Below are 144179 nucleotides of genomic sequence, written 5' to 3'. Positions count from 1 at the left end.
GCTTCCATTTAAGATTCTAGAGCTTCAGAAAGAAACCAGCACTGCTTCTACTTCTAAAGCAATTAAGGGACTAAGGTGAGCTGACCTAAGAAACAGCTTTTGTTAGGCAAAACGGGCACACCCACAATCCTCTGATAGCGTTGTTTTTGGAATCCCAAGCCTGCAAAAGACTTCTGGAAGTCTTCTGGAAGAGGGGGCTCCAGAATCCCTAAGCTATGTTGTGCTGGCCTGGTCAGGGCCAAATTGCAGCTCCAACTTAGATTTTGGGCCCCAAGTTCTCTCTCTGTTCGTCAACCTCAAGACCAGCTCTCATAGTGCATAATTTGAAAGTGGCCAAATACCTACAACTGTCACACATAAGGCTGCGCTGACCACCACACACTCTATATTGAGGATTCCTGCCAGAAATCAGGTAATGAAAGGCAAATGATATTAAAGAAACATGAAGAAGCATCCCATGATTTCCACATGGACAATGCAAGTGCTCAGCGGACACTTTCATCAAGACTTTATAAATCAGTCATCAGTATGAAGTCAACAGACTTAGTGGGGTGGCAAGTTATCATTCATGAAGTCTGTTAGATGCGCAGGCCTCTGACAGGTTAGAGAAGACAAGGTGTGATGGTGGGAAGATCAAGGACTATACAAGCAGGAAGGGATGGTGTACAGAAGACGAGCAGCTGCATCTCAGTTCCTCCGAAGACAACATCAGAAGGTTCAGGCTGACTTTGCAACAGGAGTGGTCGGGTGAGTCCAGCCCAGCAACCCCACAAGCCTGCAGCTCCCATGTGCCTTGATATGTTCACAGCTTCATTGGCTGCCACGCTCAATGCATCTCTCCTTGCAGTGAATCATGCTGGCAGGGGGATGAGAGGCATCCAGTACCAAGGATGTCAAGGAGAAATCTGCAATTTTCATATGAACAGTTTCCAGGGCTCTGGTGAAAGCATCCTCCAGATCCCATGAGTCCGTCCCAGCATGGATGGTTCCTCTTTGGAGATGCCCAGCCCCTGGTGGGCATGGCTCAGTTGGAAGGTGCCTCAGCTCAACCCATCAGGATGATCAGTTCTCATGCATCCTCCACCACCGACCAGCCCTGCTCTACCTGAGAACTCCATGCTTAGGCCGTAATAACCAGCTGTCAGAGTGGATTTTATACTGGCTATAAATTAATCTGTTTTAATTGGTTTTATTCCCAGTCAAATATGGAGAATGGGGCAGGGACAGATTCCAGAAGGATTTCAGAAAAGCATTTTATTTCATTGTATCACAGCATCTACAAGAGTTACAGTAAAATAAAACTCAGATGCCCCCCTCCCTCAAACCCGCCTGTATCTCAGAGTAATAAGCTTTCCATTTCAGTGGGGAATGAAGCTATTTGTCAGTTCCAATGTCAAGAATGAATGCAATTCGAATTCTCTAGCCATTTATTTCAACAATTCTCTATTCTTCAGCTGAAATAACTTAACATAAGAAATAGCTGTTCACTCAATGTAAAACTTGCAAACCTGGTTCCACAAGGCATATTTCTAAAAAAAATAATGAATCTGGAGGGGCTGTTGGAAAAGAAGCTTCATCCATCTTGGTACAATGGTAATGCCCAAGCCCACTGGAGCACTTTCCTCCAGCAGCCTAGACTCGGGAGCAGCATCCCCACAGGCTGATCTCCTCGCTTCACTCTTCATTACCATCATTATAATTGCTACCATCTCCTCATAAACATTCACGATCCATCATCTTTCCTCTTTAAACCTGATGTTTTCATGACACCCAAATGGCCCTGAATGTGAAACTTTCAATGACTGAGACATCGAGAAAAATTAGAAATCATGATAAAATTTTTCATTTTACCCCTGACAAGTCCCTGTTGTAGACAGCTGCAGAAGACAACCCCAAGCTGCAGTCTGTAGCTGGAATTGGCTTTGCATGAATGCTGGAGGGGATGGAGACCCCCGGGAAACCCGTTGACATCAGCCCGAGCCTTCCATCTTCAATGTCTGTCCTGGGGCTGAACACAAAACCTCAAGTTTCAGAAGTATTTCGCCTTCTTCACCAAAGGTTCCTCCCATCATTTCCTGTCCCATTTCCTCCCTACCAAGGGAGAATTTATACATGTCAAAAGTCCCAAGGGCCTGAAAAATGTTGCCCAGTAAAAGCCCAAATGTTGAGCTTCTCATTAAAAATAACAAACATGTATATATTATGCAGCACTTACTGTGTATCAAACTCTATCATGCAGGTAAACATAAAATATTTTACATCTATTAACTTGGGTTAGCCCTTATAACAATCCTAGGAAGTAAACGCTGTCAGTGTTCCCATATGAGGAAACTGAAGCACAGAAAGTTTCGCTGGCCTGTCTGAAGGCACCCAGTTTGCAAATCGTGGCCCTGGAATTGAATCTTGAGAACCTGCTCCAGAGTTTGTGCTCTTAACCACCACACTAAAAGTCCTCCCTCAAAATTGCATATTACTGAAATTTCTAGAGAATATTTTCTGAGAACTGGGTGTTCCTGGCAATGGTTTCAGTGAGTTTCTGCCTAAAGTTAGGAAATAATAAATTCACAAGACCTCTTCCAGCTTTAGTATACCTATACATGTTTAAAGCTGTTTTCCAAATACTACAAAGGAATAAAAGAATCGTCCTTTTTTCTAGTATGCTTGTGTTCTTTAATTCCCTTCAGGTAAAATTAGGGAGGAACAAGCGGGACCAAGAGGGCTAAAGGCCGATGCAGAAGAAAGAGGCAGAAAGGGAAGGAAGGCATCGTGCATGTCAGGAAGACAGAATGGAAGTCTCTGCAGGACAGGATGCATGCAGGGAAATAGAAGGAGATGTGGCTAGGTGGAAAGATTAGTAGAACAAGATAGCTAGAGTCTTGGACTTCAGAATAAAGACTTAAAAGGCAAGGTTTATTTGCAGAACCAGTGGAGTGGGCAGGAAGAACGGACAGGAACCACACAAGAGCTATGTTCAGTCCTCCCTCCCTGATGCTTTGAAACTGTCCTCCCAAGGCCCTTTCTCTTTGCTCAATTAAGTGGCCTTTTCATTTCTTCCACTTCCCAAAGTAACCCAGAAGACATGCCTCAAGGCTCAGGGCTCCCCTCTTACAAGCTCGGGCAGCTCATTAAGGAAAATTCCCCGTAACTGTCTGCCTGGGCTCAGTCAGTGTACAGACCCAAACAGAGCCAAGGTCCACAGCCTCTTGCCCGTCTGCCACCTAAGTTTCCTGTGCCCCTACAGGAAGAATTTACTTCAGTGGTTCTCCTCTCACCTTTGAGGGAGCCCCGAGTGAAAATGCTAGGCACTTTTCACATGACTCACTGGCTCACAGACTCACAGGCTCTCGCAATATCTTTCTCTCTCTCTCTCTCTCTCTCTCGATCCCTCTTTCTCTCTCTCTGTCTGTCTCTCTCTGTCTCTGTCTCTCTCTCTCTCTCCACTCCAAAGAAGTATTGTTTCCACCGTTCCACCAAATAATTACCTAAGAGACTGCCAAGGAGGAATATACGGTGCCTCTTGTCTCTGGTGATTCAAGCTCTGTCTCTATGTAGTTGTACACGTAGAAATCACCTTTTGGTGGTTATCAGTTGCCCTGAGAGCCTCGGGGATGTTGGGAGAGAGCAGAGGGCCTCATTGTCACTCTTACTCACCCAGGTGTTTGGAAATCGGTGATTTGGCCGGGTAAGGACAGATAGGGTGGGACTTGGCACAGAGATGGGGCGAGTGTGAGGGCATGGCCATCTTTTTCTCTACCTACACTTAAGGGGTGGGGAAATAATGGGCATGTCGCTGCCTGCCAAAGCCAGAGATGAGAAAGCCTCAACCAATCAGAGCAATAGTAACCTAAATCCTCAACTAACTAGATTTTTTTCTTTTCTTCCCTTTTGGCATGAAGAGGCAAATAATCAGATTTCAGATTTATAGCCAAGACTTTTTAAAACTATGTCAAGAGAATGAGAAGGGAAGCCATAGACTGGGAGAAAATATGTGCAAAAAACACATTTAATAAAAGACTATTATTCAAAAATATACAAAAATAACCCTTAAAAAGTCAACAATTAAGAGAAACTAACAACCCAATTAAAAAATGGAAACCTGAACCAACACCTTACCAAAGAAGATATGCAGATGGCCAGTAAGCACGTGGACAGATGCTTCATATCACATGTCATCAGGGAAATGCAAATTAAAGCCACAGGGAGAGACTACGTACCTGTTAGAATAACCAAAATCCAGAAAATACACCACACCCCAGGCTCCCCTCTTACTGAGAGGAGCTCATTAAGGAGTTGCCTGGGCTCAGCCGGAGTACAAAAACAAACCAGTGCCCACATCCACGGCCTCTTGCCTATCTGTCATCTAAGACTCCCGTCCACCTATGTGAGAATTTACATCAGTGGGTCTCCTCTCACCTTCCAGGGAACCCCACTTGCAAATGCAGAGCACTGTCACACAGCTCACTTGAAACACCAAATGCAGGCAAGGATGTGGAGCAACAGGAACTTTCATCCATTGCTGGTAAATATGCAAAATGGTACAGCCACTTTGAAAGAGTTTGGCAGTTTCTTACAAAACTAGACATATTCTTACTGCACAATTCAGCAATCATGCTTTTTTGTATTTACTCAAAGGGGCTGAAAGCATGTCCACAAGAAAAAACCCCAGCACTCAAATGTTTATCTAAGCCTTATTCATAACTGCGAAAAGTTGGAAGCAACCGAGTTGTCCTTCAGTAGGTGAATGGATAAATAAACTGTAGTATATCTAGACAATAGAATATTATTCAATATTGAGAAGAAATGAGCTATCAAGCCATGAAAAGACATGAAGAAACCTTAAATGCATATTACCAGGTGAAATAATTCAATCTGGAAAGGCTATGTACTGTGTGATTCCAACTACACTAAGTCCTCACTTAGTGTCATCGATAGGTTCTTGGAAATTGCAATTTTAAGCAAAATTCTGTATAATTAAACCAACTTTACATTGGTAATTGATATAAACAAGAGTTAAATTCCTATGGCTTATTTCTGGTTATAAAAACATCACCAAACTTCTAGGTAAAGACCAAAACACTTCTTAAATTTAACACTGAAATAAATGTGACCTATATGCACATTTAAGGAAGATTAGTAAAAACAAGTAAGATAATTGCTTATCCAGTTATCCAGTTATTTCAGTCAGGATAGTGGGTGGCTGGAGCCTGTCCCAGCAGCTCAAAGAGTCAGATGGAAGCCAGCCTTGGACAGGATGCTCTCCCACAGCAGGGTGACTCACACGCACGCCCACACTCACTCATAATGGGACCACGGAGACACACAAATCCACCTCACATGCACGGCTTTGGGATGTGGAAGGAAATCAGAGGACCCAGAGAAAACCCGCGAAGACATGGGGAAAAAGTACAAACTCAACACGGACACTGGCCAGGCAGGGAAACCACTTTTTTTTCCTTCTCCTCAGCATTGTAACGAAACAATGTTGAACGTAAAAAACATTATTTAAGGGCTTGCTGTATATGACATTCTGGAAAAGACAAAACTATGGGAACAGTGGTTGCCAAGGTTGAGAGGATAGAAGCATGAATAGTTGGAGCACAGAAGATTTTTAGAGCCATGAAACTACTGTGTATGATGCTGTAATGGTAGACACAGGATATCATAGGTCTGTCAAAACCCTTAGACTGTGCAACATCAACAGTAAACTCGAACCAAAAAGATGGACTTTGGGTCATAAGGATGTGTCCACATAGGTTCACTGACTGTAACAAATGCATCACTCTGGTGGGAGGGTGTCAATAGTGGGGGGAGCTGTGTATGTGGAGAGCAGGGCACATTGTGGAACTCTGTATTTTCTGCTTAATTTTGCTGTGAAACTAAAACTTCTCTAATAAACAAAGTCCATTTAAAGAGAAAAATTATATGATGTATGTTGGGCTTACAACTAATTTAAGCCCATCTCTTCCCCTATGCATATCTGTAGAGCTTGAATGAGAGAACCTGCCTGCAACCTGATGCTCTGGAAGTCCTGACTCCAGAAGGATCAAATTATGACCAGGGCTGAAGCAGCAAATGGTCATATCACACTGCAGAAAAGTTTCTGAAAATCATTTTGCCTACTGCTTTACTAAATAGTGATTGAGGCCCTGGGCTGAGTTCTGGGAGTCTAGGAGTAATACAACCTGACCCTGGCTTTGAGGAGCTCACAGCATTGCAGAGGACAGACCTGCAAATAAACGATTGCAATGAAAAGTAGCAGTGGCTTAATGGAGTCAATGTAAGCTGCTATGGGAGCCCAGAGGAGAGAGGGAAATTGGCCTGGAGGAGACATTTGGTTAATACTCAATGAGACAGTGCTCAGTCAACCATCATTCGTGGATACTTTCACATGTACATTAAGTGACAACCCTGCTGTGCATTGTACAAGATACCAGGGAAAAGTGAGCTATGCGATGTAGTCTCTATGGTCATGAAGATTATAGTTTGAAAACCCCTATCTTAATTACTAAAGAACGTGATTTTAAGCTGAACCAGGAAACTCTTTTTAAGGAGTCCTGTTAATAAGAAAAAAAACATTGTGTATTCAATCACAGACTACTGGCATTAACAGGGATGCTAGAGGTGCTATGTCATAGTGGTTCTCAAACCTCATTGCACATGACCACTGCATGGTGATCTTCTAGTGAGCACCAATATTCAGGTTTCAACTCAGAGAAATTAAATCAGAATATCTGCAGATTAGACGTAGGCACTGGTGTTTTTTAAAACTTTCTTAGGTGATTATGGTGCACAGTTAGAATTGAAAATGCCTCCTAACCTCATCCTGTTTTGCTATAGATTATGAATCAGTGTCAAAGGATGAGGTAGAGAATTGCAGGGCCAATTCACTTAATAAAATAAAATTCATAATCCACCATACAATTTAAGAACAATAACACTACCAACAATTTGTATCAATCTAATAGACTGCACTCTCTCCCAGTCCCAATCCCCTGAATAGTAACTCCTATCCTGATTTTCTGATTGTCCTTTTTGTTAGTTTATGCCATATGTATTTACTGTACACCTAAATAACACCCTCTGTGGAGTAAATTGTTGTTGAGATCTATCAACACGGTATCTACCACTACCAGGTGTAACCTTTGGACTTGCTACTCAAAATGTGATCCATCACCCAGCAGCAGAGGGTCATATCGGGAGATCTCCTTTTCAGATCACCTGAAAACTTGCTAGGAATGCAGAATCTGAGGCATCAGCTCAGATCCCCTAATTGAAAATCTTTATTTTAACAGGATGCCGTATACTAAAGTTTGAGACGCACTGTTCTAAATGTTTGTTTCATCACAGATTTATCCAAGTTGTTGTATGTAGGTGTAGTTCTGTGAATGAGTGTTTGATGTGTTTCCAGTTTTTTCTGATATTAGGAAAAATACCGCTCTGAACCATCTTATATGTCCCCTAGTGCACAGAGAAAGAGTTTTTGTAGGATATAAAACTAGGAGTGGGATTGGTGGAAAATCAGTTACATAAATGTTGAATTTTGCAATGCCAAATTATTCTCTGAAGTGTTTTAAGATTCACATACCCCTAACTCATTTTATGAGGCCAGCATCATCCTGATACCAAAGCCGGGCAGAGACACAACCAAAAAAGAGAATTTTAGACCAATATCCTTGATGAATATTGATGCAAAAGTCCTCAATAAAATACTGGCAAACCGAATCCAGCAGCACATCAAAAAGCTTATCCACCATGATCAAGTGGGCTTCATCCCTGGGATGCAAGGCTGGTTCAATAGACGCAAATCAATAAATGTAATCCAGCATATAAACAGAACCAAAGACAAAAACCACATGATTATCTCAATAGATGCAGAAAAGGCCTTTGACAAAATTCAACAGCCCTTCATGCTAAAAACCCTCAATAAATTAGGTATTGATGGGACGTATCTCAAAATGATAAGAGCTATCTATGACAAACCCACAGCCAATATCATACTGAATGGGCAAAAACTGGAAGTATTCCCTTTGAAAACTGGCAAACGACAGGGATGCCCTCTCTCACCACTCCTATTCAACAGAGTGTTGGAAGTTCTGGCCAGGGCAATTAGGCAGGAGAAGGAAATAAAGGGTATTCAATTAGGAAAAGAGGAAGTCAAATTGTCCCTGTTTGCAGATGACATGATTGTATATCTAGAAAACCCCACTGTCTCAGCCCAAAATCTCCTTAAGCTGATAAGCAACTTCAGCAAAGTCTCAGAATACAAAATCAATATACAAAAATCACAAGCATTCTTATGCACCAATAACAGACAAACAGAGAGCCAAATCATGAGTGAACTCCCATTCACAATTGCTTCAAAGAGAATAAAATACCTAGGAATCCAACTTACAAGGGATGTGAAGGACCTCTTCAAGGAGAACTACAAACCACTGCTCAATGAAATAAAAGAGCATACAAACAAATGGAAGAACATTCCATGCTCATGGGTAGGAAGAATCAATATAATGAAAATGGCCATACTGCCCAAGGTAATTTATAGATTCAATGCCATCCCCATCAAGCTACCAATGACTTTCTTCACAGAATTGGAAAACACTAATTTAAAGTTCATATGAAACCAAAAAAGAGCCCGCATTGCCAAGTCAATCCTAAGCCGAAAGAACAAAGCTGGAGGCATCATGCTACCTGACTTCAAACTACACTACAAGGCTACAGTAACCAAAACAGCATGGTACTGGTACCAAAACAGAGATATAGATCAATGGAACAGAACAGAGCCCTCAGAAATAACACCACATATCTACAACTATCTGATCTTTGACAAACCTGAGAAAAACAAACAATGAGGAAAGGATTCCCTATTTAATAAATGGTGCTGGGAAAACTGGCTAGCCATATGATAGAAAGCTGAAACTGGATCCCTTCCTTACACCTTATACAAAAATCAATTCAAAATGGATTAAAGACTTAAATGTTAGACCTAAAACCATAAAAACCCTAGAAGAAAACCTAGGCATTACTATTCAGGACATAGGCATGGGCAAGGACTTCATGTCTAAATCACCAAAAGCAATGGCAACAAAAGCCAAAATTGACAAATGGGATCTAATTAAACTAAAGAGCTTCTGCACAGCAAAAGAAACTACCATCAGAGTGAACAGGCAACCTACAAACTGGGAGAAAATTTTTGCAACCTACTCATCTGACAAAGGGCTAATATCCAGAATCTAAAATGAACTCAAACAAATTTACAAGAAAAAAACAAACAACCCCATCAAAAAGTGGGCAAAGGACATGAACAGACACTTCTCAAAAGAAGACATTTATGCAGCCAAAAAACACATGAAAAAATGCTCACCATCACTGGCCATCAGAGAAATGCAAATCAAAACCACAATGGGATACCATCTCACGCCAGTTAGAATGGCGATCATTAAAAAGTCAGGAAACAACAGGTGCTGGAGAGGATGTGGAGAAATAGGAAAACTTTTACACTGTTGGTGGGACCGTAAACTAGTTCAACCATTGTGGAAGTCAATGTGGCGATTCCTCAGGGATCTAGAACTAGAAATACCATTTGACCCAGCCATCCCATTACTGGGTATATACTCAAAGGACTATAAATCATGCTGCTATAAAGACACATGCACATGTATGTTTATTGCAGCACTATCCACAATAGCAAAGACTTGGAACCAACCCAAATGTCCAACAATGATAGACTGGATTAAGAAACTGTGGCACATATACACCATGGAATACTATGCAGCCATAAAAAATGATGAGTTCATGTCCTTTGTAGGGACATGGATGAAATTGGAAATCATCATTCTCAGTAAACTATCGCAAGGACAAAAAACCAAACACCGCATATTCTCACTCATATGTGGGAATTGAACAATGAGAACACACGGACACAGGAAGGGGAACATCACACTCTGGGGACTGTTGTGGGTGGGGTGGGGGGGAGGGATAGCATTAGGAGATATACCTAATGCTAAATGACGAGTTAATGGGTGCAGCACACCAGCATGGCACATGTATACATATGTAACTAACCTGCACATTGTGCACATGTTCCCTAAAACTTAAAGTATAATAATAATAAAATAAAATAAAATAAAAAGATTCACATACCCACCTGCGTGTGTGAGAGCTCCTATTCATTCACGTCTTCTCTAAAAGCCTTGTCAAACATCTTGTCTATTTAAGGGATGCATTTTTTTATTCTTGATTTACTTCATTCACGTCTTCTCTAAAAGCCTTGTCAAACATCTTATCCATTTAAGGGATGCATTTTTTTATTCTTGATTTACTAATTATTTCCCTGATTTACTAATGAGCTTGGAAATAATTCTATATGCTTATTCACTCTTCATATTTTTATTCTGTGGAATCCTATTCATTTATTTCATCAGTTTTCAAAATGGGTCATTTGAGTTTTTTTCTTATTGGCTAATTGTTATGTTTATAGATATAAATGTGTTTTCAATTATATGTGTTGCAAATAACTTCTGCTAGCATGTAGCCTGTCTTTCTTTTTTCTTCATGGTGACTTATGATGCATAGAAATTATAAGTTCTACTGAGAAAAAACTGTTAATCCTTCTATCTTGGTTAGTGATTTTTGCCTTTTTTAAGAGATAATTCTCTACCCTGAGGTTTGAAATATATTCTCTCACATTTCCTTCTAACAGTTTGAAAGTTTTGCTTTCACATTTACGTTCTTAATCCATTTAGAATTGATTTTTTTGCTCTTTGTACAGCAGGGATATAATGTCACTTTTTTAACGGAAAATCAGTTGTCCCAGAACTATTATTGAATCGCCTCTCCTTTTCTCCAGTAGCCCTGAAAGCCTTTCAGGTCATATGTATTCATCAGTGTGTTTTGGGCTCTCTGTCTTGTTTCATTGGGCAATTTGTCTATCCCAGCACCAGTACCACATAGTTTTATTCATTACAACTTTAGTGTAAAACTTGATATCTAGTAGAGCAACTCCTTCCACCTTGTTCTTCTCCTTTAGTATTTTGGCTATTCTTGACCCTTTTAGTTTCCATATAAATTACAAAATCAATGGGTCATTTTCTACTCAAAATGCTGTTGAAATTGTATTAGAATTGCATTATAAATCTATCTGGGGAAAACTGCTATCTTTATAGTATTGAGCATTTCTTTCCATGAACATTGAACATTAATATCTTTCAATCAAGTTTTATAATCTTCTCCACAAAGTTCTTATGTATATTTGGTTAGATCTATACCTAAGTTATATATATTTGGTTAGATCTATACCTGTATTTTGCAATTTCATTGATAATATATAGAAATACAAATGATTTCTATTATTCTTCTGTAGCTAGTCATTTAGATAAATCCTATCATTATTTCTAATAATTTCTCAGTAAATTATAGACAAGTAATTGTATCTGAAAGAGATAAGAATGTTGTCTTTATTTGCCGTCTATATGTGTGGCAAAGACTGCTAACAATATGCAATATGTATTTTTCCAACTTTTTAATAATAGAACACTATCCATTTCAGCTGGAGTCATTGCTAACTTGCAGCAAGGTGTGACCAAATAGGTTAGTTGAGGACAGTAGGTTGTGAGTAGACATGATAGGTGAAACTTTCTCATGAGAACCTTAAAAATATGGTGAAATCTAATCTACTGAGACTAGGATTGGGGTCCGACAGTATTGGAAAAGCCAACAAATTCTGTATCCCCAAACAACAGGCAATGAGACTGATACTCAGAGGCATTTTCAAGACTACCCCATTAACTGTTCTCCCCAACCAGAATGGAAGATAATTTAATGGCAAAGATCAGATCAAGAATGATGCCTTCACACCCCACAATATTTATGCAAATAGCCTCAATATAGCTATCATTAGCTGAGCGAGAGTTATGAGCTGAGCACAAAAGGTGTTAACTAAAAGAGATCTGACAGATGTAAAAACCAAAATATTAAGAGATCATTGGATGTTTATCTTACATGGAACTAATTACAAACACAGAGATCAAGTGCTAGTTAGTTTGTGAAGCATTACATTAACACAAAATTCAAATTTCTGACACTTAGAAGCATGAGATTATTCAATGCCTGAAGCCACACTTGGGCCCCCCAAAACTGCACTAGCAGGAATTAGACTGTGAAGAGTGTGCAGCCCTGTGAGGCATATTTTCCCATTGACACATATACAGAGAATTGTGGAAAGAGGAAGAAAACTCAGAAGGACAAAAGTAACAATGGACAATGGATTTACTTCCAGAAAACAGGATTAAGGGTGGCCAGGTGTGCTAAGCAGAGAACCTGCTTTGCTGCCAGGGTATGGAGCCTTCGCAATTCATGCGCCCCAAGATTTGATGACTTTTCATGTTTCTCATTCTTTGCTTTCCAAGTGGTAGTTTTCTTTGTAATTATCTTTTTCATTGGTAAAGATATAGATAAAACTGTTATAGCAAAAATATCCCAAAATGGAAGTTTATATTGTTCTGCGTTAATTTTCCAAAGAAAGCAGATTCTAAGAGGCAACCCATGGCCTTATTGTGACAGGTCAGAGCTGTTATCCTTAATACATCACTGTTGCTTCTCTTTTTGTATCTGAGTTGTTGTCAATTCCAGCTTGCAAGTATCCTGTCCCTGAGGTGGTAACAGAAACTGTGCACACATTGCTTTTGCATATGTCGCATTGACCTAAATTTGTCACATGTCCACATCCAGCTGCAGGAAAGTTTAGATAATGTGTTCTGTAGCTGAGTGCCCATGTGCTTGCCTAAAACTCTATTATTAAATGGAAGAGAGAACGAATTTCCAAAGACAATAGGCAGTCACATTAATCCACTATTTCATGATGAGTGTGAAGTATTGGGATGAATGTACTTTGCCATTTTTTATTAGTAAGCTATAAGAAGCTATAATAAGATATGATGGAAAGAAATAAGCATCATCCAAGTGACCTATATTTTGAACCAGATGCATTAGCTGAATGAGACTTTGAGTTATTAAAGAAGAGTTTTACTCTATGTGTGGGAAGAAGAAGACACTTAGATGCTGTAAGAGTGAAACTGGCAGTTTTCTCACTCAGGTCTATAAGGGAAAGTGGACAAGGATATTAATCCCAATATTATTTTGTGATAGAATATTGAAGAAAAGTTGAGTGTTCGCTTCTAGGAGGATAACTGCTTAGATATGGTAGATGCATACAATGGTTTACTGCATCAGAGAGCAGTGATAGACTACATGTATACATGGTAATATGAATGAACCTAAAAGACAGCGCTAAGTAATAAATCATTTTTAAAGAGTGATTACATATTAATGGCATTTTTATACATTTAAAATATACCCCGAAATCTGCAATACATATTTGTAAGACTCAATAAAAATATACATATAAACCCACTAAAATGATTACCTATGGTAAAGGAAAGAAATGAGAGTAGGGGTCAAAAGTAAAAACGGAAAATTAAAATGAGAGGATTTTTACATATGCCAAAGTTGACTAGCATGAACTGCAAAGAATGATTAACTCAGTCCTGTACATCTGAGGCCTAACATACAGAAAGGGTGATTTATGCAAGAGTAGGAAGCAAACAGGACCCCCATGACTGATAAAGGTGGAACAAGATCACCCTATTCTCACTCCTATAACAACCAGAAAATAATATACAAAACAATGCTTCCTGAGCCAATGGACATTAAACAACAAAAAAAAATCATCCCTGCAGTACAAAAACAAACCAGGTGAATTCTAAAATTACCCTGCTAATGGCCTGAAGAGAGATTCTAGGTCACACTACAAACAGAAATAGGTAGTTTCCCTGAGTGAAGAAGATGGGCTAAAGTCTGAAGGCCAAGATGGCTGCAGTTCACAGAGCACTGCAGAAGAGAAAGATTAACAGAAAGGACTCTGAATATTTACACATCTTCAACTGAGTACCAATTGGTGAATGCAAGAAAGAAACTACCATGCCCAGAGAGAAAAACACACTTGAAAGGATTATAGCTATAGGGAAAGCAGCCTATTGCATGGGAAGAGTCAAATCGTCTTGAAGTGAATTCACCGTGATGAGCAAAGTTAGGCTGCTGCATTCCAAGGAATCCCCTAGGATAGAAAATCCCTCATGAAGAAACACTGCCTGAAGCATAGGTAACCCTTCATAAAGATATTTATCTAACCCCTCCAGTGGTCACAACTTTTGCAAGAAAGTCTGAGGCATGACCAGCTGCAACTTGTTTTACCCTAGAAGCTTGCTATAAAAAAAAAGATACTTTCTTCAGAGTGTGTGTGGGGACTCACCAACTCTCGGCTGTCTGAGAGGTAGTTTTTTTTGTAAGTCCCTATTGAACGTTTCTTTTTGAGAAGCTGGATTTGTCGGCCTCTTCCTTTGACCTCTCAGCTCCCTCAATTGTTGGGGATAGGTTTGCATCCACCTGCCCACCACAGAACAAAGTAAATGGTGCTGAGCCCTGACAGAAGGATGGGTATAGACAGAGTATCAGTGAGCTGTGTGGCAATGTCAAGGGCTCATATATGCGTCTTTTGGAGTGCGTGAAGAAGAGAATTTAGGGGACAGAAAAAGAGTTGAATAATAATGGTCCAAAATTGCAAATCTGATAAAAACTCTAAAATCTCAGATCCAAGAAGCTTAATAAACCCTAAGCACAAGAAACAAGAAGAAAACTACATAAAGCCACATTATAATCAAATTACTAAAAACCAAATTTAAGAAAAAATCTTAAAGCATATTTTATACAGAGTAATGAAGCTAAGGATGATAGCAGATTTCTAGTCAGAAACAATGAAAGCCAGAAAAATGTGAAGCAATATCTTTAAAGTACTAAGAGAGAAAACTTTGAATCTAGAATTCTACAGACAGAAAATATATATTTCACAGGTAAAGACTTTCAGGCATACAAAAGGTAAAAGTTTTTATTTCCAACAGAGCTGAGCTATAAAAAACATTCAGGAAGTCCTTTAGGCAGAAAGAAAATTATATCAGAAAGAAATGTGGATCCACACAAAGAAATTAAGAGCCTCTAGACATGGTAACCACATGGATAAATATAAAATCTATTTTTATTATTTGAATCTCTTTAAAGCAGAAAATAATAATAAATATATTCTAGGGCTCAGAAGATATGCTGACATTAAATGTAGAACGACAATATAACAACAGCCAAAAATAGAGAAATCGATAGATACTGTTATAAATCTCTTAAACTCTATGTAAAGTGATAGGACATTACATGATAGGAGAAGTTATTAAGTTAAACATATATACTATAAACTCTAAAACTACACTAATAAATTATAGCAAATGAAGCAACAAAGGAGACAATCTGGTATAATTAAAATGCTCACAATCCAAGAAAATGAAACAGAAAACAAAGCATAGATAGAAAAAATGAAAAATAAATAGCAAGATGGCAGATTTCAAATCATCATATATGATTATAATAAATGTTAGTGGTTTAAACATCCTAATTAAAAGGCAGAGGTTGACATATTTGATTTAAAAAAGCAAGAACTAACTATAAACTACCTATAAAAACCCACTTTAGATATATTAACACAAATATGTTAAGAGTAAATACATGAAACACTGCATAACATTCTAACACTAATCAAGAAAAAAGCTGGAACACAATTTGAAAGGAGCACCATTAGGCAATTTTGGAGCAGGGCACCAAAGAGAATAACGGCACAAAATTGAAAATGAGGGACTTCTTCTCAACTCATTCTATAAGGATAGCATTACTCTGATTTCCAAACAAAAGACATTACAAGAAAAAAAAATAACACACACACACACACACACACACACACACATATACAATTGGTCTTCAACTTACAATGATTCAACCTACCATTTTTTTACTTTAAAATGGTGCCAATTTATGATGGGGTTATGTCCAGATAAACCAACCATAACCTGAAAACATCACACTGAAAATATATTTTTGGGGCCGGGTGCAGTGGCTCACGCCTGTAATCCCAGCACTTTGGGAGGCCGAGGTGGGTGGATCACAAGGTCAGGAGATCGAGACCATCCTGGCTAACACAGTGAAACCCCATCTCTACTAAAAATACAAAAAATCAGCCAGATGTGGTGGTGGGCCCGTGTACTCCCAGCTACTGGGGAGGCTGAGGCAGGAGAATAGTGTGAACCTGGGAGGCAGAGCTTGCAGTGAGACGAGATCACGCCACTGCACTCCAGCCTGGGTGACAGAGAGAGACTCTGTCTCAAAAAGAAAAAATACATTTTTGACTTCATATTTTCAATTTATGATGGTTTCATTGGAACATAACCCCGTATCTTAAGTCAAGGAACGTGTGTGTGTGTGTGTGTGTATATACAAGATGAGGTATATACACACACACACATAATGAGGATATAGCCATCCCTCATAAACACAAATGAAAGAAAATTATTTAAATTTTAGCCAATTAAATCTAGTAATATATTAAAAAAGGATAATACATTGTGACTGAAGGAGCCTTATCCCAAGAATCCAAGGTGGGGTTTGCACTGCAACATTAATCAATGTAATTCACCATATCAACAGACCATATGATTATCTCAATAGATGTAGAAAAAGTATTTAATGATGCTATGCTTAGTTTTATGCATCAATTTGGCTAGGTTATAGCACTCAGTTATTTAATCAAACACTAATCTAGGTGTCGCTGTGAAGGTATTTTGTAGATGCAGTTAGCATCTACAATCAACTGACTTTAAATAAAGGAGACTACCCTTGAAAATGCAGTTGCATCTCATCCACAGTCTTGAAAGACCTTAAGAACTTTGAAAGGTTTTCTGGAGAAGAAGAAATTCTGCCTCAAGATTGCAGCATCAACTCCTACCTAAGGCCTGCCCTACAGATTTCAAACTTGCCAGCCCCAAAACTCTGTGACATATTTCCTTCAATAAATCTCTAGACAGGTAGACAGATAATTTATATGTAAAAATATTTATCGACTTCTTTAGTCTCAACTACTCAAGAGGCTGAGATGGCAGGGAGGATCCCTTGAGGCCAGCAGGTGGAGGTTGCAGTGAGCTGTGATACCACCACTGCACTCCATCCTGGGTGACAGAGTGAGATTCTGTCTCAGATACATATACACACACACACACACACACACAAACATATCAATTTTATATATTTATAGGTATTTTATATATTTGTTTTTATAAAAGTAATATTTTATATATAATATTACTGTCCTGTTTCATATATATAATAAAACATATATGTTTATATATGTGTATATATAAAAACATGTTTATATATGTTATATATATGACAGGACAGTAATATTTTATATATATAAACTGGACAGTAATATATATACATATATAAAACAGGACAGTAATATTATATATATAATATTATGCATGTATGTACATACATACTTACATCCTCCATCTCCTGGAGGCCTTTGACCTACCCAGTTCTCTTCCCCTTTTTTGCTTGTAGTTATCAAAAATGACTTTCAAGTGTGTTGAGAATGCAAGACCATGAGCTAAAAAAGAATTTGCCAGAACAGCCTGGGCTGTTCCTTTCCCTCCTAGAACAGGACGTCCTACAGTGATTTAGCCCAGCGTCTAATGTTGCCTCCAAGGTATGAAACCCATGTGGGCCCCAGGGTATAAAACCCAGAGTAGACTGCTTTCCAGGGTCCCTCAGCGGTGGTGCAAAGCTGAGCACACACAGAAAAGATTCCATCTTCTGGGCAGCTTTCTGAGGCATGGGAGAGCAGCGTGCCATAAATCCTAAGCTTCTGTGGCTTCATGCTGCCTACCGAAGAGTGATGAAGCTGCTTCACTGGGCTTGTTGTGTGATTCGTGCAAGCAGTAGAGACTGCAGGCCAGGATGCGGGGGGCTGAAGTCGTCAGCAGTGCACAGGTTCCTGCTTTAATACAACTTTTGGTTCTGTTTCTGTGGAGAACCCTGACTGATATATATCTTAGTATCAAGAGTGAGCGGCTCTAGAGGAACGAAATCTTAATGGTGAGTTTTCTGAATTGTTCCTAGGGCTTCTGGAGTTGGTTGTCTTATCTAACACTATCTAAAGGCACTAATAACACTCCTATGGAGGAAGGGCACAGATAGTCCATGCCATGATGTGGCAACAGACAGATGCAAAATGCAAAATACCACCATTGGACACCTCGAATCACACACCTATAATAAAAGGTGAGATTCTGTGGGACCATGTAATAAAACCACGATTGCTTTTGCACCAACCTAATATTTGGTCCTTAGAACATTTTAGTTCAGCTAACTAGTATAATGAAGCTAGTTGTTTGTTCCTAACTGTGAGGAAAAGGATGAGCTTAATCTCAGGGCTCCAAATTCCCAGCTCAAGCTCAGCGTAAATGAACTTGAAGTGTTAATGTCAGTGGTCCCCAACATTTTTGGCACCAGAAACCTGTTTTGCAGAAGACAATTTTTCCCTGGACCCTTAGGGTGGGATGGTTTTGGGATGATTCAAGTGCATTACATTAATTAGGCACTTCATTTCTATTATTATTACATTGTGATATATAATGAAGTAATTACACAACCTACCATAATGTAGAAACAGTGGGAGCCCTGAGTGTGTTTTCCTGAAACCAGACAGTCCCACTGGGGATGATTGGAGACAGTGACAGATCATCAGGCATTAGTTAGATTCTTATAAGAAGTGCTCAACCTGGATTCCTCACATGCGCAGTTCACAGTGGGGTTCACACCCCTGTGAGAATCTAATGCCACTAACAGGAGGTGGAGCTCAGGCAGTAATGCAAGCAATGGGGAGCGGCTATAAACACAGATGAAGCTTTGCTGGTTTGCGACCACTCACCTCCTGCTGTGCAGCCTGGTTCCTAACAGGCCCATGAAGCTGGGGATATCTGACCCTTAAATTCCACTGAATCTTCTTTGCCAATAGAAGCAGCAGCCCTCCCACCTTTGTATGAGGAGGTTAGCCCTGCTTTTCCTGAGGGAGCTTAATGTCCTCCCCAGGCAATTGCCTTGTAAGACACTGCTGACTCTCCTCAGAACCGTCCCACCACCCTTCTTTGCTTCTAGGCCTTTAGCTAGATTCAAGTCCCAGCAGGCCTCAAAGGGTGCGATGCAAGGTATGACCCATGAGGTGGTATGCTACACTCCAAATGAAGCGGATGTGTTTTAAATTAATACACGCAGAAACCTGCAGAATACGTGTGTGAATGAATACTAAACATGGGAAAATGGTAAAGGGAACATAAAGTTGCATCAGGCCAAATTTATTGATATGGGCTCTCTGAGCAGAATCTAGATTCAAAGCTATAGCTCAAGGGGTTAGAAAAGGCTCTAAATGTTTGTTTGGTTGGTTGGCTGGAGCATGAGCCAAAAGTGGGCTAACACTAAGTGAAGAACTTCTTCCTTGCTATGCGGTACAGGAAGGTACCCAAAGGCTTGGGGAGATTAGAATTTCAGAGTGCATTTATCAAATTAGGCCTGCTTACCCACCCTGGGAAGGTCCAAGGGACATGATTTTCACAACTATGAGAAATAAATTGTGAAGGTAGCCCTAGCATCCTTCAAGAGGTCTCTAGTCACTCTTCTCTGCAGGCCAGAAATAACAGTAGGAACCGCTACCTCAGAGGCGGGATACTTACATGCAATGTAAGAGATTGCAAGATCCAGAGAGAACTGGATCACAGGGTAGAAGCAGCCAAGTGGTGGCACTTAATCACCAAAAATGAGGTCCATGTGGCTACCATTATGGATAGCAGAGTAAAAGCAGCAAGCAGAATAGTTTAACTCACAGAGACCTATGGTATCACTAGTTGATTGTTGTCCTTAAAAATAAAATAAAATAGATGGGCAGTCTACTAAATTAAGCGGAAGAGTTCTACAGCAAGTGAAGAGAAGTCTAATAACTTGAATCATGAGAACAGAGTTATGGCCCCTCAATCAATTCCCAAACTGACCCAGTTTTACCAGGTTAACTATGCATTGGGGAAAAGGAAATGATCAGACTTTTGGAGGATTACTAAACACTGGCTCTAAATTGTCACTAATTCCAGGAGACCCAAAATGTCACTGTGGCCCTTCAGTCAGAGTACAGGCTTATGGAGATCAGGTGATCAATGAAGTTTTAGCTAAGGTACATCTCACCATGGGTCCACACTGTAGTTATTTCTGCAGTTCGGGAATGCATACTTGGAATGGACATCTCAGCAGCTGGCAGGATCCCTGGGAAAATAGTAAAACAAAAGCAATGCCACATCCCTTGAAGGATTTCAGAGATGGGTGCCACTTCAAGGACTTGAGTTTGGGGGCTGGGGGGTGATGTTCACCACATTCCCACTCTTCTATTTGGAAAGTTGAAACAGACAGACCTTGGAGAATGCAGTGCGTTATTATAAACTCAGCCAGGTGCTGATTCCAATTGCACCTGCTATTCCAGCTGTTATTTCCTTGCTTGAAAAAATTGACATAAACCCTGACACCTGGTATACAGTTATTAAGCTGGAAAATGTTTTTTTCTCCATACCTGTTACTAAAGACCACTAGCAGCCATTTACTTTCAGCTTGCAATACACCTTCACTCTCTCATTTCAGGAGTGTATCGGCTCTCCAGTCCTACGTCATAATTTAGTCCACAGAGATCTTGGTCACTTTTCCTTTCACCAAGACATTGCACAGGTCCCTTACATTGATGGCATGATTATATTATGTTGATTGGATCTAGTAAGTTAGAAATGGCAGCTACTGTGGATTAATTGCTAAGATACATTTGTATGTCAGAGGATGAGAAATAACTCTGATAAAAATTCAGATGTCTTCCCTATCCTTGAAATTTCTAGGAGTCTAGTTGTGTAACACATGTCAAAATATCCCTAAATATCTTACGCACAATGCCTAGTGACCCTCTAGATTTAGAAGAAAAAATATTTATCATATGGGTGTGTAACTCCAATCCATTTATCGAATCACCCAAACAGCTACTATTTCTTAGTGGAGCCTAGAACAAGAGAAGGCTCTGCGACAGGTCCAAACTGACATGAAAGCTGCCCTGCAAGTTAGGCCCAGTGATCCATCCGATCCAATGGTTGTTGGGGAGTCAATGTCAGACAAAGATGTTATCTGGAGTGTTTGGCTGGCATATCACAATGTTGACTCAGGACTTTTTATTAAAGGTGTATCACAGTGTAGACTCGGGATTTTAAAGCAAAGCCCTGCCATCATATGCACATGAGTCTCCTTTTGAGGAACAGTTTTTGGCTTGAAACAGGTTTTTAGTAGAGACTGAATGCTCAGCCACGTTCACCTGCAATCTGAGTTGCCCATTATGAGCTGAGTATTATCCAGATGAACAAGCCATAAAGCTGGGTGTACAAAGTGGTACTCCATTACCAAATTGAAGTGGTATAAACATAATTGGGCCCAAGTAGACCCTGAAGTTGAAGGTATAAGTAAGTTACATGAAGAAGTGGCCCAAATGCCTATGGTTTCTCTCCTGCCACAGTGCCTTCTCTCTCCCAGCCTGTACTTATGGCCTCATGGGGAGTTACCCATAATCAGTTGATGGAGGAAGAGAAAACTCAGGCTTGGTTTACAGGCGATTCTGCCTGATACACAAGCACCATGCAGAATGGACAACTGCAGTACTAGAGCCCGTTTCTGAGACACCCCTGAAAATAGTGGTGAGGGGAAATCTTTCCATGGAGCAGAATTCAAGCTGTGCACCTAGTTGTTCATTTTGCTTGGAAGGTGTATTAGTCAGAGTTTTCCAGAAAGACGGAACCAACAAGATATATATAGAGAGTTGACACCCAAAATTAACCATCACAGAAGGAAAGTATCCAGACATGATTGTACATGAATAGGATAAAATCCATATGTATTCACACATATATATGTACGTATTACATATATACCCATATATGTGAGGGGCTTTATTTGCAGAACTGGCTCATGTGATTATGGAAACTGAGAAGTTTCATGAGAATTCATCTGCAAGCTGGAGACCCTGGGACTCTGATAGCATGCCTCAATCCAAGTCCAAGAACCTCAGAACACAGGAAAGCCCATGGTGTAACTCTCAGTCGTAACAGAATGAAGCCCTGAGAACCTGGGAGGTGAGGGGTGCTGGTGTAAGTCCTAGAGTTCAAAGTCCAGAGAGCCTGGAGTTCTGATGTCCAAGGACAGGAGAAGAAAAGTGCACCCCAGCTCTAGCAGAGAGAAGAAACAACCGATTTGTTCTATTGGAGCCCCCAGCTGATTGGATGGTACCAGTCACATTGAGAGAGGACCTTCCCCACTCAGCTCATCGACTCATGTGCCAGTCTTCTCTGAGAACACCACCATGCACACACCCAGAAATCATGCATTATCAGTTCTCTACATAGTCCTTCATCCAGTCAAGTTGACAACCAAAATTAACCATCCCAGAAGGAAAGTGGCCAGTCGTGCAATTATATACCAACTCACGGGCTGTGGCCAATGGTGAGGCTAGATGGTCAGGGGCTTGGCTGGACCATGATTGGAAAGTTGGTGACAAAGAGGTGTGGGAAGAGGCGTGAAAAATTGGGCTTCTTCAAAATTAAGAACTTTTGTTCTTCAAAAGATAACGTAAAGCAAGCCACAGGCTGGGAGAAGGTACTGGTAAAGCACTTGCATCTATAATATAAAAAGAACTTTTTCAACTCAATAGTAATTTTAAAAATTCAATAAAAACAGGCAGAAGATTGTAACACACATTTCATCAAAAATATATATACAGGTATCAATAAGCACATTGTAAGATGTTCAGCATTGTTATTCATTAGAATAATGCAAATAAAAACACAATTGCATATTAGAATGTTTGAAATAAAAAAGACCATATAAAAAAAGCCCCATACCAAGTGTGTGAAAGGCTGTGGAGTAACTGGGACCCTCATATACTCCTGGAGGGAATATAAAATGGTATAATTACTTTAGAAAACAGGTTATCAGCCTCTTAAATAGTTCAACATATGCCTATCACACAACCCTATCATATTACTGATAGGTACAGGTGAAGTATCCCTTATTCAAAATGCTTGAGACCAGAAGTGTTTCGGATTTTGAATTTTTTTGAATGTTTGAATAATATTCGCATATACATAATAAGAAATCTTTGGAGTAGGACTCAAATCTAAATACAAAATTCATTTATGTTTCATATGCACCTTATACACATAGCCTAAAGTAATTTTACACAATATTTTCAATAATTATAAACAAAAACAAAATTTTGACTGTGTTATGACTAAGACCTGTCACGTGAGGTCACATATGGAATTTTCCACTTGTGGCATCATGTCAGTGCTTTGAAAGTTTTGGATTTGGGAGTATTTCAGATTTTGAATTTTTGGGTTAGGAATGCTTAACCTCTATTTTCCCAAGAGTAATGAAAGGACATCTCCAAAGGCTTGCACAGAAATGCTCACACCAGCTTTATTTGTAATAAACAAAAACAAAAAAGTGAGACAATATTCATCAACAGGTAAAGAATAAACTCATTATCATACATCCATACTATGGAATACTACTCAGCTATAAAAATATAAACTACTGATTCATACGACAACGTGGATGCACCTCAAAATAATTATGCATGCTGAGTGAGAGAAGTCAGACACGAAAAGGTACATTATATTGATTTCATTTATGTAAAATTCTGGAAAAGACAAACTAGTCTAAAGTGACAGGAAGCAAATCAGTGGTTGCCTGGGAAAGGGGGCAGGGTGATGCTGGGAGAGCAGGAGGAAAGTTGAAGATGATGGATGTGTTAGTTACCTTTATTGTGGTGATGGTTTCATTGGCATATATTTATGTCAAAACTTATCAAAGTGTGCACTTTAAGTATTTGCAATTTATCTTATGTCAATTATACTTCAATAGAGCTGTTAAAATATTTAAATATAAGAAAATAACTGAACCGGGGAAATGCTTCTGATGTTTCCCATTCAGAATAATATTTTGAGGTAAGGAAATGCCTTCCTATAATTGTTACTTGAAATCATGAACGAATATTGAATATTGTGAAACGTTTCTACCACATCTACGGAGACAACGTGTAGATTTTCTCATTTAATATAGGGGCTGATGATTACAGAGTTTTTTGTTTTGTGGTTTTTGAGAGAGTCTCTCTCTGTCGCCCAGGCTGGAGCGCAGTGGTGTGATCTCGGCTCACTGCAGCCTCTGCCTCCCGGGTTCAAGCCATTCTCCCACCTCAGCCTCCCAAGCAGTTGGGATTACAGGCGCCAGCCACCACACCTGACTAATTTTTATATTTTTGGTTGAGACGGGGTTTCACCGTGTTCCCCAGCCTGGTCTCAAACTCCTGAGCTAAAGCCATCTGCCTGCCTCGGCCTCCTAAAGTGCTGGGATTACCGGCGTGAGTCACCATGCCTGGCCAATTACAGAGTTTTTAATGTTAAACCCCCCTTGTGTTATCTTTCTTTTTTTTTTTTTTTTTTTGAGACGGAGTCTCGCTCTGTCGCCCAGGCTGGAGGGCAGTGGCACGATCTCAGCTCACTGCAAGCTCCGCCTCCCGGGTTCACGCCATTCTCCTGCCTCAGCCTCCCGAGTAGCTGGGACTACAGGCGCCCGCCACCACACCTGGCTAAATTTTTGTATTTTTAGTAGAGACGGGGTTTCACCTAAGTACCCTGCTGGATTTAGTTGGCTAATATTTTGTTTAAGAAATGTTCGCATCTAGCTGGATGTGGTGGCTCACACATGTAATCCCAGCACTTCGGGAGGCTGAGGTGGGAGAATCGTTTGAGGCCGGGAGTTTGAGGCCAGCCTGGACAACATGGCGAGATCCCCTTCATCTCTACAAAAAATGTAAAAAGTAGTCCCTGGACATGGTGGTTTGTGCCTGTAGCCCCAGCTACTGAGGAGGTTGGGGTGGGAGGATCCCTTGAGCCTAGGAGGACGAGGAGGCAGCAGCGAGCTGAGATCGCGCCACCGCAATACAGCCTAGGTGACAGAGCAAGATTCTGTCTCAAAAAAAAAAAAAAAAAAGAAAAGAAAAAAGAAAGAAAGAAATGTTTACATCTAAAAGTTGATGAGAGAGGTTAACCTATACATTTTCTTTCTTTCTCTGTCTTGTCTAGTCTTGATTTCAAGGTTACACTATATTCGTGAGTTGCAAAGTATGTACTTTTAAGAAATCTTAAGGAGTTTATATAAGATTATATAAATTTGGAATGACCTATTCTATTTGGAATAGGTTGGGAGAATTGGCCTATAAAATTATCTGATATTTGCTTTGAGAGAAACCTTAAAATGCTACTTAATTTCTCAATAGGCGTAGATTTATTCAAACATCCTATTTCTTCTTAGATTATTTTGTAATTTATATTTTTCTAAAACTTTTTCCATTCTGTTTTAGAGTTTAAATTTGCCGTCATTAAGTTATTCCTTTAATTCTACTGCATACATAATTATGTCTCCTTTATCAGGCTCCATATTATTTACTATTTATCTCTTTTTCATTCTCAATCAATTTACTTAAATTTTTTTCTTTTTTACTGGTCTTTTAAAACAATCAACTTTTGGCCTTTTGATTTACTTTATATTATTGATGCTTCCTGAATCTATGTTTTCATCCAGTTTTAGAACACTATCTGCCAAAATCTCTATAAATTTTTATCCTCCTCCATTCTCTTTATTATCTTCCTGGAACTCTTGATCATATAAATGTTAGAATTTTTATTTTAGCATTCATTTCTCTTCATTTTTCTTTCATATATTCAATTCCCTAGTTCTCTATGCTATAGCCTAAGTAATTTCTTTCAACAAATACTGTAGGTCATTAATTTTTTCTTTGGCTATATATAATCAACTATTTAACACATACATTAAGTATTTTATTTCAGTAGTCCTATTTTTCACTTATAAAAGTTTCATTTGGCTATGTTTTGAAACTGTATGGGCATCTTTGACAATCTATTATTGTTAGAACATACTTGTATTTCATTCATTTTGAGCTCATACATGGATCTTCTATCTTAAGCAGCAGACAATATTCATATCCACAGTCCTTGTGTTCTCAATCTGTTGTTTATTTTTTCTGATTCTCACTCATGTTAGCCTTCCTTCTCATAATGGATGGTCTTGGATTTAGAGTTCATAGTACTCTATATTAAATGTGTGCTTATTTCATGGTCTTACCATGAGAATATTTTCTTCCAGAATGGATTTGCTTCTGTGTCTTCCAGAAGCTTGGAAATGCCACTGGCCTGGAACTTCTTCAAACCTCTTCACGGATTGTGGCTCCAGGTGGAGTCAGGGGCTCAGTTTCACCTCCTCCTGCTGGAACAAGGCTCAGAACCTGAATTACAGATCTGATAAGGACGTCTGCCCCTGGGGCCACCCTGCTCCTTTCATCTGCTCTCCACTGACAGTTCTACCCTCATCTCAGAGTTGTTTTCTGTTTCGTTTTGCTCTTATTTAATAGTTTTGTTTTTAGAGTGGGATGGGATAGTGTACCTTGGACTTCTCACCTATTTTGTGTCCTCATTTGAGCCCATTAACTCATCAATAACCGTTTCCTAGTCAGTGTCTGGTTGTTCTGCAGAGGGAGGGGCTATTCGAGCATTTAGTATTGTATGCAGCCAGATGAGGAAGTTAAGCCTGGATCTCCTTAACTTGTAGTTCAGTGCTGTTTCCACTTTTGAATGAAATGAAAAAAAATATTGGGAACTATCAAGATTATTATCTTCCTTTTTAGTATCCTCATAATCAAAATATGACCATTCACATAACCCACAGATAGAAAAGAGGTAGTATGAACTGAACCCTGTCCCTTCAAAACTCCTATGTTGAAGCCATAGCCCTTAGTATACCTCAGAATGTGGCTCTATTTGGAGATAGGCATGTAAAGAGGTAATTAGGAGTAAATAAGGTTTTATGGGTGGGCCCTAATCGAATACGACTGTGTCTCTATAAGAAGAGGAAGAGTCACCAGGGATGCGTGTGCACAGAGGGAAGACACTGAAGAGGTGGCCTTCTGCTAGGCAAGAAGGGAGGCCTCAGGAGAAACCAAATCTGCCAACACCTTGATCTTAGACTTCCAGCCTCCAGAACTGTGAGAAATAAATTTCTGTTGTTTAAACCACCCAGCCTGTAGTAGTTTGTTCTGAGCCGTAGCAAACAAGTATGGGAGCTTACTCAGTATTTCTCATGTCTCCCTTATTCCTAGTACGACCTGTTACTCTTGTCTTTTTTTTTAACCTTTTTTTATTATTTATTTATTTTTTTTTTTTTTATTTTTGAGACGGACTGTCACTCTGTCGCTATGCTGGAGTACAGTGGCACGATCTCAGCTCACTGCAACTTCTGCCTCCTGGGTTCAAGCAATTCTCCTGCCTCAGCTTCCCAAGTAGCTGGGACTACAGGCGCGCCACCACACCCAGCTAATTTTTGTATTTTTAGTAGAGACGGGGTTTCCCCATGTTGGCCAGGATGGTCTCGATCTCTTGACCTCTTGATCCACCCGCCTCGGCCTCCCAAAGTGCTGGGATTACAGGTGTGAGCCACCACGCCCGGCCTGTTACTCTTGTCTTTATGGGAACTTCAACCCATCCTTTAAGGCCAGCTCAAAAGTCATCTCTTCTGTGCAACTGTTCCTAATTTTCTGCCTTCCCATATTTTGACATATTTTGATTATAGCACTTTTTACATTGTGTCAATATCCATCTCTTGCATTAGATTGTGAATTCTTTAAGAAGGTAAACTATATAAAGACCATGTTTGAATTCCCAATATCTGGCTTAATCCTCGTGGGGTGAATGGATAGACATGGGAGTGACAAATGAATAAGTAAGATGCAGTTTCTCCTTAAGATGCCATACTTTCTGCTGCCCTCTGGTGGCTATTTTGCTCCATCACCGCGCCTAAGGCAGGATGTGGAGATGCTCCTGGCAATATCCTAGTTCTTCATGGATGCTTTTAGATGATTCTTTCCCAAATTAGGCACAATTTCCTTCTTTTATTTTGGTATCACCATACTTTCTTTACTCCTTGTATTACTCTGTTCTCATATTGCTGTAAAGAACTACCTGAGACTGGGTAATTTAAGAAGAAAAGAGATTTAATTGACTCACAGTTCAGCATGGCTGGGGAGGCCTCAGGGAACTTAAAATCATGGCAGAAGGCAAAGGGGAAGGAAGCATATCTTCATAAGACAGCAGGAGAGAGAGAGTAAAGGGGGAGGCGCTACACACTTTTAAACAACCAGATCCCACGAGAACTCTATCACGAAACAGCGCTAGGGTGACGGTGCTAACCCATTAGAAACCACTCCCATGATCCAATCACCTCCCACCAGGCCCCACCTCCAACACTCAGGATCACAGTGCTACATGAGATTTGGGTGGGGACACAGAACCAAACTATATCACTCCTCGTATTACATCACCTTCCAACTTCCTGGTCATTCTTCTCACTTACTGAGAACATTTGTACCAAGATCCTGGTCCTCTCTACCCTAACATTAGTGACTTCCTTGCCCATGTAGATCATCCTTCTCCAAAACATAGACTCAAAATGTGTCCTTCAACCCTAGCCCTAGGTTATCCAGACCCTACTTCAGAAACTCATCTGGCCACACCCAGACTTTATTATCACAAAAACATTTTCATCTTTAGGCACGTAGGCTCTGTAGTAGGTCACATAATGCCCCCTTCCACCAAAATATGTTCACATCTGGACCCCCAGAACCTGTGGGTATGTTGTTTTACTTGGTAAAAGAAACAAAAGATAAGACTAAGTTAAGGGTCTTGAGATGGGAAGATTCTCCTAGATAACTGCGGAGGGCTCAAAGTAATCACAGGGCCATTTTAAGAAGAAGGCAGACCATCCTGGCCAACATGGTGAAACCCCATCGCTACTAAAAATGCAAAAATTAGCTGAGTGTGGTGGCACGTACCTGTAATCCCAGCTACTTGGGAGGCTGAGGCAGGAGAACCACTTGAACCCAGGAGGTGGAGGTTGCAGTAAGCCGAGATCGCCCCACTGCACTCCAGCCTGGTGACAGAGAGAGACTCCATCAAAAAAAAAAAAAAAAAAAAAAAAAAGGCAAAGCAGGAGGGTCAAGGTGGGAAAAACAGATGTGACCACAGAAGCAGAGGTTGGAGCATGTGGTGCCATAAGCCAAAGATCACAGGCAGCCTGTAGAAGCTGGAAAGGACAAAAAAGAGATTTTCCCTTAGAGCCTCCAACAGGAACAAGCCCTCTCAATCCATCTTAGACTCCTGACTTTCAGAACTGTAAGAGAATAAACATGTTTGCTGCAAGCTGCTAAGTTGATGGTCATTTGGTAGAGCAGCCAAAAGAACAAACACAGGCTCTGATGGACCAATCTTGAGCCACAGGTCTTTTTCTTCTGGCTCTTACTCACTTGCTCCCAGTACAGCTCATCCTCTCCTCACAGCTGTTTGTCTCTCTCCTGGCTTCGTTTTCTTTCCCAGATACCTAGACTCCATGATTTTCCACTGTAACCACTCTCTTCCGAGGATGTGAAGGTCCTAATCTTTTCTCCTTTCACTTCATCTACCTTGATACCTCCTGCTTGCTTCTCTTTTATACCGAGGATACTTGATATGGCTTGGCTGGTTCCCCACCCAAATCTCATCTTGAATTCCCCCATGTTGTGGGAAGGACCCAGTGGGAGGCAATTGAATCATGGAGGTAAGTTTTTTTCCATGCTATTCTCATGATAGTGAATAAGTCTCACAAGATCTGATGGTTTTATAAAGAAGAGATCCCCTCCACAAGTTCATTTCTCTTTTTGCCTGCTGCCATCCATGGAAGACATGCTCTTCCTTGCCTTCCACCATGATTGTGAGGCTTCCCCAGCCACATGGAACTGTAAGTCCAATTAAACCTCTTTCTTCTGTAAATTGCCCAGTCTCGGGCATGTCTTTATTAGCAGAATGAAAAGGAACTAATACAGTAAATTGGTACGAGTAGAGTGGGGCTGCGGAAAAGATACCTGAAAATGTGGAAGCAGCTTTGGGACTGGGTAACAGGCAGAGGTTGGAAAAGTTTGGAGGGCTCAGAAGAAGGCAGGGAAATGTGGAAAAGTTTGGAACTCCCTAGAGACTTGTAGAAAGGCTTTGGCCAAAATGCTGACAATGATATGGACAATGAAATCCAGACTGAGGTGGTCTCAGATGGAGATGAGGAACTTATTGGGAACTGGAGCAAAGGTGACTCTTGTTAAGTTTTAGTAAAGAGACTGGTGACATTTTGTCCCCGTTCTAGAGATTTTGGAACTTTGAACTTGAGAGAGATGATTTAGGATATCCGGCAGAAAAAAAATTTCTAAGTAGCAAAGCGTTCAAGAAGTGATTTGGGTGCTGTTAAAAGCATTCAGTTTTATAAGGGAAGCATAGCATAAAAGTTTGGAAGATGTGCAGCCTGACAATGCAATAGAAAAGAAAATCCCATTTTCTGAGGAGAAATTCAAGCCCGCTGCAGAAATTTGCATAAGAAACGAGCAGCTGAATGTTAATCCCCAAGACAATGTGGAAAATGTCTCCAGGGCATGTCAGAGACCTTTCTATGCGGCAGCCCATCCCATCACAGGCCTAGAGGTCTAGAAGGAAAATAGAGTTTCATAGGCCGGGTCCAGGGTCCCAGTGCTGTGTGTAGTCTAGGGACTTGGTGCCCTGCATCCCAACTGCTCCAGCCATGGCTGAAAGGGCCCAACGTAGAGTTTAGGCTGTGGCTTCAGAGGGTGCAAGCCTCAAGGCTTGGCAGCTTCCACATGATGTTGAGCCTGTGGGTGCACAAAAGTCAAGAACTATGGTTTGGAAAACTCCATCTAGATTTCAAAGGATGTATGGAAATGCCTACATGCCCGGGCAGAAGTTTGCTTCAGCAGCTTGGCCCTCATTAAGAACCTCTGCTGGTCAGTGAGGAAGGGAAATGTGGGGTGAAAGCCCCCACACAGAGTCCCTACTTGGGCACCACCTAGTGGATCTGTGAGAGGAGGGCCACTGTCCTCCAGACTGCAGAATGATAGATTGACCAACAGCTTGCACCATTCACTTTGAAAAGCCAGACACTCAATGCCAGCTCGTGAAAGTAGCTGGGAGAGAGGCTCTACCCTGCAAAGCCACAGGAGTGGAGCTTCCCAAGACCATGGGAACCCACTTTTTGAATCAATTTTGGAGTGTTAAGATTTGACTGCCCCACTGGATTTCGGACTTTCATGGGGCCTGTAGCCCCTTTTTTTTGGCCATTTATCCCATTTGAAATGGCTGTATTTACCCAATACCGTACCCCCATAGTATCTAGGAAGTAACTAACTTGCTTTTCATTTTGGAAGCTCATGGGCAGAAGGGACTTGCCTTGTCTTGGATGAGACTTTGGACTGTGGAATTCTGAGATAATGCTGAAATGAGTTAAGACTTTGAGGGACTGTTGGGAAGGAATGATTGGTTTTGAAATGTGAGGATATGAAATTTGGGAGGGGCCAGGGGTGGAATGATATAGTTTGGCTCTGTGTCTCCACCCAAATCTCATCTTGAATTGTAACTCCCACAATTCCAATGTGTCACGGGAGGAACCCGGTAGGGGATAATTGAATCATGCGGGCAAGTCTTTCCCATTGTTCTCATGATAGTGAAGAAGTCTCATGAGACTGATGGTTTTATAAAGAAGAGTTCTCCCACACAAGTTCATTTCTCTTTTTGCCTGCTGCCATTCATGGAAGATGTGACTTGCTCCTCCTTGCCTTCTGCCATAATTGTGAGTCTTCTCCAGCCATGTGGAACTGCAAGTCCAATTAAGCCTCTTTCTTTTGTAAATTGCCCAGTCTCCGGTGTGTCTTCATCAGCAGCATGAAAATGGACTAATACAATCCTAAACACCTGCAGAGAAAATAACTCAACCATATGTATTGGTGACACTACAAATAGGTCCCTCAGCCCCACTTTCTCTTTTTTTTTTTTTTTTTTTATTTTAGACGGAGTCTCACACTGTTGCCTGGGCTGCTGGAGTGCAATGGCACAATCTCAGATCACTGCAATCTCCGCCTCCTGGATTCACGCGATTCTCCTGCCTCAGCCCTCCGAGTAGCTGGGATTACAGGTGCACACTATCACACCTGGCTAATTTTTTTGTATTTTTAGTAAAGACAGGGTTTCACTATGTTAGCCATACTGGTCTTGAACTCCTGACCTCGTGATCTGCCTGCCTCAGCTTCCCAAAGTGCTGGGATTACAGGTGTGAGCCACTGCGCCCAGCCCCCACTTTATCTTTTTACCTGACCTTCGATAGTTCCCTTTCTATATCCCACAGCAATAATTCCATACCATCGCCTCTTCTCACTCACTTGCCCCTCACTGAGCTTCTCTTTAGGAAGCCTCCTGGTCTTCTATTTTGAGAGAAAATTGAAGTGGGGTGCGGGCTGGCTCTGGCAGGGCCTATGTGACGGGCCCCCCTGCTCTCATGGTCTCTGCCTGTTTCTTATGAGCAGGCCTCTGCCTGAAAGACCTTCCTTCTGTTTGCCCCTTGTTCTCGCTACCCAACATTTCCTAAAATACACTCAATTCTTTTTCATTTCCCAACTTAAGGGAAAACTGTCTATGAGCCACCCCCCTCCACAGCTGACCACCCCCTTTGTGTTTCGATTTTATTGTATGCACTTCTATTACAACACACCAGAACACATCACATTACACACGTGATCATGTTTCATTACATTTATATATTTAGGTGTCTCTCCTTTAACTAGACTGAGAGTCCCTTGAGGAGAATTATTGTATCTTATTTGTCTTGTTCTCTCCAACACTCTAGCACTATGCCTTTAATGTTTTGAGAAATAGGGAAAAGGAAAGAAGGAAGGACGTCTCCAGATGGTGAGTGGTGTGGCCAAGTCTCCCCACCCCACATACACACACCAGGGCACATCAGTCCTGACTCTCACCTCCTCCCGGTGATTAATCTGTTTGGAGACCAAGGCCTGCCCAGACCCCCAGGCAGGAGCTCACACCCGTCCAAATGACAAGTTCACGGGCATGTCCATCAAACCCGCTTCAGAATCAGGAAGGCACTCTTGGCTACCTTGATGCTCCAGACCATCTGGTCAGGTGGCATAGCGCCCACTTGCAAGGTCACTTCCTTACTGCCCTGAACACTCCAGATTATGCTGCCAAGTAAACTTTCTCTTTGAACTGCCACCGGAAGTCTTCAGCACCATCGGTAGTCCCTTCATCATTCACATTTCTGTTTTAGCTCCCAACTAGGTGGCAGGGACATTTCTCCAGAGCATTGTTGCCATTTTCTAAGTGCTCCTGAGGACATTAGAATGGTCTGGGAAGGTAGAGGGGCAGAGCCCACTTCTCGGGTTCCTTTTCTGCGGGAAGGCAGGCAGCAGTGAAAAGGTATGGACCATGAAACCGTGGATTCACATTCTGCCATCTCACGGGAGTGCCCAGTCTGCTTAGTGGACGCTGATCCTAAATCAAACCATTTGCTTTAGAAGTGATGAATCGTAAACTACGGGTCACATCTAAATGATGGCTTCTTTCGTATTCAAAGGAAGTCTCTGCCCCAACAGCAGCAATGGACGAGACAGGAAGCTGCAACGCACTTCTTGTTGGCAGAGTTTTGGGTTGGGATTTGTTTGAAGATTCCTTTAAACATCTAGGGAGTAGTCCATGATGATGAAAGACTGCTCACAGCACAGAGAAGGTGGACGAAGGGCAACCATGAGCAGCTCTGTGCAAACGATGCGAATCCTATGCCTAAATGGAAAGGAGACCCACCCCGCGGGCACAGCTCCTAGGGCCCAAGGTGGACATGGAAGCTGGCTTCACGCAAAACTGACACGAACACTTTTGACACCTGGTCAGTGCTTCCGATATTTTGTCTTCCTATAGGTTCTTGTGTAGACAAGTGAAGTCAAATTTGCTAAAACCAAAAACAATCCAACATAGAGCATATTCCTAAGCAAATATATTACAGGATTATCTGAAAGGACACCTCTATCTCTGCTTTCCTTTCCTATGTTTTTGGGGAGGGTAAGGCGAGAAGAGATAGAGGGAAATAGAAACCCTCATCCTTGCAGACTCAGCAGAAAGGCACCTTTTCTGTGAGCTTCTCCTTAACCATTGCAACCCACAGTGATCTCTCCTTCCCCTGAATTCCTATAAGATTTTGTATTTTACTATATCGCACGCTGACTGGCATTACTAGATAGCCAATCGCGTTCAAAGCGCTGGCATCCCCAGTTAGCAGGAGGTCCTGGAGGACAAGGTCTGCTTCTATTCGTCCACGCTGCCTCTCACATTGAAGACAGCAGATGCTCAAAATATTTGATTGTTTGTGTAATGCCACCAGCAAATAACCCTCAATCACAAATTTGATTTTGTGATACAGTATATGAAATGTACAACATAAATCTGGCTCTGTATTGTTTCATGCCTTATATTCTGCAATTCCTGACAACAAATGAGGGTCTTTGTGCTGGGGACGCGGGGTACCGGCTCTAGGGGAAACCGGCTAAATGTTAAGACACATCAGGCCAATGAAACTTCTCCTCCATGAAATTAAAATAAACCGGATTATTGACAGCGTGCCTAAGCAGTAAGGGACAGGCTTCATTTAATAACCAGAACTAGGACGCGTTTTAAAGCGTCTGGAAGTCTGGGTCTTAGCGGTGATTGCTGCGGCGGCTCTGTTTTGCGGCACTTCGGGAATCTGCGCCAGCTCTTGGCGAGCACGCGCCCCGTGCGCGCTCAGGCTCAGGCTCAGGCTCAGGCTCAGGCTCAGGCTCAGAGACTACCGCGCGCACGGCCGTCAGGGCGGCTCCTCGCCAGCAGAGGGCGCCGGGCAGCGCCGCTCCTCGGGGCGCGCGCGGACGCTCTCCCAGCATGCCTCGCTCCCGTCGACGTCGACCCGGAAGCTGTCGCCGGCGGCCGGCCGGCGGTCAGCCTTCACACAGGCCCGGCTGCGGAGCGCGGTCGCCCAGGTTTACGGCGGCAGAGGGCCGAGGCTCCCGGAGAGGACCGCGATGAGTCCGCTTCAGGTCGGGGCTGAGTGTGGGCGCGCGGTTCCCGGCGGCGTGTGACCCAGTCTTCGCCGGCCGCTGCCCTCTGCGTGTGTAAGTGTCCGTGGGCCCCAGGGCCCTGCAGCGCCCGCCCCGAGGCCCCGAAGAGGCCTTCCGCCTGGGGCAATATGAAGGCCGCAGAGTTTTCCTCCAAAGCCACACCTCAGCTGGAAGGGGCGAGTTGGAGGGCTCTGTTAGTGGTAGCCATGGGGAGACGCGGAGCTGCAGCTGTCGCTTTGCAGTGCCTGTAGGACTTTGAGGGCCCGGAGCCCCGGTTCCCTGAACAGCACCCAGATCGCCCCATATCTGAGACACAGTTCATGCCCCCCTTCCCTAACTCTGAAGTAAAATCTTGAGGGCTGTCATCTGGAGAAGCCACCTTGTCCGTTCAGCCATGAAGACAGAAACAGTGCCACCGTTCCAGGAAACTCCAGCTGGATCGAGCTGTCACCTCAATAACCTGTTGAGTAGCCGGAAGCTGATGGCTGTGGGGGTCTTGCTTGGCTGGCTCCTGGTCATACACCTTCTGGTCAACGTGTGGCTGCTGTGCCTTCTGTCGGCATTGCTAGTGGTGTTGGGAGGATGGCTGGGCTCCAGCCTCGCTGGAGTGGCTTCAGGTCGACTGCATCTGGAACGCTTCATCCCATTGGCCACCTGTCCTCCATGCCCTGAGGCAGAAAGGCAGCTGGAACAGGAGATCAACCGCACCATCCAGATGATTATTCGAGATTTTGTGTTATCTTGGTACCGTTCCGTGAGCCAGGAGCCAGCCTTTGAGGAAGAAATGGAGGCAGCCATGAAAGGGTTGGTCCAGGAGCTTCGGAGAAGGATGAGCGTGATGGACAGTCATGCTCTTGCCCAGAGTGTTCTGACTCTCTGCGGTTGTCACCTGCAGAGCTACATCCAGGCAAAGGAGGCCACTGCAGGGAAGAATGGTCCAGTTGAGCCTTCCCACCTCTGGGAGGCTTACTGCCGGGCGACTGCCCCACATCCTGCTGTGCACAGCCCCAGTGCTGAAGTCACCTATACGCGTGGCGTTGTGAATTTGTTGCTTCAAGGGCTGGTGCCCAAGCCCCACTTGGAGACTCGTACCGGACGCCATGTGGTGGTCGAACTCATCACATGCAATGTAATCTTACCACTGATCAGCAGGCTGTCAGATCCTGACTGGATCCACCTTGTACTCGTGGGTATCTTTTCCAAGGCCAGAGATCCAGCACCCTGCCCAGCCAGTGCCCCCGAACAGCCCTCATTGCCCACATCTCTGCCACTGATTGCTGAGGTAGAGCAGCTTCCAGAAGGGAGAGCTTCTCCAGTAGCAGCCCCAGTATTCCTAAGTTACAGTGAGCCAGAGGGTTCTGCAGGCCCCTCTCCAGAGGTTGAAGAAGGCCACGAAGCTGTAGAGGGAGATTTGGGTGGGATGTGTGAAGAAAGAAAAGTAGGAAACAACTCATCTCATTTCCTACAGCCAAATCTTCGAGGTCCCCTGTTCTTATGTGAAGACTCAGAGCTGGAATCTCCGCTGTCTGAACTGGGCAGAGAAACCATCATGCTCATGACTCCAGGCCGCTTTCTCTCTGACAGGATTCAGGATGCCCTGTGTGCCCTAGAGGGTTCCCAGGCTCTGGAACCCACAGATGGTGAGGCATCTGAAGGAGCAGAGGCTGAGGAGGGTCCAGGGACAGAAACAGAGACAGGCCTGCCGGTCTCCACACTGAATTCCTGCCCAGAGATCCACATCGACACAGCAGACAAGGAGATAGAACAAGGAGATGTTACCACCTCTGTTACAGCTTTGCTGAAGGGCCCAGAAAAGACCTGCCCCTCACGGCCGTCATGCTTAGAGAAGGATCTCACCAATGATGTGAGCTCCCTTGATCCTACTCTGCCACCAGTTCTGCTTTCCTCCTCTCCACCTGGTCCTCTCAGCTCAGCCACCTTCAGCTTTGAGCCCCTAAGCAGTCCCGATGGTCCAGTTATCATCCAGAACCTTCGTATCACTGGCACCATTACAGCCCGAGAGCACAGTGGCACTGGATTCCACCCATACACACTCTATACTGTGAAGGTAACAGGATTAAAGCTGTGGGTGCTCACCCGGGCTAGGAGTGGGTTTGGAAGGCAGTCATGAAGCAAATGTTCTTGGGGGAGAGATGCTGTTAGTTTGAAGTGGTTCTTTCAATAGGCATCTATCTCTGTGAATGGTCTGAAGCTAATATGTAAGGCAGAGTAGCGTTTATCCTGTACTCACACAAACAATCCTGGAACCTCAGGGCTGCTAGAATGCTGAGGGTTATATTTTCAGTGGTTCCCAAACTTGGCTGCACCTCAAAATCACTTGAGCTGCCTTTCAAATATACAGATTCTGACAGACTCTGTTGGATTCTGTATGAGAATTTCTAAGGAGGGGTCCCTGGATTCTCTATTTTATTTATTTTATATTTCAAATAGAACTCTCCAGATAACATGGAGTCAGCCTGTCCTAAGGCCATCTTGGGGAATTGCCTCTCTAATCCAACCAACCCTCTTCATGTTATCTCTTGTCAAGTTGTTCCCAAGTCTGCTTACACACCTCCAAGAGTCAAAAACTTGCTATCTTCTGAGATAGACATAGGTAAATAACCTACCTTCCTAAAACAGAGTACAAAATGTACCAGTATTTTGAAAAAGAAATCAGCAGGGAAGAAGTTTAGAAAGAAAATTCTTGGACAAGATCCTACCCGTTGGATTTTACTTGCCTTCCACTCGAATTTCTCTCATTTGAGTCCACAAGCTACCACCAGGGACAGCCTGCTTGCTACACTCCTCCGAACTCCCAATCCAACTAAGAGGGAAAAGACCTTCCTTGATCTGCTCAACACAGCTGCATCATGACATAGCATTTTAGAAAGTAACATTATGACATTTTCAAGTAAGACGGAATGGAAGTAATTAGAAATGCGTATGTGTGAACACACAGACACACACTCCTTATAGGCAAATTGTAGAAGTACAGATGTCTGGTCATAAAATAACTGAGACTAGCCTCAAAGGACTGGTATAACTTTGTTAACATTTTCCTGCCTTTTTGTTCTAATTCTGGATGCCCCTATGCCATGCACCTTTCTCACATTTAAGTGTTGGCTTCTGGTTATTTCATCTTTTTTTAATGACTATTCCAATACTGACATAAAACAGCAGGTTTTTTCCCTCCTCATTAGCAGAAAAATTAAGTTGATGGATAGAATGTTTAAGTTCCCAGTCTTTCTCCCATTATTTGTTCTTTTTTGTTGTTGGCTGGATTTTGACATCTGCTACTGCTTCAATTAAGCATTAGAAAAGAGTAAAGTAAAAAATGAGAACGAAATAATATAGCCAATTATGAGTAGTTTGAAATTGGGTTTAGATTTTTATATGGACATATAACTGATTTTAAATTGTATATCAATATTATTATACTTTCTGATAGTAAATAGTTTTCGGTTTATGTGATGGAAGTAACCATAACGGTGTTGAAAATTGGCCCTTGAGGAGCAGCATATTCCACAGAAAGCCTCATAGTTCCAAATGCTCCAGGCTTGAGAGCCCCACCCTGAATGCCACCTGTTGCTCTTACTTGGTCTTTCCTTCTCAGTGCTGTTCTGAGGGACTGCTTTGCTCACATCAGCTCATAATGAATACCCTGTCTCCAGAAAATTGTAAAGCACCAGCCACAACTCCCACCAACAAGGAGGTAGTTTTTTCCACCTCTTGCCCACAGTATACCTCAACCAAAAAATAATAGCCCGTTCCTAATGAGAAGGCGCACATACATACTTCTCCCACAGCGTTTCATTGTGTCTTAACTACCCTGTCAAGAAGTGTGCCCCCATGCTGAGTTGCATATTCCATGCCATCCGTGGTATTCACTCTTTGGGGAACATGAGATATAAGTCGTCTTTTCCACATACCAGCCCTCTAAGCTTAGGAAGACAGTGGACTTTGACCCCTTATCACATCTCCAATTTTCATGTGACTTCTGTGATACAGATGATACGTACTTAGGAAAAATTAAGTTTGGCTCTAAGAATAACAATTAGGAAAATTAATCTGCCTGAAACAAAACAAATACCCTTTAATTTATTCCAGATAAACAAATGATTTATATCTGCTGTTTGGATTACTTGTTCTTCCCTTAACTTATATAAATAATCACGGGAGAGTATAATGGAAAAATGGTTTGCCCCTTATGATGTTTAGCCCTGTAATTTAAAGGTGATAGAGGCAGTATCATTTTTATGGATGTTATGCCTTCTATTCAAATATTCATTTGAAAAACAGTTATGTAGCCATTTTTATAAGTAAAGAAAGTATCTGGGAGAGGGAGCTTTCAGATGAAAGTAGTAGTGCGGAGGAGTGAAACTCATTTCTGACTTTCTAAGCAATTAGATATAGGAGGAGTGAAACTCATTTCTGACTTTCTAAGCAATTAGATATAGGAGGAGTGAAACTCATTTCTGACTTTCTAAGCAATTAGATATAGGAGGTTCTGGAACAGAATAGGAACATACTCCCTCCCTTTGTTCTTGGTTTCGTACTCTTGCTATGTGGCCATTGACCAAGTAGTCAGTAAAGCCAGAATAGAAGATTGCTGAAACCCGGCTGATTCAGTCAATCAATTTGTTCATTGAACAGTACGAGACAGCCCTTGACGGTGAAAACAGCAGCGGCCTGCAGCAGCTGGCCTACCACACTGTGAATCGTCGCTATCGGGAGTTCTTGAATCTGCAGACCCGTCTGGAGGAGAAACCAGATCTACGAAAGTTCATCAAAAGTCAGGAGTTTCCCCAACCCCTACTGCCCGCTTGCTTCCCACATCGAGCCACCCTGATTGGCCTGTTGGTTTATGGGAGGGATCGGGGAGGAGAATGCCGTTTCAAGGTTCTCTGCTCCCTGGATTTGCTTCAGGAGTTTTGAAGTTTAGTGCTGGACAGCAGCAATCACATTCTTTCAGAGGTAGTCCTTTACTGCCAACTGCTTTGTTCTGGAGCCCCATCTAGTTTAAGATTAAAAAATAAGTGTTCACATTTCCACCTGTGCCTGTAAGTTGGTGTGAGGAGTTAAATTAACTTTTCCAGATTCATAGATTGGTGCTTCTTAAATATTAAAATATTACACAGAAGTTGTTGCCACCTTCTTTCCTTAACACCCAGATCTTCTGTGTGCTGTTTGACAACTCTCAGGCATGCGGAACTTTTTTTTTTTTTTTGACATGGAGTCTCGCTCTGTCCCCCATGCTGGAGTGCAATGGTGCAATCTCGGCTCACTGCAACCTCCGCCTCCCAGGTTCAGGCGATTCTCCTGCCTCAGCCTCCAGAGTAGCTAGGATTACAGGCGCCCGCCACCATGCCTAGCTAATTTTTGTATTTTTAGTAGAGATGGGGTTTCACCATGTTGGTCAGGCTGGTCTTGAACTCCTGACCTCAAGCAATCCACCCACCTCGGCCTCCTAAAGTGCTGGGATTACAGACGTGAGCTACTACGCCCAGCCAAATATTGTTTAATGTAATAAAATTTCACTCTTAAGAATTAGTAACTGGTTACTTTGTTTTTTAAAAATGATTACCCAAATAGTTGAATAAGTTTGGGCATAAATTATGTATTTTCTTTCTTAACACAATAGCTAATACTGAGCCAAGCTTGAAAATACGTGCCAGGTTCTCTCCTAAGCACTTTACACGTGTTAGCTCTTTTAATGCTCCCATCAGCCTGTGAGATAGGTGCCCTCATTATCCTCATCTTGTAGAAGAGAAACAGAGTCAGAAAGATAACACAAATGGCCTAAGATCATCATTATAGTAGGGATTGAGCCCAAATTTAAACTTGGGTCTCTGGACTTCGGAGCCCTCTCTTCTAACAATTTAGTGTTATATGGATCATATGGATCGTATGTATATTTGGAAGTCCTGAAATTGTTTTTTTTAATCCAAGGAAATATATTCAATAGTTCTGTTTTCTTTATATGTTTTATATGGAATAGCTCTCTGTGAATGTTAAATGAGTGAATATTTTGATTTTTTTTTTTGAAGATGTGAAGGGTCCTAAAAAGCTCTTTCCAGATCTTCCATTTGGAAACATGGACAGTGACAGAGTAGAAGCCCGTAAGAGCCTCCTAGAATCATTCCTAAAGGTCAGCATCCTTCTCTTTTGGCCTTGTTCTCACTTTAACCTGGGTGTCTAACCCCAGAACACCCAAGCCAAGGTGGAGAGATTTGGGGACTGGAATTTCTCTTTAAAATGTGTGTGTGTTTTACTTTTGCAGCAACTCTGTGCCATTCCGGAGATCGCTAACAGTGAGGAGGTGCAGGAGTTCCTTGCTCTGAACACAGATGCTCGTATTGCCTTTGTCAAGAAACCATTTATGGTCTCTAGAATAGACAAGGTACCAGCAGGGCCACTGTGCTCAGCTTTAGTTTTGATCTATAAATGGGGAGGATTCATCAGAATGGAGGCAGTCCTTGAAAAATAAGAGCAGTAGGGTGTGGGAAGGGGCAGCACAGAGCCGTCAATAGAACATGGACTTAAATTGTCAAGACCTGTTGCCAAATATTGGTTGAATCATCAGCTTGCTGAATCACAGGAAACAGCTGCTGGGAAACAGTACCCCAACACTCTTAAGTGTACACATATCTCCTGGGGGTATCATTATATTGTTGTACTGTTGGAGGCATGTAAAGATTGATCTGTGTCTTCACAGATAGCTGGCATGAGGGGTGGTCTTTCAGAGGGTAAAGTTCATTTCCAGTGTTGGGTCACCCAGGAAAGAGAGCCTAAGACGACCTGAGGCTGGATTTAGAGTGGTGTCATGGTTCTCCGCTAGAGAACAGAGTATGGAGAGAATTGTATCTTTTTCAAGAGGTTATCTCAGCACCTATGGAGATGGTGGAAGAAGGACATTTGTGTAACATGTCAGAGCTTGTAAGCAGTGATTACCAACTGATATGAGCATCTCTGGGGCAGAAGTCTGAGGCTTATGTTTATCAAAAGTGATGTGTGTTTTATAGGGTTGGGAAACACTGATGCATTGGCGGAAGAGTAGCCTCCCTCTTCTCATCTAGGCTTGGAGCAACAAATAAAATAGAATTTCATGTAGTAGGTGTTAGGGGATATCCACTGCTATGGAAAAAACTACAAACTAAAAAGGGATCAACTGGGTAAATGCCCAGAGTTCCATGCAGATACCATTCATCCGTTATTTCCACATCTACTTACTGGATGCCTGTTTTGAGCCAGACACTCTACTAGCTGCTGTTCATACATCAGTGAATGAGACAGATAAGGACCTCCCCACCCTCACAGACTACAGTTCTGTGATCCTGGAGAACAAGTTGTATTTTCTAAGCTGCGTTATCTAAATGCATGCATCCTCAAGTGTTCTTTCCCTGGTTTGTTCTCCCCCGGTCTTTACTGTAGTCTGCTGACCACTCTCTTCAGCCTTGTCTTGGCTATGCTAGCTTACTCCTTATGGAGGAATACCACAAGAATGAGTCAAAGAAGGCATGGTGCTGCTCTGAGCCAGCAGTGTTAGTTAGCAAGAAGCACCAGAGGAAGAGTGAATGTTTCGTTCTGTTTCTTTGTTAGTTTAAGGTTTTGTTTGTACATTGTCCTTTTTAGCAAATATCTGTATGTCATTTTGCCATTCTGAAGAAATGGAGTTAATCTTTAGTGAGGATTATTTTATTTGGTCTTTATGAGTAGATAAGTTATAACAACTCAACTCCAGATATCTTAGTTTTGACCTGAGTGATCTTTGTTATTCTTTCTGTACCTAAAGAAGAGAAATTGTTTGAATTGACTAGAAAAACTGATTGTTTGCTCTGTGTAAGTTACTCTAAGCATGTTAATATTACTATGCCCCTTAACTGTTATTTTTATTTTTGATCATCTTCTTCACTTTTCCTTTCTCTTTATACTCCTACCTATGTACTTCCACTGATGCACATCTTGATGAAGGTGTTACCGATTTGGAAACTAGAAATCACCTTTTTACTTAAAAAGAAAGAAATTGAAAAATACATCACCAGCCCGCAGAACTCAGGTTTTTATTTCTCTCACTATTGGTTTTGGCTTCTTTTCCCATGGCGTTGTTTGTTTTACTCCTCAAGGAAAAAGATTTTTATGGCCATGGAAAAAAGGAAAGATAGTTGGCACTAAGTCATTAGCTGGTATTCGACCTTCCTACTGGATAAGGCTTTGCTAGATAGCCTGGCCCCTCTCCTTGTCCTGTTGCATAAAGTGCTGTGAGGCGACTGCTTGCTTGGCGGTTTCCATCTGTGGATGTGGATGGACTGACCCTGCACCTCTGACCCCTGCAGATGGTGGTGAGTGCCATTGTGGACACCTTGAAGACAGCGTTTCCTCGCTCTGAACCCCAGAGCCCCACAGAGGAGCTGAGTGAGGCCGAGACCGAAAGCAAGTCCCAGACAGAAGGCAAGAAGGCTAGCAAGTGAGAAGCCCTCAGTTACCCAGGGACCTTTCCCCAGTTCTCAAATTGATCCCCAATCCTCAGCCAACACTCACCCTATTCTCAAGCCCTAGAGGAAAGGAGGTGGGTCAGATATACCAGTTTTTAGGCAAAGCTAGACCCCAGGCTCCTCAGTTTTCCACCCGGAGGAGCCTGCGGTGCTGCAGAGGCAGCACTTCTGAATGTTTGGTTTTGCCATGGGAACCTGGGGCCCAACTGACCAGGGATGTTTGACTAGGAGGAATATTCTCTTTTGACTAGGATATTCTCTTGCCTCTTTTCCTGGAAAATTGAGATGTTTCTTTCCTACTAAGAATTAAGGCTCATAACTGATCTCTGTTTGCCATCATTTCTGGAAATCTTGGCTCAGAAGTTGCATATATTAGCAATAAAGAGGAAAGGGTTAGAATGGAAACCTGCAGGGCCTATTTTAGTAACTGGTTGACTACTGCTACTCTTTCCTGCACTAGGGCCCTAGCTGTTCCCTGGCAGCATTCAAAGCCAACATGTGGCAAGCAAGGGCACCACATGTACCCTTACTGGAAATTTCATCTATATCTGGGTCCTTATGAAAAAAGAGAGAGCATGTGTGTGTGTGTGTGTGTGTGTGTCTCTGTCTCTGTGCTTATGTTTCGTGGGCCAGCAATAACAGACTCACAGTACCTAACCTTTTCTTAAGTGGGCCCATATATTGAGGGATGACCATGATACCTCTGCTTATGAGTCTCTGTCCCTTGAAACATTGATGTTATCACTTGCAGTTCCTTTTCTGGTTTTATTTGGAACACAAGGGGAATAAATGGATGTCCAAAAAGGATACACCATGAATAGCAATAATGAAAACTTGCTCTATGCCACCTGTCTGTTTAATCTTCAGCAAATTTTTAATGAGTGCCTATTATGTGTTAGCTAATCTATCCTGTGGGAATATAACCATAATACACACTGATGCCAGTTTTACTTAGCAGAAGCCATTTCACAAGTGCACTGTAGACATAGCTTAGTGTATGCGTTAACATTATCTATCAAGAATTGCTAGAGTATACATTGTTTGGGGGATTGCAGGGCCGAGTCTTTCCTGGCAGCTCTGACCACAGTAAGCTCCCCAGAATAAGTATGGATATTCTTGTTGTGATTTATTATCAATACTTGCCAGCCCTTAGTGTGAGGCTCAAGGCCATAAATTACATCCTGTTTCTGCTCTTTGTTTCTGTACCAGGTCCAGGCTGAGGTTCTCATCCAGTAAAATTTCTCCAGCACTAAGTGTGACTGAAGCACAAGACAAGATTCTTTATTGTCTCCAGGAAGGCAATGTGGTAAGAACCAAAACCCAGAGAATGTGAGGCAAAAATATTTGAGATGTTGGTCCTGCAGTTACAGGCAGTTGAGATATTCTCTAAAGTCAGAAATGTGCTGCTAAATGACTTAATCAACGTTTGGATCTCCAGCTTTTATGCTAAAAGTATTTTCTCTAAGTGGTTTGGAATTCCTACCAGTTCTGGGTTGGCAGGTTGGCTTCTCAACCATGGTGGGTTTCGGATAATGGATGACAAGATAAGAAAGAAAGCTAGTTCCTGGAAAAAAAAATGGATGACCAAAAATGGGTGCAGAAATGATAATCCCAGGGCAGGCCTGTTTTACTTGCAACTTCGGTAAAAAATAAAATCTTTCCTAAAGGAGTCATAGCATCAGTTGGGTTTTATACCCAAGGTACTTATGCAGGGGAGAGGCAGGGAAACCTAGAGTGCTGCATTTGCTCCCCTACTGTCAGCATTCCATATGTGATATGCCACTGACTATTTCTTAGGAGTCTGAGACTCTATCCATGTCTGCGATGGAATCTTTTATTGAAAAACAGACAAAGTTACTGGAAATGCAGCCATCAAAAGCCCCAGAAAAAGATCCTGAACAACCTCCCAAAGGACGTGTGGACAGTTGCGTGTCAGATGCAGCTGTGCCAGCCCAAGACCCCAGCAACAGCGATCCAGGTGAGTGGCGAGGTCTCTGCTCCCATGGAGAAGGGAGCCAGGGTGGCATCCACTTGGTACTTGGGATAGTTGGAGTTTGTAACTTTGATTTCTGTTCCATTCAGCTGAGCATGCTATGTGTTGAACTCCAGTGTTGGAGGTGCTGTGTTGGGGCACAGAGATGAGTAGTACATAGTTGCCACAGCGGAATCAAGCAGCAGAACAGGGCACAAACACAGGAAGTTCTAATCCAGCAGGATGAGATCATGCTGATAATATTGATAACTCATTAAACTTATTTTTGGCATGCTTTGGCATATCAGACTCTTGCATTTCTTAGAAACTTTCTTCCCTTAGTGTCTCAGTTTCCTGGTTTCCTTCATGCCTTTCTCGTGGCTTCTTAGTCCACTCTGTTGGCTCCATGATCCACCTGCCAGAGCTTGATTTTTGGCTCGCTGTCCTTATTCTACACACTCTTCCAGGGTGACTCCAGCTGTAGTGTTGGCTTCAGCTCTAACATGTGTGTGGTGATGCCTTAAACATTGAATATTGTATATCTTCACTTGGACATACCACAGGGCAACTGAAATGTAACGTGTTCAAGATGGAAATTGTCTTTTTTCCCCACATCTGTTCTTTTTATCTTTATTTACTGCCATGGCAGATGATACCACCTAGTTACCCAACATAAAGTAGGGAGGGAGAAGAGGTGAAAGCTTTACTTCCTCCTTATATGCATTGGAGGCAGAGCAATTTTGCCTTCCAGGAGAAGAAGAGCAGATGTGTATTCTGTAGAAGAAAAATTCAAAGCCCTAGATATTAATCAGCATGGTTACTGAACAAGAACTTAAAATAAATATATCAGTTCCATCAAGATAAAGCCCTCTGTTGAGAATAAAAGATCACAAAATCTTGGATTCAAAACTGGGGAAAAAGCTGATTTCACTATTCTTTCTGAGGTGCCCATGAACAAATCACCTGACATCTCTTCTGAGGGCCTCAATTTAAGTCTGTGAAAAATGGGGTTGACAGCCCCATCCCTTCACACATCTCACAGTTAACTAAATGAAGTGATATGACAGTGAAAGCATCAGAGAACTCTAAGAGACTGTAAAGATGGTGGGGGGCAGGGGCAGTGTGGTAAGAATATCATTCTAGGCAAAGTCCAGCCTGTACATGTTGAACATCATATCTCTAGAGGGATGGTTTAGGCCTGAAACCCTTCTTCTATCTCTGAGAGACTCAAAATGCTCATATGATTATAAAAAAAAAAAAAAAATCTACCATTTTCTTTAAGGCGACTGACTTGGTGGTACCTTGTTTGCTTTCTTATTTTTCACTGCTGTAACTAATTGTTACCACATGGTGGCAGCTCCAAGCAAATGCTAAACCTGAGAGAATCATACAATTGAGGACTAAGGCTCAGGATGATGCTGTCTCCCAAGGAATGCAATATCCCATCTTTGAGAAGATGATTAGAAATCACACAACATATCAGCTCCCAATCCTTGCAATACAAACAGAAAAGAAAATATGTATTATATAGGGTTAAGAGGGAAGTATGATTCAGTTCTAGTAGATCTGTCCAAATCAGAAGTCATTCATGTTCAAGGAGAGGTTGGGCAAGGTGATCCAGAGAATATCCGTTTGTCCTACACTAACAAAGTCATTGTTGATATTACTTATAATATTAATCACAGCAGTGGCACCAGATATCTCAGATCCATTCTGTAACATCACATACTTGGAGGCAAATCAGACGTGACATTTGAACCCCAGGACAGGTTTAAACAGCACATGCTTCCTTCCACAAAATACATTTGTTCAGGAAACCTTAGTTTAGCATGGGTATAAGCTCATTTGTGGCCCTTACAGTCTTTGAAACAGGAAAGAACGTAGTAATTGTTATGGCATTTTACCAGAGGTGTGGTGTTCTTCCTAGAACCACATGTTATCAAAATCAGACTGAAGCCTCCTGAATCCTAACCCCACAGCTCTGTGTAATGGAGGTTTTTCAGGAAAGTGAATGCCAACTCTTTCCCCACTTCTGCCACGGTGTTTCCATAATGCTTTGTGGGGGCGAGTGGAATGCAAGGTTGGAAAGAGAGGAGGCCTTGCCAGTTACACTTAGTCACTAGTTGTGATTTTCTTTGGAACAGAAAGTATTCAGCATCCTGGGGAAATACAGAAGAAATAGAAACTAAGTAGGCAAAATAAGTGCATGGGTATGGGTGTGTGTGTGTGTGTGTGTGTGTGTGTGTGTGTATATATATGTATATATACACACATATATATATTTAGCAGATATATATATAATTAGAAGATATATATCTTTTAAAAACATAGAAACATTTATTAGGTTACAATATCAGGAACATTAATAAAAATTGTAAAGAAATGCTGAGCCTGTCACTGAACCTTCTAGATATGAGTTAAACCTCTTTTGATTTGAGTGTAGAGGGATTGCAAAAATACCAGATGATTGGCATGAAGGTAGAGAGACACAGGTGCCACCAGTACCTTGAAAGATGTTCCTCAAGTATGGGTCTCTTCTGAGTTACTGCTGATGCCATTTTATCCCTCAGGAACAGAGACAGAGTTAGCTGACACAGCCCTGGATCTGCTCCTCTTGCTACTAACAGAACAGTGGAAATGGCTATGTACCGAAAACATGCAAAAGTTTCTTCGTCTTATCTTTGGGACCCTAGTTCAAAGGTAAGACTGCTGAATTCTCCCTCACATCAGAATCTCAAGTTGCAGAGAAGGTGGATGTGATGCTGAATAGTGTCCAGGGAATCTGCAGCCGTAAGAGAAGATAGATTCTCTGTTACAGGGGTTACAGGGATGAAAAATGCCTTGAGAGTATCAGAAAGCTTTTATTGACTACCTTGTTGTCTACAATTTGAAAGTGAGACTGTAAGACTTCTGGCATAATGTACTGAGTTGCAGACACTGTGTGTGATCCTAAAATACTTAGCTGAACTCTTCCTCCTCTCAGTTTTCCACCCAGTTATATCCTCCAGCCCTGCACCTCTCACTTGGTTATGGTGGACATTTGTCTCAACTGACATTATGTCATCACCGTGATGATAAACAGTGGGAAAGAAAAGGAGAAAACAGATCAGTGCTCTTGAAATAAAGATTGTTTTCTCTGAGAGGGGCATAAATATTCCCAGCTGAAATACTTACTGACACAGGATGGTAAAGAATAGAGGGAAATTTGGATTTGCAAGTTGGCTTTTCTAATCCAGTCTTTGTAATCCTCACACCATTTGATCTCCTGAAAGATTTGTACACAGGTGGAGTTTTTAGCTGCTGACTTTCTAACTATGGAACTGATGTAAGCTTTGTTAACCTGAAGTAGGCCAGAAACACTCTCTCTGAGCCAGGCAGACACACGCAGTGCTTGGGTTTTGGCTGCTCTTGTTTTGAACTCCCTCTTATGAGACGTCCTGGCACATCCCAAAGTAAGAGGAAGCCAAATGCTGACCTTCTCTTAGCATGAGGCTCATGCTAACAGGTCAGTCAAAAAATACATCCTTATAAAAAATAATTATGTATCTATTCTTTACCAAGTCGAAAAGTTATTAACAGCAAGCAATTAAATCTCCCTTTTCTAAGTTATGTAGGATCAAGGAGGTTTAATAAAATTGAATCATAAAGAGACCAAGTGAAAGAAGATGATGCACATCTATATTTGCTAAGCGCTTATCTATGCCAGCGCCCAATCTCCATTTACATGGATTTTTTTATAGTGGTCAAGTGAGGTAGGTAGCCCCATTTTACAGAATGAGAAAATAGAGCTTGGCAAAGTCAACTAACATGCCCAAGGTCGTCATTAGTAGCACACTTAGAATTTTAAGCCAGATTTGTACAACTTCAAAGCCAATGTGCTTTTTTCATGTATCTTGTAGCCTTAAGACTGATGTCCAAGTGAAACCTACATATAAAATGCTGACTGGTCTTTGTCCCTTTAAGCTTTTCCCCTTGTTCCTACTCAGTATTCAGCCCTGCCACTAGAGTGCCTTTTTCTGAAAAACAAATCTGAACATATATTCTGCACTTAAAATCTTTCAGTAGTATCCTATTACCTACAAAAGTGGTTTTTCCAATATGTGTCCTAGAGTTCTAGGGTTCTGCAGAAGTGCTTCTGAAGCCAACTTAGAAGCTCAGGGAAAACTGAGTGGACCATGACCCAACCAAAGAAGTTCCACTTTGATCAGTTTAATATACTGGGGCTCTAGGTAACGCTTTGTTTGAAAAGGGGCTCCACTCTGTTTAAAATATGCATTTATTTCTTTATATTAAAATTCCACCTCCTTTCTTACGTGGCATGATCTGGTTTCAGTCTTATTTTTCATTTTCCACCGTGTAAACGTCCATCATTGCCTGAATATTCTGTGGTCTTTTACCCCCAGGCCTTTGCTCATCTTCCTGTATCTGCCTTCGAATGGTCTTTCTCTACCTGTTATTTCCCTGTTCCTTCCATGTGTTCCTAACTTTTCCTCTTCTTGTCTGCTTGGCCTACTGCAAAACATTTTTCATATATTAAGCATAAAATGTCATTTATTCTGTGAAACCTTCTGTAGCATCTGCTCTCTTTCCCCCAGAATTAAGGAGTCCTCTTCTCTAACTTGCAAAGTTTTGATAATAATACTTGTCACAGTGTGTTTATATAAATGATCTGCTTTTCCTACACTAGTGGTTGTCAACTGGGGTACACTTTTGTCCCCCAGGGGACACTTGCCATTATCTGGAGATATTTTTTGTTGTCACAACTGGGAAGGAGATGTGGGATGCCTACTGGCATCTAGTGGGTGTAGGCCAAGGATGCTGCTAAACATCCTGCAGCTACACAGGACAGTCCACCATGCCAAACAACGTGAATTATCCTGCCCAAAATATCAGTGTTACCAAGCTTGAGAAATGCTGTGTAGACTATTAGTTCTTTCAGGACCGGAACTAGCTTTGTCTCCCCAGCAGCTTATACAGGGCCTGGACATAGTAGGTACTCATTAAATATTGAATAAAGAAATAAACATTTCCCTTCCCAGTACCTTTACACTTGAAAGTATAGTCTCTTTAGTTTTATTCTGTCACCTCTGGATGTCACTAATTAGGCCTTCATTTCTCTTCTTCTTTTTTTGGACTTCCCTTTGCTAATCTTCTAAGTGGTTTAAAAAAACAAAATGAGAAGATCCCAAAACTAGCTAGTATGTGATCTAATATGACCCCTTCTCCTTGAGGTCATTTACATGACAGATTGGTTTCAGAACACAAGAAATTATTCAGTATGAGGATAAAAGTATAGATGAGTTAGGAGAAATTCAAAAAAGATTGAGATCCTTATATAAAAGGGGTAGGAAAAAGTTGACCTGAAGTTTGAATAACAGAATACTCAAGGGTTTGGGCTAGTCCAGATAAAGGAGAAATACCTATATTCTGGGAGTTAGAGAATGATCACAGAAGTACTTTTTCATGTAGCCAGGGCCCTGGGAGATCTAAGGCAGAAAAGTTAAATACGAGGGAAGCAAGCTCCAGGCGCGTGGCAGACATGGAAAAGACAGGGCTCATTTTAGAGTTCAGAGCAGAGGCTGTGAGACTTCTTTCTTTTTCATTTTTCATATATTGAGGATAAAATGTCAATATATGAAATATCAGTGAGATGGGATTTCATTCTGTCGCCCAGGCTGGAGTGCAGTGGCACTGCAATCATAGCTCACTGTAACCTCCTGGGCTCAAGCCATCCTCCCACCTCAGCCTCCCAGGTAGCTAGGACTACAGGCACACACCTCCGTGCTTGGCTAATTTTTTAAATTTTTTGGTTGAGATGGGGTCTCACTATGTTGCCCAGGCAAGTTCCTCACCTTTCCATTCCTATCCCTGACACTCCCCAACTACAACCACAACTCCAGTGAGCTGGGTAAAGTCTGGTGAATGCAGACTAGCAAAACCCAAATGTAGCTCATGCCATAAAGGAAATGAGGGAGAGGGCTTACAGCTGAATTTCCCTAGACTTTCTCCTCTTTTCACGTTCTGACTTTTTGTTTTTGGTTTTGTCTTATTCTGTTTTATGGAAAAGCATCACTATTGTGATGGGAAAAGTGGGAAAACTCTGAATATATTTGGTGAATTTGAATGAAGCCACTGTGAATATTGGGCAAGAACAGCATTTTGCGGCTAGTTACTTTTGAAAAACTTATTGTAACTATGGCCTGTTATCTTTGGCTCATTGTACATATTTCCAGGTGAAGATGTTTTATACATGTTCAGTTACCTCATATCCCTTCCTGTCAACAAGTTCTTATATCTAAGAATACAACTTTATCCTTAGCCCATTTGGTTTTGTATTAGCTGCAATGAAAATAGGACCACATCTGGTTAGCAGTCTCCTCACCCAAGCTTCCACAGACTAGAATTAAATGAAGAATCTCATACTTCTCTGTTTGAGGCCATTCATGTATCCCTACAAATCATTTTTCCCATCTTTTTAATGACATTTTTGGCCCTCTTCTGAAGTACCTTATAGCTGGTTTCACAGTTTTCCTGAAGCCTCCTTAAGATAGGAAGCTAGAAGTCATGATATCTAAAGAAAGAACCGGTTCTTCCACTAGAGCTTCCAAAGATCTGGCACTGGTGGCCCATGGTCTCATTCCTGCAAGCACCCTGTGCATTATAGACATGGAGCTAACACATTTTAGCATTCAGAGTGTAAACGTTGGTAATCTCGTCAGCATCAGCACATTTGCTGTCCAGCAAATGTTTATCGAGAGTTGACTTAGTGCAAATACTGTACTGAACACTGTATGCACATGCTGTTCAAAAGCCGCAGTTACTTTTGCACCAACTTAATACCATTTAATTCCTCCAAGTCCTGCGAAAGCGGTATTATGACCCTCATTTTAAAGACAAGGAAACTAAGGTTTATAAAGAATGTGGGTTATCTAGTCAAAATCACAGGGTTAATAAATATCACAAGCAGAATTTGAACCCAGGTTTTTCTGATTTATAGCTGTGATGATTGTCTAAATTTCAGGATCAGATCTTTGCCCTGCAATTCAGCAGGATAAAAGCCAACCCAAAAATCTCTGTCTCCAAGTACTGGAGATTATCAGGCAGTTTGTAGAATCCAAACTGCATCTCCGTATCTACACACTTGCAGCTAACCTAAGGGCAGTCCTGCAGTCTAAAGACAGCCCATGTTACTATCCCTGGGACAGTTGCAGGTTTTAATTTTAAAAAGTGGTGTATGCATTGCTGCATGCTTCAGCTTTATTTGCTTTGGTAAGCCAATATGCTGGAAACTTGACATCTCCAGAGCTGCAGCACCTCTCCACTGTACCCCCTGCATCTCCCACAAGAGGCATGATATGAGGTCCCGTTGCCTCCCATCCCCATGACTGCTGCCTAGGAGGCTACATGTTTGTCCTCCCTGAAACCACGGGTAGCTGAGCCATATGCTTTTGCAGGGTACTTGGGTTCTCTTCCTTTAAGTTCCGTGCTTAAAAGAGCAGGATAGTTGGTGTTGGTGCCACACGTGGTACTGCCACTTCTCTAGTTATTTAGAACTCACTGCAGTTTGACCATCAGGGATGCTATAGTCACCAGATTTGAGTGCATCTCCTCCTTAAAATGTCCTCATGTTCCAACCTCCAGTATTATTATCCCCAAGCAGGCAAGTTTATTCCTCTGCTTCCAACTTTGTGTACCCATCTTGCAACTTTAAAAGACCTGTGTACATTACTGCCTTGGACGCCATAGACTTCTGTCAAATTATAAGCACACTCTCTATCCTGCAAAGGAAAAAAAAAAAAACAGAGTAAGTTCGACTTCATAACCCCTCCTTCTAAGCCAAAGTTGGAAGAGCTCTGATCTGAGCCAGGCTTATAAATCTCCATTGATTGTTGATGATGTGGAGAGAAGTGGGAGGGGAGCTGAAGAGAAGTTAGATGCCCAAAAAAGGCATTGTTAAGTCAAAGGGAAGTCTTGCATGCATGTGCGCCTAAGCTCATGTGTCAGCTTCTGTGCTGGGAACATCCAATTATGTAACAAGAAGCACTCCTTATTTGGAATGAGAGACAAAGGGAGGGGAAGGGGAGAGCGGGTAGCAGTCTGAGCCAAGGAGCAAATCCGGCTTGTGCAAACTCTGCTCATGCCCGAAAACAGAAGAAACTTGAAAATATCTCTGCAAACATCAGAATCAGATTTAGCAAACTGGGCAAGTACTCAGAGTTAGACTGGGTTGGAGGGAAAGAGGAGAGATACACTGTGCTGCATTGATGGTAGGGGGTTTGGGGCAGGAAGATCCAGCCAAGGTAAGGGGTAGGATTGGTGTGGAGTCCTGATGGAAAGTGAAGGAATGAGAAGAAGCTGGACCGGCGCCCTGCCTGGACACCCAGAGCAATGCCACGATAAAAATAGGAACCATGCCAGCAGCAGAATGCGTGAATGCCACGTCTGCGGCGCTGCCCTCCCCATGGCCCCAACGATGGCATCAGACCTGTGTCAAAAGGGCAGCAGACACATTCCTGGCATCTGCGTCAGGATTTCTCAGTTAAAGAGGGAGTGTGTGTGTGTGTCTGTGTGTGTGTGTGTGTAAGATAGAGACAGTGTGTGTGTGTGTGAGTGTTGGGGACATGTGGGAATGGAATGGCTTGGCAGAAAGCCGGGGGGAAAGGTTCTGGCAGAGGGGAGCGTGAAGTGTGTAAAGTTAGGAAGTATCCAGAGAGGAAGAAGAAAAGAAAGAGTGTGCAGGTTTAAGGAGTCCAACAAGCAGGGGACCCAGGAGAAACTTGATGGCAAGCTCTGGACCTTACACCAGACCTTGGAATCACTTTCTTAGAGAAGATGTCTCTCTCTAAACCATCTCCTAGGAAAGGCCAGGAGAGCTGCGGCAGAGTCTGGGAGCACTGGAGAGTGCTGTGCTGCAAGGCGCAACGTCCACCTCCCTAAGGACAGCTGGGAAAGGTTGACCATGAACCCTCTTGCTTCCACTGTTCTCTTAGAACGCTCCAGAATCAAGGTGCTTTCTGAGTGGAACTCTACTTCCAGGGCCTCTTTCTTGGTGGGCATGTCTAACTAGCAGGTGGATAACAGTTCTTTGTGACATTGGTTATTTCTTAAGAGAACCTCCAGGTCTGCCACCAAAAGGGCACGAGTAGTTGCAATGGGAAAGGAACTGACGCTTATTACAATATTAATACCAGGAAAGCAGCTATGTACTGTTTATGTTAATGTTCAATTCTATGAGATAGACATATAGTTCTACATTTCATAAGTGAAGAAAATTACATTCAGGTAAAATAACGTTCCCAAAATCATAAAAGTCGTAACAACCACGCCTTAAGTTTCCACTTAAGTCATCCTGGCCTCAGAGCTCATGTGTTTCCCACTGCTCTGCCATGCTTCCCCTCCGTGCAAGCTTTCCCACAAAGCAGTGGCCACTAGAATTGGGTTCACCTGAAAGTTCCCTTGCCGTATTCCCATCTAGCCTCTCTTGCTTTCCATCCAGCTGGTCTCAGGGACACAGGCATCTGATGGTAGCATATAAATTATTTTTGTCTGCATATTCTGATTTTATTTTTAAAGCACTTCTGAGCCAGAGATTGTCTCTTAGCTATCTCTATTTATATGCTATTCACAATCAGGAAAAGATTATCAACGTTAAGACTCAGAGTTTCTCAGGAAGCATAGATTACAGTTTTTTCCTTTGCTGTGTAACGTTTTCTTCCAGTTCAGCTCTGATGCCTGGCTGTGTCTTATACCCGATCTCTTCCTATGCACAGCTTTTCTAGAAATACGCATACTTTTGCAAGACCCCCAAATACAAAATTAACTCAAGCTCAGTCTTCAGAATTCTCGGTTATTTTCTGGCTCTCCAGTCATTGGCTTGGGCTGTTTTTAGAGGTGCTGAAATTAATTTTTCTCATTGATGGCTTTGCTCAGATTGTACTGTGGCTCCCTGGGAAGGAGTACTGCTTGTCCCAGGCCTCTTCCATTAGGCCATGCCAAAGGGAAGCTCTTGACTTCTATAGACTGGGCCGGGATGGGCCCTAGCAGTTTCCCCTGTCATATGAGTGGTCTGCCTGTCATATTTCTTGGGTATCACTTATTCTACACCCATCTTAGGATGAAGACATCATGCCTTTCCTGTCACATAGTGACAGTCTCTACTGGAATATATCTTTGAGATTGTAGCAGGTGGATGGCAGCTGACAGCCGTGTGCCTGTGCATTGCATTTGCATTTCTGTGTGTGTGTGCTCTTGAAGTCTCATATACTCAAATAGAGGTACAAAATTGCTCATTGTAAAAGTTAACAAAAAACAGAATATCATGAGGTATTTAAACCTCAGAGCCTTTTTTTCCAAGTCAGGTTCTTGGTGTCTCTTGCCCATCTGTGACTGCAAACAGGAACCTAAGATTTTGACATTTTGATGACAGCTTTAGAATGTATGTCAGCATCCTGAGGGCAGGGACTGTGTCTTATTTACCATTATATCTTCAACACCCAGCCCCATGCATAGAAGGCACCTAGTAAATTTGTGTCAAATAAATGAACACAGAAGATCACACGTCATTCTACTGGAGGCAGTCCCTCTGCTTATCACTATTAAGAATCTTAGGGTTTCCTCAACAGTGCTGGGGGACCAGAAGCAAAATGGAAACTGAGTCTTTCATTCCCTCCACACAGGGCATACCCAGATCTTCAGTTAATTGGGGAATTCTGATTCCCAGAGCCATGGTACGGCCTAAGCAAAGAGGTTTGGGGGCCCTTCAGGCCATCTCCCATTCTAATGGCTCTCTCGTTTCCAAAGAGTGCAGCGTCCCTCCCCAACCTGGGCCTCCCAGTATGAAGCCCCACCGAGCCTGCCCTCTCTGGAAGCATCTCCTGCTGTTGTACTTTCTCCACCTCTTTCCTTCCACATGGAAAGCAAGAACTTGGACTTTGAAGTCAGATCTGAATTCAGATCTTGCTTTGAGGCTATGTGACTTAGAACAAACCACTTAACTTCCTTTGCCTGTTACTGTCGAAATAGAAATCATAGCCTAGTGCATGAAGTTCTTTGAGGGGATAAGAGATAATTTAGAGGTAAATGTTAGAGAGGCTTTATAGAGGAAGGTATAACAGCTAGATCTTGTGAGATAGGTGTCATTTAGACTGGTTTAGGCTAAATAATATTCTAGACACTAAGACATTTTTAAAACAGGAGGAGGGGCATTCTACTTTCAAATAAAAAGCAACCTGGAATATTTTTAGCCAGCTTCTTTCTGAATGTGTGTTGCTTTTATTGTTTCAAATAGGTGACAAAAAGCCTACCAAACTGCTGCTGCATGGCGTGGGCACAGGAATTCTCTCTATGGGCACCAGGTGGCGCTGCAGGTTAAACAATACCATTCACTGTCCTTTGAGGAAGACCTGTTTGTTTTGCAGTTATAGGTCCCCTGCCCTGATGTTGATACAGTATATTGAAGCCATTCCCTGGCTTGCTCTACGGTTTAGAGGCCGCTTATCTGCCTACTCCTTAGTGCCAGTGACTTTTAGATAAGCCCTGTTTCTTTGATCTTTCACCCTTCTTCCTTCTGCTCTAATGCGTCTTCAGCATATGCTTGCTTCTCTGAGTGGTGTGGATGACCAGAAGTTGCCCCTTTGAGTGGATCCCACCCGTTAAAAATTCAGTGCTGGAGCTGATTCATTCAGAACAGAGTGAGCAGAACAGAGTCTGTGGTGATGAGACCAGCTAGACATCTGAATTGCAAGAATTTTGTTAACATTCTGTATAAACTACTTGGACCTATATTCAGGGTCTCCTGTGATCCTAAAATCTTATACATTATGTATTCACTAAGATGGAGATTGTCAGTGCTGAATAGCCCCGATGTTAGGAATCTTATCGACCTGTTACATAATCAAGGACATTCCCTATTGCTTTCGGCCATGGATGGAGACCGTTTGGCTCTCCCCCATTAACTTGGTTTTGGAGAAGCAACCATATGTTATTGCTTACTTTTGATCTTTACCTCTGTCCTTGCAGGCTTCTCCAAGTGCCCTTTGGAGAAGTAGAGCTATTTGGTACTGGAGCAGGGAGGGAGTTGGGTAAATTGGTGGGAAATATACTTTAACTCTAATATAATGCTGGCCCCGAAAGATTTCTCGGAGAGGATTCAGCCTTCCTGGGAGGGAGGCTGGTGTGCAAATGCAGCATCAAGGTAAGTTCCTCAACACCTGCCTCCTCTCTCCCCCAGGTTTCCTTTTTGTTGTTTTTCCAGTTTTATTTATTACTCCTCTGTGTTTTCTACCCATAGTCAGTGCTCCCAAAGTTCCTATTCTGTGGAGATTCTGGAGTTGCCACTTCGGTGTCCCTACGTCCTTCATAACGGGATAGATGGCCTTCTACTTGGAAAGGTTTTACAGTTCAGCCTGTAGACAGGGAACTGGAAATACTTTTGGGTAGCTCTTCTACACCAAGGTGATGGTGTTAATGATAGTCACTTTTCCTTCTCCTCTACACCCCTCTCAGTGTTTTTTCTCTTTGTTTATCTTGGGCATCTGCTTCTCATATATGTATTCTTTATTCTCCTCAAGGCTGGTCTTTTCCAGCCTCCTGTAGCCATTTTCACAGCATAATTTGAAGTCCTCCCATGTCTGCTGATTTAAATAAATCCCTAATAATTTTCTTCCAAATCATGGCTGAGCACACTCTAAATCTGTTATCCGTAATATTTGCAGAAATTTGGAGGTCAGCCCCTTCTGCGAGCACATAATTACTTATCACTTCTGCCTCCTGCAACCCTTCCCTTCCCATCCTCCTTTCCTGTGGTGGGAGTTGTATGTGCAGAGCAGAACAGGGAGATCTCCCTGTGAGGTAAAGCCCCCGTGAACAATAGGGACTCTGGTTGTCAAGACGACCACTAAATTACTGCCTTCTTCCCTCTTTTGTGTCTTGCCTTTCTTCCTGGTGCTTCAGCACTAAGGGTTTTGCTCCCTCTCCCTGCCCTTTCTCCTCCACGGACTCAATTTTCTTCTGAATGGGTGGCCATTTTAATTACCTTCCCCCTTCCCCACCCCACCTCTCTGCCCTTGCCCTTGCTGCTGAGAAAGGCAGGCTCAGGATAACTACCTGGGGACTGAGAATGAGCCAGGCTTGCTGTTCACACGGGGACAAGGAAAGAAGAGACAGAGACATTTGGATCCTATAGTCTCTGCAGTGAAAGTTTTATTGGTTGGTACATGGAGGTCTGGTTTTAGGAAGGATTCGGAAATAGAGTTTTCATATTATCCAAAACCCCCTGAGGCCTCGTCCCAATTTTCTTAACTACTCAGTACCAAATGCTTTACCGGTTTCAGTATTTCCTTCCCTGAGCCTGCCAGGAAGAGTAAGCTTTACAAGTGAGAAAACTGAGGCATGAAATGCAAAGCTTACTCCAGATCCTGCCATCATTAGTTCGCTGAACCTGGTTGAATTTTTACAGAAGGTCTGAAGTAGTCTTTTTCTCTTTTACATGTGCAAACACACAAGCACTTTTAGAAATACTTTTTATTTTTCTTATTTCATCTTGATGATAACTTTGTGAAAAAGGCAAGGCAAGAATTTGCCCATTTTATAATGAAGGAAGCCAGAGCTCAGAGAGTTTGTTCAACTTTTATGTGGTTAAGCCAGGTTCAAACCTGTCTGTCGCTTTTCAGTGTCATTTTTAAAGTCTGTCAGTCCTGATTTTCTCAGAACTGGATTATAGTATGTCGATAGCAACATAGTATGGGGCCAAAAAAAGGTTGACTTGAAAGACTTCAGAGGCACACTAGATTTGTGTATAGAAAACTTTCAGATTGACTGGGCGCAGTGGCTCATGCCTGTAATCCCAGCACTTTGGGAGGCCAAGGTGGGTGGATCATTTGAGGTCAGGAGTTTCAGACCAGCCTGATCAACATGGTGAAACCCCGTGTTTACTGAAAATACAAAAAAAATTTGCCGGGCATGGTGGCGCATGCCCTTAGTCCCAGGTACTCGGGAGGCTGAGGCAAGAGAATCACTTGAACCCAGGAGGTGGAGGTTTCAGTGAGCCGAGATTGCACCACTGCACTCCAGCCTGGGCGACAGAATGAGACTGTCTCAAAAAAAAAAAAAGAAAAAACTTTCAGATTGAAATCTTAAACATGTCACAATACTCAAATATAGAAATTTTTAGAGCTTTCCCTTTACAATCAGTCTTATTTATCCTAAAAATACACAGACCCCAAGTGTCTTTTTCTCATTCTACATTTGTTAGAAAGGTAACCTGACCTTTGCTTTTGGTCTTTCCTCCCCCCATTCTGCTACCTTCCTCTCTTTCCTTCTTACTAGTTTCAAATAATGGGTTGGAATCAATTCAATGCTGCTCCATCCGTCAGAGGCACTTCCCAAAATACAAGTGTGACTCATAGTCCTCATAACCCCCCTTTGCTTTTTGTTTGACTTTCAATCTCTTCTATCCTCTGGGCCTATTTCCCAGGAAAATTGACCAAACATAAGCTACTGGCAGCTGTCTCTCTCCTCCAGAATTTATAGTGTGAGATAAGAAGCATGGCTGACCCACTCCCTTGCCTTCCAGCTCTCTTCCCTTCCAGAGGAATGCATAGCCAGGTGTGAATGCCCATTTCATGGATTATTCTTAGTTCTAGACCACCTGACTTATTACCTAGCATACCCGTTACAACATCAGCTCTATCGCTGGTGTATTAGCCCACAGTTTCATTTTATTATTAGCCTAAACAAAAGATTATTAGGAAAGTAAATCTGTCAGACGTGTATATAAACATATATGGAATGCCAAATACAAAGGATTTTTATACTGTCCATGATTTTTTAAAATCTATAATTGTCTTCCTCTGTAAGCATGAATAATTAAGAGCTCAATGTTTTTGCTGTTGTAAGTATTGGGATGTATGCTTTCTGCAGAACCTATTTTGAACTGTGTGCCATGCTTTAAGACCAGTGTTTGTCCCATATACAGCATGAATTCACTTAGTAACCAATATTTATTGATTGCTTTCTCTGTGGTAGGCACTTCGTTAAGTGATCAAAATACAAAAAAAAAAAAAAAGACCCAAAATCCCTACCATAGGAAGTGTGATATCCAATTGGAGGTGCAAACTTATAAATAGGAGTTGTAGTATAAAATCAGTGCTTTGAAAAGAACTCTATATGTGATTCAGAGAAGGGATTTATCAATTATGAGAGGTGCAGGGAAGGCTTATAGTAGATGACATCAGAGATGAGATTTAAAGAATGTGGGGAGTTGCCAGCGGACAGTGAGAGAGAGAGAGAGCATTCAAGGCAGAGCAGTAAAACAATATAGTGTATTTGTGGTACTCAAAGAAGTTAGTATGATTGATTAGGAATATATGATATGCAAGAATAATGGCTGATGATAACAGTGAAGAGTTTAAAGGGAGTCTGCTCATTCAGACTCCTGTGAGTCATTCCAAGAACAAAACATTTGTCACTCATTTGATAGGAAACAATTTTACAAAACATAAACAGATGATGACATGAGCAAATTTGCAATTGAGAAAAATCATTTAAATAGTGCTGTGGAGGATTAATTAATTGAAGGGGCCAAAGTTAGAAACAGGAAGACAAATTAGGGAGGAGTTTCATTGATAGAAAAGGTGATGAGGCATTCAACTGAGATCATTGCTATAGAGATGGTAAAGGGGTAATAGATTCATGAGATATTGAGGAGGTAGGATCACCTATATTTAGTGACTATTTAAATGATTATGTGGTGTTGGATTAGGGTTGAGAAAAAGACAAATCAAGAATGACTCACACAGTTTTCCACCTTGCCGATTGAGAAGCATAACTAAAAAGATGGGGTAATATCTTTCTGAACAGCATATCGGGGTTGTGGTTAAAATCCTGTTGCTTACTAAAGTAATAGATTAGTATCTACTCTGATTTATATAAAAATCAATGATGCACCCAGAGAAGCCTGTACTATATCTCTAATAATTTTGAGATTCTTTTTAGTAGAAAACTTAAGGCCCAGATTATATTTTCAACTTTTTTTCTATCTGTAAGTTTCTTTAGAAGAAAAATGAAAACAGAGAATGAATAGCTAACCTTGTAGCTGGTACCAAGGCAAGGTTTTTAAATTTTCTGTGCCATGACGTATGATTATTCACATGGTGAACTTCTGACCACAGACAGAATACAACTCAAAAATAGTAGAAAGAATGTGTTTGTCAGCAGACCATCAACCCAGTGAAGAGTAAGACATTGACAAAAAAATTCAGATAAAGTTAAAACTGGATATTGAGAAAAACAGCTGACACAGAAAGGAAAGCAGAGCTAGATGGGAGTACTGGAATTCACAGGAGCGTAACAGAATGAGATAAAAACTGTTTTACATGCTGTAAGAACAGATTAACTTAAAATTCACGCCTGAAGGTATCACTCAAAGTTTTGCAACAGGATTGATTCATTCAGTAAATATTTGATTGTTTATTTGTGAATGACACTATTAAATGCTAAAGGAGGTGTCAAAATGAATTACATAAGATTTCTGCCTTCAAAACCTTAATAGTCTTTTTCTGGGGGGTCGGGGGGCATTTACAAGAAGCTCAACCAATGCTTTGAGTAAATGAATGAACAAATTAAACACACATTTCCAGTGAGGAAGAAAAAGAGTCAGCATCAAATGAAACCAGGGTAGTTAACTGCGATCAGATTCTAGGTGAACATATTTAAAAAATAGAAAGAGGGGACACATACTGAACAATGCAAAAATAGTAGTAATAGAACTAATAAGAACAGGGTCCAGTAAGCTTCAACTCAGAAGGAGCTGAGGTTGTAGATAAATATTAAGGGAAAAGACTTAGGTGAAAAACACATACACATGTCACATGTTACTAACAAGAAAAAATATATGTAGGTAATTGTTTGGGACAGATGCTGTAGTATTAACTGATTACATGGTGAAAGCATTTATTCATTCATTCAGCAGTGAATGAATGGGTCTATTATTTGCTAGGCTGTTTTCTATTTTCTTTGTCAAGGAAAATGGCCTAGCAAGAAGAATTGAACAGACATGATTAAAGTAGAATTGGCGACCAAAATAGAAATGAAAATAATAATAGAGCACGTAACCTATTTTAAAGTTTGTACATTTAAACCTGTACATGGCCTAGATGAATTATATCCCATGAAACTTAACAAATTTATATTTAACATTAAAGACCTAAGGTCATTAAGAAACATTGCCATTTGTCCATATGGGTTAGAGATGCACAGATATCTTGCCTTTTGAAAAAATGGTTAAAGGTTCTTGACCCCAACATTTATTTCTGGAAATTTCTGAAGCAGATGACGAAATAGATGTTTGTGAACATTTGGGAAGGGCAATGGGGAACCCTAGAAACCATTATGGGTTCAGTAGGAGTGTGCCCTGCCTGATTAGCATGCAGTTGTAGTTACATTGTGTATGGATTCCAACAAGTTTTTGCCATAATATCCATATGGACAGAATGGAATATGTTGCCTGCATTATAGTACATTTAAGTAATTTGTGGCTAGTCGAGTGTCTTTAGCCCAAGGGTATTAAATAATATCATAAACTGATGCCATCCTAGAGGGAAATTTCTAGTAATAGAGCACTGCTCTTCATCTTATCCTGATCAATTTTTTCATCAGAAAATTTGCAAGTAATTCTAATCTTAGAGGAGTAGTTAAAACTCTAGATGATGAAAATTAAGATTCAAAAACATTTAGAAAACTTAGAATGATAATCTAAAGCCAACAAGATGAACTATAATTTAGATTTTTTTTTAATTGCACAAATACAGAAGGGCAAGACTATACTTAACAGAGGGGCACACGATTTTTTTTTTGTAATGTACCTGTGTGGACTTAGGATTTTAGCTGGCTGAAAACTCAATATGAGTCAGTGCTTTTGACGTGTGTGCCAAAAAGCTAACACAATCTTCGGCTGTATGAGAAGTATAGTATCTAAATCTAAAGGAAGGCTCAATCCCCTATATTCTTTGCTGGTCAGGTCACATCTCAGAGCTGTTTGGTTCTGGGCACATCATTTTAAAAGAAAAGCTAAGCAGCACACCCAGAGGATGGAGCCAGGTTGGGGAGTGGTTCATTTCTCTCCTTCTTTCATCAGACATTTATTGAGTGTCTTTGAGGTTGGCAAAATCACGGATGTATGGGATGTAGAAGAGACATAGGGGAGAAATAATAGCTGAATTTAAAAATGCAAAATGTTGTCTTTTGGAAGAGATTTAACCTAATATCTGGTAACTCCAGAGAGTAGAACTAGGGCCAATGACTAGAATTTATTAACACAAGGAGGCCGATTTGGGTTGGCAAGGTTTAAGAAGCATCTTCAGTGAATTTAGATTATGCTTTTAAGGAATTAAGCCACTTGCCTGAGGTCACATTGCTAATTGGGTAGCAGAACTAAGATAAAAGCCCAAGTTTCTGGATTCACAGGACCCAACCCTTGTCTATGCCGTTATATTACAGAGGAGGTTCCTGCTTTGGGAGGAGACTGGATAAAATAACCTCTAAGTTTCCTTCCAACTCTCAAGTTGTATGTTCTTAGAAGCCACTTGATGTAAAATATTTCCTTTTGGTGCCCAGTGCTTTCATATGTAGAGTTGGTGAGACTGGAAAAACCACTGAGGTTGAACAGATGATTTTTTGAAGTTCCTTAAGAATCCTTCCATTTTTTAATACATATTAATTTTATGTCTGTGATGTGTACATTACTAATCAAAAACAAAAACTGTTTGTGGCTAGATATAAATGTATGGAACTCAGATTCTTACATTGTGGTATTTAGGAGAATGTCAAGTCTTCCCTGGAAGTACATGATTCAAAGATGTGGATCCATGATTTAAAACATGAAAGCAAAAATTAGAGAAGAAATTGTGCCAACTCTGAGCCATTTTAGATTTCACAGTAGTATTGGGAGAAAGAAGTGGTAGTTTCTTGCCCTCGGGGTTCATTTCCTCCTCATTCTTCCCCAGCACTGGGCAGGAAAGGATGGTGACCTAGATACACAGTCAGAGGGCAGCAGTGTTGAACTTTCTCAGACACAGCTGAGTAACTTGGGTCTGGATAGTTACAGGACAGAAGCCTAGAGCTGAGAGCTGACAGGGGAAACTGTCTATAAACACAAGAAGGGGCCATGGCAGGAAGACAGAGGCCTGGGAACGGCATCAGAGAGAAAAGAAGTGTAACTTTTATCAGGTGTGAAATGGGCAAAAACATTTTGTTTAATGAATAATGTCCTGAATCTACACCATCACCTCCAAGACCTCCTTTCTCTCCCACCCTATAGATTGCTGCTACTGATTGGATGAGCCAATACTCATACTTATGTGCTAGGACTGGCAGTACAGAACACAGTGTTCATGGTTGAGGCCCCTGCAAACATTTTACAGGGTGCTTGGGTGGGTGGAGATGGGGAGCATTTCCAGGAAGCTAAAAATGTGGCTTGGGCTTCTCCTACTTTCTCTCGGAACTCCTAATTCTTGACGCTGCATGAGTGGTTTCAAACTTTTTTTAAAACTTCAACCTACAGTAAAAAATGCATTGTACGTTGCAGCCCACTATGAGCATACACATAGGCACAGGCGCATACACACATATGCATGCACGCAGATCTGATATATACATATATATGTACATACATACGAAACAAGTGTCTCCAAACATGAGATGCCTTTTTATGTTATCACAAACAACAAAACAGATGATATGACCTCTAATGATGTCCAGCCCACAGGTCGAAAAACATTGCGCTACAACCATGAGGTTTAAAATGACTGTGAAAGTAGCCTGATACAATTATATCCAGAAGTCCCTGAGTCTAAGGCAGTAATTCTCAACTGGAGCAATTTTGTCCTCAGGGGACATGCCGCAATGTTTAGAGACATGTTTGGTTGGCAAAACTAGCATCTAGTTTGAGGGGAGGAGGGGCAAGGATGTTGTGGAATGTTTTATGATGCACCGGAAAGCCCCTATGACAAAGATTTCGCAGTCCAAAATATCAGTAGTACCAACGTTGAAAACCCTGCTCTAAGGGTAATAAAATAAGTCCATACTTCTAATTTACTGAAGGTGTATTTAGGATGATAGAAGCTTTAACTTGATCTTCCTTTTCTGTCTCTTTTCCTTTGAACTGTATTTGGTATCTTAAGATAAGGTTGGAGCATAATTGCCCTTGGATTGTCTATAGAGGTACAGCCAATAGATAAATAGGCTGGAAGGAATGGACCTGTTATTTTCCTTATATTTAGACTGCACCAGGCATTTTTGTTTAGAATATTGTTGTGGATCTTATGAATATTTTCTGTTTTATGATTTTAATATCTTCTTCCCTTTCTCCTCTTCATTAAGCCATACTGATTCAAGACCCTTTCTCACTCAGCCATAGCTGCTGTCTTAGAAAAGAAATGAAGGGGATTTGGCTAATTGGATTAGACATGGTCTCTAAAGCCTTCTCCTTACTCATGAGATTTGATTCTGCTGTTTTGATGGGAAATGACCTTCTACTAACCTTGAAGTGCCATCTTAAGCCCTAGTATTAAACTGTCTCCTTTTTAGTCATTGCTTCATTCCCCTATCTGCGGCTATTTCAGACCAGGTTCCCTTGAACATGGAGTGGATGTGCAGTCCCAGCTACTGACAAGCCCTGATCTCCACATCCTTTCGTCTCCCCTGTCTGGCATAAGGGAAGCTCTTGAATGTCTTGGGGTCAAAATGTGGTTGTGGAGTGGGGTTTTTTGGCCATTTTACTGGCTATTTCTAGGCCCCCTATTAAGGCTCTGAATCATTCAGAGATGGCTTGACACAAGAGACCTGGTTTGGGTTCTTTTTTCTTCTCTTCTTTGGGATGAAGGCAGGATAATAGAAAGAGATATCTCTAAATCAAATATCAGACCTGGAATAGTAGTGGAAAATAAAACCAGTGCTATCTGAGGCTATTCTCTACCATATTTATTTTAGCATATTTACTTCATGCATCTTGTATTACATAAACAATAGCATTTGTATTTAGTAAATGATTTATTATAAGTAATTTCTTTTTTTTTTTTTTTTTTTTTTTTTTTTTTGGAAATGGAGTCTCCCTCTGTCACCCAGGCTGGAGTACAGTGGCGTGATCTTGGCTCACTGCAGCCTCTGCCTCCTGGGTTCAAGCGAGTCTCCTGCCTCAGCCTCCCCGAGTAGCTGGGGACTACAGGCGTGCGCCACCGTGCCCAGCTAATTTTTTTTGTATTTTTAGTAGAGACGAGGCTTCACCATGTTGGCCAGGCTGGTCTAAACTCTTGACCTCAGGTGATCTGCCCGCCTCAGCCTTCCAAAGTGCTGGGATTACAGGTGTGAGCCACTATGCCCGGCCTATTATAAGTAATTTCTAATGAATAGTAAGAGAAACGTGTGTGTGTATTGACCTTGAAGCTTTAGATTTCTGTCAGCCTAATAGTAAATGGTACCAGCAAAGTCCAGAAACTGATGCTGGAAAACCTCCTATGATGTATTAGAGTTCAGACACATAAATTCCATCCCTTCCACTTAAAGAGAGCTCTATAGGGTTACGAATCTCTTTTTAACCTTCCCACTCCTATGATAAGAATAGAAAGATGCAGTGTAGAAATCGCGAGATGAAGAGAGTTAATGGAGAGGAGTTGAGACTTCTGTCCCTTTTAACAATCCTACACCTAATGTCTTTGTCTTCTGTTCTCTAGCCAGTTTCCAAATAAATCAAGCATGATTAGGGGAGTTAATAAAGTTAGATAATGAAATGGTGGTGTGTATGGAGCTTTACCTTAGAGAAGGATGATAGAACCAAAGGAAGGGAAGGTAGGGATGAAAGGGAGAGGAAAGATATTTGGATGAAGAAATCTCCACCTTCTTCATTGCTCTCAAGAACCAGTGGCAGTTGGTTCCATCCAGGTGTTGGGCAAGGCAAAGTATACCAAATCCCTGAATATACAGCCATTTACAACTTAAGAAAGGCATAGTGAGTGATAATAAAGTGTGTCTTAGAAATTGAATTACAGCTTAAAAAATTTAGAGATTGTATTGTGTGAGGGCAGTGGCAGTTGTGGTGGTGATTTTTTTGGTTTGCTCTTTATCATGTTTTCCTTCCAGATTGGCGTGCTCATCATTTTTAACGAGACACCATCGCTCAGAAGTTCTGTGAACAAGAAAGATTTTTGCACTTGGTCTTCTACACAGGCTGCCTGGGACTAGGAAATAAGACCATGCTGAGCCCAAAGGCCTAGGATAAAGCCTCTGTTTGCTGACAGGGGGAAGGGCGGGCAGAACGTAGGCAAGAGGAGAATCCAGGAAAGAGAGCAAATGTTTAAACCATGTGTGGTGCAAGTGTGTGGTTTGTGTCTTTTATCTTCAGAGTGTGGAGAAGAATAAGGAAAGCTGGCACGCTGCAGCTCCCAGGGACTAGAAGTCACTTTCCAAACTCTGTCCCTCTTTGTAGGCCTGGAGGGAGTTTATTTCTGCCAGTTTGTGAAAGTCCTGTTTCTTATATTCCTGGGCCTGACTTTTTCCAGGGCCTCCTGTTGGCCAGTTCTGTGCCTTGTATGTACAGTGCTTGACAGTGTCTTTGTCTCATCAGCAGCTGATACTTACTCAGAGATGGCACTCCTTTTCGTCGGTGAGTTGTGCTTATTAGCTTCCACAAATTTATTTGACTCGTAGACTCATCTTCATCATCAGGTGCTTATTTTTACTTTTCCTACTTTTATGTCTCTCCCCAACATTTCCATTTAGAGTTTGAAAAGCTGTCTTATAGATTTGTATAAGTTTATAAATTTATATTTTGCCACATGATAAAATTCATTTTGCATCCCACACATGGACATGAGACACTTAATCACCATGCAAGAGAACAAGGAAGATATCCTTGTCCTAATGCCATGTGAGGTCCTGTCCCCATCAGATAAATTAATGTTCATTCAAAAGAATGTAACTCTTGCTTTGTAAGACATGCCAGAAGATGGCTGAGGTACCTAGGCTTGCTGGCATGTTACAACATGTTCAGTCTAGGAAGGATCATGTGGCTAAAGATTTTAGTTTGCAAGACTTTGCCCCTCTCCCTCAAGACAGTTAGATGAGACCCTAAGACACATCATTCTCCTCAGCAAAAATTGCAGAAGTATACATGGCTTGAGGTGAAAAAAGGAGACCTTGGGTCACTTAATCCCCTGCAGAGAAGCCGATCAGGTCATTGCAGCCACCTCCCTCTAGTGACCCTCTTACATAAACAGGAACAGGAATTCTTGCTACTGGATCCCTTTCATCAGGCGTCTTAGGCTCACTGAATGAAAAGCCCTATAAAAAGGAGATGCGGCCCTAATAATAACAAATACGATCGTGATGGCTATTTTGGACAAGAACAGCTTTGTGCCACTCTTGATCTCCATCGATGGCTGCCATTCTTGCCCTGCTATTACCTTACACACTTCCTATTCTTAGAATCAGTTGTGAGCCTTGGGCTTGGGGGATTGCAGCCCTCATGGCTGGAATGCCCAGCTTGAGTGGAATGCAGACTGTCTGGCAGAGTGGAGGTTAAATAAAGTTTGCCTTGGCAGCCCCCTCTGCTCTTGGATGAGTGACAAGTGACTCGAGTATAGGAGCGAGGAGTGATGGCATGAGCTGCCATGTGGTGCAGGATCAAACGAGTCTTCCGTGCATGAATAGAAGTGGTTGATTGTCCATCCATGACCCACACAGCTATGTCAGTCTTAAATGAGGTGGGTGAAGGGGAGGCCTAAACAGCCTTGAACCTCACTTCTGACCATATCACTTTGAAAAAAATGCAGGAACAGATCAAGAATAACGTTGAACCACTTTCTAGGTTTCCAGCTGAACTCCAGATTTGGTATATCTTCCCCCTCATTTTTGACTCATTTTTGAAAGTAAGATAAAGGGAAAATTTTGACTCATTTTCGAAAGTAAGACAAAGGGAAAATTTTTCATTGAAATAAGAACAGTTATCAGTCAGTCAACCATTTCTTGAGCACCAAGCACGGCGGGGAGTTTTTTTAAAGTACAAGACACAGAACTCTTACAGCTTATAATTTAGTTGAAGAAGTAAAGCTATAAACACCTTTAAAAAGATTCATATTCCAAAGTAATTGTTCCAGAGCTACCTGCCAAAGGAGGTCTATGGAGAAGGAGAGCACTTCCAGCTGTGATGGTCAAGGATTTCATGGAGGAAGTAGGGTTGAAACAGGTCTTGCCAGAAGGGCAGACTTGAGACTTGCTCTTCAGGCCAGGCGAGAAGAGGCCCTTGTTAGTGAGAGAACTATTATGAACAAAGGGCAGATGTAGGAAATCCCTAAGACAGTCATGAGGACCAGAAGATATGGCTGGGGAGGTAGAGAGAGGAATTTGTATAAAGATTGCTAAGTCCGTAGCTGTGAAGTCTGTGTGTACATGTTACCAAGAAGGTTATGATGCTTCCCGTCAGAGGAGAGCTAGAAAGATAATAGGTGCTGCCTTGCCAGAGGAGAGTTGGGAAGGTATAGGTGCAGGCTCACCCAGAGACCGAGGCCCTTTTAGTGTTCTGTTCTGTAAAACTTCTTGTACGGTAGATGGCACATAGTGAACGCTCCATAAATAACACGATTCTTATTGTTACTCATCTTCAAATTCTGTTATCCCAGGCTGTTGAATTGTCTTGGTTTGCTTTGCAAGAGTCAGTGCTGACTTTGTCCTGTTCTGATTGCTCATGTAATTCATGGTATCTTAGTCTGTTTGGGCTGCTATAACAAAATACCATAAACTGAATGGCTTATAAACAACAGAAATTTATTTCTCACAGTTTCTAAAGGCCGGGAGGTTCAAGGTCAAGGTACCAGCAGAATTGGTGTCTGGCAAGGGCCCTTTTCCTTGTTCATAGACAGCTGTCTTCTCCCTGTGTCCTCATATGGCAAAAGGGGTGATAAGTCTCTCTCAGGTTTCTTTTATAAGGGCATTTACCTTTGCCCCCATGACCTAATCACCTCCCCAAAGGCCCCACCTCCTACTGCCATCACCTTGAGGGTTAGGATTTTGACACACGAATCTGCAGGGGAACATAAACAGTCAGTCCGCTGCCTTGTTATTTCCTTTCCTTCAGCTTTATCTAAGCTTTCGTCTCTCTTCTACCACAGGTGGCTAGAGGTGCAGGTAGCTAATTTAACAAGTCCACAGCGCTGGGTGCAGTACCTCCGGCTTCTTCAGGAGTCCATCTGGCCTGGTGGAGTTTTGCCTAAGTTTCCACGGCCCGTAAGGACCCAAGAGCAGAAACTGGCTGCTGAGAAACAGGCTTTGCAGAGCCTGATGGGAGTCCTCCCAGGTAATTGGACCAATGAGATCAATTATACCCATCACATTTCTCTTCCATTCTGCTTTGCCACCATTACCCCTGCACCTTTTCCTGTTTGTAAAAGGGCCCCGAATGTGGCTAGATTCAAAACTCTGCTGACCCATCATTTCCCAGGCTAATAGGAAAATGAACAGGGCTGCAATTCTTTTATCCATTGCTCAGCTGATGCCAAGGGAATGGAAAGGAACTCTACAGCTGCACCCTAAATACTAGGTGACAATCCTGCAGATATTTAGGTTAATAACTTTCTCTCTACCTGCTGGCAGGTCTGGGGAAGCTCTGCCTGCAGGGACAGGTCTCAGAGCCATTTCCAGGAGATGAAGACTTCAGATTCTCTGCCAATTCATAGCATTTTGGGACCAAGGAAGAAAATCACATGTCTCACAGAAGCTCCAACTTAATAAATTGCAGCCATTGAGTATGGTACATGGCCTTTAGCAATAAGTTAAAACAAAATCTGAGAAGGTTGTTTTTCCTTGCATTGTGTTTTTAGAGGGCCAGGAAGGCAGTTTGTTGCCTATGGCTGTGATAACCAGGAAACAATTGTGAACTTAGCTCTGGACAATCAGTTTTATTTACCCTTATTAATTATAACTCTGTTTGCCAACCTAAACTGTTACATTGGAAGGAGTACCTGCATTTGAGTGACAGGTTACAAAATAATTTTTGAAGCCCATTCTTATGTAGACACCTAACTTGAGAAACGTATTTTTCTCAGGTTTTTCCTGTTTTGTGAGGATTTTAGTTTGGCTGTATGGTTTAGAGGTAGGCCCGAAATACCTAACCTATGTAAAAACGGCAGAGATCCCGGGGAGAGACTGTCCTTAGAATCTAAAACTTCAGTGATAACACGCAAATTCCATCTGTTTTTTCCTCCTCAGATCTCGTAGTAGAAATTCTTGGGGTGAACAAATGCCGGCTGAGCTGGGGTCTAGTCCTGGAGTCACTACAACAACCCCTCATCAACAGGTAAGTGGGAAAATGTTATTCCAACATCAGCATAAAGCCACCTCTGGTCTCAGAGGTATCCAAGGTTTCTGAGTGAAAAGCCCACATTCCAAAGAATAGGATTGTAGTCTTTACTTGCTCTGGGCACTGACTACAGAGTTTGACGTCCAGATCCACACACTAAGTAAAATCCACACCATCAGGCTTCTGAGCAGGTCGTCATGTGCTAGGAAATCACTCTTGGACCACCCACCATTTGTGTTTGGAAGAACTCTATGCAGGCCCCAACATGAGCTGCTGAAAATGACCTCTTATCCTCCAGGCTTGTTCAGCGTACTTGCTCAGTGCTCTTTCCAACATCTGCCAGCCCCTGTGAATGCTCCAAGAGCGTACCCTGGCCTGTGTATCACAGACCATGTAAAGATGTTCACCATGAGCCCTGGCCTTATAGCAAAGCTGTGATTCATGTCAAGACCAGGAGTTGTCTTTGCTTCATATCAGGTAGACAAGATAGTAAGGTTGGAATTTCATAAAGGGACCAGAAATGCTGGGTGAAGAGTCCTAGAATAATCCAGAAGAGGTAGATTCCATCCCTTGGGCTGTTACTCTTCTGAAAGTATTGAGTAACCTTGCACTCAAACCCTACCCCAAAGTAGACTGTGTTTGTTAACTTCCTCAAGGATCCTGGCTTTACCTCACTGCCTGTAAGGCAGCCTATAAATTTAAGGTAATTAATTATGAGAAACAGCAGTAGTCAGGAGCTCTGAAAGTGTCTAGTAACCTGACATCTCAAGGATTTGTTATCACAGTTCTTCAGAGCAGTGCTAATGTAACTATGTAAAGAGAAATGGAATTTTATAAAACTTGGTCTTATATAAAACTAGTCTTGTATAAAAACTGTTCTTGCCTTTATTAGGGTCAGAGGCTTTATTAGTTCAAAAAACATTAATTTCATGGCAGACGTTTCATCAAGCTATTGAAGTTTAGGGTGTCGGTGATGGGGGAGGAGAAAATAAATGTCATAAACAGGATCTTGTGTTTCCTGACTGAGCCAGACCCTAAGTTTTTTGTCCATTCGTTTCAGGCATTTGATTTACTGCCTTGGGGACATCATCCTGGAATTCTTGGATCTCAGTGCCTCTGTTGAGGAGTCTGCTGCTACCACCTCTGCCTCAGATACCCCAGGCAACTCTAAGAGGATGGGTGTCTCCTCTTAGCTGGTTATTCACGCCTTCTTCCCAGGTCAGGGAAGTAGAGTTACTCGGCCACCAGAGACCAGTCAGGAAGCCCGTGCCCTCTTCAAGTAGGCTACAGCTAAGAAGGCCTAGGTTCTCGGTGGCTCACTTCTCTCCCACTTCTGCTCCATTTGTAGCAGGTGACAGGGGTCTGTGTGTCCCAGTTGCATGCATGTTTATTTCCCTGTTCCTTTTGTGATGTTGGGATTGTTGCTGGTGAGTAGATCCTGTTTCCTTTGGGAAAAGAAGCTGTGAGGTAGAGGAATGAACCCCTTTTGCTTCTCCTTTTGCCATCCTCCCTGAGATTGTTTGCCAGAATCCTGGCCCTGTGCACACATGTGCTTAATCCACCAGCACACAAGCTCTAGGTAGAACAGGAAAAAAACTGTGGCCAGCTTTCCTTGGAGGAGAAAACAACCTTCTCAGCTCTCTATTCCTACCCGGAAACTAAAAATTCATTCAGGGCCATTCTCAAAAGCCAGACTCCTGGGTCTAATCTAGTTTCCCAACAGTTCCAGAAGAAGAAGGAGGGAAGAAAATTTTTCAAGGAACTTCTTGCTCATGTGTTGCTGTTTCCCAACACATCAGCCTTATGGAAGATGTCATGAGGCTGCTTGCCTGGGAGGCTACACTTTCCTTTCCAGAAGACTTCAAAGCTGACTGCCAAAGCTTCTGGGAAATCCACCCCACCCTTCACACCCTTTCCTGAAAGGCATTTATACCACACATTTTATTTATTGGCTTTGCTCCCAACCCCCTGCCCTAGAGCAATTGAGTTTTTGAATTTTTGACCCTCTCTCTATCTTCAGCAAAACTGCATGACAAGCTGCATATTCAGCCTCAGTTTTTCCAAGGAGAATGGAAAGCACTTGCCTCCAGTCTTAAGAATGCACAAAGAGTAGGACTAGCAAGCCTGGGGGATGAAATCTCCCTTCCTAAGTCCTTGACAGAGAACTTTTATTATTCTGAACAGGTATGATTAGCAAACTTACAAGGAATAGCTTCTTCTTTCCCATTGCTTACGGTTATAATCAGTCCTTTAACAACACCAGCATGAAGGCAAAGGTGTTTTGTCAGACTGCAACATCTATTAGAAAGGCAAGGCAACTGGGAATTGCTGGAGAAGGATAAATCAGGAGGAATTGCTGGTAGAAAAGGCTGCAGACAGTCACAGGGAAGTGCTGTATATTAAATGCATGTGAATAGCTGGCAAAAAGATGTCAAGGATGTCACTGGGAGCCCTTTGGCTTCACACTCGCCTGTTAGCGCCTTGCTTTCGCTGAATTACCAGAGCCTACCACTTGGAGGAAGGTCTTGGAGTTAGACTGATGAGAAGGCAATGGGGTGTCAAAAACAAGTGTCAAAGTTCTCTTAGATTCTGAAGTCGGTGATGAGCACACAATTAAAGTGGTTTGTGGAAGAAAGTTGTAAAATCTTTTTACTTTTTTGCCCCTCTGGAGGCTTTTAACCCTAAACTGTGTCTGATGTATTCGGGAGGCTTAGGTGTGCAATTCTTGCCCAAAGGCAAGGAGATGAATGAGATGTCTCATGGCCCCTTCTAGCCTTAAAAGTTGACCATTACAGTGACTTTATGGCTCCAAAGTTCTTGAAGCATCTCCAGCCCTAGACTTTGACAAGAAAAGGTAGCTCAGCATCTCTACCTTCCGTGAGTACCTGCAGGAGTCCAGCCAATGTATTAGAGCTGATCATTAAGCTCCTTCAGTGAGGGCTAAGATCCTATTCTTGATGAGCATAGGGGGACAGCCTTGTTTTATGCCACTTTTCTCTCCCCATACCTTCCCCTCATGTGTACTTAGCCACCTGTGTTGCTTTGAATCTGCTGCCAGTTCTGGCTCAAATGTGGCACAAAATCAGTACATCAGACACACCATGAAATCCCTGTGGCTATAAATTCTAAGGAATCTTTTGACACTTCCAGCCCAAAGAACTTATTTTTATTTCGTATTATATAAGAGTCCCCACCTCTACTCCATGTACCCCAAAAAGATAAGCTGTCCTCAGATCCTCCTTCTACCCAGGAGGGAAATAATGGATATTGCCAAGGGAACAATCAGAACTCATCTGGCTTTGAAAACGACCTGCCAAGTTTGGGTAGCAGGTTCAGACAACAAGAGAGTAACAATTGGTAGAGAGCCACAGGTAGCTGGAAAAGATACTCCCAGCTGACAGGGTGATAAAAGGCAGGGAAGAATTGGGCCTGTGCTGATCCAGGAAGGTTTTATTGTTTGCTTGTTTTTTGTATTTACTCGTGACTAAATTTTATTCATTTAAGTCAGAATTTTGATATTTGAAATAAGACTACTTTCCCTTTTCTTAATATCTATAAAAAAGACGAGGCAGGGATGCTGTGTTCTTTCTGTCAAATTCTAAATGTGATCTTTGCCATTGCTTATTTGAATTCAAGAAAGCTATACTTTTTCATCACATATAACTCACAGTTTCATTTTTGCATTTTTGGATTAGACTTAATAAAACCTAAATGGAAAATAAATTCCTAAATCTGAGCATAGGAGCATGTATAAATTTTATTTTTATTATTATTATACATTAAGTTCTAGGGAACATGTGCACAACATGCAGGTTTGTTGCATATGTATACATGTGCCGTGTTGGTGTGCTGCACCCGTTAACTCGTCATTTACATTAGGTATTTCTCCTAATGCTGTCCCTTCCCCCTCCCCCGACCCCACAACAGGCCCCAGTGTGTGATGTTCACCTTCCTGTGTCCAAGTGTTCTCATTGTTCAATTCCCACCTATGAGTGAGAGCATGTATAAATTTTAAAATCAATACAAGCTACTCCAATTTCCATTTTGGAAATTTCCAGTTTACAAGGTGATTTTCTTATTGTTGTAAAGAAACACATAATGTGAGATCTACCCTCTTAAGTGTACAGTACATTATTTATTTATTTTGAGACGGTACATTATTAACTAGAAGCAGCACAGTGCTTTGTAGCAGACTGCTACAAGTTTTTCATCTTGCATAACCAAAAGTTTATACCCATTGAACAGCCACTCCTCATTTCCCCTCCCACCAGCCTCTGGCAATCACTGTTCTACTTTCTGCTTCTGTGAGTTTGACTACTTTGAACGCCTCATATAAGTGGAATCATGCAGTGTTTGTCCTTTGACTGGCTTATTTCACTTAGCATAATGTCCTCCAGGTTCATCCACGTTACAGCATGTGACAGAATTTTCTTTTTAAGGCTGAAAACATTCCATTGTATGGCTATGCCACATTTTCTTTGTTCATTCATTGAGGGACATTTAGGTTGGCTCCACGCCTTGATTATTGAAAATAATGCTGCAGTGAACATGGGAGTATGACTATTTCTTCGAGGCCCTGCTTTTAATTATTTTAGATAAATACCCAGAAGTAGGATTGCTGGATCATATATTGTTCTGTTTTTAATTCTTTGAAGACCTTCATACTGTTTTCCATAGTGACTAGACCATTTTACATTCCCACCAACAATGTACAAGGGTTCCAGTTTCTCCACATCCTCGCCAACACTTGTAATGTTTTGTTTTTTCATAATGGCATCTTAAAAGGTATTAGGTGATATTGCTATCTCATGGTTTTGATTTGCATAGCCTAGAACATTTTTGAGTCTTCCTGTGTCCTACCCAGGTTATTCATTTCCAGCTACTGCTCTTCCTTTGCTCATAGCACACAACACCAGTTGTTAGGTCCTGGAGGAAGTAAAAATATGTGTAACTATGGTCCCTGGCTATATGAATCAGGATGCTCTGGACAATAATTAAATTATAAGGAAAATTTATTTTCTTTCATAACATTAGTACTTGAGTAGGTAAGCCCAGGAGTTTGGTGATTCAGCAACTCTGAGACCTCTTAAGGGGCCTGAATTCTTTCCATCTTTCTTCCTTGCCATTCTAATTAGGTCAGCTGTGCTCTCAGACTGCCTGCCTTCCTGCGGCTGCAGTTTCAGGCATCACACCCAGAGATAACATTCATAAAAGAACAGGAGCATCTCGTCTGTGTTTTCTTCTAAGGAATGAAGGAACCATTTCCCAGAAGTCCTTCAAGAATCCTCTTCTAGGCCGGGCACAGCGGCTCACACCTATAATCTCAACACTTTGGGAGGCCAAGGTTGGGGGATTGTTTGAGTTCAGGAGTTTAAGACCAGCCTGGAACATAGCAAGACCCTGTCTCTACAAAAAATATAAAAAATGAGCGGGGCATGGTGGCTCTCGCCTGTGGTTCCACCTACTAGGGAGGCTGAGGCAGGAGGATCACTTGAGCCCAGGAATTTGAGGCTGCAGTGAGCTATGATCACACCACTGCATTCTAGCCTTAAGTGACAGAGTGAGACCCCCAAATAAAAAAAAATAAAACAAAAAACCTCTTATGACTCATTGGCTAGAACCACCCACCTCATGCCAATCCACTGACACTGAGAATGGCATTGTGATTGGCTTTCAATAGTATTTTCCCCCAGAGATGAGGTCATCTTCCATGAAGGTCAGATATCTACAGAAATAATTGATGTTAGCAAGGAAGAAGCAGAGAATGGGTATTGATAGACAATGTCTGCTCTAGGGATGGGTCATTCTGCCAACATTCAGCAGATCCCCTATCTACTCCCAAAATGCCTGGTACCAGCTAATAGTTAACATCTTCTGAGAGCATTACTTAAAGTCTTTACATATCTTCACTTATTTAACCCACAAATCAACCCTTAAAGGTAGGTTCTGATGTAGTGGGTTGGTGCAAAAGTAATTGGAGTTTTGCCATTTTAATGCAATTACTTTTGCACCAATCTAATATATCCCCATTTTATAGGTGAGGAACATGAGGCACAGAGTGGTTATGTCTTACCCACAGTCATTTGCAAGGGAGTGGCAGAGCCTAGATACAAACCATGTCAGTCTGCCTCTGAGTCTACGTAGTATATCCACTATACTAAACTGCCCTTCTACCTTACAAAGCAGAACAAGATCAGGTTCTCACTTTTAAGGAGTCTACAGTCTAGTATAGGAGCCAGCAAACTTTCTCTGTAAAGGTCTGGAGACTAAATATTAGGTTTTGCAGCAGTACGGTCTCTGTTGTAACTACTCAGCTTTTCCACTGTAGCGTAAAAACAGTTGTAGACAATTCATAAACAAGTGTGGCTGTATTCCAATAAAACTTGATTTACAAAAATAGGCAGCTGGCCGGGTTTGTCCCATGAGTCAGTTTGTGGACCTGCGGTCTAGTGAGTTAGAATACTGCTTACCAAATTTTAATGTGTGTGTGATTCACGTGGGATCGGGTTAAAATGCAAATTTTGATTCAATAGGTCCGGAGTGAGGCCTAGTAAAAGTGTAAGTGCTATGTTCTAAAAATGTTGACAGCATGATTATCACACTCCTCTGCTGTTTGAGGGGCAGGGAGCATTTGGAGATGCCTTGTTTCAGGAACCCATTCAGCCAGGTTGTCCTGGCAAGCCGTACCTCCCACAGCCCCCTCCACACCGGCTGTTTGTCCAATCTAACTTTGCACTGGAGCAAGATGTGTTTTCCCAGGATGAGGAAAGGAAGGTTAGCCCACACTGCTGGATGTGGAAGGGGATGGGAACCAGGGAAAGAATGGTAACTGGGGAGGAAGGGAAACCATGATACTTTTGTAGTCGAAGGCCTAACTGGGCGCACTCTGCCATAACTTGGCCCCTCTGCTTCCTTTCCACTGGGAGTGCCAGAAATCACAGGGCAGCAGTCGCTCACCCTGCCTTTGTAGACAAGAAAATGAAACCATCGAAGGATGAATTTCAGCTAGCATATTGCCATCACTCTTTTATGGTATAAAGGATGAGAGAGGCGGTGAGGGAGACATTGCCCCAAACATGATGTCCACATCCCAAGACTTACCTGATATTTCTTATTACACAAAGACAACATTGACTGGTTTAAGAGAGAAAAAAAAAAAGGAAATCCAGAAGAATGTTTTAATTGTCAAGCGTGAAACAAGTGAAAATCATCAGAATCTTTTTCCTTCTGTGACTTGGTAGCAACAGTGTGTAAAGCCAAGGCCACCGTGAAGCGGTGGGGGAAATCTGGGCACCCGCAGACCTTGGCAGACACACTATGCTATTTTCAGACTTGCGGAGCCTTTGCACTGCCTCCCTGTCATCCTCACCTGTCTCTGGTCTGAAAGTCCATTTTAACTCTGCTTTCTTGGAGGCAGAAACAAGCATGTGACAGGATGCAGAGAATTACTCCTGGCTTTGATGTCTCTTCAACAGCTTGACGAAACCTGGTTTCTCCACCTGTCTTCACTTCTCCAAGCCTTACCTGCAAGCGCTTCCGTGAAAGCCCCCAGCACACCATCTCTGGGATGCGGAAGCTTAGGAGGGGAGAATTTAAAAAACAAAACGAAGGTAACAGTAATCAAGATCCAAACTTAGAAAACATTTCTTGAAGTGACATTATCTGCTCCTTTTAACCCAATCCCTTTGTCACCAGTCAGTGTTTGTTTAGGAAGTGTAAGCTAATTTTAATATTAAAGTGTTGTAGTGATTAGGAAGGTAAGTTTGTGAATAATGTATGAATCATCCACACTTTTGTCTTTTTTCCCACCTTATGTTCCATGTTACTGCTGCACCCTGTTATAAGCAAAGAAGAGTTGGCTGTGATTACTTCCAGAAACTTTGATTAACCCATGAGAGTAAAGACGTAGCTAGATAAACACAGAACTCCCTGATTGCAGACAAAGGGACTCAAATGTCGACAGAAGCAATGGCTTGTTTATACTGTGTTGAACTGGATTTGGTGACTTGTGAGCATAGGTAATCAGCCCTTTTGCCCGCGCCCCTGGGTGAAGAATCATCCTGCTCCTGTAACTATCAAAAAGATTAACCGTGAACGTTGATATGAAATACTGCTTTTCATACCTTGACACTAAGAAGAATAGACCTTATTAAGGGAGGAAAAACACTTTTGGAGTTTACCTCCTTTACACATCCTGCTTGCATGGAATCCAAATTCAGTGAGCTGATGGCAGGCCAGTTCCTTGCCACTTTATGCAGTTGTGTTTAAAGTTTACCCTCTGTTATCTATAAATGCAAGTGGCTTTTTCAAGAATAGTGAGGGCAGCTTTCATTAAGGACTCATGCATCTCTAGGAGAATCATATGGGCTTAGTTGGCAGTAGAGCATTTTCTTGGGGACAGAATGTATTATAGATGGTTTAGGCAGGAGGTTAGACGAGAAACTTCCAAAAAAATCTAGGGATTTTTTATTCTGCCCAAACCACCATGTTCCTTCCTGCTTTCATTTTTTTGTTCATGTCCTTCCTTCCACGTGGTAGATTACCTTCTCTTCTCCAGCTGGGCAAGTAGGCTACCTCTGCCCATAAGGACCAATTCAAGTTCCATTTTCAAGAAGCACTGTCTGATTGCACCAGCCAAAACTCTTCCCACTTTCTTTTCAGTTATTTACACTGCCTCTCTAGTCAATGTGCATGTATATGAAGTCCTCAGTAAGAGACTATAATTCTTCAAGGGCAATGAACATATCTTTTATCTTTTTTAGTCCTATTATGTCCTTATGCCCCCCCAACTATATGTATATACCTAGTGCATGATAGGTACAAAATAAATATTAAAGTTTACTTAATTAAAGATTATGTTTATTTAAGAGGCAAAATTTGTGAGTAAGTCTGGATCTTGATACTGTTACTTTCATTTTGTTGATTCCTTTCTCCCAACCTTCCACATCCCAGAGACAGGGTGCTGGTGACTTTTATGGAAAGGCTTGAAGGGTGAAGATATGTGGAGAAACCACCGTAAACCTCTTTGAGATTAACCACTTATTCCAGTGGAGGGCACTGGCTAGTCTGTACCAGACCTGCCCCAGACAGCTTTGTACATCTTGCGTGTGGGTGGGAACCCAAAAAGTTTCCTTTTCAGTGGATCTGTTTGGGTGAGGTAAAGAAATCCATTGCTCAAATGTTTCATCAGAGGCTACCCCCTGTTCAGGTGTGCACCCTGCATCCCTGTGGGTGTGCGGATGGCATATGACACTTGCAGCAGCAGAGCTCGTTGCCACACATCCAAGGGAAGTAAGTGTGCATATGTGGATGCGGCGGGAATACCTGCGGTCTTTCTGCTGAAGAGCAGGGTTATACACCTTCTTTTAGCAATCTGGAGAGGACTGAGGCAAGAGCTTGTACTGAAACACAAGCAAGCTCCACGTATGGTTTTGGACATGGAAGAAAGAGTACTGTTGGGGTGGAATGACCTAAGTTTTTAATAGGATTAGGATTTCTGTGGATTTTTCCCAAGTGATAGAAGTTTTCTTCATCTAGCAGGGAGCCTCACCCAATTGCTTCTCTATGTTCATTTCTGAAACTCCTTTGTTAAAACTAAATAGCAACAGAGAAGAAACTTTCTTCAAAAAACTCTTCATATCTGTCATTTCTCCTGTTCTCATGGAACTTCACAATTGCTTTTTCTTTATTCCTTTTTTTTTTTTCTATATCAGCTCATCAGTCTTTGTGGGTGACTTGGCTACCCCACTAATCTAATTGCCTTTTTGATAGTTAAATCAATATGGACATCAACTTAAGGCTATATGTGAACCTTAAATGCATGATATTCCCTATACTTGATTCCACAATTGATATTCTGTGAGGAAAGTTGGCCAGATATTCCCTTCTGTGAAGTCAGAATAACTACAGACCCTAAGAATAAACATTTTGACCAATTCTTTATATGTTGCAAACTATTCACACAACTAGAAAGTTTAGCCATTCACATCTCTTCCCCTGATTTTAAGTCCCAGATTCTGAGACTCAGAAAGTTTAGTGACTTGTTGAGCCTTCTGTGGAAAATCTGTTGTAAAAACAGTTCAGACATTGGAAAATATAAAATAGCCCTTAGAGATCCCAATAAAGCTTCCTCTCCCCAAATCCCTCTACAAGTTTATCCTCGAAAAACTTTCTGAAAACTGATGAGAAAATACTGAGTAATTAATGCTCAAATGGGAAAGATGATATGTAAAAGCAAAAACCTGTTAATGGCATCTGTTCATATAGTTCCATGTGCCTTTTTACTTAACTGCACTGATAGGCAATGTAATGAAGAAGTTTCCTTTTAAAACGTAAAATGTAATTAAGCAGAGTTTATCTTAAATTGGCTGGACCCGCACAGCTTGACTGAGACATACACAGCTGTCTTCATTTTGAAGCACCTACACTAGTCAAGCTTCTTTCTAACCCGCCCTTAGGGTTTGCCTGTTGGTCTGTCTTCCCTACTGGGCTGTTAATCCCTTGGAGGCAGATTGTCTTGTTTCCCAGAGTTTTTCCAGCATATACCATGGCAGACAATCTTCTCCTTATCTATTCTAACTCGTAAGCCTCAGCTAGTGCCTCCATCCTCGGGTGCATAGCCTAGTGACAGGCATGTAACAGACTTTGCCTACAAGCAGTTGCTGATCCATAAATGACGTTGGCAACCTTCTTGTGGCAGTGAGTAACATATTTCTTTCCTCCTGATAGGCTTGGAATCCTCATCCCCATCTGGCAATTTTCTTTCCATCTTTCCTACACTCACAATGGAGCCCACACGCCTCACAACCCCCTTGACTAAACCAGATGACAGCAAGAATGCCTAGTTCCAAGTGAGCAAGGGTGAAGCCTTAGGCCCTTGTCTCCTCCAGACCTCCTCTCTGCTCTAAGAGTATACTGGGCATGGGGTGTGGTCGGGGGTGGGGGGCGGAGGAGTACTTAACCTCAAACTGAGAAAAAGGGTGTCCTGAGCAAGTTTCATAGCGTAGCAGCTTCCATTTGAAATGTGAAGCTTTGAAGGCCTGTTGCTACAGTAACCAGCTAGCTCCTGACTCCAATGCCTGTCTAATCTAAGGTGGAAATGTCCCAGAAACAGACCCCAGGCTGGCAGCTCTTAACTATGACCCATCTCATAAGCACATATCCAGCTGTAGCCTCTTGGTTGCTGGGGTGAAGGGGCCTCTGTATCGCCACAGGAAAAAAAATCTGATAAATTACGGGCTCAAGAAGGGTGTTGCTTTTTTTTCCACTAACAGACTTTGCAACCCAGTTCCTGGTGAAAGGGCTCCGCACCCACCCGTTTTGTGTGTATAATGCTGAGCTAAAGTGGAAAGGAGCAGTAACACCAAAGGAGGCTAATTCTCTTCCTGTCAGTAGGAGAGAGTCTCTGCCCCCAGTGTGTGAAAAGGGAAGGCATGAGAAGTGAAAAATCAGCCTTCTGGAAGCACCTTCTTACCACGAGAAAACAGGTGATTCTTACTATCTTTGAGACTCATCCAGATTGTGTCTGTTTAACTCTTCAGGCAATATGAAGGCAGAGATGGAGCCATTTCAGAGAAGAGATTTTTTAAAAAATCATTTCGTTCTTTGGAATTGTCACAGGATTATGATGTGGGTTCTCATAAAAATTTCACTCCCCCCAAACCCACCCAAAGGAAAGGCAGTGAAATGGGGAGGAACACACATTTGCCTGGCGTCGGAAGAGCTGCCTTGTAGTCGTGGGTTCCAGTGATCTTGGACCAATCTCTTCACTTCCCTGGACCTCAGTTTCTTCCATACAAAGAAGTTGAACTGGATCATAGAAAAGATGCTGTCCAGCTTGGTAATATCAGATAGGGAGCAGAAGCTGTCTCTTAGCACATGGCCAGATTCCGGAACAACGATGATGGTCTCCATGTTTGTCCTAAAAATGCATCTCATCTCAGTAGAGATTGTCTTCCACCTCATTTGGGTCTCAATTTAAGGAAGGAAGAAAGGAAAGAAACCCGGGGATTCTCTTCTTGAAAGGAATATACTTCACTTTCTCTAGGCTTCTAGGATAAAAACTTCCTATCCTTCATTTTTCCTCTTTAAACCTGCCAAAATCAAGTTGAGTAAAGATACCATACAGATATGAAAAAGAAGCCACATCCTTAAATTTTCATGGAGTCCAAGAGCATGCTCACCGCCAGTTAGCTTTTCCCAGGATGGTGGTGGCACTGATCATCTAGGTCGCACTTTTATGTTCATGTCCCAGAGCGTTTCCCATCAGCCATCTCATTTCATCTTTTCATCATTCCTCTGAGGAACAGACTTCACACATGTATAGGACTTTCTATATCACAAAGTATTTCATATCCAATGTCTTATTTAGATCTTGACAATCACTGTTTAAGGTAATTTGGCAAGTTATTAATACTCATGTTCTCATTTTACTGAAGAGGAAACTGAAATGCAGAGAGCTTGTCTTTTGCCCAGGATCACTCACCCAGTTTATTGGGAGGCAGCAGCACGGGGATTAAGAACGTGGGCTATGCCGACAACCAACCAGGTAGAATTCCAGCTCTGTCAGTAGTTAGCTGTCTGGCCTTAGGAAAGGGATTTCACACCTCTGTGGCTTAGTTTCCTTGTCCATTAAATGCTCGTAAGAATAGAGCTTTCCTCACAGAGATTGGGTGGGCACGGGAGCTAAATGAGCTCATACGTTTAAGAACAACCTCTAGCACACAGTGCATAATAAATGTCATTATTATTAGCAAAGCCAGGACCTGGGTCTTCCAGCTTCTAGCTCAGTGGCATTTCTGCTGCCCTACACCAGGACGATCCTTCGTGTACAGGTGTGAACCTAAAGCCTTCAGTGTTTCAATGAGAAGTTCCCCCAAGGTCTTTCTGTTCAGTAGGTCTAGAGCTAAGGGCCCCTGGCACTCTGTTCAGTCCTTTCGCTGGTAAACCACGCTGCCCTCCGTCGCTCTGGGCAGAATGTCAAACCTTCTTATGTTTTTAAAATTTATAAATCCAGCACTCTTATTTAATATTACTGACAGCCCGAAGGCAGACGCTCCCGCTCTCCTGGGGAAGAGGGTCTTCTAATCTGCCATCTTAAGGAGGTAAAAGGGCTTGACTGGGTAACTCATTGCAATGGGCACGTATTTATTACTGTCTCCCGGCCTTTTCTCATGCTGTTTGTACGCTGGAATTACCACTAGTGCCAGGCCATTTGAATATTTGACCATTTGTCTTAGAGTTCTCTGAATACAAATGTTGTTTTTCATACCTTTATTATGTACTGTTTTAAGAATGAAGACTATGTTGCATGTTGGTTTGTACTCTCTCCTGCACATAAAAAATGCTTAGTAAATAGATACACAAATGTTTCTTGATTCCTAAATTGATTGACTGTTCGGGGAACTAATGGTCACCTCTAAGTGGTTGACAGTTGTCTCTTCCCACCTCTTAGTCGCAAGTTTCAGATGATCAAAGAATGCCTAGGTGGCATTCAACAGTATATGCCTCCGTAAAGGTAGAAGGTTTAGGAGTCGTATGTGCAAGAGTGGAAGAAGTTCTCCCTGCACACAGGAGGCCATCTGCTACAAAGCCTCAGAACCTGGCCTCTGCCCTGTCAGCCTGCATGCTGCATGCATGGAAAAACAGGCCTGAGCCAGGGCTTACCCTGTCACCCAAAGTCCACTCCATGTAGTATGCCCGAAGCAAACATGACCTTGTTCTACAGTTAAAAACAAATGAAAGTCATCTGCCGGGGTCACTTGGTAATAAAGTCCTGCAACAGAAGGGGCTCTGCTTAAAGGGCAGCTCAGATCCAGGCATTAAAATAACCTAAATGGTGTTGTTTTCTGATCAAATTCCTTTCCCTGTCGGGTTTGTGATTTTTGAGCCTGAGAATGTCCCTCGCGGCTCAGGTTTCTCTGCTGTCACACTGATCTCAGGCCTGGAATGCAAGCACTGGCCATTGAGGTCTGATGTAACTATGTCACAATCCCAAAATGGAGAGACATTATCTCATAGATGGTGCAGCAGGCGGGCACCAGTGTGCAGCTGGCAGGCACGGCTGAGAATGCAGTCCTGGGCATATTCCACATCCACAGTTCTCAGTGGACACAGGGTCTGATGCCCGAGGCTCCAAGCCGTGCTCCAGTAAGTTAGGGTCTTGCACATCTTCATACTCAGGAGTAGGGACAGGAAGACACAGGCTGGGATGGAGATGGGCTCACTCCTGGGCCAGTCAGGTTGGCTTTCAGAAAGGTGATTTCTGGTCACAAGGCCCTTGAGCAGCTGGAGGACTTAGGCAGAGTGCGGAGAGCAGCCATTCACATGAGAAGACTCCACCCTGGAGGCAGCGCTAAGCAGCCATCCTTCCTTAACTGGGCCTCTGGGGCAGGTGGGGCCTAGTGGCCTGTGAGGTATACAGCCCTTTCAGCACTTAGAGAATGAGGCCTCAAGGGGAAACCATTAACCCTTTCCTAGAATAATAGCATCAAAGTCCTAACCATGTTGATCATGGAGTCTCATTTGAATTCAGAGGAGCGCCTTCTTATCCAGCCTTGAGGAATCAGGCCACTTCCTTCCTCCTTGGTTAGCTTCTTCACACCCCTTATTTCCCATGGCTCTGCTGTGAGATGCTTTTGTTCCAACCAAGCCATTGCCAATTAGGCCATGCCCACTTCTGCCGACTCCCTCTGCTCACTCCTTCCTTGCCTGAACAGTCTGCCTCTCAGTTTGCCTGGTCCTTTCCTCAAGGTCCACATTAAACTCCCCTTGCTCGCCCAGGCATCTCTCAGTGCCCAAGTCCCCATCTCTGGAGCTCCTTCAGAACTAGTGTCTGCGCCATGCATTGGATGCTTGGCACATGCGTCCTTCCACCGTCAGTACCTTCTCTTGTGTAGATGAGTGCATGTCCCTTAGGAGTGTCCTCTAGCACTAGACTAGTGTTTTATCTCTGGGTACTCCCAGGGCCTAGCAGTGAGCCTTGCACACAACACTGACTCTTGAGAATGCTCTTAAACTCTAAAGCCATCTTAGAATCAAAACCTAAGACCACATCCAGGAATACAGCCTCATTCCCCTGGTCTACCAGTGCCCTTACACACCAAGCACATGCCTGAATATGAGGCCTTCTCATTTGCTCTTTCCTCTACCCGGCATGGTTCACTCCCCTACTCCACTGTCTCTGCACAAATGCCACCTTCTCAGGCTTTCCTGACCACCCTGTCTAAAAAATAACATTCCTTATCCCATAATCCCTATCCTGCTGATTTTTCTTCATAGCACTTACTATTGATTTATATTCTATTATTATACTATATTACATTATACTATATTTGTTTTAATTGACAAAATTATATAGATTTATTGGGTACAGCATAACATTTTGATATATGTTTACATTGTGGAATGACTAAATCAAGCTATTTAAAATATGTCTTATCTCACATATGATTTTTTATGGTGAGAACACTTAAAATATACTCTGAGCAATTTTCAAATATACAATATGTTGTTAACTGTAATCACCATGTTATACAATAGATCTTTGAACTTCTTCCTCCTAACTGAAATTTTGTGTCCTTTGACCAACATCTCCCCAATCCTCCAACCCTTCAGCCTGTTAGCCACTATTTTACTCAGTGTTTCTATGAATTCAGCTCTTTAGAGTTCACATGTAGGTGAGACCATGTGGTATTTGTCTTTCTGTGCCTGGCTTACATCACTTCAGGTTACACTATATATGTTTAAATCTTTCACCGTGTGTGGTTCCCATAAGAATGCAAGCCCCATGAGGGCCAGGACCTTGCTTTATTCACAGCTCACCCTACAGCTCTGCCTTTAGCAGTGTGAGGAATATCGAAGGTGCTCACTGTTTGTGGAATGAGTGGATAGGTGAATGAATGAGCAAATGAATATTTTTCTGTAAAGCAAGGACCACTCTGTGTGATAATGGGACATGCAGCCCACCATGGGATGACGTAAGGCTTCTTTTCACAGAACCGAAGAGCATTTGAACTATAAAGGTCCTTGAAAGTAGGTCACCATCCCAATTGTACAGAGTAGGAAACTGAGTCCCAGAGAGGGAAAACAGATGGAAATGAACACTTGGAAAGTTAATATCTTTGATTTTTAATACTTCTTTCTAGAGCGTAGTCCGATGTAACAGTTCATCTGGCGAGATTCTGAGTTACCAATTTTTTATGGGTTTTGCGTTAGAATAATTTTATAATAATCAAAAGTAAATGAGAACAAGGCCAATAGCATAAAATTTCACTCCTTCACACTCCTAAGTGTTTTTCGAGGCATTGCGGAAAAGGAAGCATCTATAGTGGTTGGTCCAGCATCCCTTCAGTAGCTTAGATCTGCAGAAATACTGTTGGAACGTCGTTTCTTTATTCTTCCCATCCTTTGTGTGTTAGGCCAAACCCTGAGGACTGTCTGCCTTGGAGTAGAGAGGAAATCCAAGCATATGTGCAAAGTGGAGCTGCACTTTCAGTCCCAGGTCCTCAATGGGCCTTCTCCACGGGCACCTGTGAAATGCCAGCAGGGTCGTTGCATGTAGAGGGATCCCACTCAGTGCACCCCTGGGAATGGCTCAGCCGCACTGTGGGTGTAAGCATTAATCACACAACAGCCATTCTGCATATTCCTTTTTTATTCTCCAGAGAGTGCCAGGAAAAGTCCTGCCCAGTCAAAAGTCTTCTCTTGCAGCTGGGTGTTGAGGGTGATTGCCCCTCTCTCTCCTTGTAAGATTATGTTTGACAGCAATGAAAACCAACAGTTTAACAGCAGTAATCTCTTGGCAGGACAGATTGATATGAGCCTTGTCCCAAAACAAAGTAATCCTTTCAGGGAAGTGTATTTCAAGTTGAGCTCACGTTCCCAAGATGCTGAGATTCTTATGTAGCTGACACCGGAGCTGAGGCTGAGCCCCAGCCAGGGATAGCCAACGATTGCCAGTAACACCACGGAACTGAGTGAAGATTCAGGGGCTGAGTGTGTTCCTGAGTGCTTCAAACCGGGGGACCTGGAAACCAGAGGACTCCTGGGGAAAGGCTGTCAACTCCAGCCTGCTCTTCCTAAATGGCCTTGTTAGTAGTGACTTCAGCCCTGGCGGTGAGGCATGTGGGTCAGAATAACATTCCCTTTCTTTTCCCTTCACCTCTTTTTTCTCCACGGTTCCTTTTCATAACTTCTTTATTTGCTGCCTAGAGGAGCTTTCTGGACATTTTGTCTCCAGGGAGCATGACATGTCACCTGTTTCTCACCTCATATGCCTCTGATCTTCTACACCAAGGTAGCTATAAAGGCTTGCTTTCTAGGCTGGGTTTTCCTGCACAGGCCCACTGAACCACTCAAACCTCAGAGGTGGAAGTGCCCAGCGGGCCTCATGGTCAGCTGGGGATAGCGGAGTCATTTTCGCAGCCCAACTTCTGAAATTCCACAAGAGGGCGCCCAAGGTCTCCCAAGTCCGGCCACACCCGGTGGCCTTGAGGCCGGAAGGTGGCGCTGTTGCTTTAGCCATCAAGAAAGGCAAGGCCGGGGACACCGCATCCCTGGGGGTGCGGAGGGCGATGCCTAGGGGCGATGCTGTGCCTGTGGCGGCCAAACAGTGCCACCCACTCCGGGAAACAAAGCCAAGCGCCGGACGCTAGGTATGGGAGAGAAGAGCCACCCTGACCCAAGGGAGGGAGGGCTCTAGGTGAGGAGCCAGCGTCCTCCGGCTCCGGTTCCCGCTGCCCTGCTGCTTTGCCAGGAGGCCTTGAAGAAAGTCATTCATTCTTTCTCCCCCACAGCTTCCTAGGTCTTCCATGTGTTCAACGGAAATTCACAAATTCTCTAGTAGCAGGTAAGCTTCGGATTCAGGAATGAAAAAGACAAAGCCCTGTCCTGGGTGAATTCATTATCCATGGAAAGGGGAGGCAGGCACATCATCAGAAAGTCACCGTGTGAGGAGGGACGTGGAGGCACAGAGGTGCACACAGAAGCCCCCAGAAGAAGGACTTCCCCCAGCCTGGGGAAGCTGGGCGGGCAGGGGCAGGCCAGCGAAGCCTTCCCGGTGATTCTAGGCAGTCTTAAAAGGTGTTAGGAGTCGCCTTGGGAAAGATTAGGAAAAGGCAGTGTAGGCCAAGGGACGGCCGGAGCAGAGGCCGCGCGGCAGTGCTGGCATGTGGGTGGGCGGTGGTAAGGAAGGCGGTGGATGAGGATGCGGGGAGCAGATGGGCTGGGTTGCAGGCTGGGCCCCTATGGCCCTCAATAGGTTTTGTGGTCAACATGCTTTGTGGAGTTACAACAAGCAATGGTGGCCCTAACACATATATTCATTTATAGGTCCATAAATCTGCATTCATAGAGATAAATGAGTAATCCCCAGGGTGAAGGAGAACTGGAAGAGACACTGGAGCCAGGTCCACCCTTGGCCAGGTTTCACCTTGACTTGGCGTCATCACTAGGCACTGGTTTTTTTCTCCTTCTTCCCTGACCAAGAAATACAACAAATTCGTTATGATATCGACTTGTCATGATCCGAAATTGAAGAGCAACCATATATTTATTTGGCAAGATAAATACACACATTCTTTACATAAGATTAGTAGCCACCAGTTTCTAAAAGCACATATTGTCATTTATTTGCCAAAACAAAGGTACATGCCCACATGTTATAGACGGGAAAGATGAGGCCCAGAGCTCGGGTGCATGGCTGAGGTCACCCAGTTAGTGGATGGTGGTGCTGGCACTTCTGTCTGGGCTGCTTCACCTGGTCACACACTCTCCACTCCATGCAGGCCGCACCTCTCTGGGGCCTAGCAGGGTTTATCACCCAGCTTAGTATCACTAGTACCCAGCACACTCACTCTGTGAAAGACACTGCACCGTGATCTGTAGAGTCAAAAGCTAGGGGTCCATGTCACACACAGAACGGCACTTTTCACAGAAAGAGAGGACAGATGCCACATGGCTGGTCTCAGTGTTCATTCCGAACCCCCACGCTCCGGCGTGAGTACCAAATGGTCATGAGCATTGACAGAGCACAGTGTACCCTGAGTTCTAAAGATGCAGGACTGTGTCTGAGCTGCCATAACAGAATACCATATCAGGTAGCTGACAAAAAAAAAAAAAAAAAAAAAACATTTCTCACAGTCCAGAGAGCAAGGTTCAGTGTCAAATGATGGCCCGTTTCCTCATAGACCCTATCTTCTCACTGTAACCTCACATGTCAGAAGGGACAAACGAGCTCCCTTAGGCCCCTCTTATGAGGGCACTCATCCCATGCGTGTGGCCTCTACCCTCAAGACCAAGTCACCTTCCGAAGGCTCCGCCTCCTGGTATCATCACCTTGGTGTTGAGGATTTTAATCTGTCAATTTTGGATGGAGACAAATGTTCAGACCAAGGATAGGATGGGTTCTCAAATGCACTACTTTATATGATTAGCAACCAGAGCACATGGCTACAGCAGTAAGATGCTTGTTGGCATTTGTGACTATGTTGCAGGAAGGGCCATCCAAGAGTGTCTATGACTTGGTGCACCCTTAGTTCAAATGGCATCTTTCCCAGATGCTTGGTCTCCAAACAGAAAGCAGCCTGCAGTTTCATGTTTTAAAGTTTCTGCTACAGAGATCCTTTGCCAGTGTATTGAAGTTTGTAGAGAGAATGTTTTTAATCAACAAAATGTACTGAAGTAGTGTGCAAAGTTCCAGGAAGGAATAAAGCCCACCAGTGAGGCAGAGAGAAATGGAAGTCTAGCAAAGACAAATGAAAGATCCCATGCTCAACTTCACTGGAAAGAAGCTAAATCCAGCAAGAGGACTGTGAAAAAACACAGTTCCTGAGGAGAGAACAAATGACAAGCAAATGGTCCACAGAATAACATATAAATTAGCCTCAGACTTCCTGAGAGAAGCTAGAGACCATGTCTCCAAAACTCACAATCGCTGGACAACAGTATGAAATCCCAAAGAGGGGAAATAACTTGCTCTAATAGCAATAGCTAACATCAGAGAGGGCTCACATGTCAAGGCCTGGTTTCCATGCTCTATGTGGATTAAACTCACTTAATTCTCCCAAAGACTGCATGAAGTATGAGGGTCCCCACCCCCATGTACAGATGGAGGAGTTGAAGCTTGGAGAGAGAAGTAATTCACCCCACTTATCCAGTTAGTAAAGGGCAGAGCTGGGATTCAAACCCAGGCAGCCTAGCTCCCAATGGATCCTTGCAACCACTTTATTTATTGCCAGCTCCAAGTACAGCAGCAAATCAACACTGGAGCCAAGATTAAAACCCTGATAATAACCCAGCTCCTAGTGTCTGTTCTTTCCACCGTTTCACTCTTTCCCCAAATAGGCCCAGAAGACTCTCCCCTCAGAGCAGTGGTCCTTGCTGGTCACTCTGTGAATGCTCCTGTCTTAGATTTGCACAGAGCCTGCCCCTTCTATTGCTTTTCTGACCACCCCGAACAAAACAGCAACAGCCTCCCACTCTCTGTAACCCTTGCATGTCTACCCCCTACTCTGCTTCATTCATTGATAACCGTATCACCACCTACTATACTATTACTATATTTACTCTCTTTTTTTTTGGTTGAGTGTCTTCTCCTACTAAAATGCACGCTTCACAAAGAGAAACATCTTTGCCTTCTTCCACGCTAATATCTCCAGTGCCTGGCACATATAAACATTTGGTAAACATTTGATGAATAACTAAATGAATAAACAAATGGGCAAATCATAAATAAATAAATTGCATGCGCAAAGCAAAGAACTCAGGCACTCTGTGCCATGCGTCGGAAGTCCTACCTGATAGCTTGTTACTGAGATGCTACCGAAACATCCAAATCCAGTTCAAATTCTACCTCCTTCAGAAAACTTCCCAAATCTTTCCACTAACTGAGTTACTGGCTGAGAATTGAGTCACTCCAGGAATTTCTATTAAGCTGTAGGAACTTCTGAAAGGGAGGACTTAATATATCAATTACCAGCAATTAACACTTTTGAATATATTAAACAATACATGTACAACATTTTATAGATAACAGATCTGAACTAAAATACAGCTGGCGTGGAGTGGCACAAAAAACATGCCAGTCATAGTGCTAGGTACTTTGCATGCTGTACTAATTGCCAAATATTCCCAGCTTTGTGCCTTCCTGGCACCTGTGAGAATTGTACTTCCCAGACTCTTCCTGGTTGAATGATACCATGTGACCAGTTCTAACCAATCAGACATGAGCAAACCTACTACCCACTTAAAAGTGCTGAGACATCCTTCAGAGCTCTCTTTTCCTTTTGGCTCAACCAACCAGTAACCTTCAAAAAAGTGGTTACGGGGCTGCTCACTCAGCCTTAGTCCCTGAAGACCCCCATGTCTCCAGTCTTATCCCAGCTGAACTGCACAGCAATCTTTTGAGGTAATCTGTGCTGTCATTGTTCTACACATAAAGGAGAGGGCTCTGAGATAAAAAATGATTTGCCCAAGTCACACAGGTAGTAAGCAAGAGCCAGGAGTGGAGGACAGGTCTGATGCTAGAACCTGTAAATTTTACCTACTTGTACTGTCTCTCCCACTCTTACAGAATAAAAATAAGGAATACGACAATGGGAATATCAGCTGTTTTCTGGAAAACAGAAGCTTTGTTTGGGCACCACAGCTTTGGGCTGTTGGGGGTTAAAAAGAGTCAATAGGACACTGGGATCATGGGAAATAATTATAAAAGCTGGTGGTGTAAGGGAGGAAGTGCCACAGACAACATTCTCCGTTTGTATTTTTGCTTGTTGAGAGTTATAATCCTTGGTCTTTGGTAGACAAAAACTACGTGATTATCTCAATAGATGCAGAAAAGGCCTTCAACACAATTCAACAGCCCTTCATGCTAAAAACTCTCAATAAACTAGGTATTCATGGAACGTATCTCAAAATAATAAGAGCCCTTTATGACAAACCCACAACCAATATCATATTGAATGGGCAAAAACTGGAAGCATTCCCTTTGAAAACTGGCACAAGACAGGGATGCCGTCTCTCACCACTCCTATTCAACATAGTGTTGGAAGTTCTGGCCAGAGCAATCAGGCAAGAGAAAGAAATAAAGCATATTCAATTAGGAAAAGAGGAAGTCAAATTGTCCCTGTTTGCAGATGACATGAATTTATATTTAGAAAACCCCATCATCTCAGCCCAAAATCCCCTTAAGCTGATAAGCAACTTCAGCAAAGTCTCAGGATACAAAATCAATGTGCAAAAATCAAAAGCATTCTTATACACCAATAACAGACAGAGCACCAAATCATGAGTGAACTCCCATTCGCAATTGCTACGAAGAGAATAAAATACCTAGGAATCCAACTTACAAGGGATGTGAAGGACCTCTTCAAGGAGAACTACAAACCACTGCTCAATGAAATAAAAGAGGACACAAGTGGAAGAACATTCCATGCTCATGGATAGGAAGAATCAACATCGTGAAAATGGCCATACTGCCCAAGGTAGTTTATAGATTACCCCATCAAGCTAACAATGAGTTAATTCACAGAATTGGAAAAAACTACTTTAAAGTTCATATGGAACCAAAAAAGAGCCCACATTGCCAAGACAATCCAAAGCAAAAATAACAAACCTGGAGGCATCGTGCTACCTGACTTCAAACTATACTACAAGGCTACAGTAACCAAAACAGCATGGTACTGGTACCAAAACAGAGATGTAGACCAATGGAACAGAACAGAGGCCTAAGAAATAACACCACACATCTACAACCATCTGATCTTTGACAAACCTAACAAAAACAAGAAATGGGGAAAGGATTCCCTATTTAATAAATCGTGCTGGGAAAACTGGCTAGCCATATGTAAAAAGCTGAAACTGGATCCTTTCCTTACACCTTATACAAAATTAATTCAAGATGGATTAAAGACTTAAATGTAAGACCTAAAACCATAAAAACCCTAGAAGAAAACCTAGGCAATACCATTTAGGACATAGGCATGGGCAAGGACTTCATGACTAAAACACCAAAAGCAATGGCAACAAAAGCCAAAATAGACAAATGGGTTCTAACTAAACTAAAGAGCTTCTGCACAGCAAAAGAAACTACCATCAGAGTGAACAGCCAACCTACAGAATGAGAGAAAATTTCTGCAATCTGCCCATCTGACAAAGGGCTAATATCCAGAATCTACAAAGAACGTAAACAAATTTACAAGAAAAAAACCAAACAGCCCCATCAAAAAGTGGGCAAAAGATATGAACAGATACTTCTCAAAAGAAGACATTTATGCATCCAACAGAGACATGAAAAAAATGCTCATCATCACTGGTCATCAGAGAAATGCAAATCAAAACCACAATGAGATACCATCTCACACCACTCAGAATGGCGATCATTAAAAAGTCAGGAAACAACAGGTGCTGGAGAGGATGTGGAGAAATAGGAACATTTTTACACTATTGGTGGGACTGTAAACTGGTTCAACCATTGTGGAAGACAGTGTGGTGATTCCTCAAGGATCTAGAACTAGAAATACCATTTGACCCAGCAATCCCATTACTGGGTATATATCCAAAGGATTATAAATCATGCTAGTATAAAGACATATGCACATGTGTGTTTATTGCGGCACTATTCACAATAGCAAAGACTTGGAACCAACCCAAATGTCCATTAATGATAGACTGGATTAAGAAAATGTGGCACATATACACCATGGAATACTACGCAGCCACGAAAAAGGATGAGTTTATGTCCTTTGTAGGGACATGGATGAAGCTGGAAACCATCATTCTGAGCAAACTATCACAAGGACAGAAAACCAAACACCACATGTTCTCACTCATAGGTGGGAACTGAACAATGAGAACACTTGGGCACAGGGCAGGGAACATCACACACTGGGGCCTGTCAGGGGCTGGGGGAGGGATAGCATTAGGAGAAACACCTAATGTAAATGACGAGTTAATGGGTGCAGCAAACCAGTATGGCACATGTATACATATGTAACAAACCTGCACATTGTACACATGTACCCTAGAACTTAAAGCATTATTTTTTTAAAAAAGTATATAAAAAAAAGAATTATTGGTCTTTGGTTTGATTCCTTCTCACTGCATACACATCAGTCAGGAAGTCAACACATATAGAGTGAGCTCTTCCTTTGGGTGGGCACTGTGCTGAGGGCATCTTGATGGACCCAGCACTCACAGCCCCACTTTCAAGGACCTGCAGGCTGTTCAGCTGACCCCCACTTCTGTTTTAAGCTTTTAAACTTCTGTGTGGTTCCATTCCTTGTCCACCCAAAGTTCTACTTGTTCATGTGGTTGTTAGGTATAGAGATGGGAAAATGCATATGAATATACAATACAGAGATGTGTTACATATGTGAACTTGGAAGACTGGGACTAGGATGCCGTCTGTCTCTAGTGTCATATTCCATTTTTAAAGGAGGGAAGGTATAAATGTATTTCTACCAACATGGAGATTCATTAGGAGAAAGGGGCAGAGAATCAGATTCTGAAAAGGAGCCTCTATAAATACTGTAACCAAACAGAATCCACCAGACTAGAGGGAATTGCACCTCCTCACTGCACAAGATTAGCTAATGCGGGTGAAGCTATTGGAGTGCTTCTGAAGAAATCAGAATTTTGTTATTATGATTATACTGTTAGATATTTCTTTCTTGAGATTCTAAATGAATTTGTTTAATGCCTTATTGGTCCATTCCTGCATCTCTGCTTCCAGAAGCCAAGAACAAGTTCTCTGGATCACATAGGCTCCTCTGCTGCTTCCTCAGAAACAGGGAAGGTACTTGGTGCCGAAGAAAGAGACAGAGACTGGGAAGGAGAAGGAAGTCAGCAGAAAGAAGAAAGACACACAGGAAAGAGAGAAGGGTAGCTAAAAGAAAGAGGTAAGAACAGATCTCAGTTCTTCATTTCTGCTTGAGGACTCATTGAAGCATTGCATTGGTTTAGGAGAGCAAATGAGGTGTGACGTGTTATAGAAAGTGGATCTTAAAGCTCTTACTATAAATAACCCATAATAAGTAAAACTTTTGCTAGGCAAGAAAAAAGTATCTAAAGAGAAAAGAGACATTGACTACGTAGAACAGATCATTATTGTAGAAATGGGAAGGGCCAAACCATTCTCATCCTTAGCATACATTTCCCCGTCTCTAAGGTGATTGACCATGAGTTTGTTTGGGAACTGTTTGGTTTTAGCGGTGAAAGTCTTGGATCCCCAGCAACTCCCTCAGGCCCAAGCAAACCAGGATGGTAGGTCACCCTACCCCTGCCTGAAATGTCCTCCTCCCATGCCGCCCCTGTCCCCTCACCTCTTAGTGAAGGTGTCCAGCTGCGAGTTTAAACACAGTCTCCTCCACAGAACGTTCCATGATCCTCAAGCAGAACTTGTTCTTGTCTCTGTGTTCCACGGGGCCTTTTACATAACTCAACAATAGCGCTTACTGATTGTACACTGTTTCCCACTAAAATGTCTTTCTCTCTGATACAGTATAAACTCTTTAAAAGTAATAATCTCATATTTGAATCTTTGATACCCAAATAAACATTTGCTGATTATATGAATGAATAAACAAAGGAGCAAAGGAAGTTTGAGAAAACCATAAATTATTCACCAGTAAATATTAAACATTACTTGAGATATTCCCACCCGCACTGAACTACCTGGACGTGATAACAAATTCTGAAGGTCTGGATCACAGGCAGACAAACAGGAATGCTTGGAAGGCAGAAGCCTCCCACACAAAATTTTTCACCTGCTGCTAATATGCTACCCATAGTTTCCACCATTAAAAATCTATTATTTTGGGTTAAGCCAAATTTCTCCCTTGCATAGGACCTGCCAAGACTATTGTTTAAAATCTTATTTTGCTATTCACCCAGGTGACTGGCTTAGCATTCATAGCAATCACCCCAGCATTGAGGTCTTGCTCAAATAGCCTCAGGTACCTGGCAACATAGAAACAGCTATATTTCTGGATGATAAATACCTCAATTACAAGGATTAAAATGTTCTCTAGGGTATTCTATTTTTAAGTGGTTTGGTCCCAAAAGAGCCCGAGCAAAGACTTTGCTATTATTTTTTTGCTTACAATTGGGCTAGGAGGAGGACTGGGTCCCATCTGCTCATGAAGACTAAGTTGGTAAGAATTTGTTGCTGTGCTGGATATAACTCAAATTACCTGCAACTGTATCTACCATGGGTTCTGGGAGCTAAGCGGCTTCCCTAAGCTTGGACTTAAAGTGTTCTGTGGGAAGTGTGTTTCTTTCCAGAAGTGGGTGGAAGGTGGAGGGGTAGGAACCATGTTGGGCACATTTATGAAGAGAGAGTGTGACAGACCTCTGTAAGTGCTGACAATGAAAAGGTCTGGAAAGCAATGTAGTCTGAGAGGGAACATTACATGATCAGAGGGAAAGAGGTTTCTTTGTGGGCAAAAGGAGGTAAGACATAAGAAGTCAGAGAGAATGGTCTTCAGAATAAATATCCAGAACCTCACTTGAAAACACCAGGAAGATATCACGGTGGCCCCGAGCAGAGAGGAGAGGCAACACAAGATTACATTTGCAGACTTAGTCATGAAATTGTATAATTTGAGGCCTAATTTGTTTTGAATGTCCCTGCCTTTTTGGTCTCTTTAGTTTATAATCTAAAACCATCTTGTGAAATAGTTTGAACCTGGATGTAAGTTGAACATGAAACACAGCTAAGTGTGAAAGAGAGTAAGTGTGCCACAAATCTGAATGAGAAATAGCTTAAGACCATTCAATAATTCCCTAACTGGAACACTAAGTGAAGGGCGTGGAGCAAACTTTCACAGCTCCACTCACCTGGCAGCCCGGGGTACAGAGGGGCTAGGGAGGGTATGGGGCAGAGCTCTGCCTGCTGTGGTGAGAACTCACCGTGGGGACTGTGCGGGCCCAGCGCTGGACCAGGCGGACGGATTCCTGCTCTGTGTGTGCTTACAGTCTGTCTGACCTAAAATAGGAGCCGCTGGAGACTAGTTTCTCTCGGTTGTAAACCTTACACATGACAACTGGCCAATGACATGAGGCTGACAGGTATAATATTAGATTATATGTGAAATTTTACAGTAAATAGAGGATGAGCTCTGGAGCCATGCAGAACTGGACTTGAATCTCAGTTCTGTCATTCACCCCTCTGTGATGCAGGGAGTGGATGTCAACCACTGAACCTTATAGAGCCTCAATTACCTATGATTAAAATGAAGATGACTATCCCTCTAACATCAGGCTTTGATAGGCACATAAAGGAATGATGAGAGTGAAGTGTCCAGTGCAGAACTCAGCTCATGGTAGGTAATCACATTAATTCCTTTTCCCTTCTTAGGAAAGAGGTGAGATTCACAAAGACACTGAGGCATTTACTGATTTCTACACCCACTCAGGCCACTGTCCTCTCATCTGGATGACCTCAATAGCCTCGTCTGGCCACACTGACTCTGACTGGAATCAGAGACTAGCCGTTGACTACTGGCTCTAGTCAATTAGCTACTCAGTGACCAGAGTGCATGCACTACATCATAAATCTCATTTCAAATCTCTGTTTGGAATCCTTCAATAGTTTCACATTTCCAGCTCTTTAGCAGGCCTTCAGGAGACCTTCCTGGGCTGGCCCTTGCATCCTGCTCCCCTTCGTGCTCACAGACTTCAAACGCACCCTTCCTGCCCTCCAGCACACTGAGGAAGCACTCAGATCTATTCCTACAGTTCCCCAACGGGCTCTGCCTTTGCACAGTTTGCCCCTGTGCCTGAACAGCTTCCCATATCTCTCTTCCATAAGCCATTTGTTTATTTGGATAGCTCCACTCCGTCTTTGGGATTCAGTTTCCATGTCACTTCCAGTTTTCTCCAGCCAATAGCCCTGCTGTTTGCTCTTTCTGGCACTGTATGCATACACCCATCATAACAAGTAGTACATGACTGCTTGGCCTTCTGCAAAGTCTACTGTGAGCCTCTGAAAGCAGAGCTTGTGTCTTGTTTACTGCTCTCCTCCCAGCACAGAGAGTGGCACAGAGGAGGGACCCAATAAATACAATTTGTAAACTTCTAGTTTAAAGTAATGATGATAGACTCAAAGAAAAATTGCAAAAACGTTTCCTAGCTTTCTCTTACATTGACATCTTATAAAACCTTAGTAAAATAATTAAACCCAGGAAATTATCATTTATACAATACTCTTAGCTAATCTACAGACCTTATTTGAATTTCACCAATTTTCCCACCAATGGCCTTTTTCTTATCCACATTGCATTTAGTCAGTATTTCTTCTTAATCTCCTCCAATCTGTGAGCTAGGTCCTCAGTCTTTCTTCTCTTTAATGACATTGATATACTTTTATTTTATAGAATGTTCCACCATCTGGGTGTGTGTCTGGTGTTTTCTCAAGGTTCGATGGAAGTTGTGCCTTTTTAGCAATACTCACAGTGGTGTTATGTCCTTCTCAGTGCATAGTATCCAGAGGCACATGATGCCGCTGTACCTTACACCGGTCATTTGCTTATGGGGAAGGCTGTCAGGTTTCCCCTCTGTAAAGTTAACTGTTTTTCTTTTTGCAATTAATAAGCATCATGTGAGGAGATACTTTAAGAGCGATAAATATATTTTAATACATCAAAGGACAGAATCTGAAAGAAAGATGTCAGTATGAGTTCTGTGCCTGCATTTAAAAAGCATACAGAAAGGATAAAATAGAGAAAGTGAGACACCAAATGAGATAGCAGGATGGATTTAGGCTACCAGCATCACTGCACTTTCAGGAAACATTCAGAGAACTACAGTTTCTGGGTCCTGGGGTTGAGAGTCCTCTTCCTTTTGCTCAGGAGACCACCCTGGGATAGCATGTTCAGATCTGGGCACCATCCTTTAAGTTGAGTACAGTCACATTACATCAAAAGTGCATTTACATTACCCAAATTCTACCATGCAACCTCAGCAAAAAAGAAAGACAACCATCTAAATTGTGTTTACAAGAGAGTAATCCTAGTTATATGTTTGTGCATCCAACCCTTCTTTATCCTACTGATCTCATATTTTATATTTACATTTTAAGAACAACCAAACAGGTTTTCAAGAGTGAGGTGGCTTAACACAATTTCCACTTATGCTCAATGTTCTCCACGGAGAACAATTCCTGTGAAAATTGTGACTCCAATATGTAACAAACTAGAGCCTGTCCAGAGAGGTGAGCAAACAGATTTTGGTCTGCTGCAGAGGATTAAAGGAATGGCAGGTGCTCACATTTAGAAAGGCAACACTCACGAAAGTGCAGAGTAGTCATCTTACTCAGCTCGGGCTGACTAACAAAATGCCATAGCAGACTGGCTTTAACAGCAGACATTTATTTTCTCACGATTCTGAAGGTTGGGAAGTCCAAGATCCAGGTGCCAGCCAATTTAGTTCTGTTGAGGACCCTCTTCCTAACTTACAGATGTCCTCCTTCTCACTGTGTCCTCACATGGTGGAGAGAGAAGGGCACATGAGAGAGAAAGGGAATTAAGAATAAGGATGCAAATTCTGCCAGATCAGGTCCCTACCCTTATAGTCTAATTTAACCTTAATTACCTGCATAAAGGCCCTATCTCCAAACATAGCCACATTGGAAGTTAGGAGTTCAACACATGAATTTGTGGGGCACACAAACATTGAATCCATAGCTGTAGTTATCCTCAAATGTTTCTTAGTCCATTACTTGTATAACAGGATGTTCAAGTGGGACTTCTCTTTATTGTCTCACTGTCTGCTAAAGCCCTAACACTAAGCACAATAGGTGCCAACTACCTTCAAATTTAGAGAAAGGGGCAAGACCAATAATTTGTTCTGCTTGCGTTGGTCTATCACTCATCTCCAGATGATATAAGAAAAGACTAAGTATCCGTTAAGGAGGAGCAACAAATGGTAAGCTTTCTTCAGAAAGAAAGTTGTAGCCTGGGCAACAAAGCGAGACCCCCATCTCTCCAAAAAAAAAAAATCAGCCAGGTGTGGTGTTACATGCCTTTGTTCCCAGCTACTCAGGACCTGAGATGGGAAGACTGAGATGGGAAGACTGCTTGAGTCCAGAAGATTGAGGCTGCAGTGAGCCATGATTGCACCATTGCACTCCAGCCTGGGCAACAGAGCAAAATTCTGCCTAAAAAAAAAAAAAGTAAAGAAAGTTGTATGCTGAAATGCCCTCCTAATCCCTCCACTACTCAGGCCAACTGAGATGAGTTTCAAAGAACCTCTAACAGGCTTGCCATATATTCCTTGGAATTGGGGCAGATTCTGGAACTGGTATCTGAGTCACACTTACTTGGAAGAAAATCTGAAGGAGGGAGTTTCTGGCTGTGGGCAGGGAGTAGAAGCTGTGCTGGCAGACTGAAGGGAGCTATGCAAACGGCAGGGCAAAAACACATGTTTCTCAAGGTCCACATGTGAATCCTGAGGAAGAGACCAGCATGAGGCAGTTTGAAAACTCTATCCAAGAGGACCACTGGAATTAGGGAGTGCAGGGTGGATGACCCCAGCAGAAGGAGACTGCAGTGAACCACCAGCCATGGGCTGGGCGAATGTCATCAACTTCTAGCCAAAGGAGGCCTCCCTGCACCAGAAAACCGCAGTTGAGAGTCCCCAGAGGAGGAGCTTAGAAGAACCCAGAGATGTACCCATGAAAGAAAGGAGGAGCACTTGAGTGCTCAGCTCAGAGAGCCCTTAAACGCCGGATCACACCTGGGCCTACCAAGTAAGGAAGACCTTTCCCATCCACTGCCCTTCTCCTTCTACCCCTGGCCAGCCCTGAAGGAGCCAACAGCAACATGAAGAGTGGGAGGTGGATCAGCCAGGAGAACAAAGAAAAGAAGCAAGTCTCTGCAAGTTTCCCAGCCCCAGCCAGGGCAAAGGTAGTGATTGACAGCTTGGAGTTTCATAAAATATTGAACTGGGCTTTTAACATCTGCAAAAGACCAGAATATTCCATGGGATCTGCAGGAAGGAAGAAGGAATTGAAAGAGTTATAACACAAAGTGGAGGAAAAATAAAGTTTCCTTCTATTAACACTGTACCAAATCCAGTCATTCAGAAACAAAACAGAGAGTTCCCTACGCCGCCAACTTTCTGGGTTGCTTACCTGTAAAGCCACACAGAGCTCTGCAGTTAGAAGGGTTCCACCCTTGGCTTAATGCTCTGTTACCATCTTGAAATTCTTAGTAATTTTTAACATGGGCCCCACATTCTCATTTTGCACTGGGCCCTGCAAATTACGTAGCCAGTCCTAGTAACATATATAACAGGGACTTAGCCTTGTTCTATGTGACCCCAGTTGGTAGAATGGAACCAATTAGTGGGAGGTTAAAAACAAACAAACAAACAAACAAACAAACAAAAAACAGATTTTAGCTCAATGCAGTAGTCCCCACTTATTCACAGGGAATATGTTCCAAGACACCCAGTGGATGCCTGAAACCTAGGATAGTACCAACCCCAACTATGTTTTTTTCCTATACATACATATCTATGATAAAGTTTGGGGTGCAACAGCAAAACTATATGAATTTTTTTCTTCTTCACAATTTCACAGGTAAAAAATTCATTCTCACTGTAGATCTCAGCAACTTTAATGTTGCAATTTTTATTCTTTCATTATTAAGTCAAGAGCTCTCACCTTTTCACTTAATGAAAGCACTTCCCAGCTTCTCCTAGGCATGTTCAAATGGCCAGCATCACTACTTTTGTTCTTTGGAGCCACTGTTTAGTAAAATAAGGATCACTTGAACACAAGCACTGCAAAACAAATGACAGTCAATCTAATAACCAAGATGGCTCCTATGTGACTCATGGGTGAGTAGCGCAGACAGCATGGACATGCCAGACAACAGGATGATTCACGTCCTGGGTGAGATGGAGTAGGACTGCATGAGATTTTTATCATGCCATTCAGAAGGGCATGCAATTTAAAACTTATGTGTATTTCTGAGATTTGCCATTTACTATTTCTGGACTGCGGTTAAGCACAGGTAACTAAAACTGTAGAAAGTGAAACTGCAGATAAGGGAGACTACTGTATCGGGACAAGTTTGTTAATACTCTTAGCTACCCAGATTGGGATAGGCAGTGTAAAGGAGTCAGAGCTTCTGTTCATCAGAATCCATACGGCAGAGGTGGGTCAGCCTTTTGGCACTCTAGGGCCTCCAAAATCCTTTTCAACCCTGGGATTATCTGATTCTTTGATTAATGAATGTCTTTCAAGATGCCTACCTTACCAACTTAACCAGGAAATGAATTCACTAGTACTGTGACCAGGTAAGAGTATTTCCAAGGGCAGCCTATGAGCCCTCGATGGATGGAGTTTCACTAATTCCCTCTGTTTCTGTCTAAGTTGTGAGCTATTTTCCTTTAATGAGAACATTATTGCCATTATTCACTGTATTTTTTTTGATCATTGTTAGTTGGATCTTATTATGGCTGGCACATCATGGCTCCTTTATTCCAAGAAAAAGTCTTTTAAAACATCCCAGAAAGTATCTAGGGCTTAAAGCCACTTTCATTAATCATTATTTTGACAATGAAGCATAAACAAACTGACAAATATTGTTTAAATTTAACACTAAAATTCGATGTGTATGTCTCAGTTATTGTTGTTGTCATTCTTATTTTCAGTCAGGGAGATGGTTCCAGGAGAAGAAAAGAAAGTCAGTTGCTTTCTGAGATCAGGTGGGAAGTTTATCCTGTCAACTCCACCTTTAGAGTGCTAGTCTCTGGAGCCACAAGGACTGAAACTCTGCTTCAGAGACCCACCACTGATGACAACCATCAGGCTCAGGAACTGAAAAGAAATGGGTATGCTTGATCATGCTCAGTAAACACGTTTCACTACTGACTCACTTCTCCTGTGTGTTGGAAAACGTTGAGCTTCTTTCATACCATATTTTGGCCTTGACCTTTGTAGCATTTAGCCTCCCTACAATGGGGTCTATGTGTTTCCACACCCTCAGAGCAGGCCCCTAATTACAGCCATCCATTAAACTGTCAGAAAGAAATCCCCAACTCAATCATGTCTTTATCAAACTCTGGCTGTCAGTGGGGTCAAGTTAGGCGTCAAGTCTGACCTGCCCGGAGCCCCTGTCATGTGCTCATCTCACACTCACTGGGGTCTTTGTGACCAGGCAGGCTAGACAGCCACCTGGCCACCCCCAGCCCAGTCCCCTCTCCCACTGCATTGCCCAGACAGGGCGGAGCCAAGGGAGGCTCTCGAGCTCAGATAATGGGGCTGACATAATGTAAGGCCTTCTCCTTGACCTTATCTTGGGGTATTTTGTGCAAAGAAGTTGTATGGGTTTGGCAAAGTCCTAAATTGGAAATGGGGACTCTACTAAACAGGGAGGAATCTAGTTTCAGGGGAAAAAAACTATTCGGTTTGGACCTGCTTTTGGAGATTATATAATAGAATCAGAGGATTTTATCACTACAAAGGAAATTGTACCTGTCTAACCCTTTATTTTACATTTCAGTGCAAATGTGGCCGAGGGACTTGGGTTTTACATTTATTGCCGAGTCTGGTTTTCTTGAGTTTCAGGTGAGTAATATTTTAAAGGGAGCTCCATAAGAATGAGGTTAATCCAAGGTTGTCATATGTGGCTTTATATTATTCTCTAGTTGGTTCACACAAATTTGTTTTGTCTCCCATACAAGATCATAAAATTCTTCAAGGATAAAGGTTATTTCTCCTCTGTAGCCCATAGTGTTAAGAAAGAACTTAAAGTATTTGTTGAGAGTCAGCAATGCTCTTTACTCATTTGTTCTGTATTTGAGTGTGTGTGTGTATGTATGTGTGTGTGTATGTATGTGTGTGTGTGTGTTCCTGTGTGTCTCCCCAGACAACTTATAAACACTACCTGCAAATTAAAATAGAACCACCATGTTTTATTGCTAGTCCTATCACCGCATTTAAAAGACGAGGACATTGAGATCCAGGGAAGTTAAGTTACTTGCACAAGAATATTCAACTAGAATATGATTTAAACTCGGATCCACTTACAGCCCATTCAGTATTCTCCCCACGGTACCAAATCCCCTTCTTGTTCTAACACATTAGTAGATAAATGTTGACGGGTACAAAAAAAGAAGACATCAGAAATAGGTGGGGTGAATCAGCCCTTAACTATTAACATCACTATTGTTATTAGCAATACCTTAAATATTACCCTGCCCATACAGCTGTTAAACTATTAAGATAAACACTCTTAACAGTTTCATGTATACCCCCACGTAAACAATAACTGAAAGCAAGTTTGTGCCATATATATATGTGCATTTATATATAAATATATATGCATTTTCAGTTACACACACACACATATATGCATTTTCAATTACACAAGAGGAATTTTGCCATATATATTGCTCTGTACTTTACTCTTTTCAATTGATGATATTCCTTAGAGATCTTTCTGTATCAGCACATGCAGATCTAATTCACACTTTTCAAAGGGCATTTATGGTTGGATATACCATAACTTATTTAACCACTCCCCTACTCATGGGCACTTCGGTTGTTTCCAGATTTATGCTAAGAAATGTGTACCTTTAACAACCTCTCCTGGAGGGGTTTTAAGTCACTAGCTTGACATGAGATCGGTATTTTGAAATCACCAATAGTCGTATGCCTTCATTTTTACAGATGATAAAATTGAAGCCCAGAGAAGCTTGGGAGCCTCAACTATTAATGGAAAAACCATAACTAGAACTGAGTTTTCCTGAGACATTTTTTACTATTCATTCCCCTGCTCTTGGGCCACTCCAGGGCACTGAGCACACTTGCTTTGGCTATTTGGAGAAGAGGCCAATAGACACAACTGGCTTCATCTTCAGGGACACCCAATATCTGGCAGCCCTCAGCCCCAGCGGAGTCTTTATTGAAAGAACTGATTCATAGACCAGGCGCGGTGGCTCACGCCTATAATCCCAACACTTTGGGAGGCTGCGGTGGGCGGATCTCGGTCAGGAGATCGAGACCATCCTGGTTAACACGGTGAAACCCCATCTCTACTAAAAATACAAAAATAAAAAAATAGCTGGGTGTGGTGGCAGGCGCCTGTAGTCCCAGCACTTTGGGAGGCCGAGGTGGGCAGATCACAAGGTCAGGAATTCAAGACCAGCCTGACCAACATGGTGAAACCCCATCTCTACTAAAAAAATACAAAAATTAGCTGGGTGTGGTGGTGCACACCTGTAATCCCAGCCACTCAGAAGGCTGAGGCAGGAGAATTGCTTGAACCTAGGAGGGGAAGGTTGCAGTGAGCCAAGATTGCGCCACTGCACTCCAGCCTGGTTGACAGAGCAAGACTCTGTCTCAAGAAAAAAAAAAAGAAAAAGAAAAAAAAAGAAAGAACTGATTTATGAAAAGATTCTTATCATGATTTTCATTTTACTAGTCCAAAGATCACTGAGTTAAACTGCCTATTTTAGTAGATGAACAAAAGCGCCTTGAATAAAGACGTAATTCAATAAAAACTTAATCCTCTCATAAAATTGAATATTCTCTGGTTCCCCAATGAACCCCAAAACTTATTAGATTTCTTCTGCAGATGATGTGAGATGGGTTGTTTTACTTAACTAACCCCATTATGCCTTTAAAAATACATTATTATTTAAATGTTTACATTTCTTTTATCCTGCAAATGTACAAAACAGCAAGCCTAGTGTTTCTGGGAAAGCAAGAGCTGGTAGAGGGAGTGATCACATGGGGAATTTTCAGTTGCTCATTCAGGAATTAGGAACAAAAAGCAGATTGGGGTAGTCCACATGCAGCTCACGGATCATCCCGCGCAGTCAGTTCCTGCACGTAGCTGCATAAGGAATTTCTCACAGAGCAAGGAGGAGGGAGCAGCCAGGACAAGAGCTTTCTAGGGGTGAGGATCTGAAAGCTGTGCTGACTTCTCAGGTTAGGTGCTTTTTGGTTGTTTGTTTTTAAAAAACAAATAGAATTTATTTGCTAAACAGCAAAAAACAAAGTTTTCAGTTTGGTTTCAACCGTAAAAATAATAACAATGTGTTTGTTAATTTATTTGTCAACCTGACTGAGCTAAGGGATGCCCAGATAGCTGGTGAAACATTATTTCTAAATATGTCTGTGAGGGTGTCTCTGGAAGAGATTAGCATTTGAGTCAATAGGCTAAATAAAGAAAATCTGCCTTTACCAGTGTTGGGTAGGTATCATCCAATCCACTGAGGACAACAAAATGGTAGAGGAAGGGTGAATTTTCCCTCTCTTTGGGGGCTGGTACATCCATCTTCTCTGCCCTTGAATATCAGAACTCCAAGTTCTTGAGCCTTTGAACTCTAGGAATTATATCAGCACCTCCTCTTTTCATCCCCCACCAGGGTTCTCTGACCTTTGAACTCAGATTGAATCATACCACCAGCTTCTCTGGTTCTCCAACCTACAGACAAGGCTATCATGGGACTCCTCAGCTTTCAGAATTGTGTGAGCCAATTCCCGTGGTAAATCCCCCCTTGTATATATCTATATCTAACATATTTGTTCTGCTTCCCTGAAAAAAAAAACAACTAGTGATCATGCATCGAGCACTTGCCCTGCAAGCAGTATTTCCAGTGCTTTACATGATCACTGTTATACACCTTAGGACAAGCTAAGAGACAAATGAGAAATGCTTGGGAACTTCTGCATATCAATTTCTTAACATCCTCCTAACCATTACTATGTTCCACAGGGTGGATCCCACCACAGTCTTGGTTTGGGGGAGATCTACAGCTAACATCAACTCTGCACTGTCTTCCAGCCCCAGGACAGACACTGGGAACTGTTATTTCTACCTTACTTCAACCCTGCAGTAGCCCAGGTCCCACTCTCTGTTTATGCACACACACCCTTAGCCCCTAACGTGAGAATTATATGTGGTAGTTTGAAAAGAGATGAGCAAAGTTTAAGGGCACAAAGGGCCGTCCATCATTCCTTCTGGACAAGATCATCTAACATAGCCCCTTAGGCCAAGAGACACATGTCGTGTGTTCAGGAAATGGTGGTGGGACCCTCACTCAACTCTCGTGTGGCTCACAAAGCCCCAGTGAAGGGTGGTGCTTGTGGCCTGAGGCCAGCCAACTTCTAATGCTATCACTAACCCTGTCCTTACGGTTCCCCTGGCCTCATGTTGAGCCATACCAACCCTTCTCTTTAGGCAGCTCCTCTCTCTTTCTTACCCTCTCTAGCTCATCTGCCCAGAGCAGTTTTTATCTAATCTTGAAAGCCTTGTGGGTTTTTTGACCCTTTTTAATTCTCTTTTCAACCTGTTGTCATCAACCGTAGTCACTCTTTCTTCCGAGTGGTTTTTTTCAGATTGTTTTCTCTACTATGAGTCTAAAAAGACCATTTTAGAATTACAGAGCAGGAATTCCACTTGCTCTGTATTTGACTATGTTAACTCTGAGGTTTAAAGAAAAAAAATTCCTGGGAACAAATAGCATATCTGTTATTATGTGCAAACACTTCCTGGCTATAAATGCTCTCTGACCTTCTCCAGATTATGCCTCTGAACTCAGAAAAAGGAATTTTTATTTCAATAAAATAACTTAAGACACACTCAAAATCCTTGGAAATGATTGTCCTCTAACTCATTAGGATTTCTCTGCTTGCTTCTGTGGCTTTTCTATTAAGCCAAAAGATTCTAACTGTTCTTTCTCTTCAGGTAAAATGTTTAGGTTTAAAGATTCCCCATGTCTGTCTTAGCAAGTGAGCATCTCTGCCTCTAGGCATATTTTTTAAATCTATGAAGAAAACATAATGTTTCATGCTTTAAGGGTTTATTCAAACTCTTCATCTAGTTTCTTCTAATCAAAGCCATGAATTCCTGGTAATTTAAGCTCAGGAAAAGTACAAACACATCCCTAGATTTTCTTCCTTCTAGAATAAGGATCAGCAGACTTTTTCTGTAAAGGGCCAGATAGTAAATATTTTAGGCTTTGCGGGTCATATGGTCTCTATCACAACTACTCAACTCTGCCCTGTAGAATGAAAGCCACTGTAGAAAATACATAAACAAATGGACATGGCTGTGTTCCAATAAAACTTATTTACAAAAACTAGCAGTGGGCCCTAGTTTACCCACCCCTCTTCTAGATAATGAAGGAGAAGAGGAGGAGGATATTGATGACCAACTACAACTAACATTCATTGCTTTCTCTGTGAAAAATACTGAGGTAGGTATTCTATAAGTATTATCTCACTTAATCACCAAACTTCCATAGATTAGGTACAGTTATTAAACCCACTTTATAACTGAAGAAACTTAGCTTTTACATAGGCTAAACCATTTTCCCAGTCAAATAACTAGTAAATGGTGGAGCCAGAACTCACATCTGACAGCAAAGCTCACGCTAAGCTATGCCATAAAGCAAACACATTCGTTGAATGACCCAAGCCTTTGGGTAAACTTGTTTAAGAAACCACTTAAAAACACAATGGGAAAGCTTAGTAAAGTCTCAGCCTTCAAATTCAATAGGAAAATTGAACGTAATTTTAATTTTCTTAATCCACATAGAGTTTGGGTCATTGAAATATTTAGTTGAACAAACATTTATTATGCCTTTATGAGCTCCACCCTGCAATAGTGATTTGAGGAACATGAAAATAATAGAATTTAGCTGCCTTAATTCAGACACACTTGAAGTCTGTATGTGGGAGGGACTTTTCCTCCCCTTTCTTCTCTTAACAGTTCATCTTGGTTTGAGAAAGCAGGCACACAGCTGGCATTGTTTAAGGAAGGCAACAAAATTTATTTGAAATTGTCCACAGCCACAAATGTCTTTGCCTTTCCAGCCTCCTATGATTAATATTTTCACATGGATTTTTTTGTTCCTTTTATGATAGTGCTGTAAGCAATTCCTAGGGAATTTCAAGTGATCTTACAAAAGTCTTCTCCCAAGATTTAAAGCCCCAAGTCCTCATATAATCTTTCCCAGGACATCTTTTAGCCAAGATGTTTACCAGTGAGTATCCCACTCAAAGAAGCATCCCAGTCTGTCTAATCAGTGTCTGTGGCTGTCTTAAAACACAGCTTCACCCCTCAACCCCTCTCCTTTCACATGTCTACACTTCTACAATTGCAGGGTCTCTCTGTGTTCTAGGGGGATGGGTTAGAAAATCGGGCATGTTTGTAATAAACAAGTGTACTTAAACAGTACAGAATCACATAAAGGAAAAGTGAAAGTTCCTACTCTCATACAGCTAACAACCCATAATAGTTTTTACCTCTATCAGTTCCAGAAAAGCTTCCCTCAGCTATCATCCATGAAATTTCTTCTCTTTACCCACTCTTCTTACCCCACATAAAATGCCTTTTTAATTTCCTTCCCTTCCAAGTATATCTGCTTAATTGTTATTATGCCTCATTTGCACTAAGTCCAAATGGAAACCAGCCTATGGTGGTGGGATTTGGTGTTGTTTTCCCCAAGGTCAAACCTCACACAGCTGTTCAGACTGAGCCCTCTCCAGCTCCCAGCAGCTGCCCAACGTTTATGTTATGTTAGAGATGTTCTCTAGTTGCAGAGCCCAGAGAGCTTGCTGTTCAGCCAAGAGAAATCCTCAGGGAAAAGAGTCAGAATGAATGGTTGCACGTTATGTGCAGGGTTGCTGGGCACTTCCTTTGTGTTGCATTTCCCACACGTAAACTAATGCAAACCAGTGCAGATTAACCACTTGGACCCACAGCCTTTTGGAAAACCCTGAGTTCTTGCTTCCTCAACATATAGAAGGTTACCCTGAAAAGCCCAAGAATATGCTAAGGACTGCTCTGTGGGATTGAAATATATATCTCTGGTTAATAACCACTGGGAAGCTAAGAAAACAAGGTGGTGGGGGGCCAACTTGTGTAACTGCAGTGGCTTGGAAAAGCATGGAATTCAGTTCTATATTATTATGGCGTGACTATTCTTTATAAATAGATGAAATTTGACAAGGAAAAAGTAGAGAAGGGAAATAGGAGAAAAAGAAAAGAGGAGATTCTACATTTACACTGTTGAGTTCTGTTTGGTAGAGCACCTCATCTATACTTATGAGGCTGTCACCTGACTGCCATTCTATGGACATCTTGACTCTTCCCAACACACATCAGCATCCCCAGTTGCCACGGAGTACCACTTTAGCCAGCTCCCACACACCCTTGACCAGTGGCAGACTCCACTACTGCCCCACCTGCAGTGTAATACCTCAGAGACAGGTCCAGGTACATGTGCATCTCAGAGGAAAATCAGAGAAGGAGTTAATTTCCCCAAGAGAAACCCTTGACAGTTAATAAATACTCTGGCTTCCCATCTGTTCTGTGGGCAATTCCTGGGGGTTGATGATTCTGTATGCTTCTCAGGAATATCAGCAAAATTTAGCTCTCAATTTGCATGGCAGCAGCATCAGTGCATCATTCTTATATTGGCCTCTTCTTCTTCTGTTTCTCATTCTCTTTCATCCCTCATTTCTGCAACTTGGAATCACCTCCCAGATAAACGACTTTGCTTTCAGGGGAACCCAAGCTAAGAAAGTTAGTATTTTCACAGCTGCCCATCCAGAACAGGATATGCTTTGGGATCAACCACGGCAAAATCACCTCAACCATGGCAAAATCAAAGTTCACATTAAGGTTATACAAGGATAGGGTTGTTTGATGTTTTGGAATAGCGGTTAAGATTTAAAGAGTTGGGGCTTTCCAAGGCCTCTGTTTATATATGCTCATTCTTTATAGCTTGTCATTCCTGAGCAGCATAGATACTGTTCATAGGAAAAATTCATCTGTTATGGCACATGAAAAGAGACAGTTTTTGACTCTCTTGTCTGCCTTCATTTTGGTCTGTTAAGGGTATCCAGCAGCCAGAAGGAGTCACAAAAATGATAATGGAGAGTGACATCAGCAGAATGGTACACTGGGGAGTATCAAGCCTTGTTCCCTCACAGAGACATAACAACAACAAAAAAACAACCAAACAAACAAACAAACAAAAACAGGATAAAGTATTCTTATATGAGCTATGAAAAACAGTCAAAGGTCTACAGCAGTCAAGAAAATGCCCAATCAAAAATAAGTCAAATTTAAAATGGTAGAAAATTTTGTGGTATTTTTACTCACCCTTTCCCTCCTTCCTCTGACATGCCACCATCTCGGTCTGAAGGAGATGGCAGTTCTCAATCCCATTACTTGAATTGGAGGGAGCAGAGTGGACCTTATTCACAATGTCCTAACTTATCTAAGGGCTTCCTGAAGATTGGTCTCTTGCACCTAACTCAGAGCTGAGGCAGTGAGAAGTAGCAGGCACTGCTTGGGAAAGCTGCAGAGAGACTAAGACTTGTAGATACCTGGGCTGACAGATGGAAATGGAGAGTAGACAATTTAAGTCCCTAAGGAGAAACTGAGGTAAGACTCTGGGGAATTAAGACATGTATAAACAGCTGTGTATATGGGGTGATAGAAATGCCATGCACATCCGGGCAAGACGCACGCTCAGAAAAGACCTGAGAAGACCTTAACCTTTCTCCTCAGACAGATCCAAAGGCTCAGAACACAAGCCTGGCTAATTAGATGAGGATGGCCGTGGCACAAAGCCAGCCTGTGAAGACTGGGAGAAGTTTACGGGTTTTTTGTTTTTTTGTTTGTTTTTCAAACGCTCAATTTTCAACAAAACATCACAAGGTACACAAAAAAATCAGAAAACATAGCCCATTCAAAGAAATAAAATAAAAAGACAGAAACTATCCCTGAAGAAACACAAGGATCAGACATAAGACAAACAATTTAAAACAACTCTCTTAAATATACCCAAAGAGCCAAAGAAAAACATAGATAAAGAATGAAGGGAGTCTGGGCACAGTGGCTTATGCCTGTAATCCCAGCACTTTGGGAGGCTGTAGTAAGGAGGATCGCTTGAGCTCAGCCTGGGCAATATGGCGAGACCCCTGTCTCTGTTAAAAAAAAAAAAAAAATTAGCTCTGCATGGTGGCATGTGCCTGTAGTCCCAGCTACTCAGGAGGCTGAAGTGGGAGGATTGCTTGAGCCTAGAAAAATCAAGGCTTCAGTGAGCCATGATCCTGCCACTGCATTCCAGCATGGGCAACAGAATAAGACCCTGTCTCAAAAAAAAAGAAAAAAAGAATGAAAGAAAATCAGGAAAACAATATATGAACAAAATAAATGTATCAACAAAAAGATAGAAATTATAAAATCAGCCAAACAAATGATGGAGCTGAAAAATACAAAAACTGAAATGAAAAATAAATTAGAAGGTTTCAGTAGCAGACTTGAATAGGTAGAAGAAAGTATCAGTAAACTTGAAAATAGGACATTTGAAATTATCAAGTCTGAGGAGCAGAAAGAAAAAAGAATAAAGAAAAGTGAACAGAGCCTAAGGGATTTAGAGATACTATCAAGAGGATCAATATATGACTGTGTGAAGTCCCAGAAAGAGAAGAGAGAAAGGGTAAGAGAGCTTACGTGAAGAAATAATGGCTGAAAACTTACCAAATTTGAGGAAAGACATGAATCTACAAATTCAAGAATCTCAATGAATTTCAAGTAGGATAAAACCAAAAAGACCCATGCTGAGACACATTGAAGACAAACTGCTGAAAGGCTAAAACAAAGAAAATCTTGAAAGAGCAAGAGAAAAGTTATTCATCATATATGGTAGATCCTCAGTAAGATTAGTTTCTCATCAGAAGCCTTAGAGACCAGAAGGCAATTGTACAATATTTAAAGTCCCAAAATAAAACACACACACACACACACACACACACACACACAACTGTATCTAGCAAAACTGTCCTTCAAAAATGAGGGAGAAATAAAGACAAAACAAAAACTGAGAAAATGCATTACTTCTAGTTCTGCCCTACAAGAAATGCTAATGTTGAGTTCTTCAGGTTGAAAAGAGAGGATGCTATAAAGTAACTCAAAGAAGATATGAAGATCTCTGGTAAAAGTAAAGATATGGACAAATGTAAAGTCTGACATTGTAATTCTGGTTTACAACCCCACTTTTTATTTTCTATGGTATTTAAAAAACCAGTGCATACAAATAACTATAAATCTATGTTAATGTGTACACTATATATATAATTTGTGACCTCAATAACATAAAGTATGGGAGTAGTTTCAAAGAAGTATAGTTTTTGTATGCAATTGAAGTAAATTTGGTATCAATTCAAAATAGAATGTTATAATTTTAGGATACTATATGTAATCCCCATGTAACCCCAAAGAAAATATGTATAGAATATACACAAAAGGAAAATAGAAGGAAATCAAAACTTGTCACTACAAGAAAATCAACTAAACCCAAAGAATGAATGGAGGAAATAAGCAACAAAAAAGCTATAAGACTTACAGAAAAATAACAAAATGGCATAAGAAAGTTCTTCCCTATTACTAATTACTTTCAATGTAAATGGTTTAAACTTCCCAAACAAAAGGCACAGGTTGCCAGAATGTATTTTTTAAAAAGCATAATCCAATTATATGCTGCCTATAAGACACTCACTTTAGATCTAAAGACACACATAGGTTGAAAGAAAATGGATAGTAAAAAATATTCTACGCAAATATCAGCAAAAAACCGTTAAGAATGGCTATACTAATACCAGACAACATACTATTAAAAACTTTACAAGAGACAAAGAAGGTTATTATATATTGATTAAAGAGTTGATTTACCAAGAAGATATAGCAAATATAAACATGTATGCATCAGATATCAGAGCTCCAAAATATATGAAGCAAACATTGACAGACTCGAAGGGAGAAGTACACATGCCTACAATAATAGAAGGTTTCAATACCCTACTTTCAAAAATTGATAAGACAACCAGACAGAAGATCAATAAGGAAATAGAGAACTTCAACAACTACAAACCAATTATACCTAACATACATATGCAGGATGCTTCACTCAACACCAGCAGGGTACATATTTTCTCAAGTGTTACCTGAAACATTTTTCAGGTCATAACAGATTTAAACAAGACATAACAGATTTAAAATTATTGAAGTCACACAACATATCTTTTTTAACCACAATAAGATAAAACTAGAAATCAATAGTAGAAGGAAAACTGGAAAGTTACAAATATGTGGAAATTAAACACACACTCTTAAACAACCTCTGTGTTAAAGACAAAATCACAAGAGAAATTAGAAAATACCTTGAGATAAATGAAAATGAAAATACAACATACCAAAACTTATAGGATACCGTGAAGGCAGTGCAAAGAGAAAAATCTGTAGCCATAAGTATTCACATTTGAAAAAAGAAAGATCTCAAATCAACAACTGAATTTTATACCTTGAGTAACCAGAAAAAGAAAAATGATGAGAGTTTATGTTACAAGGCATCAAAGAGATTGTGCTTCTCCTGATGGCCTGACCTACTCTGGCTTCAGTGATTCCCACAATGTTTCAACATCTGTAGCTGCAAACTTTCTCCAGCCCACACTTCCAACATTTTGCAAGATAGTTTCACATGTGTATTATGTTCCACATGTTTAAAACTGAACTCTTCACCTTCCCATTGAAATTTACTTTGCCTTTTGTGGTTCAAATCCCAAGCCACAAAGTCTTCTCTGACTCTGCTCTCCTTCACCATCCTCCACTCCACAGCAAATTGGGGGCAGTGCCTCTACTATGTCATTCATACCTGTTTTCTTTCTATTTCTAAACCAGTTTCCATTCAGCCCTCAGAACTTGTTACTAGATACTGAAATAGCTTCTAATTGCCTGCTTTCTGCTTTTTTGCTATGAGAGTGTTAAGTGTTAAGGGCATCGGGTCTGGGGCCAAAAATCAAGATCTGAATTCTGGTTCTATTGATTTCTGGCAGTTTGGACTTGGGAAGGTCACCCAGCCTATCTGTGCCTCATTTTACTTATCTGTAAAATGGGATATAATCTACCTCATAGATTGAAATGACAATGAAATGAATTAATTCATATAAATCAGTTAGAATGGTTGCTTGAATATAGCAGGTATTCAATAAAGGATGACTATTATTATTACACTGTGGCCTGGATGATCTTTCTATACCATAGTTCTGAAAAAGTCATTCCATAATAAAAAATAGTGATATAAAGTCTTAAGTCCTTAACTTCAAGCTCAAGCCTATCTTTCTGGCCTAATTTCTCACTGTTCCTTCCAGTAACTATACACTCCAGCCTGGTCTGTTTGATGTTCATAAAATATGCTCTGCACATGTCCACCTTATGAACTATGTTCAGGTGGTTATTCTCTTTGTCTGGAAGCTCTCTCTATTACCATCTGTCAAGTTCTAGCTGTATTTCAAAGTTCAGGTCAAATGTTACCACCTTTCCCCCATGAAGCCTTCCCAGATTAAACTGGTCATAGGTACTTTTCCCTCCTCTGTATCCATGCTTTGTTCCTTTGTTTTAGCAATTATCAAAATCTTCTCTGCCATGCAGTTAGCTGTGCCTCTTTATCTACAACCAATACTCAAAGGCAGGGATCTTTTCAATGCGTCTTTGTTGCCCCAAGACCTACAGTGACTAGCAGTCACACTTTGCTTTTTACGTATCTAACATTCAATGACTCTGAATGTTGAATTTATATGGACCTATTTTTTATTTCTCCAAGGCTATGCTCATAGGTTATGGATTGAGAGAGAGTGTTGGATTGAGGACCAGTGTTGAGAATAAAATCCTTCATAAAATGGGAAAAGACTTTCCTCTTTCCCATTACACATGATATACTTTAAAGAAGGAAATAGCTTAGAATTCTACTGTAGGACCTTGATATTTATTATTACATATGACCCTATGGGTTGGGTATCTCTAGTTTTGTCTCAAAAACTTGGGCGTGACCAAAGGAGCTGATATAGTTACTGAAGAAGTGTGCTGTTGCTACTGGTGGTTTTTGGAAGCTGCCCTCTAATTGGCATTAACAGTTCTTACAGAAAAAAGGAGAAATCTTACTAATTACTTTCTCCTTAGCCTCACTTCTTACAAAGCCAGGTGGAGTTAACCGGATTCATCCTGATTTCCCAAAAGAATTTATAGCATTGTATTCCCTTTGCTGTCTTTTTTTCTTATTTTCAACTATTATTGAGCCCCTCCATGAGCCAGACTCTGTCCATGTCTTTGGAAATACCAAGATGAATATAATTTTCCTGCCCTCAAGGAGATATCAGTTTTATAAAGGGAAAATAGGGCTATATAAACAAATTGCTAACAAGTGATGAGTCGGAGGATAGAGACATGGGTAAGATGTTGCATAGACACAGGGGAGAGACTGATGGACTGTTCTTGGGAGGTCAAGGCTGATATACAAGGAAGATCTCAGACTATGTGATGTTTGGGTTGAGTCTTGATGCATTAATTGGAGTAAAGTGGACCCAAGGGATGACATATGAAGGAAAGGCTAGAGCAATGCATGGGCTTGTTTAGAGGAACCCCAGCTAATTCTATGACTCATGTTTTTATAACATCTTGAAATACATTATTGCCATGACAGCCCTGTGATGTGGGGGTATTTTCATCCCCAGTTTACAGAGGAAAGACTGGAGGACCAAAAGGATTAAGTAATTTTCCCAAGGTTTCTTTGCTACTCAGAAGCAGCGTTCACTGAGTTTCCAACCTAAGGGAAGGAGTAAAAATATTTGCTGTCAAACCCATGCTCAGAGCATAAATGAAATCTGTTAACACTCAAACCAAGCAGCTCTGCAAAAATAGTGCATTTCCTCTTAGGAACCAAAATGAGACTCAAACCTGAAACTAGAAGGTCTCTACTACAGCCACCCCAACACATGCCTTGACAAGACATAGTATCTTGTTTCTAAAGGCGAAAGAAGCACTTATAAACAAGACTGCAAAGGCATCTTAAGACAACAAATCACGCATTTAAAAAAAAGGAACATTCTGATGAGTTAAGTGTAAATGAATCAGAAACATATGGATTCAATCTACTTTAAAAGGCCCCATGGAGTTCAGAGTGAAGGGCAAAACCCTTGGAGGAGATTACATTTGGGGATTTTTCCAAACCTAGGGCCATGAGTTCTGCCAGGCCCAGAGCTGGGCTGGCATATAGATCTGCAAGGAAACCAGCAGACTGAGAATCTCAGAGAATGATAAGAGTCAATGTATCCTGAGTCCTCAAGCCCAGACTTGGACATTTTCAGAGCAACATCCCTCCTAGAAACACCTTTCCTGAACATCTCATTCTGGACACAGGCTGGGACACTAAGTCCAGCCAATAATTTCTCCTTGGAAACTCAACTTCTACAACTCTAAAAGGGTGTAGAGATTGAACTGAAACCCTTAATCTTTCCCAAAGATCCCCTCCCTTTGGATTGAACCTTTGTGAACAATGTCCACACCATGCTTTCTATCAACACATCTGGGTCCTTGGGCTCCAGAGCATTCGCCTTGGAAGATGAAATCGAGACCACAGTCATCTTTGGAAACATCAGATGGGAAATGAATGTGCACAGAAATATTGAACACGCTTAACTAAACAGGAAGCACTGTACGAAAAAGAGAAAGATCCAGACTCATCAGTCTGGTTGGGTTACATCAGCCATGAAAATAAACCCAAGCAGTAGGACTGGAGCCCAGAGAGATCAGGCAGGTTTAATGGAAACCAGGCAACGAGCAGGTGTGTCTCTCTGAGCATAAACATCCTTGATGGCACCCCGTGTTCCATGCCTTCTCCAGGGTCTGAGGTCCCACCATGGGATGCGAGCCCATCGCACTGTTTGCTGGGCCTCCATTTCTAAACCTACCCAAGTGCCCTCTTCCAGATAAAACTCTAGCCTGCTCTGTGGCTGATTTTCCTCTCTCACAGTGGGGTTGTCACGGAAACGGGCCTTTCCCATCCACCACTGATTGAATCAAGTTTCGGAGCAGGGGTGGGGGGAGTGCTAAGAAAAATGAGCAAGTGGAACAGGACTCTCCCCAAATGCTGCTTAAATTGAAATCATCTGTTCTCACAGCCCAGGCTCCCCTCCCCAGCCACACCCCGGCAGCTGTGAAGGTGGGCGGGGCAGCCGCCCTCACCAACAGGGTGGATCAGAGTAAGGTGATACGCTGAGAAATGCACTGAGAAATGCACTTCGGGCTGCTTTTCCCCCCTCCCCCTGCACGCCTGCTGCCAGCTTTCACACTGGGCATGGGCCAGTCTCTGGGTCCCTTTCCTGGGGCCACAGAGATAATGAGGAAGTTCTAGGGACAGTTGGGGAGCTGAGCCTCACAGGCATTCTCTGTTTTCCCAAAGCTCCCATTGTCACCTCCTCCCCAAGACAGGCCTTCTTCTCCCTTGTCGATGCCTGAAATCAGCCACCTTAGCGTTTTGTTTCTTTAGCTTAGGACTTTGATACTTAAGGCAAATAACCCAGGTGAAGAAGGAATAGCAACGCCTTCACGTGAGGAAAGGATGCTGGCCCTGCTGCAGAAAGTGGGCATTGTCAGCCTTAGTGAGACAAATTTGCTGAGAGCCTACTGTGTGCCAGGCATGGTCCTAGATATCAGGACACAGCAGCGGGAAGAACACAGTGGCCTGGGGGGCAGGGGAGACAGACACCGTCCAAAGGAGTTCAGGAGCCATGTGGAGCACCAGAGACCAAAGATGCTGCCGTCATCCCCTTGCCTGGCTCGCAGGCTGGAGTCCAGCCCCCAGGGCCCTGTCTAGCACTTCCTTCAGCTAGTCCTGCCCTTGCAGGGACCGTTCAAAATATCTGAGGAACTTCTTCAGATGCAGCAGTGAGCTCTCTGGCCTGCAGAGCCTGAAGGGCTGCCTAGGGTGGATGGATAAACGGCTCACAGCCTTCCTTAGACATGCCTCAGTGTCCGTATCTGTTACTTCAGCACCAAGAGTTCTGATGCCCAGAGGGCAGGGAGGACAAGTCCAGGAAAGGACACTGCTTAGCAACATTACACAGATGGCCAGCACTTTGGCTGAATCTGGCCCAGCCTCCTGCGGGGGGAGATGTTTCCAGAAGCCGGTTACCCCTTCCTCCCACACCCCAGGATCTCCAAATCCACAAGGTTGGGCGGGTGCCTCCAAAGCCAGCACACTGTCAGTGAATGTTCTCAGCAGGTTCGTGGATAGATAGAAAAGGTGACCCGGAAAGGGGTGAAGGAGAACAATGGGCAAGGGTGCAAAAAAGGGGGCAGGATTCGGTGGTGGGCTTCTTGCCCAGTTTAATTGTTTTCATCCTCAAAATGATTCCTAACAGCTGGGCCAGGGATCATCCTGCTCAGATTCCACAGACTGCGGAGGGAAGCCAAGGGACTTGGCAGGGGAGTCCTGAGGCCGGTGCACAGGCGAGCTCAGTGCGGGAAAGGAAGGGGTGAGAGAGGCCCAGCCATTCTGCTCTGTTACAGCTTTTTTGGTGGGTGCTTTGAAGAGAGAGGGGTTGGCTACAGCCCAAGCTGAGTCCAGGCTTTCCTGCCAGGGTGTCCTTCCTTCCCTCCACATGACACACAGGGTGGTCACCTTCAGGCCTTTCCCTGGACACCTGACCTGTGACATAGCTTCCAATTTCCTGTTGTCTTGTGCCAGCTTTCTCAGGTGGCCAGAGCAGAGGGCCAGCAAGGTCAAGGGCTAAATGCAAATCCCCAAGGAGATAAGTGAGCAGCATTCTGGTCTGTGGCCCCAGGTGGCTGCCCTGAGCCTAACAAACCATGGGATGTATGTTGGCCTCTGGTCATGAGAGGAGCCAGCTGCAGCACGGGGCTGAACAGTGTAGCCTAGGTCTGTCCAGGCAGCTGTAGCTCCATCAACAGCAAAAAATTGCACATGTCAGCCCCTGAACTTAAACGTGTGTGGCGAACGTGGCGGCAGTGCTTGCCTGGCCCCAGCTTCCAGCCTCGAGGTGGAAGGGGTTTCAATACATGTACTAGTTTCTTCCAGGCTGTCTTGGTGACATGATTTAAATAATTATAAAACTCTCTAGCATATAAAATAGGTGACAAATACCAGAAATCAAGCACTGGAGATAAACAGCCTCAAACTAGGAATTTAGTCCTCCTGCAATATAATTCCATCTGAATTTTAGCCGTTCACTCAATCATTACCTGTTGTGTGCCTAATACTATTAGCAAGACACTGCTATAATTGCTTATCCTCTCATTTAATCCTTGTAACAGTCATGTAAGGCAAGTACTATTATTATCTCCATTTAACAAACGAGCCCACTGAGGCACAGAGAAGATAATTTAATTAACTCGCCCAAGTCACAAGGCTAAATCCTAGAGCAGGGCTTGGAACTCAGCGCTCTTGACCATTGTCTGTATACTATGTGACAGTACTGTGCTGAGTTTTCTAAGGGAGTGAAAATACGTTTACGAAGTGGTCATTGCCCTTGGGGAATGTACCATCCTCAAGACTTAAGAATGCTCTCCAGGCTGGCCTGCACAAATTTCCTGCCCAACCTGAAGCTTTGACCTCTGTATACCTTGGGTCTTTGGACTTCAGTGCTATGGCCTAGCCATCATCAGCCAGCCCCTCTCCTTTCCCTACCCATTAAACCCCAAAAACTACTGAAATCAACCTTATAAACCTCAACCTGTTCTTCCAGGCAGGTCACCCAGAGCTCCTTCCTACCTTGACCATTACCCTGAAGTAACGGAAAGGATTATACAGCCCTTGCCTAGCTTCATGATAAAGATCTTGTGCAGAGGCCAGAGGACACCGCTGAGTTGGGCCCACTGCCTGGGCTCAATCCCCGCAGCCAAATGTGAACCAGGTCAAATAGCAGAGAAATGAGACACACTGAACGCCGGAGCCCATTTGGCCTAGCCCAGCCAGCAAGGTCACCCTCAGCTGTCGGCTTGCAAACAGGTCACTTGGCATTTTAGTGACTACCCTCACCTGCAGATTTGGGAGATGGCACTTGGCATTTGGTCTAGAAACTGATTTCTCTCGACCCCAAGAGCTGGCACAAAGTTTTATAAATGAGCAAAAGTCAAAGAGAAGATTTCATTAGGAACTTAAATGTGGAGGTTCCAGTCAGGGTTGCAGCAAACAGGGCCTGAAAGAGCACCAATGTCAGAGTGATGAAGATACAAAAAGAAAGCCTAAGAGGGATAGGAACGTTCTGGAGCTAGTGAGGGCTATCAGACACCATCGCAGAATGTTAACCAGTGACTGGATCTCCTTCCCTGGGGAGCCGTTAAAACACAGGTGCATTTTGAAGACAAGAGTTGGAGATGATCTGTCCATCCCACTGTTGACTTCTGGCTCTAGAGTCACCAAGAGTCTTTAGAGAGGGCCAGTGTCTTTGGTGCCTCTCCTTTGCCACAGCAACTGCCTGTGTCAGAGGTACTAGGGCATGGGGGCCTCTGAACAGCTTGTAACAGCACCTCGGCTCAGAGAGAAAGGGCTTCTTGTGGGGCATGATGTGGATGAGGATGGCAGGATAAATCAAAGGTGCCCCAAAGGACACCCCCTTTCCTGAAATCAGGCTTGGTTTTATAAACCTGTGAGGATTCCATTCTGTTCCAAGAGGGAAGCCAGGCGGGGCTGGCAGAAGCCCCCAGGGCGCGCAGAGCTGCAGCAGCCTCCAGCCTTGGGTTTCCAGAGTAGAGAGCAGGTAACATCCAGCCATTGTCCCCGCCTCCCTCCTTTGCAATGCCCCCATCCCTGACATCACAAGTGAAGGCCCAGAATCTGAGAGTTGCCTGGGTTATGGCAAGTTCCAGGAGGTGGCAGCCGCGTGTAGTCTGTGAGGAGGATCTGACTCACCCCCAGCGCCTCACCAAGGTCACTGTTGGTGACTGGGAGGTTTCCCACCCTGCCACCCCACCCCACCCCACGTCTGGCTGCTCAGGAGTCAGAGATAGCTTCATGGGCCATGGCTAACCCGAGACAGGCAGCACACCCATGTGTGCGGAGAGGGGCTCCAAGGCTGTGCTCTAGGGTGGCCATGAAGCTCAGCTGACTTCCAGAGAAACAGGCAGGAAGCAGGGGTTTCAGGGCACTGGGCCCACTGTTGCCAGCTCTGCTGTCCCAGGCATCACAAGCCTTGCTCCAGAGAACCTCAAAGCGCAGCCCTACATGATCTGAGTAATTTTAGCTTCCCCCCACACACCCTTCCCAAAGGGCAGGGTTACATAGTTCTTGTTACACACACTCACTGACATTTAATTCCTGCCTCTTCAAACCAAGACAGGAAAATAGTTAAATAATCATCAGAGTACCTTCTAAGAATGAACAATAAACTGGAGATAACACTACGCACTTCTCAGGAGCTCAGAGCTGTGCAGTTTCCCAGTGTATAAGGCACTGGGCCCTGTTTGCCCAGAGTTTCTAGGGTAAAATATTCGTGTGAAAAGGTGCCCAGGTCTGGCTTTTCAGAGGCAGCAAAGAAGGGAAGGGCCTTGGAAACATTTTTTCCCACACCACAAAAAATAATAATAATATGGGAAAGGAACACCCAAATTAAAAATAAGTGGTTTGTGGCTTTAAAAATAAAGTTTCTCGGTGTTTTACAGAATCATAAAGTATTAAAATTGGAAGGAGCATGGGATACCGTGCAGGCCCAGCTTCATGCAGTGCAGCCACCTCTTCTGTGCCATCACTAGCAGGTTGGTGCAGACACTGCTTGTCTGCCTCCAAGAACAGGGAGCTCATTACTATGTTTCATGTAATTTTTTCTTACAGTAAGCCCAAATTCCTTTTTCTATAACTTCCAGCAAGCATTGCAAACTGTGTCCTCTGGAGCCGCTATACATACCTCCACCGTGCCCCCTCTATGACCTCCTTCAGATCTTTGAAGATAGCTGTAGCATGCCCTGCAGTCCCAGCCTGCTTCTCGCCAGGCTACATTCATTGCTTTGTCAAACAACCTAATTCAGGAGGCCGTTGGCTGCCTGGGTCTTTTCCATGTTAGGGCAGGTTTGGCAGAGTGGCGGTTACTGCTGCTAGGCCTTCTGCAGCAGCATGCCTCCCCGCTTTCTGCTGTGCCCTGCAGGAGTTGTGCCTGTGGACAAGCAGCCTCTCCACGTGGCAGCTCTGGGGCTCAGCCTTCGTCAGACCACGGGCAGAGCTGGATTCTGAGAGTAGAACGACTCATGGGTGCTTCGACTGTCTTTCCTCACAGAGGCAAATGGGCTGGTGCCAAGTCGAAAGCTCCAAGAGGAGAAGAAATGTGCCTGTCTTGTACACTGCTGTGTCCCCAGTAACAGTCACAAAACAAATGCTCATGAGGACTTTCAGATGAATGAATAAAGGAATGAAGGAAAGCAAGCTGGGATCAAGTGGGGCGATACACACACACTTCTGTGGATTCAAAGTCTGTACCTCAAAGACACAGGATCCCCCGCTTGCAGCCCAGGGCCTGTCCAACCCCGCCAAGCCCAGCTCCGAGGCTGAGTTCCACCACAGCTCTGCACGCCACCCCACTTCCATCCTCCGTTGCTCCTTTAAACGATCATTATCTCCTCCTTGCACCCACACCAATCTCTTCCCATTTCCTCTTCCTCCCCTTTCCATCTCTCCCAAGGAACTCCCTCATCTATAAAAGTTCCAGGATATTCTTCTGGGATGTAAATTTCAAAGAAAGCCAAGCAAGAATAATAAAAACGTGGTAGAAGACCTCGTATTGCTTTCGGGGCCCTAGCTGATATCCTTTGGCCCTAGACTGATGAGGGGAGGACCCCCACAAGTGCTCATTGTTCCAGCTGCATGGACAGCAATCCCTGGGTCAGGGGTTTGGAGGGAGAGGCTGTCTGGGTTGCACCCATTTGTGCAGGGATCTTTAGTAATGAGGCCTGGCTCACAGCCTCCTGCCCTAGGCCCATACGTTGTTGAGCAGCAGACGATGCAATTGATCTGTAAGTGGATGTTTTAATTTTTTATTTTTCCCCTCCAGGGTAAAAAGCAAAAGGAACTCTGGCAACTGGTGATCTATAAACTTAGCAAGCCTCAGGACTTAGTCTATCTCACACATGGAAAATAACTCCCGAGCTCTCCCTCGCCACCCCCACCTCTGGAGATAAACTGTAATAAAATCTTAACTGGCTCCCCTGTTCTGACAGACAGCGGACGACTTGCTTTAAAAGACCTTCGTGTTCTGTTGCTGCCAAAGACATTTAAACTGCATTCAGGAGTGACTCCTCTGCCTAAAACACTGACCAAGCCTGAGGCAGATTTCCCTGGCCAAGGCTCCGTGAGCCTTAGTGGGCAGGGCAGGGCTGCTGAAGCTGGGTGCAAGTGCAGTGGGAGATGCCACACTCATCCTGGGCTTGCTGGGCAGGAACCATGGGTTGCCTTTGGGCTTCAGGTGTAGTGGCTGGACGGTGTCTGACAGCACGGCATGGTGGGCTGGGGGATGCAGATGGGATGGACACTTCCCATCCCCCAGGCAGCTCAAGAGAAAACTGCTCTGAATGGCTCTTATTTATAAGGAAAATGTGGCAGAGGCTCATTTACAAGAAAGAGAGAGAGCTGGGGCCTGAACTACTCTGAAGCCCTTGGGGGAAGGGACTGGTGGGGGAGCGGGGAGGAAGATTTAGTGACAGCTGAGTTCTCTTTGGTTCTCTCGAGTCTTTCAAGTTGTCAGAAGCCCCTGGAATGGGAACCCTGCGGGAGGGAGGTGTGTGAGAAGATGAAGATGAAGAGGGAGGAGAGCATTAAGGAAGGTGGGGAGGCCAGAGAATGGAGAGAAGAAAAGGAGGAGGAACACGGAGGAGGGGAATGGAAGAGGGAAGAGACGGGGTGCACCAAGGCAGAAGAGAATGAGGGAGACAAAAAAAATGGAGTGGGGTGTCTCCAGAGGGAAGAGCTTAAAACCAGGAATGAGCAAGGAAGAAAAAAACCAAGTGATTGCGGGGACAGGCTGAATCTTTTGAAAGAAAGGTTTTAGATTGGCAACTTCTCCCAAACCTACGAAACAGACACTCCTGGATGTAATTTCTCCAAATCAGAAAACTTCCCTGGAATCTTTTTTTTTTTTTTTTTTTTGGTCGTAGTTGACAGAGGGCTTTAAAGTCAAATTTATTGCCTAAGTTTTGTGATCTGCTTAAACCAGGTGGCTGAAACATCTACATCTGCTTCCTTGAGAGGTTCCTGCGAGTTGTCGCCTCCCGACACTGCTTAAAGGCTCTCTCCTCCAAGCCTTTAAGGAGTGGTGGAGCCCAAGGCTTGGACAAAGGGTGACATGCACTCAAAGAACCAGGAAGATATGTTTTCCCGGACCCAGCTAGTCTCAGGAAGAGAATAGCACAGGTCCCACAGAAAGGGAGACGCCAGCTGTGCAATGAGAGGACACAGAAGAAGAGAGGAAACCTGGAAAAGGCAGGAATCTAGAAGGAGGGTCTTTCATGCATACAGCCACCAGAAAGCTCAGATAACCATTAACAATTTTGGCACTTGCCTTATTAGCCTGATTAATTTTTAATCACCTGATATTTTTAGTTGGCAACACAAGAACATAGTATAAGTGGCCACAGATCCCGGAGGCATGCGGTGAGAAGTGAGTCATTTTCCCTTCTTCTGTTGCCCCCAACCTTACCCCGGGTAAGGCGAGGAGCTGCGGACACCAGTTCCTTGTGTGTAAAGGAAGATTCTCAGAGAGGCTCACAAGGGATCCTGGCCCATCCTAGAGATGGAGTTAGAAAGGCTTCTCTGTGGAAGTGATGCCTGAGCTGAAAAGTGAAGAACAAATAGGGCTTCACTAGTGAAAGAGGGCGTTGCATGTGCAGAGGCCCTGTGGTCAGCGTAGAAACAGCACTTTTGTTGAAATGATGAGCAGGCAGCATGGCCCAATTGCAGACAGTGAGGTAGTGGTGGGAGGAGAAGAGGCAAGAGTGGTGGGCAGAGCTGGGCAAAAGCTGGGTCAGGGTCTCCCAGGCCATGTTAGGATTGTATCCTGACAGTTGAGAAAGCATATGTAACAGATACATTTTACATTTTGAAAAAACAGTCACCGTAGCTCCAGGGCAGAGAAAAGCAAGGAGCAAGCAGTGCCTGGCCCATGCCCACTCAGTCTCACCTTTGAGTCCAGCTGCAGCCAGGGGCGAAACTTCCACGTTTGCTTCACCCCACCTCACACTAACAACCCCAACCTCAAGTGCTTTCTTCCCCAGAGCTTCCAGTTGCATGAGCTCTGTTGGCCCATGCATAGGCACAATCTGGAAGTACAGGGGAGTTCATGCTTCCAGGAGCAACCCTCAGCAAGGTGCAGGGGATGGTGAAGGCTCAGAAGGTTCCAGGTAGGCTCTAGGTGCCCAACTAGTAACCTCACTTACACAGCCAGTATTGTCCATCCCTCCTTTTCCACTCTGCCTGCCCCTCACTTCTGATTCCCGGGGCTGCTCCTCAGTAAGCAACGAGCACAGAAGCCCTTGTTGTAGGCTCTGCTTTCCGAATGTGTCTTAGGGTGAGATGGAGGCAGTGGCAGCTGTTTGGATAAGACATGATAGGAGCTTGGACTACAGTGGTAGCCGTAGCAATGAAGAGTTCGGGAAGATGTTTAGAAGGTTAAATCGAGTCTGCTGCAGCCGTGTTCTCCAGCACCACTCTCTTTCATGTTCTGGTTGACATTCAGTGCAGGTCTGCAGCTTGTGGCAAGCCAAGGATGGAGGAGACGTGGTCATGTGCCACAGCCCTGTTTTACAGCTGTGCAAATGGCCACCATATATGGAGGTGGAAGTCAAAACTAAGGTCACAGGAGATGAAGGTATTTCCAGACAGTCCTAAATTTAGGTGAATTTATAATGGGGCCTTTGGCAGATATCCAGTGTTAATTAATGTCTCCTTCAGGCAAGACCACATAGCCAGGACCATTGCAGTGGAGCTGCAAGTGTCTGAGATAAGAGAGGAGGAAAACTAGTAGTAAAGGCTGTTCTTAATTGAGCCGTGCACACTTATGCCCCGTGCCAATCCTGTGAGGCAGATATAGTTACCCCTATTTTACAGAGGAAGGAATGGAGATGGAGAGAGGTACCATAATCTTCCCAGTATCACTGGAGTCATGCAAGATAGAGCAGGCACCTGCAGCTTGTCCTAAAGTCTTGAAAGGCCTGCATTTACCACCTACCTCCTGAAGGCTCCCTTTTAAATAGATACCCCTCTGCTCCATAGAGGGAGAAGAGCCTGGGGAGAGTCCAGCCATCTCTCTTCATGCTGGATTATCAGATCAGTGGGTTGCCAGTAGATCCTGTCACTCAGTAGATGAGAGACAAGATGACATTTGGTGGCTGTAGAGAACCGAGAGGACCATAGTGTGGCCTCGTCATGCTGGGTGGGCCAGAGGCAGCACTAGGTGCCTGTCATTTATTGATATTTAACAACTTACATCAACTCAAGTAATCCTCACAGTAATTCATGATGTAGGTTGCAGTATTATGCCCTTTTTAGAGATGAGGAAACTGCGGCGAAATAAAATGGTTTAATAATTTGCCCAAGAAGACACAGTTAGTAAGTAGCAGAACTGGGATTTTAACTCAGATATTCCAACACTGGTGTTCTAAATCACTGTTCCACATTGCTTCTCATTCCTGCATATACGTTTTAGGGCTTGCTTTGTGTCAGGGGTCAATCAGATGCTACAAGACTAGAGCTTGGAAGAAATACAAAAATGAATTGAGAATGCACTCAGCCCTCAAGTAGTTTATTCTCCCTTACATGTTAAGTATTTCCACAGACAATCATGAGAAAATGTAGAAGGTGACAGATACTTAATGAAAGATACTGATAAATACTATGGGGTTCCAGAAGGGAAGAGAGATTCCAGCATGGGAAATGGGGAGGGATGGCACATCAGTTTGTTTTTGCCACATAACAGACCACTCCAAGATTTAGTGGCTTCAAACAATACATACTTATTACTTCTCACAGTTCTGCAGTGGGCTGGGCAGTTCTGCTCAGGGTTGGCTCAGTAGAGCTGGATGACTGAGCATGGTCTCATTCACATGTTTAGGATGACTGGGAAAGATGTGACCTCTCTGTATATGGCCTCTTATTCTCCAGAAGTCTAGTCTAGTTTCCTCTCATGAAAGGTTTCTACCAGCAAGAGAGAGAGAAAGCCCTGAGCATACTCTTTTAAGCTCCTGCCTGTGTCCCCTTTGCTAATGTCCATTGGCCAAAACAAGCCACATGGTCAAGCCCAAGATTCAAAGCATAGAAAAATAGAGTCTACCTTTTGGTGGGGAGAGATGCAATATCACATGCAAAGAGACCTCAGAGGAATGAGAAAAATGTATAGGTATAGCCTTCTTTTTTTTTCTTTCTTTTTTTTTTTTCAGTAAGTCATGATCAGAGAAAGCTTTACAGAAAGTAAGGGGCTTGAAAGATGGCTAGGGCTGGGACATGTGACAGATTTCCCATACATGGAGACGAAACCCACAGAGGCAAGATAGCTGAGGGGTTTGCAAGGCCCAGCAAATGCTTCCTCTGGGCTAGTGGAAGGTTGGGAAAGTAAGTTGGAACACAATCATGGAGGAGATGGAGTGTTGTCTTTAAGAACTTGGATGGTCTCCAATGGCCTTCTAAGAGGTTGACCTCCACTTCAGGGGCACAGCCCTCCCAAGAGAACGTGCTCCACCTGCAGCTGTGCCTGTTTCCTCCTGTTTCTGCAGTGCCACCACCACTGACTCAACAGTCAAAGGACCTACGGTAGCCAGTCTACAGGCTTCCAAAGACCTACTATGGCCTGTCCTGAAAAGCTGAGCTGAGAGAGATAAGCTGGGAAGAGGAATCTGGGAGATGGAGGCATGAACAGCAGAGGTGAAGGTGAAGGGCACATTGAGGTTCAGTGACAAACAGGGCATCCAAAACCCTGTTCAAACTGGACATGTGGGAGCTGAGGGTGAGGAGGTCAGCTGGCAGAGAGCAGAGAAGGAGCAGCTGAAAAGAGAGAAGCAGACACAGAGAGAAGATAGGTCCCTGGAGCAGCCTCAGATCCTAAGGATTTCCCCATCCAGGCAGAGATTTAAGGGTAATTCTCTTTCTCCTCAGGTTTTGAATGGCCTTGTCCCTGCATCAGGTGATAGATGGGTCTGCCCCCTGCATCAGATGATTGGTGATTCTGCCCCCTGCATCAGGTGATTGATAGGTGGTTCTGTCCTCTGCATCTAGTGGTGGATGATTGTGTTGCATTTCATGTGAAGGGTGATTCTGTCCCTGTTTCAGATGATGGACAGTCCTGTCTCCTGCACCAGGTGATGAATGGTTCTGTCCCCTTAATCAGGTTATGTACAGTTCCCTGCATCAGAGATGGGAGATTCTCTCCCTTGCATCCCTGGGTAGAACAATGGTTGGAATAAAATCTTGAAAGGGACAGGGAGACCATGGATGGAAGTATATCTTGCCAGGAAGCAAAGTGAGGCAGAGCCTCAAATGTAGTGGGCATTCAGGGGAGGAGTTGTTCTTAAGATGAGCTGTTCTTTCTCTACCTCTTCTACCAATTAGACATACCATAAAGTGGAGACTGAAGCCATCATATTTGCAGACAAATGCTTTGATTTGGTAAAGTCTTGAGAGCTTAAAAGTGTTATTTTGAAGTCTATGTATTTCTTCAGTTATCATTTCTTTCAAATATTTTATCAGTTCTCACTCTGGTTATTAAAAGCCAGAAGCCATCCCATTCTGCAGTATTTCTCTGGGGAGCATTTACAAAGTGCATCTCAGCAGTGGCACAGGAAAATATATTTCCCTGGAAACCAGAAGTCACACAATAGTCCTGCCCTCCAGAGCCCCATGGGATGGAGAAATCCCCATTATAATTAAAATCTGATTATTCTGCTTTTATGTCACCTCCGTTGCTGTAAGTGAGGGCTGGTCTAGCTGCCAGAGCACAGAACGACACAGATACAATGTGATGTGTCAACCACTCATGTTTCTTTTTTATGAGATCAACATTTATAACTCTGCAGTCAGCCCACTGACAGACTGTAAAACTTGCCTTATTGGAAGCAGATACATCAACCACAAGGCACCGCTTGTTGAAGGTTGATTCCAGTCTTCCCTGGGTATGAGTTCATCCTTAGAGAGAAAGCCACTGGGACTGACAGTGTCCTGAGTTTCATCTAGAAACGTTCATGCGCCTGTCTTGGATCCCCTCGACATTGCTCCTTGTGAGAAACACCCATGCAGCAGCGTCCTATCACCACTTGCATATGTGTGAGTTAGGCACCACAGCCTGATTTCTTATGAAATATACTTCAGCAGAATTCAGGCCCCATGAATGCAGTCGAGTCTTACCCTCAACAGTATTTTCTAAAGCTACCTATTGCTCACTACCTGGGTACAATATACCCATGTAACAATATCGGCCATTGGCCAAAACAAGCCACATGGTCAAGCCCGAGATTCAAAGCATAGAGAAATACAGTCTACGTTTTGGTGGGGAGAGATGCAATGTCACATGCAAAGAGACCTCAGAGGAATGAGAAAGACGTATAGGTATAGCCTTCTTTTTTTTTTTTTTTTTTTGTTTTATTTTTTCAATATGTCAGGATCAGAGAAAGCTTTACAGAAAGGAAGGGGCTTGAAAGATGGCTAGGGCTGGGACATGTGACAGATTTCCCATACATGGAGAGAAAACCCACAGAGGCAAGATAGCCGAGGGGTAATGCTACCTATTACTACTATGCTCACTACCTGGGTACAATATACCCATGTAACAAACCTGCACATGCACCCCCTGTATCTAAAATAAAAGTTGAATTTTTTTAAAAGAGTAAAAACCATGAACCCCTTAAAAAAAAATGGGGGTAAATTTTCATAACCTTGGATTTGGCAATGGATTCTTAGATATGCCAACAAAACATGAGCAACAAATGAAAAAAAAGTAAATTGGATTTCATAAAAATGTAAGACTTTTGTGCATTAAAGGACATTATTAAGAAAATGAAAGACAACCTGTGGGATGAGAGAAAATATTTGGAAATCATATATCTGGTAAGTGTCTAATATTCAGGAATATATAAAGAACTAACTCAACAACATAAAAAGAAACAACCCAATTAAAGAATGTGAGAAGGACTTGAGTAGACATTTCCTCAAAGAAAATGTATAAATGGCAATAAACACATAAAAATGTTCAACATAATTGGCCATTAGAAAAATGCAAATAAAAGCCACAATGACATTCTTCTTTTTTTTTTTTTTTTTTTTTTTGAGATGGAGTCTTGGTCTGTCGCCAGACTGGAGTGCAGTGGTGTGATCTCGGCTCACTGCAACCTCCACCACCCGGGTTCAAGTGATTCTCCTGCCTCAGCCTCCCAAGTAGCTGGGACTACAGACGCGCACCACCAAGCCCAGCTAATTTTTTGTATTTTTAGTAGACAGGGTTTCACCATGTTGGCCAGGATGTTCTGGATCTCTTGACATCGTGATCTGCCCGCCTCGGCCTCCCAAAGTGCTGGGATTACAGGCATGAGCCACCGCACCTGGCCTGAGATTCCTCTTTATACCTACTGGGATGGCTATGATTTAAGAAAATGGAAAATATTAAGTGTTGACAAGGATGTGGATTTTTTAAGTGTTTTTCTAGTCCATTGTGGCTATAGAAATGTTTCCTCTTTTGTGAATACAAAATGCAAGACAGAGCATAGGGGCCAGCTTCCACTTCAAAAGAGGGGTGCTCAAAACAGATGCCTCTTTGGATGTGGGCTGCTAGCATGGTGGAGACTTGCATGCCTGTTTCATGCATATTCGATTCTACTCTGCCTCTGTCTCACCTTTGCTGCATGCTCAGAAACTACTGCTGTCCCCACATCAGTCTCCTTGGGTCCAAACTGATCTTTGAAATCTGTTGATGGAAAGGGCTTGGAGAGTCTCCCTGTTGCAACAGGTTTGTTCTCTTTTGCGGTATGTCTTGGTTTGCAAATGACTCTCTTCCCTCAATATCGAGGCATTCAGCTGCAGATGAGAAGCAACTTCATGCAGTTTCATGATGCAGGCACCACTAGGAAATATGTCTCCATGGCAACCCCAGGGTTACCTCATCCAACAGCACTCAGATATTGCTGACCACAGAAACATTTTTTTTTCAAATGTAGAGCAAGCATCCACTATGTCTATAGAGCCAAGAGGTTTTTGTTTGTCTGTTTTTGATGTTCTGTGCCTCTGTTCAGAGCCCTTGGGGTAATGTCACATGTTTGGGGAGCATTTTTTTTTATGTGGACAACATTTCTCCATTCCTCTGCTTCAGCACACAGAGCTTTCTTTCCTGTAAAAATAAGAGGATTCTTCTAGGGAGGTGGTGTAATTATTCATCTCTGTTCTAGCCACTGCCTGTTGCCAATGAGTTGTGTTAATGTTTTGAATCCAGAATTCATATTTTCTCAGCCTCAGCAGGATCTGGCCCACTCAGCACTTGATCAGGTCTGTTCATGGGAAACCCAGGTGTTTGCGATGGGAGTGAAACTGACTGCTGCCATAGTGACCTTCCACTCCTCCTGTCCAGACTGGAATCATTAACTCAGGCAGGCACGTGGTTAGCACGTCCCACTCCCATCAGCCTGCTGGGAATCAGCATTATTGGGAATGACGTCATCTGCCCCTCTGCAACTCCCCGAAGAGCTAACTTAATTGTTGGGAAACATTGGAGAAAAAGATGTCATTCCTCTACATGAGTGGTTCTCAACATGGGGGGAGGAGAGGGACTTGTCCCTGAGGGGACATTTGGCAATGTTGGGAAACATTTTGGTTTTCACAACTATGGAGGAGGAGTACCAGTGGTTAATACTCTAACAAGAGTGACCAGGGATGCTGCTAAACATTGTATAGTGTGCAAGACAGCACCCTTGCTCCCACCCCAACAATGGATGACCCAGCTCAAAATATTACTAGTGTGGAGGTTGAAGTGGAGAAACCCTGCTCCACATAATCAAATTGCAGCCAGCAAGGTGTGGATTCCTAGCATTCAGATCTTGGTTATTATCGATGCAAGGGCAAGCAATGGGTTATTTATTAACTGTGTGAATAAATGCCTGTAAGTGTATTCACTGCAGAACTCCAGTACATAGAAGTGCTTTCTTGTAATGGAGTTTGCAGTGCCTGCTAATCCCTCCTGGAAAGTCTTTTCGTCCCTGAATTACGATCTCAGCCCATGTTGCCTCACACTGCCTCTCTGTTATTAAAATTCCTTTCTACACAATTCATAGGAACATAAATCCTTCCTTTAAAGTCTAACCAATAATACTTCCAGAAAATTAGATTCTCCATTTAAAAAATTGACACTTAAAAACAATGTGCCTCCTTCCAGTCCTTCCCTCTTTCTGGAAATCTTAGGACAGGTAGAAACATGGGGGTGGATGAAATGACCTTCAGGAGGCCATCTCATGGCCACACCTGTAATCTACTGTTTGTGCTTCTTTCTTTGCTATCGCTAGTCTTCTAGTCATATGACCTGGCATTATTACTTAAAATGTGATTCAAATGCTGCGTAAATATGGCCAAAATGTTTGTTTTCCTCAGTGATGGAAGTAGGATTAAGCAGGCAGGGAGCAGCGCTCCAGGGTCCACCCGCACAGGAGCCAGCAACAGACCTCACCAGACAAGTCCCCAGAGTGAATTGCTCCAGTTCCCACCATGGGCTTTCTCTGCCTGACTTATCCAAAAGGCCGAGAAGCAATCCCATCTCAGCCTTTCTCACCAGGTTGGCTTGTTTTTGTTTTTGTTTTTTTCCAAAGCACGTGTAGCTAAGTCATATCAAGGCAAACTTAGGTCAAGATGACAAGCACCTAGGCCCTCAGAATGTCACACCCTCCTGCTCACTGCCATGGGGCGGGGGGTGGGTGGGTGATGTAAGGCTCAGGGAGAAACTTGCTCTGCCTCTCACTCAGGGCCAGGTACCTACAGCTTTGGGGGTCCATGTAAGGAAGGTGCAGATCCTCTGAAAAATGCCACTGATTGGAGAGGATGACCTCAAATGTTCTGCAGAGACTCTGCTCTAGTCCCTTATAGTCATTAGATTTCAGAAAACTTTTAAGATGCTTGAGCTAAGATGTCATTTTAGAAGACTTATAGATCATTAACAAGCTAGGCATATATACATGGAGGAGGGAGGGTGATCATGAGAAGCAACAGCAGCTAATCATCACCTCACAGTGGAAAATTTTTTAAAATCCTATTAGTGGACTTGGAATCGCAAGAACACTCCATGCCCAGATTAGCTCTGGGGCCGAGGGTCATTGTCCGGATACACGGGGCACTGGAGCAGCTGAGAAAGCCTCCGAGCATCTGGACAGCCCACTAGGATTCAGCCTTCCCACGCTGGGGACATGCTGCACACTGCACTGGGAGCTGGAAAAAGGACCCATTGATGTTTCCGGCAGAGTCTAAGCCTGATGGGCCCTCCTCTCTAGGCGCATCACACATTCTCACTTCCCGAGAGAGAATTTGATTGGTTTATGTCATTACTTCCTTGTTGTTCCTGTTGAGCAAAATTTGTTTCTTGACCCAACTATGACCCAGACAACAGGGTTGGCCTCACTGACTCTCTTCCCCGCATATCCACTCTCAGCAAAAAAAACTGCCCAGGCCACTTTCCTGTGGGGGCATCCAAGAGTGGGACAGGTCCTTGGTGCTTCATGGATTCTCTCTCTAGAGCAGAGTCCAGTTTAAGATCTTCTGCACTCAAGTCCTCACTCCTAACCTGAGCTGCTCTTATCCTCAGCCAATACTCTGCAGCGCTAGTCTGGAAGAACAGAGCCCATTTGTAACAGAGGAAGAACCTTCTTGCATTTCCCCGCACAGCCTGATAGCAATTTAGCTTCACAAGGCCCTGAAGGGGTTGAGCCGCCCCTCCTGTTAAGGAATCCAGCAAATCCATACAGATGTTTTTCTGAGCGCTGTTCTGACCAGGGCTCAGGGATTAGCCTTGCCTGGTATCACATAGCATGGGGAGGTTAGGGAATTCTCTTTGTGGATCAGGAGGTATATTACATGAAATCAAAATGTAAATGTGTTCTTTTTGGATAAGGCAATGTTTTCCCTTCTATTTTTATTTATATAACCTTATCACTTAGTCTCCTTTACTTCTTTCCCTCTGCCTTCCTTGGCGCTGAGCCCACCCTGATTCCACAGGATAGACTCAGCTAACTGGGCAGCTTTAAGTGGTATGGTTTCTAACCACTCTCCCTCTAACCGCATCTGATAAATCTCATTAAGGGGCTTTACTAGCCTCATTTTCTTATCCAATGCAGAAAATCTACTCCACCAAGATTTTCAGATCTTAAGAGATGTGACTTACAACCCAAGAGGCCAGAGAGAGTAGGGTGCCAATAGGATACATAGATTAGATAGATAAATCAGATAGATAGATGATAGATAGATAGATAGATAGATAGATAATAGATAGATAGATAGATAGATAGATAGATAGATAGATAGACAGATAAATAGATAGATGGTTTATCAGGGGACTGGCTTTTATGATTATATAGGCTGAGAAGTCCTACCATAAGCTGTCTGCATGCTGGAGAACCAGGGAGTCCTGTGGCATGGTTTAGTCCAAGTCCAAGGCCTCAGAACCAGGGAAGCCAATGTTATTACTCTCAGGTTGAAGGCCTGAGGACACAAATGGCTGCTAATGCAATTCTGGAATCCAGAGGCTACAGAACTGGAGTTCTGATGTCCAAAGGTAGGAGAAGAAGGGTGTCCCAGCTTCACAAGAGAGAGACAGTACAGATTTGCCTTCTGCCTCCACCTTTTTGTTTTATCTGAACCCTCAGCTGATTGGATGATTCCCGCCCACACTGGGTGGGGACAGATCTTCCTTACTTGGTTCACTGATTCAAATGGCAATCTCTACTGGAATCACATTCACAGACACACCAGAAGTCATGCTTTACCAGCTATCTGGGCATCCGCTTAATCCAGCCAAGTTGACACCTAACATGAACCATGACAAATGTGTGGTTTTGAGCACCGGGCACAGCTCTCCAGGCTGTCTGACTCTCGGCTCCCCAGTAGTCCACACTAGCCTCCCTCTCACTCTGTCTGTCCTCCCAGTCTTAGCTGACCCCCTTCAGAACCAGGGCCTGCCCTGCAGAATAGCAGACCAGCATCTGATATGCTTTGAGAGGTGAAATAGACTTCCTACACATATTATTTCCTTAATGGAGGCATTTCATTGCATAACTTGAGATAAAATTTTAAATGCAAGTACCTCTGGAAGAGGAATACTCAACTAGACCCGCAGGATGGTATAAGCGGCTCGTGGTCTTTGCTCGAGGCATAGATACTGCTTGTGTCTACTTGCATGCCTGTTTGGTAGAAACAGAGTTTCTGTTGTGGGATTGTGGGGACTATAGAGTAGAGAAGAGCACAGGACACCTGATACTTAGAGAAGGAGCGGCCAATGGGAAGGCCAGTCTCATCTTAACAGTTTTTAGTGAGTCACCTCTGCTTAATCCGTCTTCCTTCCTCACCTGCCCTGGTTCATTGTCTACATTCACCTCCTGATATGATATACACCTAATCAGTGGGTGAGCGCAGGTTCCATGGAGCGGAGGACACTCTCACCCTTTCTACCTCTAATCCATTCTCTAGTTTAAGACAAGCTGGTTCTCTCTAGAAATAGAGAAGTGAGCCTGTGTCCCAGAAAACTAGGATTTTGCTTCCTCATTAGCCAAGAAATCATGAAATGAACAGAAGTAGAAGGAAAAAAAAGCAAAGAAAGGAAGAGCCCGACAATGGAGGAAATGATAGAGTAATAATCTACGGAAAACTCAAATTAGTGAAACTGTGCTAAACAAGATGAAATAATGATACCATGTCAGTCCTGGGGCTGTTTGCCAGCTCACCTTTCTTCCCTGTTTCCCATCTTCACTGTATCACATGGCCAACTCCTGCAGGCTGTATTTCCCAAACTCCCTTGTCAGCTGGGCTCTGACGGTCCAGCCATGAGGACCCTGGCAGGAGACTGGAGGGCAGGAGGAGAGAAGGAGGAGGTATCTCTCCTTCCTCTCTGCCTTGGCTGGCATCTCTGGCACAGGCTGTGTTTCCTCCCTGGCTCCAGGTTTGCAGTGGTTTCAGCTTCTTCGAGGTGACTGTTCTCTGGATCTAAGAGTGCCATCCCCTTTCTTTCTATCTCCAGCCGCGCAAGAGATAGTGGTTTCCTGCTGCTGCAATCTCTGGGTTACCTCCTTGACCCCTATTTGGCTTCTCAGCTCATCCAGCCCCTGTGAGCCTATTCCCTGCATTAAATTCCCTCTATTTAAAATATTCACTGACTGATACGATCTCTCACGGACCTACCTTATACAATTTTCACATAAGTATTTCTTAACGTTGGCACACACACACACACACACACACACACAGACACACACACACACAAAGGATTTCTTAGTAGATGCTACAAGGAGCTCCAAGGCTTTGATGACCTAAATCTTAAGGAAGGGTAGAGAGGCATCCAGAGAAAATGATCTCTTTGGTCTCATCTTCTCCACAACTGATTGGAGATAAGGCTCTGCCCAGTTGTTTTTCACTTGCCTTCTTTTGGAGTTTTTGGCACCCTGTTCATGTGGATGGAAGGCCCCAGAAGCAGACGTGGTGAAATCGAACTTCAGCCTCACTTCACATAACCAGACGCCTTTATGTATGATGCTTTGGTTTTAAGGTGAACCTCTAAGCGTATGAAATGCTACCTCTTGCTTTCAATAATGTAATAGTTTGATTCCTTTGCTTCCTCCTATAATGCTGCTGGACCTTGTGGATATAACATACATGCAATTTTAAAATGTGGGCCATACTTGAGGCCACCTTATCTTGGTTTTACAATTCTGACACGGTTTGAATGTATGTGTCCTTCAAAATTCATATGTTGAAACTTAAATCCCACGGTGATGGTCTTAAGAGTTGGGTCATTTAGGAGGTGATTTAGGAGGTGATTATGATACAATAAAGAAATTATTTACACAGATAGTGTGGGCAAAAGCATCCTCAGCAAGGTTTCCCCTTTAACAAAAAGCAGCCCCCAAGTCATTTCTTTTCTAGCAAAGAGCAGCCTGAAAAATTGAGCTGCAGACATAGATAAGCAAGCTGGAAGCTTGCACAGGTGAATGCTGGCAGCTGTGTCAATAGAAAAGGGCTACCTGGAAGCCAAGTATGTTCAACATGGAGGCTCTATCTTCCCTTTTCTTTGACACCAGACAGTAAAGAGGCAGGCCACATGGCACTGGCCTGGTAGAGAACCCATCTGCATAATGAAAGATTAGAGTGGGGTGGCCAGCTTTTCACACACTATGTAAATGGCATACCTGGTCCAACCAATCTTTCGTGTCCCACGTAAATCAGACACCGCCTCCTCAAGCCCCTCTATAAAACCTTCTGCATTTCACTGCAGAAGTGGCAACACATTTTCTCCAGACCCCTCTGCAACAGAGAGCTCTTCTCTTTCTTTTGTGTATTGAACTTGCACTCTTAACCTCACTCTGGTGTGTCCGCACCCAGTTTTCTGTGGCCATGACACAACAAATCTTGGGTATTTACCCCAGACAATGACACCACTTCAATTAGGCCATGGGGGCTCTGCCCCGTGAATGAAATTAGTACTCTTATAAAAGGGCCTGAGGGAGTGAGTTCACCCCTTCTGCCGTTCAACTTCCACCACGTGAGGACACAGCAACAAGGCACCATCTTGGAAGCAGAGGATAAGGTCTCACCACACACAAAGTAACTGCCAGTGCCTTGATCTGAGACTTCTCACCCTCTAGAATTGTGAGAAATAAATTTCCATTGTTTATAAATTACTCAGGATAAGGTATTGAGTCATAGCAGCCCAAATGGACTAAGAAAAATTCTATAAGCTGGTTTGTACAGTCAGACTCTGTGGGCTCATCAATATACATGGTACAAAGGGGCTGTTTTATTACTCCATAAAGAAAAAAAATTATGATTTCCAAATTTGCTGCACTGTTAAACTCCATTTGCAAATGTCTCTCTTGCTTTCTTATTTTTATTGGTACTATGGAGAGCAAGACATCAGGAAATCTGAGCCAAATTGCTACATTCACCTTTCACTAGTTCTCCCATTTAGAGTTTTGCTTCTTTTTAAATCATCTCAGATGCCTGTGCCAGGTTGGAATTCACAAATCATAACTATGATAATGTCATTGCCTTGGTCAAAAGTCTTCAATAAACTCTTCTTTGTTCATGGAATACAATAAAAACAACTTGAATCCAAGGTCTCCTCAAGCCTCCTCTCCAGCCATATCCTCTCCAGCCATATCCCTTCACATATCTAAATCCTGGCTCACCCACCATATCCCAACAATGTCCTAAAATCTCCACCTCCACACACTCGCTCATGACTAGCCAATGCCTGGCCCCATTTCTGCTTTCAAGTCCTTGCGAAAATGCAGCCTCCTACATAAAGCCCATCTGGAGCCCCTTCAATTGACTGTGATTGGTGCCTTTTTAAAAACTTACAGAAAAGTTTTACCTTAAAATGATTTGTTTTCAATTATATGTTTACATTTTATTTATTTAAAATAAAATTTAAAAAATAAAAAGAAGGTTAAGAGTTAAGTCTCCCTTGACAAGCCCCCTCAATCCCAGGCCCCTGCAGATGCACCTATATACATGTATGTGAATACAAAATGTGTGTGCAGACTTGTGGTTTTTGTCATAAATATTAGAATATTTGCAGTTTTTTTTTTAACTTGTGTTGCTTAAAATATTATCACAGCCCCGAAGGGCCTGCCTGCTCGAGCCCCAATTCACAGACCAATCTTCTCTTTAGTCATTCTCTTCTTTAATTTCTGTGCTACAGATCTGCTGGCCTTCCTCCTACTCTTTAGCTGTATCTGTGCTCCTTCCTGGCACGGGGCCTTTTCACATGCTCTCTTTCTTCCCTAAGGCCTCTCCTCCATTTCTCAGCTCAAATACAATTTTATCAGAGATGCCTTCTTGGATTATCAAAGTTGGTGCAGTCTTCCTAATAAATATTCTCATATCATCATGTGCAATTCATAACAAAATTATAAATACATATAATTTACCCATCTTTTTTTCAAAAGTTGATATATCTCAGCCTTCATACATATAGATAGACTCACATCCACACACACGCAAAGAGGGAATGGAATGCTGTGAAGGATGAATGGCCGTGATTAGGTAAGTATGACTGAGCAAGCTCTAGCCTCAGCCTTTTCTTCCAATCCTCCCCAAAAATACGTTCTTTAAAATCCAGGACAGTACCAGGGAGGAGGGAAGGAGGTAAAAACAAGAATAAAAATATATATATTTTAAAAAGCAGCTAAACATAAACTTGAATAGAAAGGTTGTCTAAAGCTATAAAAAAATAGCCAAATCCAATGAATAGAGGGGGAAAGATATACAAACATTTAAAAGAATGAATTTAATAGAATACCTTAGTAACAAAGTATTTAATAGCTTTTTTTTCCAAGCTAAAAAAAAGTTAGAGGATTTATATGTTATTAGGAAAGTTTTAATAGGTGCATGAGTTGCCTGGTCTACCTCTGCTTCTCTCCGTTAAAGAGCCCCTCGTGGAGACTCTGGTAGGACAAACCTGGCCAGCCAACCCCATGCTTTGCCAACTCATATTCTCTCCCTAATTGGCTCCTCAGAATTCTGATATGAAGCAGACTCCAGTGATTCTGAGAGAGGCCAAAGTAAATATCCACTGTAGGTGAGTTTTCTGGAAATTTGGGGTAAAAGAGAAGGCTTCATCACGTCCTTTTCAAAAGGCATCACTTACCATATAAGCCTTAACCACCTTCTTCCCAATTCTCCTTCCCAAAGGCCCTCCTGAGCAGCCCCCTAACCAACGTGAATGCCCAAGTCTCTGGTGGAAACAAAGCCTTCCGTGATTCCTCCAGCAACCTCGAACAATGTGTAGTGACTGAAATGCACCAGGAGTCTTTGAGAAAGTCTCATCTTCCTTAGCATTTTCTAGAGTTTTGGGGCTGAGTTACAATATGTTGATGTAAACTTGCTGGGTGTTGGCACTGTTCAAAGCAGAAAGGATTCCATACTGGGCGTCACTCTAAAGGATGTTAATCTTGGGTTGTTCGGTGGCAGCTTTCTGACCACAGACAAGTCAGTCTCTCCAGACCTCACATCTTTCCTTGGCCCATAAAGTGATCAAACCATATTTGCTGAAATAATAATAGTATATACAAGGCTCTGGCTAAGTGGGTCACATTCATTCTAACATTTCATCTTCACCAAAATTCTAAGTGGTATGTGTATCATCTGCATTTTACAGATGATTTCTAAAAATCCCTTCTCATCCTAATATTTTTAAACTCTAGATAATTGTCATATTCATTTGGGTTCTTATTTTTCTCCAAAGTTACTGGAATTTATTTTTAAAAGATTTATTATAGGCATTTCTAAAATGATGAGACATAATTACCCATGGATTCAGGAAATGAGATTGCTAATTTTGATGTTAAAACTCTTTCTGATTACCCTGATGAACTCTCTATTCTTCCTAAATTCACCAATTACTCATTTCTGTTTTTTCCTCGCTCTTTAGACTTGATTCATCTGCACGCTCCATGGAGGCTTGGTTTCAGATGTACCATCATGCTGATGTCTATAGGCACATCTCAGGATCTTTTCAGATAGAGGAATGGGAAGGTGATGATGTCCAAGCAAGGGGGATGTGTTTTTCTCCAACTCTGAAGTCCCACTCAACAAGAGACTATGGTTTGAATGTGTGTGTCCTCTCCAGAATTCATGCTGAAACCTGAACACAAATGTGATAGTATTAAGAGTAGGGCCTTTAGGAGGTCATGAGGGTGGATCCCTCGTGAATAGGATTAGTGACCTTATGAACGGGCTGGAACTTAAAGTAAAATAAAAATTAAAAAACTAAAAAAGTTCTGGGAAAGCTGTCTAAGTCCTTTTACCCTTGTGCTTGTGGCCATGTGAGGACACAGCAACAAGGTGCCATCTTGGAAGCAGAGACGAAACCAGACACCGAACCTGCCAGTTCCTCGATCTTGGGCTTTCCCGCCTCCAGAACTATCAGCAATAAATGTATGTTATCTGTAAATTGTCCAGTCTAAGGTATTTTGCTATAGCAGCATAAACAGGCTGAGACAACAGGTATTGGCCTCTCCCAGAATCACGGAGGGCTGTTTTACATCTGGGTCAGGTGCAGCTGATGGGGGTCTTTAATTGGGAGTTGATCATGGCTGACCTGCTCTGATCCTCTGGAATTTCCAGCACGTACAAAGTGTGGAATGGACAGTTAAGTCCAAATTAAATGAAAAAGCTCCAGAGAAGCAGCTGATTTTGCTCAGGGTTTTCATTTTGAAGCATCTGTAATTTGGAATAATTAGAAGCATTTCCGACTGTTGTCCA

General features: G+C 42.7%; 1 protein-coding gene and 2 long non-coding RNA genes across 8 annotated transcripts; all 3 read left to right on the top strand.

Moving 5' to 3' along the window:
* The first annotated feature begins 34903 nt into the window (after nucleotides 1–34903).
* SNX19 (sorting nexin 19) lies at nucleotides 34904–75627 on the top strand. 6 transcript variants are annotated; one of them, XM_063784608.1, is made up of 12 exons: nucleotides 34908–35137; nucleotides 36552–37151; nucleotides 39737–39875; nucleotides 41131–41231; nucleotides 41364–41483; nucleotides 43417–43547; nucleotides 44785–44881; nucleotides 45373–45553; nucleotides 48118–48247; nucleotides 70705–70889; nucleotides 71801–71888; nucleotides 72952–75627. In XM_063784608.1, exons 2-12 carry the CDS (start codon nucleotides 36633–36635, stop codon nucleotides 73082–73084), a joined length of 1824 nt encoding a protein of 607 aa, XP_063640678.1. In that variant the 5' UTR covers nucleotides 34908–35137; nucleotides 36552–36632; the 3' UTR covers nucleotides 73085–75627. The 6 variants fall into 6 exon arrangements, with proteins under 6 accessions (XP_508865.3, XP_024203253.1, XP_024203254.1 ...); XM_508865.7 differs by having other exon boundaries at nucleotides 34904–37151; XM_009424506.5 differs by lacking the exon at nucleotides 36552–37151.
* A 2990-nt stretch (nucleotides 75628–78617) lies between these two features.
* On the top strand, nucleotides 78618–85261 carry LOC134807397 (uncharacterized). Its single transcript, XR_010147711.1, has 2 exons — nucleotides 78618–79501; nucleotides 83432–85261. It is a non-coding gene; the product is annotated as an uncharacterized LOC134807397 (long non-coding RNA).
* A 4394-nt stretch (nucleotides 85262–89655) lies between these two features.
* Nucleotides 89656–107404, top strand: LOC134807396 (uncharacterized). Its single transcript, XR_010147710.1, has 5 exons — nucleotides 89656–89739; nucleotides 96622–96787; nucleotides 104550–104729; nucleotides 105401–105465; nucleotides 106570–107404. It is a non-coding gene; the product is annotated as an uncharacterized LOC134807396 (long non-coding RNA).
* Nucleotides 107405–144179: the final 36775 nt, after the last annotated feature.

This window comes from Pan troglodytes, chromosome 9 (genome assembly GCF_028858775.2).
Source record: "Pan troglodytes isolate AG18354 chromosome 9, NHGRI_mPanTro3-v2.0_pri, whole genome shotgun sequence".
Taxonomy (NCBI): Eukaryota; Metazoa; Chordata; class Mammalia; order Primates; family Hominidae; genus Pan; species Pan troglodytes.
This window is presented reverse-complemented; position numbering and strand designations above follow the sequence as displayed.

Bases quoted from the DNA above. Each gene is read 5' to 3' on its own strand.
- SNX19 (XM_508865.7), top strand. From the start codon at position 35,478: ATGAAGACAGAAACAGTGCCACCGTTCCAGGAAACTCCAGCTGGATCG. The intron at 43,548-44,784 runs GTGAGAAGCCCT...TTTCTGTACCAG, and splicing joins GAAGGCAAGAAGGCTAGCAA to GTCCAGGCTGAGGTTCTCAT. The intron at 45,554-48,117 runs GTGAGTGGCGAG...TTTATCCCTCAG, and splicing joins CCCCAGCAACAGCGATCCAG to GAACAGAGACAGAGTTAGCT.